The sequence below is a fragment of the Arachis stenosperma genome, chromosome 1 (genome assembly GCF_014773155.1).
Source record: "Arachis stenosperma cultivar V10309 chromosome 1, arast.V10309.gnm1.PFL2, whole genome shotgun sequence".
Taxonomy (NCBI): Eukaryota; Viridiplantae; Streptophyta; class Magnoliopsida; order Fabales; family Fabaceae; genus Arachis; species Arachis stenosperma.
The window spans coordinates 11,987,385-12,094,489 of NC_080377.1; the positions used below are offsets into that span (position 1 = coordinate 11,987,385).

General features: G+C 34.5%; 5 protein-coding genes and 1 pseudogene across 11 annotated transcripts; 4 read left to right on the forward strand and 2 right to left on the reverse strand.

Moving 5' to 3' along the window:
* The first annotated feature begins 37,898 nt into the window (after positions 1-37,898).
* LOC130961002 (putative disease resistance RPP13-like protein 1) lies at positions 37,899-53,809 on the forward strand. Of its 4 annotated transcripts, none has more exons than XM_057886614.1 (3): positions 37,899-38,349; positions 39,329-42,700; positions 50,527-53,809. In XM_057886614.1, the coding sequence occupies exons 1-2, from the start codon at positions 38,014-38,016 to the stop codon at positions 42,695-42,697; spliced, it is 3,705 nt and encodes a 1,234-aa protein (XP_057742597.1). In that variant the 5' UTR covers positions 37,899-38,013; the 3' UTR covers positions 42,698-42,700; positions 50,527-53,809. The 4 variants fall into 4 exon arrangements, with proteins under 4 accessions (XP_057742597.1, XP_057742589.1, XP_057742604.1 ...); XM_057886606.1 differs by lacking the exon at positions 50,527-53,809 and adding an exon at positions 45,529-46,016; XM_057886621.1 differs by lacking the exon at positions 50,527-53,809 and adding an exon at positions 45,540-45,550.
* A 1,845-nt stretch (positions 53,810-55,654) lies between these two features.
* Positions 55,655-57,399, reverse strand: LOC130933303 (uncharacterized). The gene is made up of 6 exons (XM_057862919.1): positions 57,303-57,399; positions 56,972-57,112; positions 56,760-56,891; positions 56,379-56,446; positions 56,205-56,266; positions 55,655-55,884 (listed from the first exon to the last, which is right to left on the reverse strand). The coding sequence occupies exons 2-6, from the start codon at positions 56,993-56,995 to the stop codon at positions 55,751-55,753; spliced, it is 420 nt and encodes a 139-aa protein (XP_057718902.1). The 5' UTR covers positions 56,996-57,112; positions 57,303-57,399; the 3' UTR covers positions 55,655-55,750.
* A 742-nt stretch (positions 57,400-58,141) lies between these two features.
* Positions 58,142-63,903, forward strand: LOC130968143 (putative disease resistance protein At3g14460). Of its 3 annotated transcripts, none has more exons than XM_057893251.1 (3): positions 58,142-58,697; positions 58,840-62,288; positions 63,388-63,903. In XM_057893251.1, the coding sequence occupies exons 1-3, from the start codon at positions 58,374-58,376 to the stop codon at positions 63,404-63,406; spliced, it is 3,792 nt and encodes a 1,263-aa protein (XP_057749234.1). In that variant the 5' UTR covers positions 58,142-58,373; the 3' UTR covers positions 63,407-63,903. The 3 variants fall into 3 exon arrangements, with proteins under 3 accessions (XP_057749234.1, XP_057749241.1, XP_057749248.1); XM_057893258.1 differs by lacking the exon at positions 63,388-63,903 and having other exon boundaries at positions 58,840-61,740; positions 61,847-62,119; XM_057893265.1 differs by lacking the exon at positions 63,388-63,903 and having other exon boundaries at positions 58,840-61,740; positions 61,850-62,119.
* A 2,071-nt stretch (positions 63,904-65,974) lies between these two features.
* LOC130945358 (putative disease resistance RPP13-like protein 1) lies at positions 65,975-70,021 on the forward strand (annotated as a pseudogene).
* A 3,748-nt stretch (positions 70,022-73,769) lies between these two features.
* On the forward strand, positions 73,770-92,327 carry LOC130962813 (putative disease resistance RPP13-like protein 1). The gene is made up of 2 exons (XM_057888982.1): positions 73,770-74,099; positions 88,538-92,327. The coding sequence occupies exons 1-2, from the start codon at positions 73,770-73,772 to the stop codon at positions 91,985-91,987; spliced, it is 3,780 nt and encodes a 1,259-aa protein (XP_057744965.1). The 3' UTR covers positions 91,988-92,327.
* Positions 92,328-92,499: 172 nt separating this feature from the next.
* LOC130973598 (rRNA (cytosine-C(5))-methyltransferase NOP2C) lies at positions 92,500-95,597 on the reverse strand. 2 transcript variants are annotated; one of them, XM_057898220.1, is made up of 9 exons: positions 95,367-95,597; positions 95,136-95,280; positions 94,835-94,925; positions 94,474-94,643; positions 94,087-94,326; positions 93,875-94,006; positions 93,494-93,561; positions 93,322-93,383; positions 92,500-92,826 (listed from the first exon to the last, which is right to left on the reverse strand). In XM_057898220.1, exons 1-9 carry the CDS (start codon positions 95,480-95,482, stop codon positions 92,690-92,692), a joined length of 1,161 nt encoding a protein of 386 aa, XP_057754203.1. In that variant the 5' UTR covers positions 95,483-95,597; the 3' UTR covers positions 92,500-92,689. The 2 variants fall into 2 exon arrangements, with proteins under 2 accessions (XP_057754203.1, XP_057754195.1); XM_057898212.1 differs by having other exon boundaries at positions 94,087-94,316; positions 94,446-94,643.
* Between the last annotated feature and the right edge of the window lie 11,508 nt (positions 95,598-107,105).

Here is a 107,105-nt window from a genome sequence, read left to right on the forward strand (position 1 = left end):
TTATGATTCTGAGTCTGATTCGTGGAAGAATCAGCGAGTTGGGAAACATGTGTAACATGAACTAGATTTAGTATCCCCTTACAACAGTTGCCTATTCATGGATTAGTGAGAATCTAGGCTGGATACTTGGTGAAAAGGAGTTTAGGATGCTTAGTGAGTTTTTATTGCAGTGCATTGTATTTATTTGGCACTTTTACCGTATTGGGAACCCATGGGCCCGGGGTTCTCATTCCGTATATATCTCTTGTTTTTCAGATACAGGTTCAGATGCTCAGAAGTGAGCTGCGGTTCGTCTGAGAGACGGCGAAGATATTTATTTTCTCTACTTTGTGTTTTCCTTAGAATCTCTCCACCTTTGTTTTGAAAAGATTATATTATGTGTTGAACTCTTTTGGAATTTGCCTATAGAGGCTCTAATGTTTCCTTTGGGAGAGATTAGGATGTACTGTTGTCAGTTACTTTCATACTGTACCCTAGCCGGCCTAAACTTCGCGGGTCGCGACTAGTGGCTATTACTTATGTATATATATCTATCTGTTGTCTATCTCTTTATCTCCTTTATGCCCTGTCCGTATATCGCTTTCGGCTTCACAGTTTAACTTTTCGTTGTCGAAACGTGAGTGATACGTCTTCGCGATTTTATTTCTACTATTTTCAGGCTTCTCGATTAATACTCCTTTCGAAATTAACTATATTTATATATTAAAAATCCACCTGAGAGTCGTACCACCGTAATATCATTGACTTATGACTCGAGCATAAGGATTTGAATATTAGGGTGTTACATACTTTACCCAGGAAATCTCGTATCTCTGATCATTTAATCATTCAAGCCAAGTATCATACATGATCATCCATAATATTTCATAATCAATTTATCACTTTTCAGCTTTACTTCACCTCCAAATTATCCCCATTTCCTAACTTCATCTGATTATCAGGTTTAACACTATTACTAATGACTAAAGGAATGTAAATAGAGGTTTAGAAGTTTGAAATATAGTTTAAAATGCTGAAAACCATGTTTGCTGAAATAGGGGTCACGTGTACGCGTGAGCCGTGTACGCGTACGCGCGGGAGTGTGAAGGTGCAGCTCGCGCGCGCATCCCTTATCATGCGTACGCGTAGGTGAAAACTTCATGTCACGCGTGCGAGTGGGTCACGCGTACGTGTGAACATGATTAATAGCTCCTTATGCGTACGCATCGCCAAAATTTCATGCCACGCGTATGCGTGGACGTACGTTCTTTTAAAAGAAGGATCAACTAGAGAGTTGTACAACCAAGGAAATTCACGTGCATATTAACATATTGCACACCAAAATTTTCGACGGGCATAACTCAATCGTTTAAATCGTTTTTTTTCCGTTCTTCGAACGGCATAAACTTCACAAACCCAATTTTCAGTTAAAACAAGTTAGAATCAATTTGGAATTCCAAAAACCAAGTTATAGCCTGCCGAAATTCAGTCCAAAACTAAAGTTTTGCAAATCATGTTAAACCTCCGTTCCATTGCCTTGCCATTCACATATCATCCACTCCTTACCTAAAGCCAATTCTATGACATACAATATCCCCAAAAGTTCAATAATCAACCCTCCACAATTCACATAATCATACTCTAACTCAATTATACATTTTCATCATCCATCACACATTAACAATTCACATTCTCATTCTTCAACAATTACATCATATACTAACTCAATATACCTACAATCATATCATTACCAACATAATAATTTTCCATTCCAATACCAATATAACAACCATCATCATCACATAGCCAACCCTCAACATGAATACCAAGGAAACTAAGCATGGTACATTTCCGTGCATTTCAACTTATCTTATAGTCATCTATCCTAAGTTTTTACAGAACATTATATATTAAATGCAAGAAATCTAAATTATACCTTGGCCGATTTCCACGTAGCGACCAAAACAATTTAATTAAAGCCAAGACAGCCCCTCAAAAGCTCAATACACTCTAAGCTCAGCTTCCTCTAAGTTTCAATATTCACAATTTCAAGCTCCAATTATTTATTCACCCCCTAATACACATTCATAACACACATATACTCAATTTAATACCCAAAACTCAAATTCAGAATATTTAGATAGAATTATTATATCCTCACCTTACCAAAGCTTCACATAAGTAAGAGTGAACGTTGAATGTTTTCCTTAAGCTAATTGGATCCTAAAACATCAAAAATAAAAGAAATTCAACCTCTCTTCTAATTTTCAAAAAATTGGGGAAAATGAGTGGCTAGGAGTGATTAATGACTTACCAATAAAATTGTTCCGGTAGAAATGTAGAACTCGACGCGGCAGTCACGTGGCTGCAAACAATGTGGTGATCGGAGCTCGGACGAAAGAGTTACGGCGAGTTGAACTTACCATAAGGGGTTACGGGATTCCTTCCTTCCTTCCCCAGCATGCTTCAACGCTGCTGAAAATGGGAAGAAGAAGGACGTGGGTTCATTTAAAAAGGCTGGTCCGATTGGGTCTACGACTCGATTTGAGTTCGGTTTAATTGGTTTTGTCTGCTCAGTCTAATCTTAGATCGATTTTTTTGAAATTAGTGTCAAAATTTTCGTTTCGATGAGTTCTATCCTAATTTAATATAATATTCGCATTTCTAATATTCTTTATTAAAAACTAATTTATCGACTAATTATTTACTAATTTAACGGAATTTACATTATAAAGTTTAAATTAATTTTGATATGCTATTAAACAAATTTTAAGCTTCTTAATCAATTAAATTTACTTCATATTATTATTACTAAGTTGAATTACAAAATAATAATTAAACACAATTATTAACTATATTCAAACTGTATTTTTTTATATTTCTTTTTAATTGAATAATAATATTATTAAATTAAATATAAATTATTAAATTAAATAAATATATTATATAATATTTTTTGCAAATTAACTTTTAAATTTAATATTAATTTATATATTATTTAATATATCCTTAAATAATATATATAGCATTTTAAATTTATATTATACAGGGTTAACCACAAAAAATATTCTCGAATTATTTAAATATTGACAAAAATACACTCAAATTTTACTATCAACAAAAATTCTTTCAAATAATTTAAATACAACAAAATACCTAACAATAAATATATATTTTTAAAAAATATCTTAGAGATTGAATTTTGATACAATTTTTTGCAAGCATGATTAAAAAAATGAGATATTATTATTCTTAAAATTCGGTGATTTTTCGTTAAGTATATATTTTTTTAAATTTTTTTGTTAATAACTAATAATACTTTTAAAAAATTACAAAAAAATAGATACTTATCAAAAAAATCACTAAATTTTAAGAATAATAATATTTTACTTTTTTAATTATACTTATAAAAAATTACATTAAAATTGAATTTCTAAAGTATTTTTGAAAAATATATATTTATTGTTAGATATTTTTGTCGTGTTTTAAAATTATTTAAAGATATTTTTGTTGATAATAAAATTCGGATGTATTTTTATCCGCGTTTAAATAATTTAAAAGCGTTTTTGATGATTAACTCATATTATATAATACAATTAATTTAACTCTTTGCACATTGCATCGCCGGATCGCCCATATCTTAATCTAGTTAATAATAATCTCAAATGCCTTCATTTTTCACATCGTGACAAGTTGAAATCCTACGTCGTTGACAGAAGGGTTGCTTTCTCCACTTTACATACAGATGTACAATGTTGAAATAAAGCAAGTTGTCAAAGAAATATTGTTCCCGTTCCACGCATAACTCTTGATATAACGTAGAAGTCAACATGAGAATTGTTAGTGGTACATGCATGTGGTTCTTGTATCTCGTTAACAGTAGTTTCACTTGCATTGGAAACAGCGAGCTACGAATATTCTATACATGCAGCAATCGATACAAATAATGCACATGGGATCACACAAAGACTGACTTGGTGATTGGAAAAATAAACTAAATGATAAAAGTGCGCAAAATCACAAAATAGAGAGCTGTTCATTTACAATTTTACATTATTAGGTGTAAGCTAATTAAGGTAAAATGAGTTACATTATTATCAAACAATTCTTTTACATATATGAATTTTATTAATTAAATTGTTAAATCACATATGTTATTAAAATTAAATTTGCAAAATATACTAAAATTTAGGGCAATTTACGTAAATAAATAAAGTGGGAGAGTTATTTACGTAAATGTGCAAATCTGTATGTTGTTACGATTTTGTGCAAAATGGATTTATATGTAAACCGTGGCAACCCACCACGGTTTCTAAACATACATAAACCGTGGGAGGTCACCACGGATTAGGAGCAAATTTTTGTAGGAGGAAACCGTGGTAGGTCACCACGGTTTATGAAGGAAATTTGGCAAGAATAAACCGTGGGGAGTCACCACGGTTTATGAAGAAACTTGTTTGCACATAAAACCTTGTGGGTCACCACGGTTTATGTGTGGTAAATAATGGCCAGAAAACCTTGTTAATTTTATGTCCAAGAGACACAACTTATTTTTTTTTTTTTATTATTCTTGTTAAATTTTTTATAATTATATTTTTATTATTATATTTTTCATCTCAAATTTTTTTAATGAAAAAATGAGAATAAATTAGATTTTCATAATTTGTTCTAGTTTATCACCAAGCAGAATTACAAGAACACAAAATTTTGTGTCTCTATCCATCAGTGTCTTGTCCTGTCCTATTTTCAGTGTCTTATCCTATTTTGTTGTTGAAAACAAAGGCAGCCTAATAAATACACACTATATAGTACATTTTATAAAGAAAAAAATCATCTATTTCTATTGAATATTTATAATAAAATTTTTTCGTTCTCTTTATGTATTATTGACTAATATATACTATAAAATTTTTACATGTATTATCAATTAGTTTTTCATTATGTTTATTCCTATTTTTCATTTTACACTATATTTAAATATTTATTATACTATAAAAAATATTAATGAACATAATAAAATAATTACTTACTAATATTTTTTAGAGTACTCATTAATATTCTTAAATATAATAAATATTTTTTATTTTAAATTTAACAAATACTAATGTATCAATATACACTTATATGTGAATTTATTAAATCTATATAAAAGATTTAATCAATAAGCATGTTAATGAATATTAATATACCAATATTAACAAGTAATTATTTTATTGTACTCATTAATATGTTATAGTGTAATAAATCTTTATTTTATAAATGAAAAAATAAAGATGTATATAATGAGAGAGGTCACCTTAAGTTTAAACGAACTTTTGAGTAGTTTTTATAAGTTCGCCTAAGATTTTGAAAACTTCATAAAAACTCAAAATAAAAAATAAAAACACAGATTCCAAACATTAATGTTAGTGTAATTTATTTTTAAAAATATTTTTTTATTTTATAATAGAAAAAAATCCAAAAATTTCATGGTGTTTATTATTAGAGTCTAATTTTTTTCTAATTTATTTTACATAACAAATTTTAAATATTTTAAATTTATTAAATTTCATCATCTTAAATTAAATATTAATTTTTTATTTTTTAGTAAATAGACATCAATTTTTTAAGCACTATAAAAATCATTTTCTTAGTATTATCTGATTTTTTTTATTGTACTCTTTCTATTATAAAAATAATGATTTTTATAATAAACAGCTTTGTGTCTCTTGGACATAAAATTAACAAGATTTTCTGGCCATTATTTACCACATATAAACCGTGGTGACCCACAAGGTTTTATGTGCAAACAAGTTTCTTCATAAACCGTGGTGACTTCCCACGGTTTATGCTTGCCAAATTTCCTTCATAAACCGTGGTGACCTACCACGGTTTCCTCTTACAAAAAATTGCTCCTAATCCGTGGTGACCTCCCACGGTTTATGCATGTTTAGAAACCGTGGTGGGTTGCCACGGTTTACATATAAATCCATTTTGCACAAAATCGTAACAACAAACAGATTTGCACATTTACGTAAATAATTCTCCCACTTTATTTATTTACGTAAATTGCCCTAAAATTTATATATCGATAAATGTGTAATTCAATTATCGATATCTACTTGTATTTTAAAACAAAATTACATGTCAAAATAAGATTGTAAGATGGATTATCAAATTGTTTTTAAATTCTATGAATTTTTTATTGAAGCTAGTATCTCAATTCAACATTGAATAGTCAATAGTGTACGTAAGTGGATCTCTCTATGTATTCTCAGTGCAACAAATAACACATTTATATTTTGTGATAGAGAAATGTTAAGAGTTAATATTTTATTTTTATTTTATTAAGAGTTAGAATTTAGTATATGAAGTTTAAAATTTAATACTTAAACATAAAGTATTGGTAGTCAAGTGTTTGTTAACCAATAATATGTACTTATGTAGCATTGCTCTCCCGATCGCATTTATTGCATTCATAGCAGGCACCAATCAAACACACTAAAATTTATGGAAAACTTTTCTGGAATGTGCATTTCTATTTAATGATTAAATATTAAGGTGTTTGCTACGGTACGATGATAAATTTATACGTACCGGTACAATAAAAACGAGAACAAATTAAAACACGACACGTGGATTATATTTTTCACGTCAGTAATTAATTTTTTTTCTTTAAATATATATCATATCAATATTTTTACTAAACTATCCTTATATTTTAATAAAAATAAAAAAATATTTTTTTTAATCAATATTATAAAAAGACTTAAATATCTTTTTTCTTTTTATATTAGACAAAAACTATTCTAATCTTTTTAATTTACTCAAAATTCAATTAACCTTAATTTGAACCAAATTAAAAATTAAAATCACAATACATTTTATTATTCATATACTAAAAAATTACTTGATCTCTCATGAACCCTAATCTAATATGTGATATCCCATTCATAACAAAAAGAAGAACACACCTAAAAAATAATCCTCACCCCTAATCTCCTCCCCGGACAGCAGCAGCAGCTTATCTTCACCTTCTCCCTCCCTTGCAGCCGTGCTCTGTCTCCATCGTTCTTCACGCTTCACACAGTAGCAGCACGCACGAGCAGCCGTCTTGTCGTTCTCCACGCATTAACAGCCCTGTGTCGCCCTCCGTGCAGTGCAGCCATCGTGTCGTCCTTCACGTAGCAGCAACCCCGTATCGCTCTCCGTGCCTTCCTCCATTCCTCCCTACAGTTGCCACTCTCTGTGTAACATGGTAGTTTCCAAAGGTGTGTAACAAATATATTCAGTTCATTTCGTGGCATTCAAATTGAAGTAAATAATTCAGTGTTTTGGTGATTCAATATTAACTTTCTATATTTTTACAATGTACAGAGCACCAATGAAAAACTGTTATTGACTTAGCTTGTAGACTTGTAGTCGTTGACTTGGTGGAATATATTGTAGCTAAGAATTATTGATCTTTAATTTCTATGAACAATTGCAAAGGCTTTAATTTGTTAGTTGTTTTTATTGTGTTATGTTATGTCTATATAAACCAATTGCTTTGGATCCTCAATTGCAATATATCCTTGATTTTGCAGGTTCGGTCCGGTGAACTTATTTTGGAGTACACGCTAGACAAAGCAATGACATTGTTTTTGGCATGCCTCAAGGATTTTGCAGAATTTGCCAAATCCAAAGATCAAGAAAATAATATCCCACCTGAGAAATGTTTCAAACTTTCATACAAGTACCATCGCATATAATACTAATACATATTAATTGTAGTGAGTTTTATCTTTGGACACTGACCAAATGCCTAAAAATTTACCTTCCACTGTTTCACATTCAGATCATCATTACTCTTAATTGTCGGATGAAGAGAAATTTGGTGTTGGTGTCATCAAATTTAAATCCTTTGGAATTATATTTTATGCCTTTTGTTAAGTATGTTGATGAAGAATTATGGAGGGAATAATACCCAAGGGTTCATTTTTGCTGATCTCTGAGAGAGTAATGTGATGTGACTCAAGGCATAACTTATGAAGTGCCTGCTATAGGTTCTTTGTACCCAAAGCGAGGCACTGAACCCAACAAGTCTTAATCTTCAAACCTTGAACATATGCTAGCTAGGTTTTCGACTTACACCACACCCAAATGTGTACATAAAAATATTTAGTTTTTAGAATATCGTGGTCTGACAAGTATTCAACATTTGATATTATATGTGGAAATATCTATTCAATAGCTATAGAAGTATAGAACTTCTCTTCCTATACCAAGTTCAGTGTTAAACATAAACTACTCTTCTTTTGGGTACATCAGCGTAAACTTTTATCTAAAGGAAGATGAATTTCTTTGGAAATTCAGTGTACATAATATTATTTCTTTATTATTATTATTATTGTTGTTGTTGTTGTTAAAGTACAATACATGTTAAGGTTGTCACAAAAAAGGATTCATGTTAATAGATTTTATTTTATTTTTTTCATTAAGTAATTTAGTTGAATATAAGAGTTGTTAGAGTTTAGTTTAGTTGAATGCTATGATGTACTGGTGCTGATATGCAAAATATCCTCTAATATTCTTGTTATTGAATCCAAACATATTCGTGCGTGGTTGGATTACAGTTTACAAATAGGAGTTTGCATAAAATTAATTTTGCAAACTTGATTTTGATCAAAAGTAAGTTTGTCTTTAATGTTTGGCAATTTTTATATCAAAATAGATTATAGTAAAATAAATGTTGTTTGGATTACACTACTCAAAATTACTTTTAGATAAAAAATTATTAAAATAGACATTAATTTAAATAATTTTTGTATATTATCTTGTCATTTTAATTTAAATATTTTGATAGATCTTATTAATTAATTTTATAATAAAATTAATATTTATATACTAAAATAAAAATAACATATAAAAATTGACAAAATATATTTTTAACTAAAACTAACAAAATATAAATTTTAGAGAGTATTAAAAATAATAAAAAAAAATTAAATATTTACTTTAGTAATGATTGAAATAAATCAAAAATATTTTGATGATATTTTTATATAGTATATTTTTAGTACTCTTAGTATTATAAAAATGTATAATAATGTCAAATAAATAATTAATAAAGAACAAAAATAATAAATAATAGAAAAAAAAGTTTATATAAACAGAAATAATAAAAATTTCATAAATAATACAATAACATGCATAAAGGATAAAGTTGGTAAAAGATAAATAAAGATTGAACGTTGATGGCTAAAAGCCCGTTGGTGAAACGAAGAAGCTCAAAATTGTTGCTTCCACGTGATTTTAAATGCAAAATCACTTTTGCGCTCATGAATAAAAAATTTGCCAAACCAAAAATTGAAACTTTCAAAAAAATTTAAACGTGCTTCTTCTCTTCTAACCCTTCAACAATATACAAACATAAAAGTTCATATGGGATAGTATCTTACATTTGACTCAAAAAGTCAAAGGAAATAGCAAAAGAAAGTTGTATCTACAATATTTATCTTCCAGAAGAAATACATTTTCACTTAAAACAACGAATAAAACATGTCATGAAAGAATTGGATTCGCTTGACAAGTTAGCTTTAGAAAATCCCAACATATTTTCAAAGTTCTGGGAATCAACCCTGACCATGAATGATGGATCTTCACCACCTGCTTTCCAAACCTGCCAAGTTCCTCTCCAATTACCCAATCATCACATCAAATAAAGTTTCCTATCATCTAAATATATGCCTCGATTCAATTTTGCATCAATACATTAACCGTCTATAATGCACTGAATAAACTTTTTCTCTGCTTAATTTTAAATTGAACAGATCTTTTATAATCACAAAAATAAATAATTCTTTTAAATTTTAAGCTAATAAGGCATTCCAGTGAGATTTTCGAGTGAATTTTTTTTAACTATTTCGACTAAACTAAACCATTCTATATACTGACATTATATATATCTACGAGCAATTATACTGAGAGGTTAATCTAACGTAAGATAATTTTATCAAAAGCCTTAGAAACCAAGGAAATTGGATTCTTGATTTGACAGTAAGCAAAAACAACCAAATAGAAAATTAGAAATTTTAAAAAATTAGATTTCGTAAAAAAGTGAATCGAAGACGTGAAGACCTAACAAATTTGAATCCCGCTTCTAATAGAAAAGCTCTACTTCTAATCATTTATTCAAAACAGAAAAAGCCTTTCAATGATCCCTGTGCTGGAAAAAAGAACTAGTAGCAAAATTTGCATTTCCATACATAGAAAAAGGCGTGGATTTAACTTACAAATCAAAACACAACTTCACAATTCAACTCACAAATCACAAAGAACTAGTAAAACAAATTTACAATTCAACTCACAAATCAAAAAACAAATTCACAACTCACATTTAAATATCAAAGTGAAGCAAACACAATGCAGAGTGCGTGTAGAACAACCTCAGGATTGTTCACATACATGTCACAACCCACATTCAGCATAACGGAGCATTTGTCAACAATCCAGAGACTCTAGTCTGTTCATAATTTTGAAGCAAAAGACTCAATAATAAGTTTTCATCATGTTACATTGGAGTTCTTAGCTTCAATATATTCCACCAAGTCAACGACTACAAGTCTACAAGCTAAGTCAATAACATTTTTTTATTGGTGCTCTGTACATTACAAAAATATAGAAAGTTAATATTGAATCACCAAAACACTGAATTATTTACTTCAATTTGAATGCCACGAAATGAACTGGGTATATTTGTTACACACCTTTGGAAACTACCATGTTACACAGAGAGTGGCAACTGCAGGGAGGAGTGGAGGAAGGCACGGAGAGCAATACGGGGTTGCTGCTACGTGGAGGACGACACGATGGCTGCACTGTACGGAGAGCGACACAGGGCTGTTGATGCATGGAGAACGACAAGGCGGCTGCTCGTGCGTGTTGCTACTGCGTGAAGAACGATGGAGACAGAGCACGGCTGCAAGGGACGGAGAAGGTGAAGATAAGCTGCTGCTGCTGTCCGGGGAGGAGATTAGAGGTGAGGATTATTTTTTAGGTGTGTTCTTCTTTTTGTTATGAATGGGATATCACATATTAGATTAGGGTTAATGAGAGATCAAGTAATTTTTTAGTATATGAATAATAAAATGTATTGTGATTTTAATTTTTAATTTGGTTCAAATTAAGGTTAATTGAATTTTGAGTAAATTAAAAGGATTAGAATAGTTTTTGTCTAATATAAAAAGAAAAAGGATATTTAAGTCTTTTGATAGTTTAGTAAAAATATTGATATGATATATATTTAAAGAAAAAAAATTAATTACTGACGTGAAAAATATAATCCACGTGTCATGTTTTAATTTGTTCTCGTTTTTATTGTATCGGTACGTATAAATTTATCATCGTACCGTAGCAAACACCTTTTTATTATAAATAAAGATTTTACAAGAATATATACAAAACACATAATATTTTTTTATACATTAAATATCAATAAAAAATTAAAACTGTGATAGTATTTTTGTAACAAATATTATATAAATACTAAAAATTAATCATTATATATTTAAATATAAATATGTATATTATTTAATTTATTTTTAATATATATTTTATATTATAATATATATTTTTTATGAATAATTTATTTAGTAGTTAATTTTTTGTGTAAATATGATATGATTACGTTTACGTTACAACAGATTAATCTAATCGAAACATTATATTAATAGTTCCATTTGATATCATCATAATGTGATTTATACCACTTAATTTTCTAAGAAAGTATTTGCAAGAATTAAATCCAAATATATTCTTTGAGAATTAAAGAAGAAAAAAAATAGAGAATATAAAAGTAGATATGCATTTATTGCTGTTACAATCGTTCTAGTAGTTAATGCCTTTTTTACTTATAGTTATGCATTTTTTCACTAAGGCTTAATTATAACATTTTTTGGGAAAAAGATCCTCTCCAGTTTTTTTAACAATTGATAGAATTCAGTGTGATCTATCACCTTTAATTTTATGAGTGAGACCAGAAATAAATAAAAGAGAGAGCGCAATGAATGGTTAGATTGAACACTGGATACCATCCAATTTTTTTCTCACTGAAGAGGATCCACTCCCCATTTTTTGGGAGATATTTGTATTTTTTAAAATAAGAAATATTAGAATTTTTTTGCATTTAGTAAATAAAAAATGAATGATGTCAAGTAATTAATTTTTTAGTTAATATTAGCTAATTTTTTAAAATTATTTTGTTTATTTTAAATTGTAGATCTTAAATTATAAACTTGTAACCTTAAGTCATAAATTATCCTAAATACTAAAATTATTAGATAACATTAATTAACTAAATGTTGATGCATGAATCTTCATACTCTTTTAATTATAAAAAGTATTATATGTTTGTGTTTTCAAACTTTGAAAAATTAGTAGAGCTTTTGAAAACACCTAAATACTTTTGAAATTAGCATATACTTATCAATAAATTAAAAAATTTAATATAATCTTATATTAATAAACATTTAGATTCCAATAAAAAAATTTCTCTATTTATATATATTATAGTCATTTTATATTTTAAAAATTATTTTATCAAATATAATTATTGTTGTTTATGTATATTGAAAATTATTTAGTTTGGTTTACCAAATATAAATAGTAAAATTTTTAAAAACTTATCTTTCAAAAAAGATGTTTGATAAACTAAAATTAAGTGTTTCATCAAACCAAACTTAATTTACATAAAATTTTTATAGTGCTTATTTCGGTACGATGACTAATTTGTATGTATCGATACCACAAAAATATAGACAATTAAAAAATGACACGTAAATTATATTATTTGTGTCAATATTTAGTTTTCAAGATATATATTATGTAATTTATTAAAATACCCTTGATATTAATTCTGAAATGAATAAAATACTCTATTGGCTAATTTTACAAAAAACATAAATATATTTTTTAATTTTTCATTCTTTTAATTTATTTTGTAAAAAAATTGCCTTATAATTAATTTTTTAATATAAAATATTTTAATTATATTATAAATCATAAATTTAATTTTAAAATAACTAATATATCATTTACCCTTTAATTAATTATATATGACTAAAATATCCCCTTTAAACATTAAATTCAAAAAGACTAGAATATTCTTTTAAATATTTATTTAAAAACACTAAAATAACCTTTTAGATTGATTTTGCTTATTTTTGTTATACATAACTTTGAATTTAGTTTTAAAAATATTAATAAATATTTTTTGTCAATTTAAAAAGATCAACATATCCCTTTTAGAATTAAGATATTTTAATTGTATTGGAATAGAATTAAAATTGTTTAATTTATATTGAAAATTATAAATTTAAATTTAACTTTAAGAAGACTAATAAAATATGTATTTAGTTAATTTTAAAAGCACAAAAATAAATTTTTAATATTATAATTATTAATCCTGGTAGATAATTAAGAGAAGCTCTGTCAATTCTTGCCAATTTTTATTGGGCTGAACCACAGACTCCATTTCAAAAAAAAAAAAAAAAACACATGTCTAATAATTCATGGTAAATCTAATTCACCTTCAATTACCACTAATAAATATAATTAATCCTATCTTTTATCGTTTAAGTCCAGCCTCATCCCCCAACCCCGACGGCTGCCCTTCTCGACCTCCTTCTTCCATTATTCTTGGACACGTTTTCATCGCCGGTGTAACACCCTTACTTTTAACACTTTATGATCGTACTAAAAATTCAGGTGTTACTTACCTCTAATCCTTTAATTTGATACTATATTTATTTAATATTGAGCCTTCGCGAATATGAACTGAATCTTTAATTATGAAAGCAAAAAGTCTTTACTTTAAAATCACATAATCACATATTATATCCACGTAATAATAAATATATAGACTTATTAAAAATTTCTTAATATACGAATCATGCCCCTCTAAAATCTCAAAATGACAAATGACGAGAGGTAAAACAAAAAAAAGTAAAATCTAAGCTAAATCAAATACAGAAAATTAATACATATATATTCATAAAGCTCTGTAGTTCGATCGCGGATTTGTGCCAAAATTTTCTAAACCTGTCATTAAAAAAGAAATTCTGTAGAAAAATGAGAATATCATCCTCGCAGATTTTGAATAAAAAAGGAAATACCATCAAAGCAAAAAAAAAAAACTTATAAATATAATTAATTTTATTATAAGGATATTTGGTTAATAAAGCTTATTAGTCTAGTTTGATATCTTTTGTAGCAATGTGATCATGACTGTATGGTTTTATATTATTTCTATGTGAAACAAGAAACACATTTTATGCAACATTTAGATGAATATTTATAGTTTAAAACATGATTTTGTTTAATTTAATTATTAAAATGCACATCTGCTTGGCACTTTATAACTAGTATAAAGTAGCAATTATAAGCAACAAAAGAATTACTATAAAGATAACGAAATTATAAAGTCAAAGTTGATGGCTCCAAAAGGCCACAATAAATACCATACAAGACAACCATAACAAAAGACAAACATAAGAAAGGGGACATCACAACAAAATGCCTACGAAAAAGGCTTGTCATATTTAAGTTTGATGACTCCCAAAAGGTCATAATAGTACCATATATAATAACCATATAGCCAACTAAATCCAATATATATATATACATCTCCTTAAGTCAATCAACTAAACCCATGCTACTAATCCTAAGTCCTTGTTCAATTGTTCATAGGGGCCTCATTCCTGAAGTGAGAATGAATTTTAAAATCCTTGATGCATTGCCATAACTTGCTGCTGCAATTATCTCTGCTGAAACAATATTATTGGCATTGGTACTCTTTGGTCGAGAGGCCTAAAATTTTGTATTGGTGTTTTGTCGATTTTTAGTAAATTGATGGTGGTTCGATTCTAATGGTTTGGAAGCGAAATCAAATCTTTTTTATGGGTACCAATTTTTTAACAGTGCATTAAAGATCCTCGAATTAGACAAAATTTAAAGAAAAGATCAAAAAGACATGAATAAGAGATTTGAAAATAAAATTGACTGGAATTAAAATGATTTACATTGAATTTAAACAAAGCAGTAAAATACCTTCGATTAAATCAAATGACTTTTGACATGGAAATTAAAGGTTTTGGAACATAAAACTGAACAAGTAAAGTAAATGTTGTTTGAAAGATAAACTTGCATGAAAAGTAAAGTTTGCAGAAAAGATAAATAGAAAATAAAGACATTTGGAAAGAACCCTACAAAAAATTAACTCGAAGCAGACTCAAAAAGTCTTGGGATGTGAGTGTGCGTGAGTAATTTCTGAAGCAAAGTTCCAACCTTTATATCTTCGAGCTTTCTTCTATTTATAGCCATCTCCTATCCAATCGAATCAAAATGTAACCACCACGTGCGTCAAAATATATGTAATCGTTCCCGTTTCTTCTGCTTTATAATGTAATGTCTTAAAAAGCAAACTCCAAAACTGGATGTCTTCGATTTACCTCTTCAACTAACTATAATAGTCAAGTTTCAAGTCAATGTCAAAATACCTTTCTCGATACAGGCTTCCTTTTGAGAGTATACGCCTGCTGATTTTCGAATAACTTTTTTTTAAATTAATTATTTTCGACTAACAAATTGTCCTCTATGATTAATGTGTTACTTTCGAAATCATTTTAAAGATGAAACACTTAATCCTAAAAATGCTATGAACGGGAAGCAATTAACTAAGTAATAAATGACATTTACTTTCCTTCATTTACTTTTATCCGTTTGACACGTTTTTCACGATCTACAATCTCTCTTTTCCACCACTTTACCTTCTTCAGGAAGTTACCTCCCTTTTTGAATTCCCTTATGCAACAACGGCTAAAAACAACTCTTTTTCTTTAAATCAAAATTTTTACCATTTTTCTGTTTCCTGAATTCTTACTTTCTGAAACTCTAATTTATTTTCCTCTTCTCTAAACTTTTTGTTCTACAACTTCAATCTTACTACCAATTTCTCAATTCACTCATCAATGGCTTCCCCTTCAACTCGCGTTACTGCTCAAGACAAGGGTGTAACACCCTACCACACTAAACTTTACGCTTAAACCGTAAAACAGAGGTGGTGTAGTATTACAACCTCTAAAATAAAATGAGTACATATAATAGCAGAAGAATTATAATATGCTAGGAGCCTGGAAGAAAAGAGGAAACAAAAATCGCGAAATAAAAGCGCAACGCTCAAGGTACGAGTTAACTTACGTGCTAAGAAAATCATAATTATTAAACATAAGATAACAGAAGTAGGAATAGAGTGCCAAAGAAACAAAATAACAAGCTCCTAACTCAGCCTGTGAAGTCAAGACTGGCCGGAGAATATTTACACATATATATACATATCCCAAAACCCAAAAATACATATACACAATCCTTCCTCTCCATAAATCTCTAGAAGAATCAAAAGAAAAAGTTATGCGAAGAAAAAACCAAGTACATATATACACATCATAGCATAACAAAATAACCTTGTAACCACTCCGCTTCAAGGGTCCAGACGCCTAACGAGATGCCTCTCGATCTGCATCTGAAAAATAACAATATAGTATGGAATGAGAACCGGAGGTTCTCAGTATGGTAAAGGTGTCACGCACATAATATATAAGGTCCTGGGAATGCCAGAGGCAATCCTAGAACGCCGACACTCAGATTATAGAGCTTAAAGTATTAAACAGAAGTCATAAAATGTGGTTTTCTAAAAATATTTAATCCTAACTTAACTTACCTTAAATCTAAGTCCCATACTGCCATTCCTCCATATCTCCAACTCCTTCATGCATTTTCACAGACAAATAGACAGATAAGGCAAACACAAGAAGGTTACAGTTATTACAGGTAACAAATACACATTTAGCATGGCAAGTACATATAGGCACACCCAATTAAAGCACAAGCAAGTAATTCAGGTAATATGCATATGATGCATGCCTGTCCTATGGCTGATGAGGCTCATCTGTCGGTTATCCAGCCAACCCGACAAGTCTGAATTGTCGTTAGACTGTCCCCCGACGTGCATCCCCAAGAGTCTATGCATAACTTTTTCTCAAATAATCAATATTGCTCAATGGGGATAACATTCCCAAGAATTTATATAGTGCCCGGTCATACTTACATCGTAGGGTCAACAGAGTATCGAGTTTTTAACCTGGTACACGTGGTGGCAAGCCACGGCACTTGATCCAGGGAATCTCGTATCTCAGATTATTCAAATTCATAAGCCATATAAATAATTCAATTATAATTCATCAACATCCACATCATTCTCAATCGCATCTCATTCATCATTATACGTCAATCATATTCAATCCTTATCCTTCATTATCACACCTCCCATTCCGTCCATCAATAGTTCTAATTCAAAAGATAATTCATTCTTTTCTAAATGAATCAAATTTAAAACATGCTCATTTTCTTAATAACTCTAAATCAAACCATATAACCTTTGAATCTAAATATTTTTAAATAATTATATAAACAAAATCTCTAATTTTTATAAAATTCGGCAGCATCTCCTCTAAAACTCGGACTTTGCCACTCTTTTCGAGTCCAAACCTGCTTTCTTTTCAATTCAACATACCCTTCCTCATCATCATAACAGTCACCACAATAAATCTACCTTAAATCAACAATTATACTCATACAATATTCAAATCCAACAACCAAAATTCAACTAAGGATCATAGTTCACTAATCCTAGGCTTCTAACACAAAATACCTTATTATCACAACAACCTCCACAATAATTATACCTCAAATTAATAATTCACCAAATCATTAGTTAATCAACAAGCACCAAACCAACCATGTTCATCAACAATAACATTCAACCATAATTCTCTCCAAATTAAAATAACAACATTCACCATCCAAAATTAATAACTAATTATCCAATAAACTTCAACCAAATATATTCATCGATAAATTACTAAACGTTAAACATACACCTGCATTCCAACTTATCCTATGGTCATCTAGCCTAAGTTTTCACAGAACATTATATATTAAATGCAAGAAACCTAAACCATACCTTGGCCGATTTCCACGTAACGACCAAAGCTATTTATTCAAAACCAAGGCAGCCCCTCAAAACTCAACTAATCCGCTTCCTCCAAGTTCCAGTATTCACAATTTCAAACTCCAATTATTTATTCACAACCTAATACACATTCATAACACATATATATCCAATTTAATACTCAAAGCTCAAATTCAATGAAAATAAAATAGAATTATCGTATCCTCACCTTACCCAAGCTTCACATAAGCAAGAGTGAACGTTTTCCTTAAACTAATTGGATCCTAAAACATCAAAAATCAAAGAAATTCAACCTTCCCATTAAAAAATTCGAAAATTGGGAGAAAAGAGGGCTGAAATTGATTAAACAAGTTACCAGTGAAATTGTTCTAATAAAAATGTAGAACTCGACGTGGTGGACGCGTGGCCACAAACGGTGCGGTAATCGGAGCTCGGACGGAGAAGTTATGGGATTTGGAAAGTAACGTAAGGGTTTTGGTGAAGTTTTCGTTTTTCCCTCCGCTGGAAGCTGAAAGCTTCGTTTTTGTTGGAATGAAGAGGACGAAGGGCTTGGGTTCACTTCAAAGGGCTGGTTCGGTTGGACCGACAGTCCGGTTTGGATCCGGTTCAATCGGTTCGATCTTTTCGATCCAATTCTAGACCGTTTTCTTTGAAATTAGTGTCAAAATTCTCGTTTTGATGAGTTCTACCCTAATTTAATATAATATTCACATTTCTAATTATCCTTATTAAACACTAATTTATTGACTAATTATCTATTAATTTAACCGGGGTTTACAAAGGGCAAAGGCCCTGTGGCTCAACATCAGACTCCTCCAACCTTGCACATACTCAACCAAATCAAAGACGAGATTATTGAAGACCCCCAGTCTCAAATTGATGATACAAGGATTCTCATCCCTTTTAATGTCGACGACGAAACCCACTGTTTCGTTGGTTCTATTCAAACTTTGGAGCGTGCCAACAAACATCTTCAGTTCTTTCCCAATGTATAAGGGGAAGATTTGCTTATTAACAAAGATATTCTGATAACCCCTTTCATCAATCCTCAGAAATCTTTCAGGAACAACTCAAAAGTCACCCTACGAGGAGCTGACTTTCAGACTTGGTACAAACGCCTTTGAATTGGAAAAAAACACTGCTTAGAGCCAAGACCTACTTCGACTTTCTCACTTCACCCCTTCAACTCATCCTTGGATGAATGGGGCAGTAATCAATATTAATACGTATAATATTTTTGTATCATAAAAAAATTATTTTTACTAACATATTTAGGTATTTAGATTTAATATATATTATTTGAATAAAATTTTAAATATAAAATAGATATTTAAAATTATTTTATTATTTTTACGGTGTGTTATAAACATATTTAAATCTTTTATATCATGTGATAGTTATATATTAATAAATAAAGCGTAATAATTAGATAGTGAACAAACATATCCATCTTTAAAAGGGGGCTGGAAAATGTAGTTGACAAATTACTCATGCAAAACAACACAAGTGAAAAATAAGAAGCAAATAAATGTAATATAATATGAATATAATACGGAAGAGTTTTTTTTTTTAACGAGGTATTTTTTTTTTTGGTATTAAGATTGATGAGTTGTACTGATTTGATATTTGACTTTTTAATTACTATAATTTGATCCTTTAAATTTAAAAAAGTACACCAATATATAAGGACAGTTCCAAGTATATTGGTGTGGGGGCAAGCGTTCCCATTACAATTTAGAATTTTTTTGAATAGTATATGATAGATAATATTTATTTGTCCCCATTAAATTATTAAATTTGACCCCACAATAATTTTTTATTCAACTTTTGGTACTTAATTGTCAATTTAAAAATTTTATATTAGATATTCGTTAGAATGATCAATTCTCAAATTTAAACGAAATTAGTATTTTTTTAAAAAATCAACTCAAAAGAATATTATTTATCTTCTTTTCAAATTAGCTTTAATTTTTGCGTAACAACTATATTAATTAAAGAACTTTTTTAACTATGAATATCAAGAAGAATCGGCTTCTAATTGTGTTGGAAAGTGAATTTTTAAATAATTGTTTAGTAATATATATGGAAAGAGAGAAAGTTTGATGGTAGTGTTAAGAGAAAAATTACTTAATTTTTTAAAAATATAAAATCTAAAAGAATAGAATTTTAAATTATATATTATTATTTAAATTACTATTTTAGTGTTTTAATTTGTATATTAGATATTTTGAAGTCTAATCATATTTTACAATAACAAAATATAATCATAACAATAATCATGCTATATGTATATAAAAAATAATTATCTGTATAAAATATATATTAAAATATAAAATACACATTAAAAATAAATTAAACAATACATATATTTATACACAGATATATAGTGGTTAATAAATAATTTAATATTTAATTTTTTATATACACATATTATTTTTATTATAAAAAATAGGGTAAAGTATACTTTTTATCCTTAAAATTTGGCAAAAGTTTCAAAAATACCCAAAAGTTTTATTTTGTTTCAATTTTGTCCCAAAAGTTTTTGATTTGTATCAAATATACCCTTAACGGCTAAATTTTCAAAAAAATTTAAGACCAATCTAACAATAATGCATGAAAATTATGCTTGATTTGCTTATATTGAGGATTGTTCTTATGAAATCGTTGTTGAATTGGTCTTAAATTTTTTGAAAAATTAGCCGTCAAGGGTATATTTGATGCAAATTAAAAACTTTTGGGACAAAATTGAAAGAAAATAAAACTTAGGGATATTTTTTAAACTTTTGTCAAATTTCAGGGATAAAAAATATACTTTACCCTAAAAAATATTATGTTTTATTAATTTTGCCGCACTATCAAAATTTTCTGGATCCGTCACTGCCAATGTAATCTCTTGTGTATCTTCTGTTGCCATAACTCAATACCATTAGTGGCGTAGTTCAATCTTGTCACGCTAGACATATTAAAACGATGTGGTATGCGTTTATTAGCGCTAAAGAAGACACAAAATATCGTCGTTCGAGGGTTTGAACAATACTAAAACGTTATACTCTTCTTTTTTAATATTGTTCAAACTCTGAAATAATATTATTTAGTGCTCTTTTAGTGTCAAAATGTAAAATATCGTTTTAATATGTCTAATATAGTAAGACTTAAGCTATCTTACTAATAACATTAAAGAATAACTATATTAGTACACTTTTTTTTAATTTAAAGGACTAAATTATAACAATCAAAAAATAAAAAATTAAATCAGTACAAATTGCCGATCTTAAAGACAAAAGTGATGCTTTAACTCTTTTTTAAACACTTCTTGAATTATATGAATTGAGATGCAAATCAAAGTAGAGTGTTGATCAACATAATCTTGCTAGCTACATGCATTGAATATTTGAAGGCAATTGTCATCAACCCCAAAATTATTTTCGAAACTTAATTACACACAGATACACATACATATGGAATCAATTTCACTTACATCACCCAATAACTTCTTAACCATAATGAATTTCATTAATTCAATGGTTGAATTCTAACATTTTAATATATAGATCAAACTAAAAATGTTCCAATAAAATTTGAAATTGATTTGATATGTCATCATAATATTTTATTTTTACTTATATTACAGTTTTAAAAATATAAAGAAAATACAACTATTAAACTAGATATTTATTGATATTCGAATTTTCTCTAAATTTTGATAAGCCTAACTATCACAGTATATAACATAATTCAATGGTTGAATTGATAAAATTCGTCACGTATAATAAATTATTCGACAATATAAATCAACAAAACTTACACCACGTAAACGTTTTATATATATAAATCAAAGTTAGTTACAACATTAATAATTTTTTAAAGGATAACATAATATATATTCATATCAATTCGACTATTGAATTATAATACATATAATGGTGATTATTTATACCAATTTTTACGGAAATCATACATCAAGTACTTAGAGAATCCTTTGTTAAGCATATAAATAGTGTAGCAGACGAATTTAGATTAATATAAATTTTCTAAGAATTATCTATAACATATAAATAGTTAACCTAACAATCGATTTAAAAAAATTACTCAATAATGGTAATTTCATTTAGGAGTAAATTTGCTATTATTCTAAACTTTTGTATATATATATACACACACACTAACTATGAGTAAATCGTCACAAAAAAAAAATATATAACTTTATATAAGTGAAAAATAAGTTAAGCAGATATGTGATGACTGATTTAGTATATATGATTTTTTAAGTGCAGCGTAACACTTTTTGCAGAACACATTATTGATGTATCTTATTCAATATCCATATTCTTGTAATTTAGGTGAGGAAGGTCCTTTGCTATCCATTTAAGCGGCCTTATGGAGAGATCAATTCTCAGATGCAGAAATTAATTGAAAGATTAAATGGCTTTGCAGAAAGAGCACACATGCTTCCACTAGAGAAAGGTGTCTCTGGTAGTGATTGGCGCACAACACCTACAAATTCTGCGGTGGATGATTCTGCTATTTGTGGGAGAGATGATGAAAAGCAAAATCTTACAGAGTATTTGCTGTCAGAAGATGCTGTTGCTGATGGTGGCAGTAAAATAGGAGTGCTTACCATTGTTGGCATGGGAGGCCTTGGAAAAACAACTCTTGCTAAACTCCTATACAATGATGCTCAAGTTAAAGCAAAGTTTGATGTGAAAGCATGGGCATCTGTCTCGAAAGATTTTGATGTTGTCAAGTTGGCAAAATCTCTTCTTGAATCTATCACATCTGCAGCAACAAATTTGGATAACTTCGATGCTTTGCCAGCAGAATTGCAAAAGAACTTGTCGGGTAAAAGATTTCTGCTTGTGTTGGATGATATATGGAATGCACGGTATGTTGCTTGGACCAATTTGATGCCCATTTTTAATGTTGGACAAATGGGAAGCAAAATCATTGTTACAACACGATATCAACATGTTGTGGCTATTGTAAAAGCTATGCGGACCTGCCGTCTGGAACCATTGGCCAATGAAGATTGTTGGAGTTTACTTTCCAAACATGCATTTGGAGCACACAAATGCACTGAACTGTCATCCATGATCCAACCTTGAAGAAATTGGTAAAAGAATTGCCAAAAAGTGTGATGGCTTGCCATTAGCTGCGGTGGCTGTGGGGGGTGTTCTTAGCACAAAGTTATCAACCGAGCACTGGACTAAAATCTTAAACAGCAACATTTGGGATCTGACGGAGGAGGATGTGCAACCAGCTCTGCTTTTGAGCTATCATTTCCTTCCAGCTTCTTTGAAACAATGCTTTGCTTATTGTGCAATTTTCCCAAAGAACTCAGAGCTGCGAAAAGAGAAGTTAGTTCAGCTATGGATGGCACAAGGATTTGTTTGTGTGCCCCAAAATGAGAAGAGCATTGAAGAAGTAGGCGGTAAATACTTTGATGAACTAGTAGCAAGGTCGTTGATACGACGTTCTGTGGAAGGGCAACACTTTGAAATGCATGACCTCATGAACGATTTGGCAACAATGGTTTCTTCACCATATTATAAGAGGCATGACAATGAAATGCTTGGAAATCTAAACAAAATTCGTCATTTATCTTATGATAAAAATATGTTTAACCATTTTGGCGAACTTGATTCCTTTCATGGATTGTGTTAGTTGGATAATTAGCTTGTTAATTATAGAGATTAGTTTGTCATAGTCAGGTTAGTAAAATTAGTTATTCTCACTTACATGTATGTATATATACGTGACAGCAAGATTTGTAACAGTTAAGAAAAGTGAATAAAAATTACTGAAGGTACTTTTTGCCCCCAATTTTCTCTCTCTCGAAATATCTCTCTCACCTTTTACAATCCCCTTCTTCTAATCACCAATTGATTCAATCATGGACGCAGAACACAGTAGTTTCAACATGGTGCGGTGAGCGTGGACACAGTCCAGGTGGCAGAGGAAGTTCTAAGCTCTGTGCCTACTGTGGTAAAACTGGACATCTCATCGACACTTGCTACCGCAAGCATGGAATGCCTCCACATCTTAAAAAACAGAACCAAATTAATAATCTCACTGCTGAGGATGATGATTGCAGTGAACCAATTAGCTTGTATGAGAATCAGGGAGAATCTTCACATGCGAGGTTTACTTCAGAGCAAAAAGATGCACTACTAGCCCTTTTGCAGCATCATGGAGCCAAGGTCAATCATAATATGAATCAAATTGCTCCAGCAAATGACACCACTCCTGGTGAGCATCACTATGCTGTCATGTCCATTTGTTCACAGCACAATGACTCCTGGGTTATAGACACTGGAGCCACCATACATGTGACATATAAGTTAGATGCATTTGATTCGTACCATAAAATCAAACCAGTAAAAGTCAGATTACCAAACAACCAAATCATCATTGCATCTATTGCGGGTCGTGTCATTTTCTCAAAATCCTTATACCTTACAAATGTCTTATATATTCCATCTTTTGCATACAATTTAATTTCTGTTTCACAACTCATTGCATCACTTGACTGCCAATTTGTTTTCAACAAATTTGGTTGTGAGATACAGGACCTTCCAACATGGAAGATGATTGGAGCAGCTGATTACTCTAATGGCTTGTATACACTGAACACCAGCACCACCATACATAATACACTTCAATGCAGCTCACATGACACCACGATGCACAACACTGAACTGTGGCACCTCAGATTGGGCCATGTTCCTTTCAATAAATTGCAACTCTTACATGATTTGTTTCCTTCAATTTCTAGTTCAAACTTTAATAAAATTGTGGCTGCAAAGCCGTGTGATTCTTGTCAATTTGCCAAACAAAAGAGACTCTTTTTTTCTACTAGCCATAGCAAATCTAATGCAGTGTTTGACATTATACACATTGATATCTGGGGTCCTTTGAATATTCTTTCTAATGATGGTAACAAGTATTTTCTCACTATAGTAGATGACTACAGCAGATACACTTGGATATTCTTTATGAAATTAAAATCTGAGACAGAAGGACTCATTAAAAACTTTGTAAGCCTCATTGAAAATCAATTTCACAAGACTATAAAGTGCATTCGGTCTGACAATGGCAAGGAGTTCTTAATGCATGGCTTTTATGCAACCAAAGGCATATTGCATCAAAGGTCATGCGTGGCAACTCCACAACAGAATGGAATAGTAGAACGCAAGCACCAGCACATACTGCAGGTAGCTCGATCCATTCTATTCCACTCTGCTGTCCCTAATTGCTATTGGGACTTTGCCGTCGCCCATGCTATCCATTTGATCAATAGATTACCAAGTTCCATCTTAGAAAATAAAACACCTTTTGAAATGATTTTTAACATCAAACCAGATTTCAAACATTTAAAAGTTTTTGGTTGTCTCACTTATATCTCAACACTTGCAGCTGGTAGGATGAAACTCGATAAACGGGTCAGAAAATGTGTTTTTTTAGGATATAAGGAAGGGACCAAAGGTTATATTGTTTTAGATATACAAAGCAAACAATTATTTGTGTCAAAAGACGTCGTATTTTTTGAGTCAAGTCTGCCCTTCACTGAGGCAGCGCTTCCCGCACCTCCTATATCTCACACAATATGTGCTAAGCCCGTTGACCCATTTCTATACACTGAGGCTTATGATGCCACACCACAACATCACGATGACCACAATTCACCCAATATTTCATCACAATTGCCTCTCATTTCGCAAAATTCACGTCATCAGATCACTCACACACCACTGAGGACTCACACAGAGGCTCTCTCACAACCTCCTCCATTAACTCCACTCAGAAGGTCCTCAAGGATCCACAAACCACCACGCCACCTAGCTGATTTTCAGTGCATGCAAACCTCTAAACTTTCTATTGCACAATCATCATCATCCTTGTATCCTCTTTCACATTGCATATCATACCATAAACTCTCATCTACTCACAAGGCACTGTCATTGGCTGTTTTAAATGCATATGAACCTTCATCTTATGAGGAAGCCGTAACTCAAAAATGCTGGAAAGAGGCCATTAATGTAGAATTAAATGCTCTAAAGTCAAATCAAACATGGGAGCTCACCCCTCTTCCTCATGGCAAGTCTACAATTGGTAATAAATGGGTTTTTAAACTGAAATTGAGGCCTGATGGATCTGTTGAACGCCACAAGGCCCGGTTGGTTGCAAAGGGTTACACCCAAACTCCTGGTTTTGATTTTTTTTGACACATACAGTCCCGTTGCGAAGATGGCAACCCTTCGGACTCTCTTGGCAATTTCAGCAGCTAAGAATTGGTATTTGCAACAACTCGATGTCAATACGGCATTTTTACATGGCGATCTGGATGAGGAGGTCTATATGAGACCCCCTAAAGGCCTTCATCTACCAAGACCGGACCTAGTCTGCAAACTCAGAAAGTCTCTCTATGGCTTAAAACAAGCCAGCAGGCAATGGAACGTGAAACTGACTTCAATGTTAGTTAGTTTGGGGTACAAACAATCCATCAATGATTACTCTCTCTTCACTAAACAATCTGCCAAGTCGTTTACTGCTGTTTTGGTTTATGTGGATGATTTAATACTGACAGGGGATGACCAAGATGAAATAAGGAAAACAAAGATGGCTCTAGACAAAGCATTCAGCATCAAGGACATAGGTGATCTCAAATATTTCTTAGGCTTGGAAATAGCTAGAAGCAACAAAGGTATCTCTGTTTGTCAAAGAAAATATGTCACTGATTTGTTGAAGGACTATGACTTGAGTGATGCCAAACCAGTTAGTACTCCCATGGAGTATACATCAAAACTATCTAGATCAGCTGCACCTTCGTATGACGACATTTCAGCATATCGCAGATTAGTTGGGAGATTGGTGTATTTGACCATGACAAGGCCGGACATTTGTTATGCAGTTGGCAAGTTAAGTCAGTGTTTGGACTGTCCCACAACAGCCCACTATCAGGCAGCGATTCGTGTATTGAAATACCTCAAGAATGCCCCAGCTACTGGCCTCATATTTCCTACCTCTTCCGACCTTTGTCTGAAAGGCTTTACTGATGCTGACTGGGCATCTTGTCCAGATACCAGGAGGTCAATTTCTGGGTATTGCTTCTTTTTGGGTGATGTTTTGGTTTCTTGGAAGAGCAAAAAGCAACCTATTGTAGCGAGGTCATCCTCAAAAGTCGAGTATAGAGCCATGGCAGCTGGTGTGTGTGAGGTTCAATGGTTGTCCTATCTTCTGCATGATCTCAATATTCCTATTACTCAGCCTATTCCCTTTTATTGTGATAACCAGTCTGCCCTTTATATTGCTGCGAATCCTGTGTTTCATGAAAGGACTAAGCACATTGAGGTAGATTGTCATGTGGTGCGAGAAAGAGCCGTGTCTGGGTTAGTTAAGTTGCTACCTATCTCAAGCAAAAATCAAACAGCGGATATCTTCACCAAGGCCTTAGCACCTGGTCCTTTTCAGAATTGTTTTAGCAAACTAGGCCTGTTTGATTTGTATGCTCCTCAATTGAGGGGGAATGGTACCAGTGATTTTGTTTCTTGATGATTGACATCTTCCCTTATTGCAAGTTAGTGATATGGAATTCTCCATTTCTCCAACTTGAGGGGGAATGTTAGTTAGTTAGATAGTGTCATAGTTAGATTGCAGTTTTTTTTTTTTACTCCAAGCTGATATTATGACAATATGCATAACTATCAACTTAAGGGGAAATGTTAGTTGGATAATTAGCTTGTTAATTATAGAGATTAGTTTGTCATAGTCAGGTTAGTAAAATTAGTTATTCTCACTTACATGTATGTATATATACGTGACAGCAAGATTTGTAACAGTTAAGAAAAGTGAATAAAAATTACTGAAGGCACTTTTTGCCCCCAATTTTCTCTCTCTCGAAATATCTCTCTCACCTTCTACAATCCCCTTCTTCTTCTAATCACCAATCGATTCAATTATGGACGCAGAACACAGTAGTTTCAACAGATTGAAAGGTCTTCGTACACTCCTAGCATTACCGTTACGATTTGAAGGCCGGTATGTGGGCCATCACCTAGCGAATGGGGTATTGCATGAGTTGTTGGTAGCATTGAAACAGTTGCGGGTGTTATCCCTGTCACACTACAGGAATATCACTGTTTTGCCAAATTCTATTGGCGATTTAAAGCATTTGCGACATCTAGATCTATCTTCCACTGGAATTAAAATGTTACCTCCTGCAATATGCAAGCTCTACAATCTACAGACCTTGTTGTTATCTCATTGTAGTGATCTTACTGAGTTGCCTGAGGAGATGGGAAAATTGGTGAATCTACGCCACCTTGCTATTGATTATTGTATGAATCTTACTGAGTTGCCCAAGGAGATGGGAAAATTGCTGAATCTACGCCGCCTTGATATTGAAGGTACTAAATTGCAAGAGATGCCCGCAGAAATAGCCAATCTAGAAAATCTGCAAAGTCTGACTCGTTTTATTGTCAGCAAACAACAAAACGGACTGAAGCTTGCAGAATTGAGAAAATTTTCCAATTTACAAGGTAAACTCCGCATCTCAAAACTGGAAAATGTTGTTGATCCGTCTGATGCTGGTCAAGCCAATTTGAAGGAGAAAAAGCAAATTGAAGAGTTATTGCTGGAATGGAGTGATTTCATTTTGGAAGACTCCCATCAAGTTGTACTTGAACATCTGCAGCCCTCAACAAATTTGAAGAAATTGACTGTTGAATGCTATGGTGGAACTTGTTTCCCAAATTGGTTGGGTGATTCATCATTTGTCAACATAGTGAGTTTGAGGATTGAAGATTGTGATTATTGTTCTGCATTGCCACCTCTTGGACGACTACAAAGTCTGAAAGAACTATTCATTTCAGGTATGAGATCAGTGAAGAGTATTGGGTCTGAATTTTACGGAAGTAATTCCCCTTCATTCCAACCATTTCCCTCCTTGGAAATGCTATGTTTTGAGTTGATGGAAGAATGGGAGGAATGGAACATGATAGATGGTATATCTAGTGAGTTTCCCCGTCTATCAAACCTATCTCTGAGTAGGTGTTCGAAGCTGAAAGGAAATTTACCCAGCAATCTTCCTTGCTTGGTTACACTTGATGTAACGGATTGTTGTCTACTTGAATCAGAGTTTTCAGGTAAAGTAGATAATAGGAACATCATGAGAGCATTGAATGTATTCAATTTTAACTCTCTTCAACAATTATCTCTCTATGTCATTCCTTCTCTGAGGTCCTTCCCGAGCAATGGTCTGCCCAAAGCGTTAAAGACACTTACCATCGAAGATTGTGAGAGCCTTGAATTCCCAAGTCATGAGTTCCTGCATAGTTGCAAGGCACTTGAGGAACTGGAGATATGGGGTAGCTGTTGCTCGCTGACGTCATTTCCCTTAGGTTCTCTCCCTGTGCTCAAGCGTCTTTGGGTTGGGGGCTGTAAAAAATTGAAATCAATTTCAATTTTGGAAGAAGAAGCAGCAAGCCAGTCTCTCAGGTTTCTTGAAGATCTCAGCGTATATGATTGTCCTGAACTGGAGTCGATTTCCCTACTCGACTCTTCCACTCCTAACCTGAGTTCTTTTTGGGTAATGAGATGCGACAAGATTAATTCATTACCAGAACCAATTAATAATCTCACTGGCCTCCAAACATTATATATTAATGATGTTCCGAAGTTGGAATCCATTGCAGAAGAGGGTTTGCCTATCAATTTAAGGACACTAGCTGTCGGCAATAAAGAAGGGGTTTACACCAATACAGCTATCACCAAATGGGGCTTGGACCGACTCACTTCTCTTTCAAAATTGCACATTAAAGGTGAGTATCTGGTTAAGAAGCTGATGGAAATACAAGTGCCCATGTTGCCCAATTCTCTTGAGCTGCTGGATATAGAAGGTGCACGTGAAATACAACATTTGGATGGGAAGTGGTTTCAGCATCTCACCTCTCTCAAAACTCTCCTGTTGTATGAATGTGACAAGCTCAAGTCATTGCCAAAAGAAGGGCTGCCCTCCTCAATTTCAAGTCTAAGAATGATAGAATGCCCAATGTTAAAAGCAAGTTATGAGAGAAAGAAAGGGAAAGACTGGCCAAAGATTGCTCACATCCCACTCATAACCTTTGATTGGTAACTTTTAACTTAGCCTTGCTCCTTGCGAATCCATGCCTTAATATATTCTTTTCTTTTAGTTCTTGTTCGTTGCATTACATATCAGTTCAATATATATATACCAGTTCATGGAGCAGTAGTCCATCTATTTAGGCAAAGCAATTGTTAATTACAAACACAGTAAATCAGCAGTTTAGCGTATATAAAACGAAATTATACAACAACAAAACAACAAATTATATCAGAGCAGCCTATACAAATTATACAAATTATGCAATTACTCATGCTAATATCACAGCAGCCTATATAGAAACTATACAAATTATGCAATTACTCATGCTAATATCAGAGCAACTTATACAAATTATACAACAACAAAACAACAAAAACACAGATAAAATTTACCTTCTGCATATCTAAAATGAAACAGAGCTTGTTTTGCTTATAATCTCCCAAATCTTGGTGAAGTAATTCCAAGAACCACCTCCAGTTTTCAGTATTTTCAACAGGGACAATTGCATATACAATCACATATATGTGATTGTTTGCATCTTGTCAAATTGCAGACAAGATCTGGCCACCATGCTGGGTCTTCAGAAAAGCTCCATCCAATCCTATGAGCGGTCTGCAGCCAGTCAAAAATTCCTTCTTACAAGCATCCAAGCAGATGTACATCTTTTCAAATATTGGTTCATCATCAAGGTTGGGCTGAGGGATAACTCCAATTGTGACAGTAGAGCCTGGGTTACTCCTAAGCAGTGTCAGCCCATAATCTCTTATCATCCCATACTGGGCAGCAGCATCACCATACACAACAGCCCTAGCATCTCCTAAGGCCCTAGTCAGTGAACACTTGCTTAGTTCCAAGTCACATTTTATCTTAAAATACTGAGCAACCTCACAGTGTCTTAAGTTAGGATATTTTCGTAGCTTCTTCACCAATTTTTCGGCCAGCCACTTCCTATTAGCCAATCTATTTTTGGTTTTCCTTGCACAACTGCGATCATTGAACGTCTTGATTTGCCAATAATTGTTCTTAGTGTTGTTAGCAGCATAGACAAGCCATCCACAGTTCTCATCCTTACACACTGCTCTCATCCTTACATTATCATTCTTTTTAAACCAAATCCTCCGACCCTCCTATATACAATATTCACGCACAGCCTCTTTGAACTTCATCTTTGTAGTAAATGTCATTCCAACAGCAAGCCTAAGCTCCCCAAACCTACCTCAATCTCTGAACACAGGGAAAACCTCATCCGAATCAACCTCCTCCAATTCATCCTCAGAGTTCGGAGGAGTCTTCAGTTCTTCTGAGTGCCATGAGTCTCCATCATCAGATTCCTCATAACGTGCATCTTGGGCATCATCATATGTTCCCATGGACCCGAACCTAGGAATTGGTCCAAAAAAACGTGCATCATCCTCAGAGCCTGAGTCAGCACACACGGGACCATCATCCTCAACCATTACAGCCCTCTTTTGTTTAGAAGTTTTCTTAGCTATCCTGGTCTTCTCCTTCACATTTGTCTTTTTCTTTCCTGCTAATCTCTCCACACCCACATCTTCCTCACTAGACACTAAATCGCCATCACGCCGATATGGTTCATCCTCCTCACAACCATCACTCGCTTTACTATCTGATGAATCCTCTGAGCTAGACAATGTCACATGTTCTGTTTGGGCCTGTTTTCCTTTACCATTACGTCTTACAGTAGTTCCACTAGCAGCTGATCTTGTTAATGGCCTCCTTCCATATGCTTTTGGTGCTGCAGATTTTACATTCCTATTCCCTCTCCTTGGTACAGCTGACTTCTTGGTCTCTTTTGATTTTGACCATGGTTTAGGCATTTTAGTGGGGAGCGACATTTTTTTGGGTGGGTTTTTTGGCTTGTATTACTGGGTTGAGTCACTGTTTTTGGGGGTGGATTGGGGTTTGACATAGGAGTTGCAGTGAGGTGGGGGTGTATTTTTTGCTGGTTTACTAACAGTAATTGAAATAGGTGGGAGCATTGTAGTTGAGTTTGGTTTCTCGGTGGGAATAGTGGTGTCATTTGGTGCAGAGGTTGGAGTAGATGCTGCTGTGGTGGGAATTGGCTCGGCATTATCATTGGTGTTGGGGTTTGGGGTGGGATTCAAATCCTGTATCACCAAGAACTCCTTCCCTTTAGATGAAACTGCCTCTGCTTCCTCAATGTACAGAGATTCTGAAACTCAATGTTCATAGTAAACATGAACAACCCCCTTGTTATGCTGACCAAGGTAGCACAACTCCAACAGCTCCTTGTCATTTGTTAAAGCCCTTAGACCATTTTGCAACGGCCTATTAGGAACCAGCCACCATGTTCGAGTGACCTTGTCATATCCAAAATCCTTGTGGTAGTCTCGGACAAAGAAGACGTCCAGTTTGTCTGTATCAACTCTTGGCAACTCAAAGACATCTCCATCATTGTAAGTCACACCTCCATCAACATTTGTGATGAATGATCCTCCATGGTGAAATTGGATGGTAATCAAATCATCACCCATCTGCAATTTAAAATTTTTTTATCTTATATCAGCCTCCCTAAACTTCAACCACATTACCAACATACTAACTCCATAACTAAAACTGTAACAGTAGTAAATCCTTGGACAAAAAAACAAGTTTCCGTCTTAACAAAAACCCCCTTAGTTAGCCTAACCACTAAGAAACCTCCTCCTGATCAAACCCTAGCTAATACCACAAAACACAAGCATGCATTCTGACACAAAACACTCCAAGAAAACGTTTTTTCCACTTGTGAAGAATAGATTAACAACAAAATTCAAAAAACAGAGCTTCACCACACATTTAAATCTTTTTTTACATACCTTTATCAGAGAAACTCGTCTTCACAACTCTCTCTCTCTGATGCAGATGATGAAGGCGATCCTATGGAGTTTAGGTTCTCCACTGAAATACGCTCCGGTGATTGCAATAGCACTGGCGCCAGTGAAGAGGGTAACGGAGAAGAAGAGAGCTCTGCTTTGTGTTGTGTTTGTGTGTTTGAGTGTGAGAGACGAGACGTTAGTGTAACGTTGAGGGAGGGGTTTTTTTTCCCATAAAACGACGACGTTTTATGTCTTTTTGGTGCCACACCACAAACGACGTCATTTTGGGCTGCTAACGTGTCACCAACGACGCCAGGTCAGCTTTCCGGTTGCGCCAGCTGTACGAAATTCACCGGAAGGACCACTATGAGTACCAGAGATCAAGTTCAGGGACGATCTAGACAAATTTTTAACTTCAGGGATTACTTTGAGCCTCGAGGACAACTTCAGGGACCACTTTGATGCTTACCTCAAAGCAAGTTATGAGAGAAAGAAAGGGAAAGAGTGGCCCAAGATTGCTCACATCCCACTCATACACTCTGATTGGTAACTTTCCACACAGCCCGTCCCTTGCAAATCCATGCCTTAATATATTCTTTTTTATTTTTATTTTTATTTTTTCAATTGTATTCCTGTTACTAGATTTTTATTTTGTTGGGTTTGTATAAATGATTTTATATCAATAAACTAGTTCAAACATTTTAGAGCAAAGTAGTTTGATCTGATTTCAATTTTAAATTTGATGAGGATGAGAAAGGTTCAGTTTGATCTGATTCCTGCTGCACACTTCTTTTGGAACTTGCAAGTGGCCCAACATTCATAATCCAATCATTCCAACCAGTTTGGAATGACATTGTCACTCTACAAAACTCAGCTGAATTGCTAGTTTGGTTTGTCTTCATGGAGAAACTTGTGTAATGCTTTCTTTTCCGTCATAATTATTAAAACCTATTTTGACTTAATTTGTATTCACCATAAGTATAAGAAATTTCATATTCAAATATGTTTTGATCATATCAACAACAAAAGTGTTTAATTCAACTTTTCACTCTATTAATAATTTTAAAAGCACAAACATCCGAATGAATAACAAGATTTTTAAATTCCTTTAATTAAATTGGCTAAATCTTGATAATACTCAAACGTAAACTTTTGTTAATGAATCTTTCTAATACATCTGGTGCATATGTAAAACTATTTGGCAACTCAAAATAAATAAAATTCTCTGGGGACAGCCCAAGAGATCAAATTACTACTTTTGTGAACTTGGCAACAAAAAGTCCTTGTGATTTTTAAGGGGCCAAATCGCCATGTTTTTGGTATCCTTCCAGCATTTACATTTTCCTTGAAGAAATGTTCCACAACATCCTCATTCTGAAGGTACTGAATGAATCGCCAATAAACAAAGAAATGTTAGGCTAATAAACAAAGAAGGTACTTGTGAGACAAAACCACTTAACCATATGAATGAGAAGTTGAAAGCATAATATATACTACTGGAAACACAGTAGAAATTCAACTGAACAGCTTCAATTTAAATTAAAGTCTTCCCAGTTCCCTCCTAGTCCTTCCTACAAATGTTAAAAGAGTTAGCTTGTAAGCTTAAGCTCAATGCTTGATCATTCAAGCTCAGATATTCAAAAATTTACAGGCAATAAACTTTGTGAAAATTCAAAGAGAGACTCAGGTCAGCAATCATAATTAGAAATCAAAGTTAAAAATTCCAGTTAACTTTTTATTATAGAGAAGATGCATTATGGATGAAGGGAACAATGATGAGCCATTTGTCTGCAGAAAATGCATTTTTTTTTGGTGCTAACAAACTAAAAGAAACAAAAAGCGAAACACAGAGCGAATGAAGAAAATTAAGAAGACAGAGAAGAGGCAAAATTATTTCTGATATGTTTATATAATATTTTGTTATGTAATTTTTTTTATCATAAACTTAATTAACTACAATTGACTAAATCGAAATACAGTTTTTAAGGAAATTAGAATCTCTTTTCAATAAAACTTCTAATTGGTTGATACAATAATTTGAATATATTTTCGAGATGTATATTATTTTAAGGAATAAATTAAAATTCTAAAATTTTAATTATCAAGTCTTAAAATATGTATAATTGGAGAGTAAGTTGGCAATAATGCAGAAGCACTGCATTATAAAGAAAGCACTAAACCAAAACCATAGCCTGTTGATAACCATAGTGTAAAAACCGTAGTTATAGTTAATAATTTTTTAATGCAATTGCTGATAGCCATAGCTGAAAATAATCATCAAAAAGGAAGCAATGGAGAAAGAAAGAGAAGCACAGCGTTGACTTTTATTGCAAACCTCTCTCTCTAGGGAGCATTAAGAAGGAGAGACCAGAGGAGATGAGAAAGAGTATGAGTGAAAATGAATTGTGACTTGCATGGAATCAATCTGATTCTGCACTTAACTAACATAACTGGCTCTAATATTGTCTTACTGCCTAATAAGAATTACTGTCACCGCTAAGGTACTATACTTTGATGGACAAATACTTACATTCATTAGGTGAGAAACAATTCAGTTAAAAACAACTTCATGTAAATAATTTAAAAAAAAAAAAAAAAAACATAAAACATAATTCTCTTTATTGTTAGCAAACAGCACAATGGACTGAAGCTTGCAGAAATGAGAAAATTTCCCCATTTACAAGGGAAACTCTGCATCTCAAGATTGGAAAATGTTATTGACCCCTTTGATGCATGTCAAGCCAATTTGAAGGAGAAAGAGCAAATTGAAGTAGAGTTATCATTGGAATGAAGTGATACCAGTTTGGAAGACTCCCAACAAGTCATACTTGAACATCTTACTACTGGAATCACATTTTTCAAGTGAAGTGAATGGCAGAAACATGATGACATCATTGAATTTATTCTTCATTTTAACTATCTTCAACAACTATATATAACTGGAATTCCTTCTTTAACGTCCTTCCCAAGCAATGGTCTTCCCAAAGCGTTAAAGACACTTTATCTCAGACAGTGTGAGAACCTTGAATTCCCAACTCATGAGTTCCTTTAGAGTTGCAATGCACTTGAGGAATTGGTGATCGAGTAGCTGTCATTCCCTGAGATTATTTCCCTTAAGATTTTGAAACAAAGTTGTCAGAGAAATAGAGGCAAAGAGTGGCTTAAAATTTCCCACATCTCAAGAATAATTTATGAAGAAAATTAACTTTCTGGTTTCAACATACCTTCCCCTTGCATATCCATGCCTTCAAGATTTTTGTTCTTTTTATTATGTTCTTGTTACTAGATTCTATATATTACCAACTATTAAGTCCTGTAGAAATTTGATTTTACATATTCATAACTTAGTTGAAAACATTGTAGAGTAAAGTAGTTTGATGTGATTTCAATTTAATGAATAAAAACTATTACTTGTATACAACTTACAGGAGACATATTTTAATTTGATGAGAATTAGATTGGTTTGATCTGATTTCTGCTACACATTTCTGATCTGTGTAACTTGCAACTCTATGAGACTGAGCTGAATTGCTAGTTTGGTTTGTTCTCTACATGTGTGATGTTAAAGGAATCAAATCGCCATGTCTTTGTTATCCTACCACTTTTGCATGCCCAATTTCTGGCAGCTTCTAACTCTCTATAATATGCAATAATTTGTTAAGAATGAACAAAAAAACATATCTCAATGATTTGTATGTCACGTGTAACTATTTTGAAAGACATAAAACCAAGAGAATAGCAACCATCAATCCCAAGAACTGTCCCTTCTGGCTGGTTATATAGTTAAAATAGTTAAAACTACTTAAGATGACACTATATCTTATCATAAACCAAGTTCATATTATTTTAGGAGAACTACTTAAAAGAGAAATTATATTTTGAATACCTAAAACTGGTTATAAATAAGAGTTTGTAGACATCAAATTTAATTCAATAGTTATAAATAAGAGTTTGTGTTAAAGGAGAGGACCACGTGAAAATCCAAGAACAAGATCTTACTTCTTTTTTTACAATTAATAAATCACATTTAAAAGTTTTCCCTAATATAATAATTCTGTTTTTACATTCTTTATTACCTTTTTCAGGATCTTAACATTACACCATAAGAAGTGAGAAAATTAGCACAATTGGAGAAAAAGAAGAGTGTTGATACGGCAAGGTCTCAAAGACATGATCCAATCAAGGTGTGATAAAAATAAGATCTAATCTAATCTGAATTTAAACACTTTTAACTATCTCTGTTAGATTTTTACATCATTCATCAACTATCAATTATAAATCCCAAAACGCTTAATAGAATAGAAACACAACTGAACAGCTTCAATTTAAGTTTAAGTCTTCCCAGTTCCCTTCTAGTCATTCCCTGTTATCTCTATTACATTCTTAATATAATCTGGAAATGTAGAAAGAGTTAGCTTGTAAGCTTAATAGAGCATACAGGGTTTTCAATCATGTAAAATCTGTGATAACTAGAAATTGAAGTTAATAATTCCAGTTAAATTTTCTATAATAGAGAAGATGTATTATGGATGAAGGGAATAATGCAAGATTGCAAGTTATAAAGTTCCCTAACCCCAATTTTCAAACATGCGAATTGGTTGATATACATTAATATGAATATCATCATCAGACATGTAATATATATTAAAAAATTATTTGGAATCACATATAGATTAATGGAACGCACATACATTTTAAGGATTAAATTAATATTGTAAAGTTTTCAAACATTAACTTGATGACTGAGAAATAATGTTAATTACTTGGTCTTAAAATATTTGTATAATTGGAAAGCAAGAGGGCAATAATGCAGAAACAACGTCAAGGAAAATAACAATATTGCATTATAAAAAAAGCAGTGAACCAAACCGTAGTTATTAGTTAATAATTTTTTAGTGGAATAGCCGATAACCATAGTTGAAAAACTATTATCAAAAGGAAGCGATGAAGATGAAAGAGAAGCAGTGTTGCAAACCTCTCTCTCTCTCTCTCTCGTTTGAGTTGAATCGAAGCTAAGGAAAAGAGAAATGGCTGCTGCTGCTGCTGGTGTTTTGGTGGGAAAAGCGTTACTCTCAGCTGTTGTGTCAGATTTGGTTGGGAAGATCTCCACTGTGATATCGGAGTTCTATCGGAGCAAGAAGAACCTTGATGAATCTTTGCTGGCGAAGCTGAATCTGACGCTGCTGAGTCTTCATGCATTTATGGATGATGCGGAGGAGAAGCAGATCAGCAACGCTGCCGTGAAGGCATGGATGGATGAGTTGACGCAAGCTCTCTTTGATGCTGATGACGTCATCGACGACATCGCCACCGAAGCTCTCCGTCGTAAAGTCGAAGCCCGCCATCGAACTCTTCCTGGCAAGGTGCGCAAAATAGATACTTCATTTTTATTATCATATCTTTTTTCATGAAAATATATTTCTCTGGATACAAGAAAAGAAATTCATTCAATAATCAATATAATGATGGACCTGTTTACTCTAACCACTACTAAATTATTATACATTAATTGGATCAATTTTTTTTTAATATTTTATTTTGTATGACTATTTGTTAAACTTTTATGTGCAGAAATATTTGGATGATGTAAATGAGAAAATTGTGCATGCATATAAATCACAAATAAATAAATAAGCGAAGTGACTAATAAGTTTTTTGGCAATATACAGTAAACAAAATCAAATGAATTATAACTTATATGATATAGTTTTTTCATTTTTGAATTTGAGTTTCACTCTTAACTTTGAAAAAAAAATATATAGCAAACAAAATTTGGTTATTAACTTGTAGTCTATTTTCCTTCTTAATTATCTTTATAGCCTACTTTTAAGCAAATCACTTATAATATTTAATTCTTGAGGTTGAATAAATTTAAAAGTTTAGATATAATTATTCGTTAATAATTAATAAATATGAGTTATTCCATTGAATAATTTTGTTATACATCAAAGATTTACGGGAATTAACTCCAAGCTATTTATTGTTTAGTTTTAAAGAAGCAAACGTACAGATTATAAAAATAAATATTCTAAAATTTATTTTTACACCATTTTCTATCTAAAAGACAATTTTATTATTATTATTATTACTACGAAAAATATTAGAAGATCATCAAATTTTATTATTTTTGACTATTTTTTTAGCCATCAATCCAATTCTTTTAATCTGGTAATACAATAATATATTTTAACCCATATTTTTAAACATTAATAATTAATTGATGGTTAAAAATAATAAATTTTGATATTTTTCTATTAATAATAATAATAATAATAATAATAATAATAATACCCTCTCACTTCATATAATATGGTATTCAATGATCATATTTGTGCAACGTAGGTGCGGAAGGTCCTTACCACTCCTTTCAAGCAGCCTTATAGAGAGATCAATTCTGAGATGCAGAAATTGTTTGAGAGATTAGAGCATTTTGCACAAAGAGCACACAACCTTCCATTGGAAAGAGGTGTTTCTGAGAGTGTTTGGCGTGCAACACCTACAAATTCTGCAGTGGATGAAACTTTTATTTGTGGGAGAGATGATGAAAAACAAAATCTTAAAAAGTATTTGTTGTCAGAAGATGTTTCTGTTGGTGGCAATAAAATTGGAGTGCTTGCTATTGTTGGCATGGGAGGGCTTGGGAAAACAACCCTTGCTAAACTCCTATATAACGATGTTGAAGTTAAAGAGAAGTTTGAGGTGAAAGCTTGGGCATCTGTCACAAAAGATTTTGATGTTGTCAAGTTGACAAAATCTCTTATTGAATCTGTCACATCTGCACCAACAAATATTGATAACTTTGATACTTTGCGAGCAGAGTTGCAAAAGAACTTGTCGGGTAAAAGATATCTGCTTGTGTTGGATGATATATGGAATGCAGGGTATGTTGATTGGACCAATCTGATGCACGTTCTTAATGTTGGAGAATCAGGAAGTAAAATCATTGTTACAACACGACATCAAAGTGTTGTGGATATTGTAAAAGCTATGTGCACCTGCTCTCTGAAACCATTGGCCAATGAAGATTGTTGGATTTTGCTTTCCAAACATGCCTTTGGTGTACATCAATGCACTAAAGAGTCCAACCTAGAAGAAATTGGAAGAAAAATTGCGAAAAAGTGTGACGGCTTGCCATTAGCTGCGGTTGCGTTAGGGGGTCTTCTTGGCACAAACTTATCAGTCGAATACTGGAATAAAGTGTTAACGAGCAACATTTGGCATCTGACAGCAAAGGACGTGCAACCTGCTTTGCTATTGAGCTATCATTTCCTTCCAGCTTCTTTGAAACAATGCTTTGCTTATTGTGCAATTTTCCCAAAGAACTCAGAGCTGCACAAAGAGAAGTTAGTTCAGCTATGGATGGCACAGGGATTTGTTTATGTGTCCCAAAATGAGAAAAGCATTGAAGAAGTAGGCGGTGAATACTTTGATGAACTAGTGGCAAGGTCATTGATACTACGTTCTGCGGGTGGGGAACACTTTGAAATGCATGACCTCATCAACGATTTGGCAACCATGGTTTCTTCCCCATATTGTAAGAGGCATGACAATGAAATGCAACTTGGAAATCTAAACGAAATTCGTCATTTATCTTATGATAAAACTATGTTTAACCATTTTGGCGAACTTGATTCCGTTCATGCATTGAAAGGCTTACGTACACTCATAGCATTACCAGTTGATGATCGGGACTGGAAGCATTACCTAGCGAATGGGGTATTGCATGAGTTGTTGGTAGCATTGAAACAGTTGCAGGTGTTATCCCTGTCAGACTACAGGAATATCACTGTTTTGCCGAATTCTATTGGCAACTTAAAGCATTTGCGATACCTAGATCTATCTTCCACTGGAATTGAAAGGTTGCCTCCTGCAATATGCAAGCTCTACAATCTACAAACCTTGTTGTTGTCTCATTGTTGCAATCTTTCTGAGTTGCCTGAGGAGATGGGAAAATTGGTGAATCTACGCTGCCTTGATATTGAAGGTACTAAATTGCAGGAGATGCCTGTAGAAATAGCCAAACTAGAAAATCTGCAAAGTCTGAGTCGTTTTATTGTCAGCAAACAACAAAATGGACTGAAGCTTGCAGAAATGAGAAAATTTCCCCATTTACAAGGTAAAGTCTGCATCTCAAAACTAGAAAATGTGTTTGATCCGTCTGATGCTTGTCAGGCCAATTTGAAGGAGAAAAAGCAAATTGAGGAGTTATCATTGGAATGGAGTGATTCCATTTTGAAAGACTCCCATCAAGTTGTACTTGAACATCTGCAGCCCTCAACAAATTTGAAGGAATTGACTGTTAAATGCTATGGTGGAACTTGTTTCCCAAATTGGTTGGGTGATTCCTCGTTTGGCAACACAGTGAGTTTGAGGATTGAAGATTGTCATCATTGTTCTTCATTGCCACCTCTTGGAAGACTACATAGTCTAAAGGAACTCTTCATTTCGGGTATGAAATCAGTGAAGAGTATTGGGTCTGAATTTTATGGAGGTAATTCCCCTTCATTCCAACCGTTTGCCTCCTTGGAAACCTTGAGATTTGAGTGGATGGCAGAGTGGGAGGAATGGAACATGATAGATGGTATAACTACTGAGTTCCCCCGTCTATCACACCTATCTCTGCGTTTCTGTCCGAAGCTGAAAGGAACTTTACCCAGCAATCTTCCTTGCTTGGTTACACTTGAAGTAATGTATTGCTGTGTACTTGAATCAGAGTTTTCAGGAGAAGTGGATAACAGAAATATAATGAGACCATTGAATCTATTCAATTTTAACTCTCTTACCGGATTAACTCTCATTCAAATTACTTCTTTGACGTCTTTCCCGAGCAATGGTCTGCCCAAAGCATTAAAGAGACTTTCTATCAGATATTGTAAGAACCTTGAATTCCCAAGTCATGAGTTCCTTCATAGTTGCAAGGCACTTGAGGAACTGGAGATATGGGGTAGCTGTTGCTCGCTGACGTCATTTCCCTTGGGTTCTCTCCCTGTGCTCAAGCGTCTTCAGCTTTGGAATTGTGAAAAATTGAAATCAATTTCAATTTTGGAAGAGGCAGCTGCAAGGCAGTCTCTCATATTTCTTGAACATCTCCAAGTATTTGGTTGTCCTGAACTGGAGTTGATTTCCCTACTGGATTTGTGCACTCCTAACCTGAGTTCTTTTGGGGTAATGAGATGCGACAAGATTAATTCATTACCAGAACCAATTAATAATCTCAGTGGCCTCCAAAAATTATATCTTTATGATGTTCCGAATTTGGAATCCATTGCAGAAGAGGGTTTGCCTATCAATTTAAGGATACTACATGTCGGCAATAAAGAAGGGGTTTACAGCAATACAGATATCACCAAGTGGGGCTTGGACCGACTCACTTCTCTTTCAGAATTGTGGATTGAAGGTGAGTATCTGGTTAAGAAGCTGATGGAAATAAAAGTGCCTCTGTTGCCCAATTCTCTCAAGACCCTATGCATAAAAGGTGCACGTGAAATACAACATTTGGATGGGAAGTGGCTTCAGCATCTCACCTCTCTCAAAACTCTCCGGTTGTTTGAATGTGACAAGCTCAAGTCATTGCCAAAAGAAGGGCTGCCTTCCTCAATTTCGCGTCTAGAAATGAGTGAATGCCCAATGTTAAAAGCAAGTTATGAGAGAAAGAAAGGGAAAGAGTGGCCCAAGATTGCTCACATCCCACTCACAAGTCACAATCTTTGATTGGTAAGTTTCAACTTAGCCTTGTTCCTTGCAAATCCATGCCTTAATATATTCTTTCTTATTTTTATTTTTTCAATTGTATTCCTGTTACTAGATTTTTATTTTGTTGAATTTGTATAAGAGTGATTTTATATGTATAAACTAGTTCAAACATTTTAGAGCAAAGTAGTTTGATATGATTTCAATTTTAAACTAGAATGAGACTCGCGCGATGCGCGGGGCAGTAAATTAATGATAGTATATAATAAATATTAAAAATTGTTATGTTTTGTAGAATTAAATTAAATATGTGTAAATTAAAATTAAATTTAAAAGATATTTTATTTAGAATAATTTGTAGTATAATAGATTTGGATGCTGGAGTTCTATAAAGTGACATTTTTATTTGGTGGTTTGATTTTTGCATTTATTTTAGTTGATGGACTTAATCTTCTTATGTAGCGCTCGTATTCCTTTTTCTTTATTGGCTGTTGTTAGAGTTATTGCTTTTTTCTGTCTGTCGTAGGTATTTGTGAAGGCATATTTTTTATAAATTGTTGAATTGTATACACTTTCTATTGTGTTGTTTGTTCCATTTTTGCATACATGTTCTTCTTCCAAATATGTGTCTTGAATTTGTATGGTTTTCTTTTTTCTTAATCTCTTGATGTGCATGCAGTTTTCTAATGACATCTACAATAAAAAGAATAAAAATATGTAGATTTTTTTTTGAATAATTGAAATAGTATAAAGTGAAATTACCTGTTAATATTTTTCTTTGACACACTCTATCAAACAATGTCTCAAGTGATGTAAATTTAAAATAGTGTTGGAAAATGTTCAAGATTGGATCTTCAATTTCTTTCACAACAGTTGTGAGTTAAAAGTTTGTTTTTATTGTACCTTTAATTGGTCTATACAAATCATTAGCATCTTTTATTTTCAAATTTTTTATAATATAGACTTTTTCTTCTTGTAAGTTGTAACAAATGTTTGAATTTGTTCACCATATTTTTTTTTTCACAATTACATGAAGAGGTGTTCCTGTAGTGTTAGTAAATCATAGTTAATAATTAGTTAAAAAAATGATTACATTTATTTTTTTAAGTTATTAGAAAATGAACAATGTATAGCATATTGAAAGAAGTATAATTTTAACGATATTAAAATACAATTATATATAAGGTATTATAAAATAATATACAAAGTACAAAAAGCAAAAATTATTAAAGTATTTTTTTATAAATTCAATTTAAAAATACAATAAATATATTTGTTTTGTACCTTTTCATCTAATATAATCATTTCTAAGTAAAGAGACTCATCTTCATTCGTGGGTGTTAATGTTTTCTAACCACGCGAACTTTGATAAACCAATTATCTGTTTGTTTGGTGATATTGTCCAAAGAATGATGCTCCATTGAGTAAGTTTGAGATGTTGTGTAGTTCGAAAATAATTTTTTTGTGCTAAATTTGATATTATTTGAAGGAATAGTAATAAGAGACTTATATAAGTAGTTCAAATAGTATGAAATTTGAAGATTTGTAATGTAAAATTTATTATGATTTATAATATTATTATGACATTTGTAACATGCATGTTTATTATATTTAATGGGTTATTTATAAAAATTAATAAATTAATTATTGGGTTATAAATTTATTGTATTATTTATAGCCGTAAAAATAATTAATATAGGGATAAGATTCAATGTCTTTGTAGGTTACAAATTTGGTTAGATACTATCAATTTCTAATTATTGTTATTAGTAATTTTGCACCCAATTTGTATATATTTCTATTACTTGTATATTTTTTTTGTATATTTTTTTTGCTGATTTGAAAATAATAGTTGATTTGGCAAAACTTGAGTGGTCGATTCTAAAATTTTGTCAAGTAAGCAATATTGTTGACATGACATTAGTAGCAAGAAAAAGATGTTTTAAAAGTAATGTGGATAAACTTATCCATTTACTTTTATATATTAAGAATAGATAAAATACAATTATATATAAAGTATTATAAAATAATATAAAAAGTATAAAAAGCAAAAATAATTAAAGTATTTTTTTGTAAATTCAATTTAAAAATACAATAAATATGTTTGTTTTGTACCTTTTCATCTAATATAATCATTTCTAAGTAAAAGACTCCTCTTCATTTGTGGGTGTTAATATTTTCTAACCACGCGAACTTTGATAAACCAATTATCTGTTTGTTTGGTGATATTGTCTAAAAAATGATGCTCCATTGAGTAAGTTTGAGATGTTGTGTAGTTTGGAAATAATTTTTTTGTGCTAAATTTGATGTTATTTGAATGAATAGTGATAAAAGACTTATATAAGGAATTCTTTTATTTAAATTAAAAATATATAATATTTACCGATTTAAATAAACGTACAACTATTTACTAAAATACATTTTGCATCACATCTCGGATGCATTGGGGGAAACCACACTAAAAGCGTATCACGGATGCACTGCTACAGTGTTGTGACACGCCACGTGCTAGTCATATCTCGGATGCACCCGAGATATAAACAAAACTATATCTCGGATGTAGTGCATCCGTGATATGACCATAATTAGTTTTTACCCACTGCATCCGAGATATGCATAATTAGAGTGATCAGGGACAGTGCATCCGATATATGGTTTGGGGCGTATGACAATTTTTATTTATAATCATTACAATATTTTTTTTAAAAGACATATATTTACATGGATAAACAAGTCAAATTATACATTTGGATGCATTAAAAAAGAGTCATACATTTGATGGAGGTCTATAAATATAAGTATTAAGCAAAATACATATATGAATAATGGTAACTAACGCCGTCCAGTGGCAGGATCCAAGTAGTGTCTAGTCCCACATCCACGAGGACGGGACACCATGGGAGGACGATATGGACGAGGACGAACACCTGGCTGGTTGGAAGTGAGTGGTGCACGCTGGTATGGTGGCAGAGAAGGAGCTGATATAATCATGGGAGGAGGAGGAGCTGATACAATCATGGGAGGAGGTGTAGGAGGTGATCTCCAGACAGTACCGGACAGTGGAGTCAACGGTGGCAGGGATGGAGTCTGAAAGTGGGGTGACGGAGCAGAACCTGATTGGTGCGGTGGTGGAGGAGTCTGATATATAGTGCCCTGGAGGAGTTGTCCCATGCCACAAACACCTGCCTCAGCCCCTGTTGCGGTGGTGGCGGCCTGGACCTTAATAAGTCCTCAGCCCACTGACAAACCCCATTTTGACGGTTTATCTTGTATTGATTTTAGGGGATTTTATAACCTTTTACCCACATTTATCCATTGAAATAGCATGGTTTTAACTTCTCCTTTAATTGTGCTTAAGAATGGAAACATGCTTTAGGTCTTAAAGTAGCTAAATCTAATTCTCCTTGATTCCATTAGATGCCTTGATATGTTTGTTAAGTGATTTAAGGTTTAGGAGGCAAAGATTGGATCAAGGGAATGAAGAAAGAAGCATGAAAAGTTGGAGAACTCATGAAAAAATGAAAGAACCGGAAAGCTGTCAAGCCGACCTCTTCGCACTTAAACGACCATAACTTGAGCTACAGAGGTCCAAATGATGCGGTTCCAGTTGGGTTAGAAAGCTAACATCCGGGGCTTTGAAACGATATAAGATTTGCCATAGTTGCATCGCGCATAGGGGCGCGCACGCGCACGGTACGCGGACGCGCCGATGGTGGCACATGACCCACTTAATGCAACACGTGGCCAGCGATTTTAGAAGCCTTGTGGGCCCAATCCAACTCATTTCTGATGCTATTTAACCCAAGGAGTGAAGAGGGAAACACATGTTAGTTACCATTAGCTTAGTTTTAGGAGTTAGAGTTAGTTTCTAGAGAGAGAAGCTCTCACTTCTCTCTAGGATTAGGAATTAGGGTTAGATTAGGATCTCATAATTCTAGGTTTAATTCAAGTCTCCTTCTACTTCTACCTTCAAGTGGTGATTGCTACACTTTGGTTCTTCTTTCTATCCCTATCCTCTTGTTGTAATTTCTCTTATTTTGTTTCTAGGTTTTGTAATTGAGATACTCTTGTTCTTTTGTTTTCTTTTAATAATGCAATTTGAGATAATTCATGTGATTGTGATGTTGTTGATTGTTGTTTTGTTAATTCTTTGTAATTGTTGGTTGTTGACTCCTTTTTATTCTTACAAATAAAAAATGCTTTCTTTCATTACCCTCCAAGTGTTTGATGAAATGCTTGAGAGGATGTTAGAGTAGGATTTATGTTCTTGGCTTGAGAAGGTAACTTAGGATTTCTTGAGTCACTAGTGTCCAATTGATTGCTAGTTGATAGCCATTAACTCTAGCCTTCATTAATCCAATTAGTGAAAAGCTAGGACTTATGGACTAGGATTGATATAACTCACTTGACTTTCCTTTGTTAATTGATTTAAGGATGACTAAGTGGGATTAATCCTTGCAACTACCATACTTGTGGCTAGTGATAATGATGAAGACCCTTGACAACCAAATCTTGCCAAGACCATTTTGTTAATAAAGTTTTCTTCCCATTTACTATTCATGTTTCTCATCTAAAACCCCAAAATAACTCACAACCAATAACAAGACACTTTATTGTAAATCCTAGGGATAACGACCCGAGGTTTAAATACTTCGGTTTATAGATTTTAGGGGTTTGTACTTGTGACAAACAAATTTTTGTATGAAAGGATTAGCGATTGGTTTAGAGACTATACTTGCAACGAGAATTCATTTGTGAAATTCTAAACCGTCAAAAATCCATTCGTCAAAATGGCGCCGTTGCCGGGGATTTGCAATGGTGTTATGTTATTGGTTATTGTACATATGTGAATATTGTGAATAGGTTTATCTTTTGTTTATTTCTTAATTTTTGTTAGTTTTATTTTGTCCTCTCAATATGAATTCTCATCCTCACTTTGGCTATGAGTTTGGCTCAAATTATGTTGTAAGAAATGGGAACTACAATGGTAATATGCATCAAGGATTTGGGCGCAACCAAAGATGGGAAGAGCCTCAAGGGATTGATCAACCTTCTTGGCAACAACCTCCAACTCCTTATGGGTATAACTCTTATCCTAATGCATATCAATCTAATGGATGTGGTAACCCTTATTGTGATTGTCAACAACCACTACCACATGCCTATGAACTACCCACTCAACATGATTTTGAACCACCTTGCTCACAAGCCCCATATCACCAAAACCCTCCATATGACCCCAATCCTTATCCACCATACCCACCACCTTATGAGCCATATGAACCATACATGGAACCACCACTATTCCAACACAATTACTCTCAAGAACCACCTCAATGCACACCATTTCCATACCCTTACCAAGAAGAACCACCTTTCTACTATAAACTCTCTCTCCAAAATAATGAACCCTCTTATCCACCCCAAGCCCCAATAGATGACTCTCTCACATTGCTACTTCAAGGACAAGCGGATATGCAAAGGAACACCCTAGAGTTTGTGACTAACTTGACCGAGGTAGTGTCTACCTTAGCCTACAAATTTTTGAACACTCAAGGTGCTTCCGTAGCCACATGTGAAGAATCCATTGAAGATTATAGCATGAAGGAGAGATTGGAAAACCCGGTGGAAAATGAGGGAGGCTATTTTGTATTAGAGCAATTGGAGGAGCCTATGGTTATTGAAGAAAAGGAAGAAGTGATTGAAGATTTAGGAGACGTTGAGAGTCCATGGGAATGTAGCATCATGGAAAACTCTTCCAAGAAGCTTGACATTGATGTTGAGGAGGGTGCGCAACCTCCAAAGCACATCATGGTTGAAGACTTTGAAGAGGTTGATCAAGAGATGGATTCAATTATTGATGAGTTCCTATCCACAATTGAATCCTCTCCCATTGAGCTTGACATAGAGGGTAAGGAAGAAGATACCTCACCTCCCATACCCTTGGCAAGCCACGAAGAAAATATTAAATTGGAAGGAAGCTACCAAGAGGAAGAGGTTGAAGTTGATATAAGTTGTCAAGAGGTGGAAGTTACAAGGGAAGAGCACAAGAGCGTAGACATCGCAATAGCTAAGTGTGGGGAGGTCCCCCTTCCCAAGCCACCATCACCTAACATAACATTCAAGTGGGTAAAATTTCTATCCCTGAGCTTCACTTTCTCACTTGAATATGGGTTGATTGAAAATGATGGTCAACTTAGAGCTCTTTGTGGAGTTAAGAGTAAGAGGGAGTGGTGTAATGGTTGGAAAAATAATGTTAGGCTCATTAAGGTTAAACCCTCAAGGCATAAATACTATGGTTGGAGGAATGCTAAATTGTATGGGTCTAGAAGGAGAATTTGGTGCATAAAGGAGAATTCTATATGCCTACCACCCAAGTTGAATCATGATGATCAACTAGAAGATGGGTGTGAAAATAAGATATGGGATCCCGGATCACAACATGAAGACCAATTTTGGGAGCTCATATCTTGGGTAGAACTTTGCCCAAGTTTGGTGAAGATGGTTGGAAATTCTGTCAACCAATTGAGAAGCAAAGATCCTTGGAGATTCAAGGATGAGTACAAACATAAGCCACCATGACAATAAGCTCCTCAAATATCCAACTTAAGGACAATAAATAAAAGTGCTAAGTGGGAGACACCCCACCATGGTAAAATCCTTTCATTTTCTTTTTTTTTTGTACATATTGGTAGAACTAGTTTAATTTCATGCTTAGATTAGTTGGTAGAGTTTAATTAGTATTTTAACATGTTAAATAAGGTTCTAGGGTGTTTTGGTAGCTGTTTGGAGGATTGAAAGGCTTGGATTGGTGTAAGAACTTAGAAAAATATTTTTTGAAAAACAGAACACCATCCACGCGTGCGCGCACATGACGCGTACGCGCACCTGAGCATTTTTCGACCACCCACGCGGACGCGCACTGTACGCGTACGCGTGGATGCAAAAATTCTACCCCAGCCAAAAACCCGAGAGTTAGGCCTGCACTGTGCGAACATTGGGCCTAAGGCATAAGTCTATGCACGCGTGCGCGCACCTGACGCGTACGCGCACATGATCTTAAATTGGCAATGCGCGCGCACGCACACTGTGCGCGCGCGCGTCGATTGCACAATCTGCACTCTCGGTACTTTTACCCGAGAGTTGTGCCAGACTTGGGCCGACATTATGCCTCCGGCCTAACTTGATGCACGCGTGCGCGCAACTGGCGCGTACGCGTCCTTCAACCAATATGCACATCAACGCGTAAGCACGCATGACGCGCACGCGTCGGTAAAAAAAAAAAAAAGAGTTTTTTTTCTCCTCTTCCATTTTCTCTTGTTCATCACATTCGCATACTTCTACTCTCCCCATTTTTATTTTGTTTTTATAGCATGTTTTCGATTTTTTTTCTAAGTGTCATTTTAATAATGGTGTTAAACTCTCTCACTCAATTGTTGAGAATTTCTTGCATTTGTTTTGGTGCTTCATGACTTGTGTTACATTAATTGGAATATTTGTCAATACACAAGGTTAGTGCTTTAGTCCTTCCTAATTCATTATCCTTTGTTTTTGTACTTCTTCATCATTGAGTTAGGATGAGACCGAATGCTCTCATGCTTACCACTATTCTTGTTTGTGTCAATCCTTATTTGATCTTGATGCTCCATATACTCTCCATGCTTTAACCTTACTCTTGCATCAAGTATTAGTTGATATGCCCTTTGCTTAAATTGCTTTCTTACTCACATGTTGTAGCTACCATGTAGTAGAGAACCATACTCTTATTTGGCATTAGCCCCCGCCTATGTTCTAATTGCTTTGATGTCTTTATTATAGGCTTAATTTTCTTTCCTTTTCTTTCCTTTTAGGTTGGCCACCAAGAAGGAAAGGAATGAAAAAGCTTCTAAATGAGGCAACAAACAAGTTCATCCACACAACCCTTTAAAGAAGCTCATCAATTGTGGCAACCCGTCCACCCTGCTCTTCCTTGCATGCACCGAGGACGGTGCAATCTTCAAGTGTGGGGAGGTCGTCGACCGATCTCCATGGGTAACAATTTTCTTTTTCAACACCAATGTTAGTTAGTTATTGCATTGCATGATAGGTTGCATGTTAGTTAGAATTTGTACATATTTTTACCATTCTTTCTTATTAGGACTACTTGGTTAGGGTGATGATGATTTCCTTTCCAAGAAACTATTTTAGGGCACCTTGAAAGAATTTATTTTGGAACATGGTTTTTGAGCTAAGAACACACAAGCATGTGAGCTTTGAGCCTTATGGTGTGGTTACATCTTATAACCACTTGTTTTTCCTTCTTGTGTGCATTATTCTCTTCCTATGATTGTAATCTTTGATTTGTTTGATTCTTTATGTCCATTATTTTGTGTATTCATGCATTTATATGATTGAGGCCATCATTTCGTTATCTCACTTACCCAAATGGCCTTACCTTTTATCTTCCTTTGTTAGCCAAATTCGAGCCTACGCTTAACCCACTTGTTCTTTAATTTAGCACATTACAAGCCTTAAAGCGAAAAAAAAACAATAAATGTCCTTAATTTGGATCTTTAATTGGCTTAGGCTAGTGTGTGTGAGTATCACTCAAGTGTGGGAACTTTGGGATATTGGTTGGGATAAAAGGGTGTTTGTGTTTTGTATTTTTATATTGGGGGAATTGGTACATACTCATGTATTGATTAAATGTATAGACCTTATGCATTGATGTTCTTGTGTATAATTTGAAAGAAAAAAGAAATAAAAGTGAAAAAGAAAAAGGAAAAGGAAAAAGAAAATGTATATAGAAAAAGAAAGAAAAAGAAAAGCAATAAAGGGGACAAAATGCCCCAAAGTGAAGCTCAATAAGAATCAATGCATAAGTGTTGTGAAATGAAAAGAAAATGCATGAGTATGTGAAAAAGTGAGGAATGGGTAGTTAGGTTAGTACTTAATTGTATAGGTCATTATATAGGTTAGGTGGGAAAGTTTAAGTTAATCAAAGATTCAAATCCTAAGTCCACTAGCCATATATGATCCTACCTTGACCCTAGCCCCATTACAACCTAAAGAAAAGACCTCATGATACTTGTATGCATGCATGAAATATATGTTGATTGTTAGATGAAAAACGAATCTTAGAAAGTATGATTGGGGGAGAATTGAGTGAATCAACCCCAAACACCGAGCGACTAGAGTGCAAACACTTCCGGTGAGGGTTCGATGCTCAATTCCATGATTCCCGGCTTTCATAAGCTTTCTTCTTGCAAGTCTATTTGAACTTCAATTTTTATATTTGAATTGGTAGGATTCATGAATCGTTATATGATCTTAGCCCTACCCGTTTATACATGCACTTGGAGGATTGATTTATTTTTAACCAAGTAGGTAAAACCATTTTGCATTTAGTTGCATATAGTTTAGGTTGCATATAGCTCATTTACATAGAATAGATGTTGATGCCCTTTGCTTTCTCTGGCTTAAGCATGAGGACATGCTTGGTTTAAGTGTGGGGAGGTTGACAAACCCCATTTTGACGGTTTATCTTGTATTGATTTTAGGGGATTTTATAACCTTTTACCCACATTTATCCATTGAAATAGCATGGTTTTATAACTTCTCCTTTAATTGTGCTTAAGAATGGAAACATGCTTTTTAGGTCTTAAAGTAGCTAAATCTAATTCTCCTTGATTCCATTAGATGCCTTGATATGTTTGTTAAGTGATTTAAGGTTTAGGAGGCAAAGATTGGATCAAGGGAATGAAGAAAGAAGCATGAAAAGTTGGAGAACTCATGAAGAAATGAAAGAACCGGAAAGCTGTCAAGCCGACCTCTTCGCACTTAAACGACCATAACTTGAGCTACAGAGGTCCAAATGATGCGGTTCTAGTTGGGTTAGAAAGCTAACATCCGGGGCTTCGAAACGATATAAGATTTGCCATAGTTGCATCGCGCATAGGGGCGCGCACGCGCACGGTACGCGGACGCGCCGATGGTGGCACATGACCCACTTAATGCAACACATGGCCAGCGATTTTAGAAGCCTTGTGGGCCCAATCCAACTCATTTCTGATGCTATTTAACCCAAGGAGTGAAGAGGGAAACACATGTTAGTTACCATTAGCTTAGTTTTAGGAGTTAGAGTTAGTTTCTAGAGAGAGAAGCTCTCACTTCTCTCTAGGATTAGGAATTAGGGTTAGATTAGGATCTCATAATTCTAGGTTTAATTCAAGTCTCCTTCTACTTCTACCTTCAAGTGGTGATTGCTACACTTTGGTTCTTCTTTCTATCCCTATCCTCTTGTTGTAATTTCTCTTATTTTGTTTCTAGGTTTTGTAATTGAGATACTCTTGTTCTTTTGTTTTCTTTTAATAATGCAATTTGAGATAATTCATGTGATTGTGATGTTGTTGATTGTTGTTTTGTTAATTCTTTGTAATTGTTGGTTGTTGACTCCTTTTTATTCTTACAAATAAAAATGCTTTCTTTCATTACCCTCCAAGTGTTTGATGAAATGCTTGAGAGGATGTTAGAGTAGGATTTTATGTTCTTGGCTTGAGAAGGTAACTTAGGATTTCTTGAGTCACTAGTGTCCAATTGATTGCTAGTTGATAGCCATTAACTCTAGCCTTCATTAATCCAATTAGTGAAAAGCTAGGACTTATGGACTAGGATTGATATAACTCACTTGACTTTCCTTTGTTAATTGATTTAAGGATGACTAAGTGGGATTAATCCTTGCAACTACCATACTTGTGGCTAGTGATAATGATGAAGACCCTTGACAACCAAATCTTGCCAAGACCATTTTGTTAATAAAGTTTTCTTCCCATTTACTATTCATGTTTCTCATCTAAAACCCCAAAATAACTCACAACCAATAACAAGACACTTTATTGTAAATCCTAGGGATAACGACCCGAGGTTTAAATACTTCGGTTTATAGATTTTAGGGGTTTGTACTTGTGACAAACAAATTTTTGTATGAAAGGATTAGCGATTGGTTTAGAGACTATACTTGCAACGAGGATTTGTGAAATTCTAAACCGTCGAAAATCCATTCGTCACCCACTCCCATGTCAGGTGCCCATACCACCGCTGGAAGTCTCTGGTACAACCCCCAATAGGCTCTCCGGCAGTGCGTAGTCCAGTGTGGTAGGCAACATCCTCGAGCGTAATGCTAGCCTCACCCCACGGAAGGTGGAACATATGCGTTTCCGGCCTCCACCGCTCGACAAATGCAGAGATCAAGTACTCGTCAAACAAAAAGTCCCTCAACTCCACTGCATGCCCAAATCCAGCCTTCCTTATATAGGGAAGTAGGATGGGTGGCGGCAGGAGACCTAGCGTCACACGGCGTGGCAAAAGTAATCGTGGTTGCTGCAATTTCTAAAACAGATAACTAACGCATATTAGTTACATCTAAATCATTAATTGTCCCTAAACAGTACTACAACCTATAATGTACTAACCTATGCGTTTACGTTAAACGTAACAGAAATATATAAATTTCTAAGTCACTAAAAACTAACATCCTAAACGCATTACAAGATAATTATATAAATCTACAAATCTTAAACCTATTAAACACAGATATTTTTTTATTTTAATTAAAAAAAATATAACATTTACCGATTTAAATTAAAAAAAACCATTAAACACTAACCTCAAAGTCCAACGCTCCAGTTACGTGCCAAGTATCATTCAGCCTATTAATGTCTCCTGTGCGGACATATGCTCGGGGGGCCATAGCTCGTGAAAAATCTCGCTTTCGCACGTGCAGAATCTCAAAAGTTTGAATAAAATAACCCTAATCCACGCTGATCTCGGATGCTGTGGGTTTATTTATGCCCCAGACCATATCTCGGATGCACTGCCCCTGATCACTCTAATTGTGCATATCTCGAATGCAGTGAGTAAAAACTAATTATGGTCATATCACGGATGCACTGCATCCAAGATATAGTTTTGTTCATATCTCAGGTGCATCCGAGATATGACTAGCACGTGGCGTGTCACAACACGATAGCAGTGCATCCGTGATATGCTTTTAGTGTGGTTTTCCCCACTGCATTCGAGATGTGACCCAAAATGTATTTTAGTAAATAGTTGTACGTTTATTTAAATCGGTAAATATTATATATTTTTAATTTAAATAAAAAATCCTTATATAAATAATTCAAATAGTATAAAATTTGAAGATTTGTAACGACATAAAATTTATTATAATTAATAATATTATTATGACATTTGTAACGTGTATGTTTATTCTATTTAATGAGTTATTTATAAAAATTAATAAATTAATTATTGGGTTATAAATTTATTGTATTATTTATAACCGTAAAAATAATTAATATAAAGATAGGATTCAATGTGTTTGTAAGTTACAAATTGGTTAGATGTTATTGATTTCTAATTATTGTCATTAGTAATTTTGCACCGTATATATTTCTATTACTTGTATATCTTTTTGTATAGTTTTTTTATTGATTTGAAAATAGTAGTTGATTTGGAAAAAATTGAATGGTCGAGTTTAAAGTTTTGCCAAGTAAGTGATATTGTTGACATGACATTAGTAGAAAGAAAAAGATGTTTTAAAAGTTATATGGATAAACTTATTCATTAAAAATAGATAGATAGATAGATAGATTTCATGAGGATGAGAAAGATTTCAGTTTGATCTACTTATAAGTGGCCCAACATTCATAATCTAATAATTCCAACGAGACTGAACTGAACTGAATTGTTAGTTTGGTTTGTCTTCATGGAGAGACTTTTCTATTCTTGTATAACGCTTTCTTTTCCCATCATAATAATTAAAAGTTATTTTGACTTAATCTGTATACATCATAAGTATAAGAATTTTCATATTTAAACATGTCTTTATCATATCAATAACAGAAATGTTTAATTCAACTTTTCACTCTATAAATAATTTTAAAAGCACAAACATCCGATTGAATAACAATATTTTTAAATTCCTTTAACTAAATTGGCTAGATCTTGATAATACTCAAACTAATAGTTTTTCGAATGACTCTTTCTAATGCATCTGGTGCATATTTAAAACTTCTTTGGAGACAGCCGAAGAAATCAAATGGCTACTTTTGTGAACTTGCCAACAAAAAGTTCACTAGTTTGAGATGTTAAGGGATCAAATCGCCATGTTTTTGGTATCCCACCACTTTTGCAAGGCCAATTTCTGGTACCATCTATCTCTGCCAACTCTGCATAATAATTTGTCAAACAACAGAAAAAAAAAACGTCAACAATATGTATGTCGTGTGATAACTATTTTGAAAGACAAGAGAGCAAATATATTATATATAGCATAAGTGAAGATTGAAGAACCACCACCAACTCCAAGAACTCTCCTTTGGGGTTGGTTTAATTGGGACGACAATATAGTATAGTATCATAAACCATGTTTATAACACTACACCAAAAAAAAAAAAACAAAAAGCATGGTAAAGCTGCTAAAAATATCATATTAGATTATTAGTAACATATGGTTGACGCTTCACACATAGAGGCATGAGAATCCTACCAGCATTTACATTTTCCTTCAAGAAATGTTCCACCACATCTTCATTCTGAACCAATGTTAAGCTAATAAACAAAGAAGGTATTTGTGAGAATAAATCACATGATAATGTGTGTTCCTGTGCACGTTTTTTTTACTTCATTCGAAATACCAAAGAATTTAAAAATTTAAAGGTACCTGCTAGTGCTGTAAACAAGTGAGCCTCCAACTTTTAGTAGTCTGAAACCATTACGGAGAAGATTCAACTGCGGAAAGGAACGAAAAGGTATGTGAGTTTTAATAGTAATATATGTTAGTCACCACGTGTAAAATCCCATGTTATCTCTATTACATTCTTTATGAAGTCTGGAAATGTTAAAAGAGTTAGCTTGTAAGCTTAAGCTCAATGCTTGATCTTTTAGGGTCAGATATTCAAGTGAAGGAACCTCAGTTCAGCATGATAAGTTTCACCATGATTAACTTAATAGAGCATAGAGGGTTATCAATCATGATATAATCTATCATAACTAGTGAGAAAAGATGCATTATGGATCAAGGGAATAAGGATGAATCATTTGCCTGCAGAACATGTAAGTTATGAGTCCTCTCTGCATCTAGTACTCGACGTTGAAAAGTCCCCCAGCCCCAATTTTCAAACTTGTGAATATGTTTAACTGAACCGTCATGAGTACACTCTGCATCCACAAGGACCTACACCAAATCCAACATATTATCATGGTAGAATAAAGCAAATAACTAAGAAACATTAACTCGAATGAAATACCAGTTACCTTGTCATATCCATGACTTCCCATCTCAACACCAGATACAGTCTTATATAGCTCTCCTTTAGCAAGACCAGTTACTCCCGAATGGCGACCATAATATATGAGCTCAGGAGGCTGAGACTTGTATAAAAAAGATAGATATGGCTGAGACCATAATATATGAAAATCCAAGAACAAGAAGATAGATATCAATAAGGAGTATAAAAAAAGATCAGGTGTTCAAAAAATAAATATGCATCATATATATTAAAGATGATTGGTAATATAATATATGGTTGATGCTTCAGACATAACTTTTCTGCTGCAAAAAAAAATAGAAGCATGAGAATCTTACCAGCAGATAAATTTTTCTTCAAGAAATGTTACACCACATATTCATTCTGAGCCAGAGTCAAGCTATTCAAGAAATAAGGTCTTTGTGAGAATAAATCACACACACACACACACACTATATATATATATATATATATATATATATATATATATATATATGTTATAGTGTGTGTTTTTGTGATTTAGTTTTCACAAGAAGCTTAAAAATGGTAAGGTAGCTGCAAGTGCTGTAAGCAAGTGTCTCTCCACCTCCAGTAGTTAGAAGATGATTCGACCGTAGCAATTTAAAGAATTTGCGACATCTCCATCTATCTTTCACTAGAATTAAAACGCTACCTTGTGCAATATGCAAGCTCTACAATCTACAGTATCTTTGAAGTTTGAACAATAATTTACTGGGAATTGAAATTTCAAATATTAACTTTTTTCTTCTCTTCAAAAGTTTGAATCCTCCTGAGTATTGATGATTAAAATATAAAAAATGTTTGTTTTAATTTTTGGCATGTTACGAATTTAATTTTTTCAGTAAAAAAATAGTAACTCTTTTGGCTCTTTCCCAAGATGTATTTTTTAGAAAAAAAAAAAAACTTTTTTCGCTCTTTACAAGATATATTTTAATAAAATTAAAAATAAAATAAAATAAAACCTTCTTGTCATAAGCGAGTTTCTTTTATTTAAAAAAATAAAAAACAAAAATGAAATTCTCATTTCTCAACCTCAACATCAAGGTATATCTTCATTCGGTCCCATTCTAATTTCTAAAGCATAATTCCACCAAAAAAATCCATATAAAAAACTCTTGGCCACAAATTTAAACTGATTGTCTTTTGTTATCTAGCACTACCGCCGTCCAAAATAGACTTCCACTTCATGATTTGCATGCTCAAAGAGAAATCGATAACCATGATAGTGGAAAAACCATGGTTACTTTTGTCTAATACAGCTCATAATTTAACCATAAAGACTACCATATATAATACAGCTCCTCTACTACGCTGCTTTTGTTGCTAACTTCCATCTTCAATTCGAGTGTGAGCTGAAGCTGAATCGAATCTAAGCTAAGGAAAGAGAAATGGCTGCTGCAATTGTGGGAGAAGCGTTGCTCTCAGCTGTTGTGGAAGCTTTAGTTGGCAAGATCTCCACTGAGATTTCGGAGTTCTATCAGAGCAAGAAACTTGATGAATCGCTGCTTGAGAAGCTTAAATTGACGCTGCTTAGTCTTCATGCTTTTCTGGATGATGCTGAGGAAAAGCAGATCAAGATTGCTTCCGTGAAGGCATGGCTTGATGAACTCACTCAAGTTCTTTTTGACGCCGATGACTTGATCGACGACATCGCCACCGAAGCTCTCCGTCGCAAAGTGGAAGCCCGCTATCATCAAACTGTCAGTTCTAAGGTACGACTTATACGCTACAAGAAAAGAAATTCATTCAATGTAATAAATAAGATTCAAAAATTTATAAAAAAAAATATCAACAAAGTCTTTTATGATAAAATTAATGCATGATATTCAATAATCATATTTTTGTGCGATTTAGGTCCGAAAGGTCTTCTCCTCTCCTTTTAAGTGGCCTTACCGAGAGATTAATTCCAAGATGCAGAAGTTGTTTGAAAGATTAGAGCACTTTGCAGAGAGAGCACACAACCTTCCATTGGAAAAAGGTGTTTCTAGCAATGTTTGGCGTGCAACACCTACAAATTCTGCTGTTGATGATTCTGCTATTTGTGGGAGAGATGACGAAAGAAAGAATCTTCGAGAGTATTTGCTGTCAGAAGATGTTGTTACTGATGGTGGCAGTAAAATAGGAGTGCTTGCCATTGTTGGCATGGGAGGGCTCGGGAAAACGACCCTGGCTAAACTCTTATACAATGATGCTCAAGTTAAAGAAAAGTTTGATGTGAAAGCATGGGCATCTGTCTCCAAAGATTTTGATGTTGTCAAGTTGGCAAAATCTCTTCTTGAATCTGTCACATCTGCAGCAACAACTTTGGATAACTTCGATACCTTGCGAGCAGAATTGCAAAAGAAGTTGTCGGATAAAAGATTTCTGCTTGTGTTGGATGATATATGGAATGCACGGTATGTTGATTGGACCAATTTGATGCACATTTTTAATGTTGGGCAAATGGGAAGCAAAATCATTGTTACAACTCGACATCAAAATGTTGTGGATATTGTAAAAGCTATGTGGACCTGCCATCTGGAACCACTGGCAAATGAAGATTGTTGGACTTTACTTTCCAAACATGCATTTAGAGCACCCAAATGCACTGAACTGTCATCCAACCTTGAAGAAATTGGTAGAAAAATTGCCCAAAAGTGTGGTGGCTTGCCATTAGCTGCGGTTGCTGTGGGGAGTCTTCTTAGCACAAAGTTATCAACCGAGCAGTGGAGCAAAGTGTTAAACAGCAACCTTTGGCATCTGACAGGGGAGGAGGTGCAACCGGCTCTTTTATTGAGCTATCATTTCCTTCCAGCTTCTTTGAAACAATGCTTTGCTTATTGTGCAATTTTCCCAAAGAACTCAGAGCTGCACAAAGAGAAGTTAGTTCAGCTATGGATGGCACAGGGATTTGTTTATGTGTCCCAAAATGAGAAAAGCATCGAAGAAGTAGGCGGTGAATACTTTGATGAACTAGTGGCAAGGTCATTGATACGACGTTCTGCGGATGGGGAACACTTTGAAATGCATGACCTCATCAACGATTTGGCAACCATGGTTTCTTCCCCATATTGTAAGAGGCATGACAATGAAATGCAACTTGGAAATCTAAACAAAATTCGTTATTTATCTTATGATAAAAATATGTTTAACCATTTTGGCGAACTTGATTCCTTTCATGGATTGAAAGGTCTTCGTACACTCCTAGCATTACCGTTTGATGATCCCTACCGGAGGCATTACCTAGCGAATGGGGTATTGCATGAGTTGTTGCTAGCATTGAAACAGTTGCGGGTGTTATCCCTGTCAGACTACAGGAATATCACTGTTTTGCCGAATTCTATTGGTGATTTAAAGCATTTGCGATACCTAGATCTATCTTGCACTCCAATTGAAAGGTTGCCTCCTGCAATATGCAAGCTCTACAATCTACAGACCTTGTTGTTGTCTCATTGTATCCATCTTACTGAGTTGCCTGAGGAGGTGGGAAAATTGGTGAATCTACGCCACCTTGCTATTGATTATTGTCGGGTTCTTACTAAGTTGCCTGAGGAGATGGGAAAATTGGTGAATCTACGGCGCCTTGATATTGATGGTACTGATTTGCAGGAGATACCCGTAGAAATAGCCAGACTAGAAAATCTGCAAAGTCTGAGTGGTTTTATTGTCAGCAAACAACAACATGGAGTGAAGCTTGCAGAAATGAGAAAATTTCCCAATTTACAAGGTAAACTCTGCATCTCAAAACTAGAAAATGTTATTGATCCGTCTGATGCTTGTCAAGCCAAATTGAAGGAGAAAAAGCAAATTGAGGAGTTATCATTGGAATGGAGTCATTCCATTTTGGAAGACTCCCATCAAGTTGTACTTGAACATCTGCAGCCCTCAACAAATTTGAAGAAATTGACTGTTAAATGCTATGGTGGAACTTGTTTCCCAAATTGGTTGGGTGATTCCTCGTTTGGCAACATAGTGCGTTTGATTATTGAAGCTTGTCATCATTGTTCTTCTTTGCCACCTCTTGGACGACTACACAGTCTAAAAGAACTCTTCATTTGGGATATGAGATCAGTGAAGAGTATTGGGTCTGAATTTTATGGAGGTAATTCCCCTTCATTCCAACCGTTTCCCTCGTTGGAGACTTTGACATTTGATTTGATGGCAGAGTGGGAGGAATGGAAGATGATAGATGGTATAACTACTGAGTTCCCCCGTCTATCACACCTATCTCTGAGAAGCTGTCCGAAGCTGAAAGGAAATTTATCCAGCAATCTTCCTTGCTTGGTTACACTTGAAGTAGAGGATTGTTGTGTACTGGAATCATATTTTTCAGGAGAAGTGGATAACAGAAACATAATGAGACCATTGAATCTATTCAATTTTAACTCTCTTCAAGATTTATATCTCCTTCGAATTCCTTCTCTGACGTCCTTCCCGAGCAATGGTCTGCCCAAAGCGTTAAAGAAAGTTTTTATCCTAGGCTGTGAGAGCCTTGAATTCCCAAGTCATGAGTTCCTTCAGAGTTGCAAGGCACTTGAGGATTTGTCCATAATCAGTAGCTGTTGCTCGCTGAAGTCATTTCCCTTAGGTTCTCTCCCAGTGCTCAAGCGTCTCGAGCTTTCGGATTGTAAAAAATTGAAATCAATTTCAATTTTGGAAGAAGAAGCAGCAAGCCAATCTCTCATGTTTCTTGAACATCTCCAAGTATATGAGTGTCCTGAACTGGAGTCGATTTCCCTACCGGATTCGTCCACTCCTAACCTGAGTTCTTTTGAGGTAGTAAAATGTGACAAGATTAATTCATTACCAGAACCTATTAATAATCTCAGCGGCCTCCAAACATTAAATATTTTTGATGTTCCGAATTTGGAATCCATTGCAGAAGAGGGTTTGCCTATCAATTTAAGGACACTAGGTGTCGGCAATGTGAAAGGGGTGTATTCCACTAGAGCTATCACCAAATGGGGCTTGGACCGACTCACTTCTCTTTCATATTTGAGTATTCAAGGTGAATATCTGGTTAAGAAGCTGATGGAAATACAAGTGCCCCTGTTGCCCAATTCTCTTCAGAGCCTAACCATAGAAGGTGCACGTGAAATACAAGATTTGGATGGGAAGTGGATTCAGCATCTCACCTCTCTCAAAACTCTCCGGTTGTATGAATGTGACAAGCTCAAGTCATTGCCAAAAGAAGGGCTGCCTTCCTCAATTTCACGTCTACAACTTGAGGGTTGCCCAATGTTAAAAGCAAGTTGTGAGAGAAAGAAAGGGAAAGAGTGGCCCAAGATTGCTCACATCCCACGCATACAATTCGACTATCTTTGGTAACTTTCAACTTAGTCGCCCCCCTTGCAAATCCATGCCTTGTATTATCAAAATATCAAAAATACATTGGAATAATTTTGTAGCTGGCAAAAAGTAACTGAATATTAATGTTGACAAAAATATCTTCAAATAATTTAAAAATACGATAAAAATATTTAATATTAAATATGTATTTTTTAAAAAATATTTTAGAAATTTAATTTTGATATAATTTTTTGTAAGCATAATTAAAAAAATGAGATATTTTTATTTTTAAAATTTGATAATTTTTTCGCTGAAGTATATTTTTTTTTGTGATTTTTTAAATGTATTATTGGTTGTTGATAAAAAAATCACCAAATATATATAGTGAAAAATCACCAAATTTTAAAGATAAAAATATCACATTTTTCTAATCATGCATGTAAAAAATTGCATCAAAATTCAATCTTTAAAGTATTTTTTATCATACATAATTAATGTTGGGCATTTTTGTCTCGTTTTTAAATTATTTGAGCGTATTTTTATCGATAACAAAATTCTAGTATATTTTTGTCAGAGATAAAATTGTTAGGGTACATTTTTGGTGATTTACCGTATTCTTTTTTATTTTTATTTTTTCAATTGTATTCCTGTTACTAGATTTTTATTTTGTTGAGTTTCTATAAATGTGATTTTATATGCATAAACTAGTTCAAACATTTTAGAGCAAAGTAGTTTGATCTGATTTCAATTTTAAATTTCATGAGGATAAGAAAGGTTTCAGTTTGATCTGATTCCTGCTGCACACTTCTATTGCAACTTGCAAGTGGCCCAACATTCATAATCCAATTATTCCAACGAGACTGAGCTGAATTGTTAGTTTGGTTTGTCTTTATGGAGAGACTTTTCTATACTTGTGTAACACTTTCTTTCCCCATCATAATAATTAAAAGCTATTTTGACTTAATCTGTATACACCATAAGTATAAGAATTTTCACATTCAACATGTCTTTATCATATCAACAACAGAAGTGTTTAATTCAACTTTTCTGTGAGAATAAAAAGCATGATAGTGTGTGTTTCTGTGCATATAGTTTTTACTTCATTCGAAATACCAAAGAATTTAAAAATTTTAGGTACCTGCAAGTGCTGTAAACAAGTGAGCCTCCAACTTTTAGTAGTCTGAAACCGTTACTGAGAAGATTCAACTGTGGAAACAAAAAGAGTAGCCTAAGATTGCGCACATCTCAAACATAACTTATGTAGAAAATTAACTTTCAGCATAGCTGGCACCTTGTATATCTATTACTTAGTTTATGTTCCTGTTACTAGATCATACATATTACCAGCTAGTAAAGTCTTGTATAAATTTGATTTTGTATTCATATCTCAGTTGAAAACATTTTAGAATTAAGTCGTATATGTATTATTGGATAACCAGAGACAAATTTCAATTTGATGAGGATGAGATTGGTTTCATGTTCAACTCTAACTTGAAGTTTCTGTTATATCATTCTCTTATAATTTCCAAGTGGCGCAAAATTCGGAATCTGTTATATCATTTTGGATAGTAAAAGAAGTGCCACTCTGAGCTGAATTGCTAGTTTAATGACAATAAAATTTCTTTACATTCTTAATATTTAGAAGAACAAAAAAGTACACTTTTCAAATATTGCATTAAGGTGTTAAACACAATTTTTCATATATGTCAACAAAAATGTTATAGGTACCATTTTTTTTCTCTTTGTTGTATACTTTTTAGTATCAAGGACTTGTTTATAGAGAAATTATATTTTGAATACCTAAAAGTGGTGTGTTTATAGACATCAAACTTAATTCAATAGTTATAAATAAGAGTTTGTGTTAAAGGAGAGGACCACATGAAAATCCAAGAACAAGAAAATAGATATCAATAAGGAGTATAAAAAAGATTAGGTGTTCAAAAACTAAATATGCATGGCAAAGCTGCTAATTATATATATTAAAGATTATTGGTAATATAATATATGCTTGATGCTTCAGACATAACTTTTCTGCTGCAAAAATAAATAGAAGCATGAGAATCCTACCAGCAGCTAAATTTTCCTTCAAGAAACGTTCCATCACTTCTTCATTCTGATGTTATAGTGTGTGTTTTGTGATTTAATTTTCACAAAAAGCTTAAAAATTATAAGGTACCTGCAAGTGCCGTAGACAATTGTCTCTCCACCTTTCAGTAGTTTAAAACCATTAGTTAGAAGATTCGACTGTAGCAAGCGGGGAAAAAGGGTATGTGAGATTTAAAGGATAAAAGAAGGGCACATATATGAACTTAACCATACACCAAAAAAATGGAAAACAGCAATAGAAAAATTCATGAATCTCAGTTTCAGAAATCACATCATTCTCTTTCAGGTTCAAATAAGGCCAAAACTCTTAAACCAAGTAATGAGAAGTTGAAAGCATGATATACTACTAGAGTGCAATTGTGCAAATAATGCAATGTCATATTAGAAGGTACAAACTATAATAATCCACATAATTGTGTTATGATGTTTTAAAGAACTGATTTATTTTCCCCTGTAGTCGAGGCCTTACAATGCTTTTCACTATAACACACCAGAAACACAACTGAACAACTAGTAGTTAAATTAAATTTTTTAGTGACGATGCATAAAAATTTCTCGTTATCTCCTACATTCTTTATTAAGTTTGGACATGTAAAAAGTGTTAGCTTGTAATCTCAATGTTTGATCACTTAGGCTCGCATATTCAAGCATTTTCGGCCAATAAACTATGTGAAAATTCAGAAGGGAGCCTGAGTTCAGGAGTGACAACTTCCACCGCGATAAGACCATAGAAGGTCTTCTGTACGCATAACAAAAAATTGTTTGATATAAACACCATTAATAGTCATGTGTTGTGAAATAAATCAAGGCATAATCTGTTGTCAATGTTAGCTAGTTATCATGAATTCAAACTTTAGAATATGTTTAGCTGAAGCATCATGAGTGAACTCTGCATCCAAAAGGACCTTCATCAAATTCAACAGATTTTAATATTTGTTGCATTAGAAAGAATGAACAAGTGAAAATAAGAGTGGTCGCATCACATTTGGTTGAAAATAAGTCACCATGTGAAATGGGACAAACAATCTCTATCTATTATTTCAGAGGGTGGCACAGATTATTATTCTTCTTGAGCCTTGTTTCTTGGCTCGGTTGATTGTTTTTGTTGGTTGAACTGTATCAGGTATGTATAATGATTGAATATGCATTCCCTTACAAATTATTAAAAAGTAAGTAACAATATTAAAAAAATCTGAAAAAGTTCTCTTAATTGTAGCAGTTGACACAGAGAGAATTAATACCAAATGAATAAAAAAAGACGGCCACAAGAAGAAAAAGAATTCACTTTATAAGATTTGAAAATTTTTATTTAATTAAAAAATATTAGTAATAATATCTTTTTCAGATTTCTTTAATATTGTTATTTACTTTTTAGATATTAAAAGTTATTAATATTTAAATTAGACTGAACTTTTATTTATACTAGACTAAATAATAAATAATTTTTTTAAAAAAATTAAATTATACATAATAACTTATTACTATTAAAAAAGTTGGGGGCACGGAATCAGCAAGATAGTTTATTCATAACCATAGTCGGTAAACCGTAGTTAGTTTTTTAATCATTTTTAATGGAATAGCTGATTACCATAGTGAACAATAAACAATAGGAAGACCAAAGTCCAAAGAGAAAGCACAGTATTCAGTGTTTGCTTTTGTTGCAAACATCTATCTTCGAGTGTGAGTTGAATCTAAGGAAAGAGAAATGGCTGCTGCAATTGTGGGAGAAGCGTTGATCTCAGCCGCCGTGGAAGCAATGGTCGGGAAGATCACCACTGAGATATCAGAGTTTTATCGGAGCAAGAAACTTGATGAATCGTTGCTGGAGAAGCTGAATGTGACGCTGCTAAGCCTTCATGCAGTTCTGAATGATGCTGAGGAGAAGCAGATCAGCAACGCTGCTGTCAAGGCATGGATGGATGAGTTGACTCAAGCTCTCTTTGATGCCGAGGACTTGATCGACGACATCGCCACCGAAGCTCTCCGCCGCAAAGTGGAAGCCAAGTATCTTCACCGTCAAACTGTCCCTGCTAAGGTACTATAAAACAATCGTGCATGGTGGTTAAGTTTAGTATGCAAATAACATTTTTAACTATCCAATTATCTCAGAATTCTTATTTATCATCGTCTTTTCCCCCTGCTTAATTAGCTATGAATTTATATGGTGAGGTATGACTTCTCTGCCAATTTTCAACCAAGTAGCTTCAAGTATGAGTAGAAAAAGCTAAGGATGAGTTTCCGTTGCGTAAAATTGTTGATCAAACTGGGATTTTAGCATGAAATTGTTGTATTTGCGCATCTACGAATTCATACTTATATTTATGCAACTTAAATCAGGTGCGGAAGGTAATTTTCTCTCCTTTCAAGCGGCCTTACCAAGAGATCAATTCTGAGATGCAGAAATTGTTTGAAAGATTAGATCATTTTGCACAAAGAGCACACAATCTTCCATTGGAAAAAGGTGTTTCCCGTAGTGTTTGGCGTGCAACACCTACAAATTCTGCTGTGGATGACTCTGCTATTTGTGGGAGGGATGATGAAAAACAGAACCTTAGAGAGTATTTGCTGTCAGAAGATGCTGTTGCTGATGGTGGCAGTAAAATAGAAGTTCTTGCCATTGTTGGCATGGGAGGGCTCGGGAAAACGACCCTCGCTAAACTCCTATACAATGATCCTCAAGTTAAAGAAAAGTTTGATGTGAAAGCATGGTCATCTGTTTCCAAAGATTTTGATGTTGTCAAGCTGGCAAAATCTCTTCTTGAATCTGTCACGTCTGCAGCAACAAATTTGGATAACTTGGATACCTTGCGAGCAGAATTGCAAAAGAACTTGTCGGGTAAAAGATTTCTGCTTGTGTTGGATGATATATGGAATGCAGGGTATGTTGATTGGACCAATTTGATGCACATTTTAAATGTTGGGCAAATGGGAAGCAAAATCATTGTTACAACACGACATCAAGATGTTGTGGATATTGTAAAAGCTATGCGGACCTGCCATCTGGAACCACTGGCCGATGAAGATTGTTGGACTTTGCTTTCCAAACATGCACTTCCAGCACATAGATGCACTGAACTGTCATCCAACCTTGAAGAAATTGGTAGAAAAATTGCCGAAAAGTGTGGTGGCTTGCCATTAGCTGCAGTTGCATTGGGGGGTCTTCTTGGCACAAAGTTATCAACCGAGCAGTGGACTAAAGTCTTAAACAGCAACATTTGGTATCTTACAGTGAAAGACGTGCAACCGGCTCTTTTATTGAGCTATCATTTTCTTCCAGCTTCTTTGAAACAATGCTTTGCTTATTGTGCAATTTTCCCAAAGAATTCGAAGCTGCAAAAAGAGAAGTTAGTTCAGCTATGGATGGCACAGGGATTTGTTTGTGTCTCCCAAAATGAGAAAAGCATTGAAGAAGTAGGCGGTGAATACTTTGATGAACTAGTGGCAAGGTCATTGATACGACGTTCTGTGAATGGAGAACACTTTGAAATGCATGACCTCATCAACGACTTGGCAACCATGGTTTCTTCCCCATATTGTAAGAGGCATGACAATGAAATGCAACTTGGAAATCTAAATGAAATTCGTCATTTATCTTATGAGAAAACTATGTTTAACCATTTTGGCGAACTTGATTCCCTCCATGGATTGAAAGGCTTACGTACACTTGCAGCATTGCCGTTAGAATTTGAATCCTGGTTGATGGGCCATTACCTAGCGAATGGGGTATTGCATGAGCTGTTGGTAGCATTGAAACAGTTGCGGGTGTTATCCCTGTCACACTACAGGAATATCACTGCTTTACCGAATTCTATTGGCGATTTAAAGCATTTGCGATACCTAGATCTATCTTCCACTGGAATTGAAAGGTTGCCTTCTGCAATATGCAAGCTCTACAATCTACAAACCTTGTTGTTGTCTTCTTGTTGGAAGCTCACTGAGTTACCTGAGGAGATGGGAAAATTGGTGAATCTACGCAGCCTTGATATTGAAGGTACTAAATTGCGGGAGATGCCCGTAGAAATAGCCAAACTAGAAAATCTGCAAACTCTGAATGATTTTATTGTCAGCAAACAACAAAACGGGCTGAAGCTTGCAGAAATGAGAAATTTCCCCATTTACAAGGTCAACTCTGCATCTCAAAACTAGAAAATGTTATTGATCCGTCTGATGCTTGTCAAGCCAATTTGAAGGAGAAAAGCCAAATTGAAGAGTTAACATTGAAATGGAGTCATTCCATTTTGGAAGACTTCCATCAAGTTGTACTTGAACATCTGCAGCCCTCAACTAATTTGAAGAAATTGACCATTAAAAGCTACGGTGGAACCAGTTTCCCAAATTGGTTGGGTGATTCCTCATTTGGCAACATAGTGTGTTTGAGGATTCAAGATTGTCATCATTGTTCTTCATTGCCACCTCTTGGACGACTACATAGTCTAAAGGAACTCTTCATTTCGGGTATGAGATCAGTGAAGAGTATTGGGTCTGAATTTTACGGAAGTAATTCCCCTTCATTCCAACCGTTTCGCTCGTTGGAGACTTTGAGATTTGAGTGGATGGAAGAGTGGGAGGAATGGAACATGATAGATGGTATAACTAGTGAGTTTCCCTGTCTATCAAAGCTATCTTTGAGAAGATGTCCGAAGCTGAAAGGAAATTTACCCAGCAATCTTCCTTGCTTGGTTACACTTGAAGTAAAGGATTGTTGTGTACTGGAATCAGAGTTTTCAGGAGAAGTGGATAACAGAAACATAATGAGAGCATTGAAGATTAATTCATTACCAGAACCAATTAATAATCTCAGCGGCCTCCAAACATTATATATTTTTGATGTTCCGAATTTGGAATCCATTGCAGAAGAGGGTTTGCCTATCAATTTAAGGACACTTGGTGTCGGCAATGAAGAAGGGGTTTACAGCAATACAGATATCACCAAGTGGGGCTTGGACCGACTCACTTCTCTTTCATATTTGAGTATTCAAGGTGAATATCTGGTTAAGAAGCTGATGGAAATACAAGTGCCCCTGTTGCCCAATTCTCATCAGAGCCTAGCCATAGAAGAAGCACGTGAAATACAACATTTGGATGGCAAGTGGCTTCAGCATCTCACGTCTCTCAAAACTCTCCAGTTGTATGAATGTGACAAGCTCAAGTCACTGCCAACAGAAGGGCTGCCTTCCTCAATTTCACGTCTACAAACGTGGAGATGCCCAATGTTAAAAGCAAGTTGTGAGAGAAAGAAAGGGAAAGAGTGGCCCAAGATTGCTCACATCCCACTCATAACCCTTTAATTGGTAACTTTCAAGTTTCGACTTAGCCTTGCTCCTTGGAAATCCATGCCTTAATATATTCTTTTATATTTTTATTTTTTCAGTTGTATTCCTGTTACTAGATTTTTATTTTGTTGAGTTTGTATAAATGTGATTTTATATGCATAAACTAGTTCAAACATTTTAGAGCAAAGTAGTTTGATCTAATTTCAATTTTAAATTTGATGAGGATGAGAAAGGTTTCAGTTTGATCTGATTCTCTGTTGCAACTTGCAAGTGGCCCAACATTCATAATTCAATGATTCCAACGAGTTTGGAATGACATTGCCACTCCACAAAACTTCAGCTGAATTGCTACTTTGGTTTGTCTTCATGGAGAAACTCTTCTATACTTGTGTAACGCTTCCTTTTCCGTTATAATTATTAAAACCTATTTTGACTTAATCTGTATACAACATAAGTATAAGAATTTTCATATTCAAATATGTTTTTATCATATCAATTTCACTCTATCCGATTGAATAAAATATTTTTAAATTTCTTTACTTAAATTGACTAAATCTTGATAATACTCAAACGAAAACTTTTTTGAATGAATCTTTCTAATGCATCCGGTGCATATCTAAAACTATTTGGCAACTGAAAATAAATAAAATTCTTTGGGGAAAGCCGAAGAGATTAAATGACTACTTTTGTGAACTTGGCAACAAAAAATCCACTAGTTTGAGATTTTTAAGGGGTCAAATCGCCATGATTTTGGTATCCTTCCAGCATTTATATTTTCCTTAAAGAAATGTTCCACAACATCCTTATTCTGAACCAATGTTAGGCTAACAAACAAAGAAGGTACGTGTGAGAATGAATCGCATGATAGTGTGTGTTGGTGTGCATGTGTTTCAATTCATTTGAAACAACAAAGAACTTGAAAATTAGAAGGCCAAACCACTTAGACTTAACCATATGAATTAGAAGTTGAAAGCATAATATATATACTACTGGAAACACAGTAGAAATTCAACTGAACAGCTTCGATTTAAATTAAAGTCTTCTCAGTTCCCTTCTACTCATTCCTTGTTATCTCTATTACATTCTTTATATAATCTGAAAATGTAAAAAGAGTTAGCTTGTAAGTTTAAGCTCAATGCTTGATCATTAAAACTCAGATATTCAAAAATTTACAGGCAATAAACTTTGTGAAAATTCAAAGAGAGCCTCAGGTCAGCAATCATAACTAGAAATCAAAGTTAAAAATTCCAGTTAACTTTTTATGGATGAGGAGAACAATGATGAACCATTTGTCTGCAGAAGATGCACTTTCCTTTTGTGCTAACAAACTAAAAGAAACAAAAAGCAAAACACGGAGCAAATGAAGAAAATTAAGAAGACAGAGAAGAGGCAAAATTATTTCTGATGTTCATATAATATTTTATTTAATTTGTTTTATCATAAACTTAATTAACTACAATTGACTAAATCGAAATACAGTTTTTAAGAAAATTAGAATCTCTCAATAAAACTTCAATATTCTAAAATTTTAATTCTCAAGTCTTAAGATATGTATAATTGGAGAGCAAGTTAGCAGTAATGCAGAAGCATTGCATTATAAAAAAAGCACTAAACCAAAACCATTGCCCGTTGATAACCATAGTGTAAAAACCGTAGTTATAGTTAATAATTTTTTAATGCAATTGCTGATAGCCATAGCTGAAATAATCATCAAAAGGAAGCAATGAAGAAAGAAAGAGAAGCACAGCGTTGAGTTTTATTGCAAACTTCTCTCTCTAGAGAGAATTAAGATGGAGAGGAGATGAGAAAGAGTATGAGTGAAAATGAATTGTGACTTGCATGGAATTAATCTGATTCTGCACTTAACTAACATAACTGGCTCTAATATTGTCTTACTACCTAATAAGAATTACTGTCACCGCTAAGGTACCATACTTTGATGGACAAATACTTACATACATTAGGTGAGAAACAATTCAGTTAAAAACAACTTCATGTAAATAATTAAAAAAATATATATAAAACATAATTCTCTTTATTGTTAGCAAACAGCACAATGGACTGAAGCTTGCAGAAATGAGAAAATTTCCCTATTTACAAGGGAAACTCTGCATCTCAACATTGGAAAAATGTTATTGATCCCTTTGATGCATGTCAAGCCAATTTGAAGGAGAAAGAGCGAATTGAAGAGTTATCATTGGAATGGAGAAGACTCCCAACAAGTCATACTTGAACATCTTACTACTGGAATCACATTTTTCAAGTGAAGTGAATGGCAGATCATTGAATTTATTCTTCATTTTAACTATCTTCAACAACTATATATAACTGGAATTCCTTCTTTAACGTCCTTCCCAAGCAATGGTCTTCCCAAAGCGTTAAAGACACTTTATCTCAGACAGTGTGAGAACCTTGAATTCCCAACTCATGAGTTCCTTCAGAGTTGCAATGCACTTGAGGAATTGGGAATATCGAGTAACTGTCTTTCCCTGACATCATTTCCCTTAAGATTTTGAAACAAAGTTGTCAGAGAAATAGAGGCAAAGAGTGGCTTAAGATTTCCCACATCTCAAGAATAATTTATGAAGAAAATTAACTTTCTGGTTTCAACATACCCTTCCCCTTGCATATCCATGCCTTCAAGATTTTTGTTCTTTTTATTATGTTCTAGTTACTAGATTCTATATATTACCAACTATTAAGTCCTGGAGAAATTTGATTTTATATATTCATAACTTAGTTGAAAACATTGTAGAGTAAAGTAGTATGATGTGATTTCAATTTAATGAATAAAAACTATTACTTGTATACAAATTACAGGAGACATATTTTAATTTGACGACAATTAGATTGGTTTGATGTTCAACTCTAACATTCCTCATATCCCATTCATATTCTCTGATTGGTCTATGAGGCCTATGTCTGAGAGGATGTCAGAAACTCAAAGGAAATTTACCCAGCAATCTTTTTTTATTAGACTTGTGGTAATTGATTGTTCACTACTGGGATCACAAATTTCAGGTGAAGTGGATAGCAGAAACACCATGAGATCACAAATTTCCTTCTCTAACTTCCTTCCCCAACAATGGTCTTCCCAAAATGCTAGATACACTTCATCAGTATAAAAATTTTCACATTCAACTAAAATCCCAAAATTATTCACTACATTAGTAATTTTAAAAACACAACCATATGATTGGGTTGACAATACTGTATCGGATCATAAACCAATTTTATAGCTGTAGACCAAAATCAAGGCATAATCTGTTGTCAATGTTGTATAGCAGAGAAGACACAATTATGGATGAAGGGAAAAATGATGAGTCATTTGCATGCAGAGTGAAAATAAGCACCATGTGAAGTGGGACAAACATTCTCGCATATCTTATTTCAGAGGGCGGCACAGATTGTTATTCTTGAGCCTTGTTTTTTGTGGCAAATTCATATGGTTGATGCTTCCATTGAGACATAATTTTTGTGCAGCAAAAATACATTTTAGCAGTTATAAGGTCTTTTGTGACTAAATGAAGATTTTCTTTTTCTCAACGAATTCACAGGTTGCCCACTTTAACAAAGAATGTTATGCTCCGAACTTTTCTTCTTACTCTTATTCTACGCCAGTAATCTTACAAAATGCTTTGCAAAGAAATGATCTCCGAACTTTTTTCTTTCTTCTTCTTATTATATACGCCAAGTCGCCAACAATTTAACAAGTTAATTTCAGCTGTCATGAAAAAGGAAAAAGACAACAACCACATTAGGAAAAGAACAGTTCAATACTGGCAAAAAAATCGTATACACTAAAAATTAGTCCCTAAATATTTATATGAATGCATGTTAAAATATAAAATATATATTTTGAACGTGAAGTTGAGTGCACCTGAATTTTCACCTTAATTTAAGGTATATGAAGATAAAAGAAAGAATATAAGAACTTCTTCAAAAAAAATGTTACTTCAAGAATAAAACCAGTGGCAAAGTTAGTTATTGGTTGGGGATTCCATGCTTACTTTTAACGGAATAAAGCTTCTAATCTAACGATAAAATAAATCACATTCTCTTTGCTTCGTTCCCACACTGCATTATTTGTTCCAAATACTGTGAGTTGAATCGGAATTCGAAGCTAAGGAGAAAAACATGGCTGCTGCTACTGTGGGAGAAGCGTTGCTCTCGGCTGCTGTGGAAGCAATGATTGGGAAGATCACAACTGAGATTTCGGAGTTCTATCGGAGCAAGAATCTGGATGAGTCACTGCTGGAGGAGCTGGAATCCACGATGCGAATTCTTCAAGCTTTTCTGAGTGATGCTGAGGAAAAGCAGATCAAGAACGCTGCTGTGAAGGCATGGCTTGATGACCTCACTCAAGCTCTCTTTGATGCTGACGACTTGCTCGACGACGTTGCCACCGAGGCTCTCCGTCGCAAAGTGGAAGCCCGCTATGTTCCCCGCCGTTCCCTTGCCGTGAAGGTGCGCAAATAACTCATTTTTACCGTATATCTTACGCCAGAAGTTTACATGCAAGTAATTTTATTATTAAAATCTAATCCCCACTTAATTAAAAAAAATAAGTAACCTTACATCATTACATATAATCTCACACCATTAAAAATATTAATAATATTTAATTAATATCTACAAATTATAAAATTTACTGTTTCTAGCACTCTTCTATTCTACTTGCTTAATCGAAGCCAATTCATTTGATAATGATTTTGTATACCATAAATTAATTATATTATATTATGTACACACAAAAAATTAATTATTAAATTAATTATTTATATAAAAAATATATATATATTAAAATATAAATTAAAATAAATTAAATAATATTTGTATCTATATATAAATATTATAATAAATTTATTGATTGATTTTTTTTATGTTACATGTAGTATTTTATTATAAGATTAAAGATTTTGAAAAAATATATATATAACACATAATATTTTTAAATTTATGATTTCTTATACAGTAAATATGAATAAAAAAATTAAAACTATGATAACATTTTAGTAAAAAATTATTTTATATATACCAAAAATCAGTTATTTATATATATATATATATATATATATATATATATATATATATATATATATTTAACTCATTTTTAATATATATATTTTATATTTTAATATATTTTTTTTATGAATAACTTATTTAGTAGTTAATTTTTTGTATAGACATAATATAATCATATTATAGCAGATTACTCTAATTAAAATATTGTATTAGTAGTTCCATTTGATATCATTATAATGTGATTTATACCACTTAATTTGCTAAGAAAAAATATGCAAGAATTAGATCTAAGTATATATAATTTAAAAATAAATTAAATAATAATTATATTTATATATAAATATATAATAATTAATTTATTCACTAATTTTTTAAGCTGCATGTAGTATTTTTACTGTAAAATAAGAATTTTGCAATAATATATATAAAACACAATATTTTTAAACTTATGATTTTTTTATACATTAAATATCAATGAAAAATTAAAATTGTGATAGCATTTTAGTCAAAAATATTATATGTATCTTAAAAATCAACTATTATATATTTATATTTATATATAAATATATTTTTAATTTATTTTTAATATATATTTTATATTTTAATATATATTTTTATAAATAATTTATTTAATAATTAATTTTTTGTGTAGACATAATATAATCACGTTATAGCATATCACTCTAATCGAAATATTGTATTAGGAGTTCCATTTGATATTATCATAATGTGATTTATACCACTTAATTTGCTAAGAAAAGATTTGCAAGGATTAAATCCAAATATATTCTTTGAAAATTAAAAGGAAAAAAACATAGAGATTATAAAAGTAAATATGAATTTATTGCTGTTACACTCGTTTTAATTGTTAAATAATATAATATTAATTCTGATGGTTTTTAGTGGCTAAGAGAAGGGGGTTGAATCTTAGCCCCTTTTTCACTTGATAATACTTGCTGGTCTTTAAAACAACTTCTGGAGATTTTTTGGTTTTTGTCTCGTACCCAGCCGCGAGACTTTTCTTTTTATCTCGTGACCCGACACGAGATATTTTTCAGTTTTATCTCCTGTGCAGCAGAAACAGAAATGGAGTAGAAGAGAGAGAAAATTACACCCAGATATATCCTGGTTCAGCTGCTAAGTGCAGTGCAGTCTACATCCAGTCTCCATCACAAAGATGATGGAATTTCACTATAATCATTTTTTATTACAAACACCAATTCTCCCTAAGAACTACCCTTCCTATTTGGGACAAGTCCAGAATCTAAACCCAATCCTGAACTTGACTTGGTTACTGCCAAGCTTTCACTGCTAAGTGCTAACCCAACTTGCAAGGGGATTCCCACAGAATCATGAAACACAAGACAGATGTACAAAGGACCACTAAGGACATCTATGGCTTTTTCTTTTAATTTGCACTCTCTGTCTTTTTCCGCTCTATGGCTTTTTCATACAAACCTCACTGTTTTGCCTTTTTCCATGAGACTCAAGACAGACAAAATTAAATAGAAAAATTACAAAATGAAGAACATTAAAGGAAAAGAAATTCTGTTAGCTTTAGGTAGCTCTGAGAATCCTATGCTTTGCACTCTCACTCCTTTCCTCAAACCCTAACTGTTCACCCTTACTTATAGGGAGAAGCCTCCACGGTTGAAACCAAACAAACCAAGCTAATCTTCTTCTTCTTCATGCAAATCAGTTTGGCCAGAGAGAGAGGAGAGGTAACCGAATGCAATAACCAACATGCAATTACCTCTGGTTCTTCCTTGGTCACCAATAATCATCAATCCAAGCCCTCCGTCTTGCCTTGCACTCCAAGATGAACTCCTAGCCCTTGATGCATGCTTGATGATGATAGCTTCATCTGCTCCAATCTCTGCCTCTTCCATCATGTAGCCACTGTAGCTACCTCCTGTGGTGGTTGAGCAGAATCAGAGTCAAGCCATCCCTCCAATGATCTTCTTCCTCTGACCGATATCTTCTTCAACCATTTTTGGTGTGGAGAAGCCAAGATCTCTTCACCAAATCTTACCATAAGTGATGAGAATCTTAGCCACATCATACTTTTTTTTTCTTGACATCATTGTGATGGTCTTGTTGCTTGCATCTTCATCTCTTTGGTGGCTAGCTTTATCTTCCATGCTTTCGCTGTTGATATGACCGAAAGAGAAGAAAGAGTAGAGAGAGAAGAAAGAAAATATTCAATGGATTTGAGCAATAATTAGTGTAGCAAAGAGAGAGAACAAAAGTGAACTCAAGTTTCACACTTCCCTTTGCTGAGTAGCGTGTAGAGTCATTAAAGCAATCAAATCAATTTCTCTCTCATTTATGTTTCCAATGCTAGCAAATTAAATTTTGAAATCCATCCCAAAATAAGAAATGGGATCCGTTGGAAGCATGAAGCAATTTTGCTTTCTTTCTCAATTGGTTTCGGACCAAGCAAGCAAAATAATTTGGGCTTGTATCAATAATAATTAAAACTGGCCCAACAAAGTAATTCAGCCATCTTTTATAATGTTGCATAAGGCTGATATTTAAGTTTAATTTGGGCTTGCTTAAATCAATCTGACCCAATAAAAAAAATTGTTTCAGCCACAACATTTAACCAAATTTATAACCAAGGTTGATTTACTTCCAACATCTTGGGCTTGCTATTTTTTTCGACCCAATAAAAATTTGCACAAACAAAATTATCAATCATTACATATGAATTAAGATCAAATTGACAATTTTGTATTTTAAAAATTAATAATGTTTGTTCATCATCAAAATAAATTTAGAGTTTTCCAAACTCATCAATCTCCCCCTTTATGACAAACATTATTAAAATTGAAATAGAAAGAAACTAGAGATTAAAGTATTGAGTACTCCCTCTGAAGATCAGTATTTCTTCCCTTTTCAAATGTTTCATGGCTCCCCCTTAACATATGCTATTTTACCAAGGGAAGTTTTATACCTGTAACTTTAAAATCAAGCTTGAGGAAACTATGTTATTCAACATATTAATTATTAAATTGTTGAATGTTTGATTTATGAGCAGAATTGGATTGATAAACAAAACTCATTTGTTATCATAAATTGATTTTCTGCTCAATCACATATAAAACAATTGAGTAAAAAAAATTGATGTTTCCTGAAGCTGTTGTTCAAGCTATTTTGAAAAAAAAAATTTCAATTAACAAATCAGAGCAAATTAATCATAGCAAGAAAAATATTTCAAATCAAGCATGATCATTTCAAACCATAGCAACTATCAAACTTTTATTTTTATATCACAACTTAAAGGAACTGCCAAAAAATATTCCTTAATCCAAAATAGCAAACATCAAATAAATCAAATGCATCACAAACACAGCAAACATTTTACCAAGGTAAATAAATCACAAACATCAAGCATCAGCAATCATGTTTACTAAAATAGAACAGATGCATTATCAAACATATCACCACAACAAAATATTGAAACAAGGGTGATCATGAATCCACAAAAGTATTTCATTCCCTGTTTTGTTAATTTCAATTTTCCAGCCATTTCTCCCCCTTTTGGCATCAAGGGGCACCTGCAAAAGATGACATAGAAAACAAAAATATCCAAAATATACCCAAAATGTCAAGAGTGTATCACAGTGTCATAGGTCTAAAGTACCAAAATAAACTACTACAGTATCAGATTGAACCGAAACAAGCCAAATATCAACGAAAAGAAAAGAAACAGTGATTAATCATCAGATAAGTGAAACTCAGATTCATCTGCCTCTTCTTCACTAGCATCGCCCAACTCCTCTTCAAAATTCTGCAACATCAGACTCACCCTATCCTTGCACCTCATCCAAGCCCTCACATTTTCAAAGGCTTGCTTGCAGGCTGCCTTATAGGATTGTACCATTAGCTCCGACATGTTGGTGAATTCGGTGAGGATTTCTTTGATGGATTCGGTTGTCTTAGAGAACTCAGGCCGACTCTTAAACTCACTATCTGAGGCTACTTTCTTCCCCTTGGTTCCCTTCATAGCTCCTCCTCCTTTGATCATAGATACCTTATTTTCTACAGCTTCATTTGTGAGATCAATTTTAAAATATTCAAAAATACTTGTTAAAAACATGCCATAAGGCAAATTTGCCTTTTTGGTACTCTTAACTGATTTCCACATGTGTCTTATCATAAGGTAACCAAATGAGATAGGAGTAGAAGTAACAAGAGCAAAAAGTATGAGACAGTCAGAAACAGTTAATCTGTTATGTGAACCACTTTGAGGGGTTAGGATATGAGTGATGATCCTGTGGAGCAGAGAGTTTGTAGGCCCGAGGGCTTTGTGGGTCGAAATTGTGCCGTCCAAGCCAGATAAGTTTTCACAAATGTGTTGCAGGGCAATCTTGTAGGTGACTCCAACCTGGGAGTCCCACTTCTCAGTCATATAAGCTCTTGGCCCTGCATCCGTATAACCTAGGGCAGTTCCAATTGTCTCAGTGTTCAAAGTCATGTAAACCTTCTTGACATAGGAGTGGATGGTGCCATCGATCAGCCGCATGTTGGCATAGAACTCACGTACCAAACCGGGGTAGACCGGTTTCTGAATATGGAGCAGTGGTGTCCATTGTAGAAGTTCGAACAGAGGAGAAACATTGATCCCTTTGTTTGTGAGTGAGTCAAGATTGACGAGATAGGTGGCACAAAGGTGGCGTTTTTCCAATACCTCCTTGTGGAATTCATAGGAGGCACAAGAATTGAACCTGGCCGGATCAAAATGTGAATGTGATTTGTTGAACTTGTTTTTGAAATCCAATGACTCCAAGTTCGCTGGCTCCCTGGTGTTATGCAACACGAACCCTTTTGTCTTCTGGGTACTGCGTCTGGGTGTGGTCTTTTTTTTTGTGGTGATTGCGGCGGTGATGGAAGAGGTGAGGTGTGGGATTCTTCTTCTTCAACCACGGGAACCTTTTCCTTCTTTTTCCTTGAAGATGTCTTTGTTGCGATTATTTCCTCCTCATGGTGTCTGTGTGTTTGGATGGTGGTGAGGGAGAAGATGAAGAGGTAGAATGAATATGTATGTAGGTGTGAGTTTGAGGTGTGGAAGGTTTTTGGGAGAAAAGGAGTCTTTCACTTTTTCTTGGGGCGGTTTTCTTTTTCATGATAAAGAAAATGGAGAAGTGGAAGAGGGAGAGTTGTAGAGAGCCGAATTGAGTGGAGTGAAGAGGGAGGTTAGGGACGCATTAAATGTGGAGTGGAGAGAGAATTGGAGGGAGTTTAATAACCATTAATGAGCGGTTATTAACCAAGGAAGTTTCCTTTTATTTGAAATAAAACTAAAAAGTGGTTTCCTAGAATCAAGGGATTAGAGGAGAGAAAAGATTTGATTTGACAACATCTTCTTCCAACAAGATTTGATGAGACAACAAAAAAGAGATTGTGATTTACACAAAAAGAAACGAACAAAACGGTCAGAGTAGGGTCAAAGAAGTTTGGTGGGGCCCATAAGAATTAATTTCTGCGCAGTCTCTCCCTTGATCATAGCCCTTTCAACACACCCTGATTTTTATCTCCTGCTTTCCTACGAGACAAAACTGAGTAGAATCAAACATTTCACAAGTTATCAATAGAACTTAAATCAATCATTCCCAAATTTTTTCTCAAAGTGCAGAATCTGTCTTCACAGAGGGGTTTTGTAAAAATGTCAGCAAGTTGGTCTTCAGATTTTACAAATTGAATATCAATAGTACCCTTTTGCACATGTTCTCTAATGAAATGATATTTAATTTTAATGTGCTTGGTTCTTGAGTGCAGAACAGGATTTTTAGAAATGTTTATAGCACTCATATTATCACAAAATAAGGGTATACTATTGATCTTTAATTTGTGATCTTCCAACTGCGTTTTTAACCAAATTAATTGTGAACAACATGTAGATGCAGAAATATATTCAGCTTCAGCTGTGGATAGAGCCACTGTGGCTTGCTTTTTGCTTGACCACATATTGAGTGAGCTTCCAAGGAAGCAACACATGCCGGATGTGCTCCTTCTATCCACCCTATCTCCCACATAATCTGCATCACAAAATCCTACTGTACAAAAGTCATCAGATTTAGAATACCACAAGCCATAATTACTAGTTCCCTTAATGTATATAATGATGCGCTTAACGACTGAAAGATGGGATTCTTTTGGGCGAGATTGAAACCTTAAGCATACACCCACACTTTGAACAATATCCGGTCTAGAGGAGGTAAGGTGCATAAGTGAACCTATCATTCCTCTATACCTTGTTTCATCCACATCTTTGCCATCATCATCCTTTTCAAGTTTTGTGTTTGGATGCATTGGTGTTCCCATTGGTTTGGAACTTTCTAGGCCAAATTTTTTGATAAGTTCTTTTGCATACTTTCCTTGATGAATAAAGGTACCATTAGGAGTTTGTTTAATTTGGAGGCCAAGAAAGAACGTTAGCTCTCCCATTAAACTCATCTCAAACTCACTAGTCAGTAGTTTTCCAAACTCTTCACACAAGGACTCATTGGCCGATCCAAACATAATGTCATCCACATAAACTTGAACTAGGAGGATATCATCATTAGATGCTTTAATAAATAAAGTAGTGTCGGTAATACTCCTTTGAAATTAATTTTCTAACAAGAAGGCATTAAGCCTTTCATACCAAGCTCTTGGAGCTTGTCTAAGACCATAAAGAGCCTTAGAGAGTTTAAAAACATGGTTTGGAAATTCTTTATCTTCAAAATCGGGGGGTTGTGCCACAAACACTTCTCTATCAATAAAGCCATTAAGAAAAGCACATTTTACATCCATTTGAAACATTTTAAAACCTTTATGGGCAGCATAGGCAAGAAGCAACCTAATTGCTTCCATTCTTGCTACCGGAGCAAAAGACTCATCAAAATCTATACCCTCTTCTTGATCGTAACCTTGGGCCACTAATCTAGCCTTGTTACGAACAAATTTTCCATCCTCACCTAATTTATTTTTGAACACCCACTTAGTACCCGTAACTTTCTTACCATCCGGATGAGGTACTAGTGTCCAAACCTCATTCTTGTCGAATTGAGCAAGCTCTTCTTGCATGATTTTGACCCATGATAGATCTTCAAGAGCTTGTTTTACATTGTTGGGCTCTATTTGTGACAAGAGGGCAAAGTTGCTTGGTTCGGATTGCCTTTTGGTTGAGAATCTTGTTGTTACACCTTGAGAGGGATCTCCAATGATGAAGTCATGAGGATAACCCCTCATAGACTTCCATTCTCTAGGCTTCCGGAGTGGTGTTGAACTTTGATGAGCTTCTGTGGGTCTTACTGTTTCAGTTTCTCTTGGTGGCTCAGGAGACAAAACTGGACTGGCAGATTCTTCATTTTGAGTAGACTTGGGATTTTCTTCACTGGTTTCCTTATTGACAATATCTTCAAAATCTGTATCATCTTCAATTACAACACTGAGAATTGAATTAGAATCACAAAAAGAGACATGTATGGATTCCTCTATGGTCCTATGTTCCTTGAGATAAATCCTATAGGCCTTGCTAGTGGTGGAGTATCCAACAAACATCCCTTTATGGGATTTTGGATCAAATTTACCAAGATTTTCTTTATTATTAAGTACAAAGCATTTGCATCCAAAAACATTAAAATACTTAAGATTTGGAGGGGTTCCTTTCCATAGCTCAAGGTGTTTTCTTCAACCCTTTTCTAATAATTGTCCTATTCAAAATGTAACAAGCTGTATTTACAGCTTCAGCCCATAAAAATTTAGGAATCTCATTCTCACAAAGTATGGCCCTAGTCATCTCTTGAAGGCTTCTATTTCTTCTCTCAACCACCCCATTTTGTTGAGGGGTTCTAGGGCATGAAAAGTTATGAGCAATTCCAAAGTCATCACAGAATTTTTCAAAGTCTTGGTTTTCAAATTCTCTTTCGTGATCACTTCTCAAATGGGCAATTTTTAAATCTTTTTCCTTCTGAATTTTCTTGCAAAGGGTTGAGAAAGCATGAAAAGTATAATTTTTATGAGCAAGAAAAAGTACCCAACCAAATCTAGAGTAATCATCTACCACCACTAGACCATAGTATTTACCTCCTAAACTTTGAGTTCTTGTTGGACAAAAAAGATCAATGTGTAACATCTCTAATGGTCTTTTGGTTGAAATTCCATCTTTTGGTTTAAAAGAGGATTTTACTTTTTTGCCCAATTGGCAAGCATCACAAGTAAGATCCTTATCAAATTTGATATTTGGAATTCCTCTAACCAAATTTTTTTTGACTAGCTTAGAAATTTGGTACATGCTAGCATGACCCAACTTTCTATGCCATAGCCATTTTTCAGATTCAAGAGAAGTAAAACATGTTACATTTTGTTCTTTCAAGTCCTCAAGAGTCAATCCATACACATTATTGCACCTTTTAGCCTCAAATAAAATATCCCCAGTTTTTTCACAAACAACCAAACACACAAACTTTCTAAAAATAACTTCAAATCCTAGATCACACAATTGACTTACACTAAGTAAATTATGCTTCAAACCATTTACAAGAAGAACATCATTTATACAAGATGAAAAACTTTTATCAACTTTCCCAACGGCTGCTATCTTTCCTTTAGCATCATCACTGAAAGTGACAAATTCTCCATCATATTCATCAAGCTTTATGAAGAAGGTTATTTTTTCGGTCAAATGCCTAGAACATATGCTGTCCATGTACCACATGTTCTCCTTCCGTTTGGATGCTAGGCATACCTACAAAACAAGCTCAAGTGACCTTAGGTATCCAAATTTTCTTGGATCCTTTCACGTTAAACCATCTCTTATGTCCTAAGCCATTATAATAAAAAATAACTTTGTAAAGTTTATCACCAATCATCCTCTCACCAAAAAAGCATTGAACGAGAAAGTGTCCATTTCGGTTACATAGTCTACAAAACCTTGGAGTTGCTGTTTTGTTAAAATTTGTTGGGTTTTGAAATCTTGTATCATTCGAAGATGAGGCAATATTTTCAAAATAAGGTTTTTCAACAGATTTATAGAACCCCAAGTCAGCTTTATCATAAAGAGGTTTTTGACTAGCCAAGATTTGATTTAGATTTTTAGAACTTTGAGTGAACTTGGCTAAGTCATCTTTAAGCCTTTTGACCTCTTTAAGCAACTCTTCATTTTCTTTAAAACAGTTTACATATGCAACAACTGAATGGTCACTTTCACAGCTCCTAAGTTGGGCTTTTAACTGCTTTTTTTCTTCAACAAGTTCACAAGCAGTTTCGGCCTCCCTTAGTTTTTCTTTAAGAAAACCATTTTCTGCTTTAAGAATGGTGATTTGTTGTTCAAGTTCTTGATTATCCAACAAAAAGCATCTTATTTTTTCAGAAAGATGATCTATCATAAGATGAAGTGATTCAGTGTCAGGGTTGAGAATGATTACCTGTTCAACGTGGTCAGCCATAAGACATGGTTGAGACTTGGTTTCGGATTCTTCATCATCTTCAGAATCGTTTTCTAAGTCTTCCCAAGAGGCCATAAGACCTTTCTTCTTTCCCTTCTTTGGCTTCTCTTCTTTCTTCAACTTAGGACAGTCTAACTTGAAATGCCCAGTTTCTTTGCAGTTGTAGCATGTCACCTTGCTGAAATCTTTCCTTTGTTTCCTAGAGCTGCTTCCCTTGCTTCTCTCCTTGAACTTCACCATTTTCTTGAATTTTTTGGCAAACAATACAAACTCATTTTCAAAGAAATTATCACTGGATTCATCATCCAGGGGGTTAGTAACAGATTTAAAAGCAATTCCTTTCTTTTTTGAATCCTTTTTCAAATAAGTGTTTTCAAAAGCAAGTAGGTTTCCTCTCAAGTCATCATATGCCATGGAATCTAGACCACTACTCTCAGATATGATTAAAGCTTTTGTTTCCCACTCTTTAGTAAGACATCTAAGAACTCTCCTCACAAGCACAGAATCAGGATACGTAATTCCCATAGCATCCAAGCCAACAATGATGAGAATCTTTCAAACATTTCATCTATTGATTCTCCTTCCTTCATTGAAAATATTTTGTATTCTCTATTCAACATGTCTATCCTTGTCTTCTTTACCATGGTGGTTCCTTCATGAGTGATTTGAAGCTTGTCCCAGATTTCCTATGCCGTTGTGCATCGTGATACCCGTCGGTACTCCTCGAAGCTGATAGCACAGTTAAGCAAGTTGATAGCCTTGGCATTGAGCTCCACCTTCTTTCTGTCCTCTTCGGTCTAGCTGGCTTCTGGCTTGAGTGATATTACTCCTTCAGCACTCGTAGTGGTTGGAAACTGAGGACCCTCAAGGATGATCTTCCATAGACTGTAATCTACTGGTTGCACAAAATCTTCATTTTCTCCTTCCAATAGGTGTAGTTTTTCCCATTGAAAAGAGGAGGTCTGTTGCTTGACTGTCCTTCTGTCAGATTGTAGGCCACTAGAGTTAAGCCACTATTTTCTGTCATCTGGATCTTTTCTCCAAGCTGCAAAGCTTGATCTCTTTGAGACCAAGCTCTGATACCAATTGATGGTTTTTAGTGGCTAAGAGAAAGAGGGGTTGAATCTTAGCCCCTTTTTCACTTGATAACACTTGCTGGTCTTTAAAACAACTTCTAGAGACTTTTTGTTTTTTGTCTCGTACCCAACCACGAGACTTTTCTTTTTATCTCGTGACCCGGCACGAGATATTTTTCAGTTTTATCTCTTGTGCAGCAGAAACAGAAATGGAGTAGAAGAGAAAGAAAATTACACCCAGATATATCCTGGTTCAGCTGCTAAGTGCAGTGCAGCCTACATCCAGTCTCCATCACAAAGATGATGGAATTTCACTATAATCATTCTTAATTACAAACACAAATACTCCCTAGGAACTACCCTTCCTATTCGGAACAAGTCCAGAATCTAAACCCAATCCTGAACTTGACTTGGTTATTGCCAAGTTTTCACTGCTAAGTGCTAACCCAACTTACAAGGGGATTCCCACAGAATCATGAAACACAAGACAGATGTACAAAGGACCTCTAAGGACATCTATGGCTTTTTCTTTTAATTTTGCACTCTCTGCCTTTTTTCACTCTATGGCTTTTTCATACAAACCTCACTGTTTTGCCTTTTTCCATGAGACTCAAGACAGACAAAATTAAACAGAAAAATTACAAAATGAAGAACATTGAAGGAGAAAAAATTCTGTTAGCTTTAGGTAGCTCTGAGAATCCTGTGCTTTACACTCTCACTCCTTTCCTCAAACCCTGGCTGTTCACCCTTACTTATAGGGAGAAGCCTCCACGGTTGAAACTAAACAAACCAAGCTAATCTTCTTCTTCTTCATACAAACCGATTCGGCCAGAGAGAGGGAAGAGGTAACCGAATGCAATAACCAATATGCAATTGCCTCTGGTTCTTTCTTGGTCACCAATAATCATCAATATGAGCCCTCCATCTTGCCTTGCACTCCAAGATGAACTCCTAGCCCTTGATGCATGCTTGATGATGATAGCTTCATCTGCTCCAATCTCTGCCTCTTCCATCACGTAGCCATTGTAGCTACCTCCTGTGGTGGTTGAGCAGAATCAGAGTCAAGCCATCCCTCCAAGGATCTTCTTCCTCTGACCGATATCTTCTTCAACCATTTTTGGTATGAAAAAGCCAAGATCTCTTCACCAAATCTTATCATAAGTGATGAGAATCTTAGCCACATCATACTTTTTGTTTTTTTTTCTTGCCATCATTGTGATGGTCTTGTTGCTTGCATCTTCATCTTTTTGGTGGCTAGCTTTAGTTTCCATGCTTTCTCTGTTGATACGACCGAAAGAGAAGAAAGAGTAGAGGGAGAAGAAAGAAAATATTCAATGGATTTGAGCAATAATTAGTGTAACAAAGAGAGAGAACAAAAGTGAACTCAAGTTTTCCACTTCCCTTTGCTGAGTAGCGTGTAGAGTCATTAAAGCAATCAAATTAATTTCTCTCTCTCATTTATGTTTCCAATGCTAGCAAATTAAATTTTGAAATTCATCCCAAAATAAAAAATGGGATCCGTTGGAAGCATAAAGCAATTTTGCTTTCTTTCTCAATTGGTTTTGGACCAAGCAAGCAAAATAATTTGGGTTTGTATAAATAATAATTGAAACTGGCCCAACAAAGCAATTCAGCCATCTTTTATAATGTTGCATAAGGCTGATTGTTAAGTTTAATTTGGGCTTGATTAAATCAATCTGACCCAATGAAAAAATTGTTTCAGCCACAACATTTAACCAAATTTATAACCAAGGCTGATTTAGTTCCAACATCTTGGGCTTGCTATTTTTTTTGGCCCAATAAAAATCTGCACAAACAAAATTATCAATCATTACATATGAATTAAGATCAAGTTGACAATTTTGTATTTTAATTAAATTAATAATGTTTGTTCATCATCAAAATAAATTTAGAGTTTTCCAAACTCATCAAATTCTAAAGAGTAAAGTATCGTTTTTGTCCCCAATGTTTGGGGTAAGTCCTATTTGTGTCCCTAACGTTTAAATCGTCCTATTTGTATCCTTAATGTTTATAAAAGTGATTCAATGTTATCCTACTATTAATTATACTAAGAAATCAGATTATATTTTTCAATTATTCTCACTTGGATGTATTCATTCTCAATTAGGTCTCACTTAGATGTGATCGATTTTAATATTATACCCACTATTTATGTTTAGATTCAATTATATCCCTAGAAAAGTAAATTATGTAAATGTTGCAGGAATTAGTTTCAACATTTGATGAGCTATTTTTCGGAATAGATCATCGATTCTATCTCAGACATTTGTATTCTAACTTTAAGAAGATATTTTTAAAACTCAAACTAAAGCGCTCATGATGTGTAATTGACGGTAGGATAACATTGAATCACTTTTACAATCGTTAGGGATACAAATAGGACGATTTAAACGTTAGGAACACAAATAAGATTTACCCCAAACATTGGGGACAAAAACAATACTTTATTCAATTCTAAAAGAGTGTTTGAATCTTTTTATAATTAATACTAAGAATTTTTTTATCTTTTTAAAATAAAAAGAGGTTATTTTAGTATTTTTACAATCAAATTTTAATTTTTAATACAATTAAAGAATATTAATCTTAAAAGAGAAATTTTAGTCTTTTTAAATTAACAAAAAAAATATATTAGTCTTTTCAAAATCAAAATAAAATTTATTTATAATAAAAGTAAACAAAATTAATTCTAAAAAGTAATTTTAGTTTTTAAGTTAATCCTTAAAAAGGTATTTCAATCTTTTTAAACTTAATGTTTAAAGGAGGTATTTTAGTCTTATAATTAACTAAAAGGTATATTAGTTATTTTAAAATTAAATTTATAATTTACAATCTAATTAGATAATATTATCTTAAAAGAAAAATTAATTGAGGGTATTTTTGTATTTTTATAAAATGAATTAAATTTTTTGTCAAAATTAGTTTTCTTTTTATGAAATTGGTCAAAAAGACATGTTATTCATTTCAAAATTAATAATAAGGGCTTTTTAGTATATTACATAAAATTTATTTTAAAAAATAAATAAAAAAATAAATACTGACATAAATAATATGATCCAAGTGTCATTTTTTGTTCATTCATATTTTTATTGTACCAATACATATAAATTAGTCATCATACCAAGGTATCAGTTTTTATAATCTTAATAGATAAACTATCATGTTATGTGTTTTTAAAAAATAGTCACTCGTATATAACATATGTTAAAATTAAAAAAAAACTTATTGAAAATAAATTAAAAAAATACATAATGAATGATTTAGTATCTATATTTTTTTGTGTGTACCGTAACATTTTTGCAAAACACATTATTGTTGTATCTTATTCAATATCCATGTTCTTGTAATTTAGGTGAGGAAGGTCCTTTGCTATCCATTCAAGCGGCCTTATGGAGAGATCAATTCTCAGATGCAGAAATTGACTGAAAGATTAAATGGCTTTGAAAAAAGAGCACACATGCTTCCACTAGAGAAAGGCGTCTCTGGTAGTGATTGGCTTACAACACCTACAAATTCTGCGGTGGATGATTCTGCTATTTGTGGGAGAGATGATGAAAGAAAGAATCTGAAAGAGTATTTGCTGTCAGAAGATGCTGTTGCTGATGGTGGCGGTAAAATAGGAGTGCTTGCCATTGTTGGCATGGGAGGCCTCGGAAAAACAACTCTTGCTAAACTCCTATACAATGATCCTCAAGTTAAAGGAAAGTTTGATGTGAAAGCATGGGCATCTGTCTCGAAAGATTTTGATGTTGTCAAGTTGGCAAAATCTCTTCTTGAATCTATCACATCTGCAGCAACAAATTTGGATAACTTCGATGCCTTGCGAGCAGAATTGCAAAAGAACTTGTCGGGTAAAAGATTTCTGCTTGTCTTGGATGATATATGGAATGCAGCGTATGTTGCTTGGACCAATTTGATGCCCATTTTTAATGTTGGCCAAATGGGAAGCAAAATCATTGTTACAACACGACATGAAAGAGTTGTGAGTGTTGTTAATGCTACACGGACCTGCCGTCTGGAACCACTGGCCAATGAAGATTGTTGGAGTTTACTTTCCAAACATGCATTTGGAGCACACAAATGCACTGAACTGTCATCCAACCTTGAAGAAATTGGTAGAAAAATTGCCAAAAAGTGTGATGGCTTGCCATTAGCTGCGGTGGCTGTGGGGGGTGTTCTTGGCACAAAGTTATCAACCGAGCACTGGACTGAAGTTTTAAACAGCAACATTTGGGATCTGACGGAGGAGGATGTGCAACCAGCTCTGCTTTTGAGCTATCATTTCCTTCCAGCTTCTTTGAAACAATGCTTTGCTTATTGTGCAATTTTCCCAAAGAACTCAGAGCTGCGAAAAGAGGCGTTAGTTCAGCTATGGATGGCACAAGGCTTTGTTCGTGTGCTCCAAAATGAGAAGAGCATTGAAGAAGTAGGCGGTAAATACTTTGATGAACTAGTAGCAAGGTCTTTGATACGACGTTCTGTGGAAGGGCAACACTTTGAAATGCATGACCTCATCAACGATTTGGCAACCATGGTTTCTTCCCCATATTGTAAGAGGCATGACAATGAAATGCAACTTGGAAATCTAAACAAAATTCGTCATTTATCTTATGATAAAACTATGTTTAACCATTTTGACGAACTTGATTCCCTTCATGGATTGAAAGGCTTACGTACACTCACAGCATTACCATTTCATGCTCGGTACATGGGCCATTACCTAGCGAACGGGGTACTGCATGAGTTGTTGGTAGCATTGAAACAGTTGCGGGTGTTATCCCTGTCAAAGTACAGGAATATCACTGTTTTGCCGAATTCTATTGGCGATTTAAAGCATTTGCGACATCTAGATCTATCTTCCACTGGAATAAAAATGTTACCTCCTGCAATATGCAAGCTCTACAATCTACAGACCTTGTTGTTATCTCATTGTAGGGACCTAACTGAGTTGCCTGAGGAGATGGAAAAATTGGTGAATCTACGCCACCTTGCTATTGATAATTGTATGAATCTTAAAGAGTTGCCCAAGGGGATGGGAAAATTGGTGAATCTACGCCGCCTTGATATTGATGGTACTAATTTGCAGGAGATGCCCGCAGAAATAGCCAAACTAGAAAATCTGCAAAGTCTGAGTTGTTTTATTGTCAGCAAACAACAAAACGGACTTAAGCTTGCAGAATTGAGAAAATTTGCCCATTTACAAGGTAAACTCTGCATCTCAAAACTAGAAAACGTTATTGATCCGTCGGATTCTTGTCAAGCCAATTTGAAGGAGAAAAAGCAAATTGAAGAGTTATCATTGGAATGGAGTATTTCCATTTTGGAAGACGACTCCCATCAAGTTGTACTTGAGCATCTGCAGCCCTCAACTAATTTGAAGAAACTGACTGTTAAGTGCTATGGCGGAACTAGTTTCCCAAATTGGTTGGGTGATTCCTCGTTTGGCAACATAGTGAGTTTGAGTATTGAAGATTGTCATCATTGTTCTTCATTGCCACCTCTTGGACGACTACATAGTCTAAAAGAACTATTCATTTGGGGTATGAGATCAGTGAAGAGTATTGGGTCTGAATTTTACGGAAGTAATTCCCCTTCATTCCAACCATTTCCCTCCTTGGAGACTTTGAGATTTGAGTGGATGGCAGAGTGGGAGGAATGGAACATGATAGATGGTATAAATGCTGAGTTTCCCTGTCTATCAAAGCTATCTCTGAGAAGGTGTCCGAAGCTGAAAGGAAATTTACCCAGCAATCTTCCTTGCTTGGTTAGACTTGATGTACAGGATTGTTGTGTACTGGAATCAGAGTTTTCAGGAGAAGTGGATAACAGAAACATAATGAGACCATTGAATCTATTCAATTTTAACTCTCTTGGAGAATTATATCTCTATAAAATTCCTTCTCTGACGGCCTTCCCGAGCAATGGTCTGCCCAAAGCGTTAAAGACACTTGATATCCAATCTTGTGAGAACCTTGAATTCCCAAGTCATGAGTTCCTGCATAGTTGCAAGGCACTTGAGGAACTGGAGATATGGGGTAGCTGTTGCTCGCTGACGTCATTTCCCTTAGGTTCTCTCCCTGTGCTCAAGCGTCTTAATCTTTTGGATTGTAAAAAATTAAAATCAATTTCAATTTCGGAAGAAGCAGCAGCAAGCCAGTCTCTCATGTTTCTTGAACATCTCGAAGTATTTTGGTGTCCTGAACTGGAGTCGATTTCCCTACTAGATTCGTCAACTCCTAACCTGAGTTATTTTGCAGTAGTGGGATGCGACAAGATTAATTCATTACCAGAACCAATTAAGAAACTCACTGGCCTCCAAACATTATGGATTCGTGATGTTCCGAATTTGGAATCCATTGCAGAAGAGGGTTTGCCTATCAATTTAAGGACACTTGGTGTCGGCAATGAAGAAGGGGTTTACAGCAATACAGCTATCACCAATTGGGGCTTGGACCGACTCACTTCTCTTTCAGAATTGAGTATTAAAGGTGATTATCTGGTTAAGAAGCTGATGGAAATACAAGTGCCTCAGTTGCCCAATTCTCTTGAGTTGCTGAGAATAGTAGGTGCACGTGAAATACAACATTTGGATGGGAAGTGGCTTCAGCATCTCACCTCTCTCAAAACTCTCGAGTTGTATGAATGTGACAAGCTCAAGTCACTGCCAAAAGAAGGGCTGCCCTCCTCAATTTCATGTCTAACAATGATAGAATGCCCAATGTTAAAAGCAAGTTGTGAGAGAAAAAAAGGAAAAGAGTGGCCCAAGATTGCTCACATCCCACTCATACGCTCTGATTGGTAACTTTCTACATAGCCTGCCCCTTGCAAATCCATGCCTCAACATATTCTTTTTATTTTTATTCTTTCAATTGTATTCCTGTTACTAGATTTTCATTTTGTTACGTTTGCATAAATGTGATTTAACATGCATAAACTAGTTGATACATTTTAGAGCAAAGTAGTTTGATCGAATCTCAATTTTAAATTTGATGAGGATGACAAAGGTTTTCACTTTGATTTGATTCCTGCTGTACACTTCTGTTGCAACTTGCAAGTGGCCAACGAGTTTGGAATGACATTGCCACTCTGCGAGATTGAACTGAATTGCTAGTTTGGTTTGTCTTCATGGAGAGACTCTTCTATACTTGTGTAACGTTTTCTTTTTCCAAGCATAATAATTGAAAGCTATTTTGACTTAATCTGTAGACACCATAAGTATAAGAATTTTCAAATTCAAATATGTTTGTATCATATCAACAAGTGTTTAATTCTTTTCACACACAAAAAAGTGTTTAATTCAACTTTTCACTCTATTAATAATTTTAAAAGCACAAACATCCGATTGAATAACAATATTTTTAAATTCCTTTAACTAAATCGACTAGATCTTGATAATACTCAAACGAAAACTTTTGTGAATGAATTTTTCTAATGCATCTGGTACATATCTAAAACTATTTGGCAACTGAAAATAAATAAAATACTTTGGGGACAGCCGAAGAGATTAAATGGCTACTTTTGTGAACTTGGCAACAAAAAGTCCACTAGTTTGAGATGTTAAGGGGTCAAATCGCCATGTTTTTGGTATCCCACCACTTTTGCAAGGCCAATTTCTGGCACCACCATCTATCTCTGCCAACTCTGCATAATAATGTCAAACATCAGAAAAGAAAAAACCTCAACAATATGTATGTCGTATGATAACTATTTTGAAAGATATGAAAACAAATAAATATATTATGGATTTGGATCCTCTAAATTTTGAATTTCATTTTAGAGTGTAAAGTGTAATCTCTCACCATTTATTTCATAAGTAGGACCAAGAGAATATATGAGAGAAAAACCATTCAAGGGTGAGAGATCACACTTTACCCTCTAAAGTGAAAATTTAAAATTTAGACGATCCAAATTCATATATTATACATAGCATGAGTGAACAACCACCACCAGCTCCAAGCACTGCCCTTTGGGGTTGGTTTAATTGGGACGACAATATAACATAGTATCATAAACCATGTTTATAAGTTATAACACTAGACCAAAAAAACAAAAAGCATGGTAAAGCTGCTAAAAATATCATATTAGATTATTAGTAATATATGGTTGACGCTTCACACAGAGGCATGAGAATCCTACCAGCATTTACATTTTCCTTCAAGAAATGTTCCACCACATCTTCATTCTGAGCCAATGTTAAGCTAATAAACAAAAGGTATTTGTGAGAATAAATCACATGATAGTGTGTGTTTCTGTGCACGTATTTTTTACTTCATTCGAAATACCAAAGAATTTAAAAATTTAAAGGTACCTGCAAGTGCTGTAAACAAGTGAGCCTCCAACTTTTAGTAGTCTGAAACCATTATGGAGAAGATTCAACTGCGGAAAGGAACGAAAAGTATGTTAGTTTTAAAAGTAATATATGTTAGTCACCATGTGTAAAATCCCATGTTATCTCTATTACATTCTTTATGAAGCCTGGAAATATTAAAAGAGTTAGCTTGTAAGCTTAAGCTCGGTGCTTGATCATTTAGGATCAGATATTCAAGTGAAGGAGCCTCAGTTCAGCAATGATAAGTTCCACCGTGATTAACTTAATAGAGCATAGAGGGTTATCAATCATGATATAATCTGTCATAACTAGTGAGAAAAGATGCATTATGGATCAAGGGAATAAGGATGAATCATTTGCCTGCAGAACATGCAAGTTATCAGTCCTCTCTGCATCTAGTACTCGACGTTGAAAAGTCCCCCAGCCCCAATTTTCAAACTTCTGAATATGTTTAACTGAACCGTCATGAGTACACTCTGCATCCACAAGGACCTACACCAAATCCAACATACTATCATGGTAGAATAAAGCAAATAACTAAGAAACATTAACTCGAATGAAGTACCAGTTACCTTGTCATATCCATGACTTCCCATCTCAACATCAGATACAGTCTTATATAGCTCTCCTTTAGCAAGACCAATTACTCCCGAATGCCGACCATAATATATGAGCTCAGGAGGCTGAGACTTCGACAGTGCCTGTGGAATACCACTTCTATTTGCTTTTCTCCTCTCTTTCCATGGTCTTCTTGAGGTCCACTCCTTGAACACATCATCTTTCTCTTCCAATCCAGATTCAACTGTTTGATACTAGACAGAATGAAAACATTTCAGGAACGTATGATAATGAGCAAGAATATGATACTAAATTTGTAGCATAGTAGTATTCCAATATTGACTATCTCTATTCCAACTTAAATTTCAATTACATGATTTGCAATCAGAACGAGATCCCACAGGAATAACTGAAAATGTTGTTCCATCAGAAACAAAAAGCCGACATCGATCACCCAATGCATATTTCTGCAGCATTGTTCTACATGCAGCCAAACGATGCCTTGCAACATCTACACCGGTCACAGAGCCCGAGTCCCCAAGCAGGTCAAGTATCATACAAAGTTTAGCCCCTAAAAAAATCAAATTTGAAGGAGTAACATCATAATCATATCTGGCAAATTACTAAATCACATTTAAAAGTTCCCCCGCATATAATATTTCCTTTTACAATCTTTTTATAGTACTTTTTCTAAGATTTTAACATTATATAAATTAATGAAAGTGAAGACTTAGCACAGTTTAAGAGGAAGAAATTTTTTACCAGGAGCAGCACATAGATCAAGGACATGATCCCCAGGTGATACATTCAAAGCCATAACAGCAGCTCCCGAAGATGCATCAATTCCATATATCTAGAAAAACAAATAATAAAAAATACCAATTCATTCCCTAAAGATAAAAAATAACATTATAGAAAAAAGCTCCCAAAATGGCTCAAGCTACAAATAAGGTAATAAACTATACAAAAAGTTAATAACAAAAATTGCAAAAATGGGGTTTTCCATTTTGAATATAAAGACAAAGAGTTTAAACTATATTAAATAAAATCGCTCTTCACTTACTTTCCCTTCTTGATATGCCCTAGAACCAGCAATTTGAACATGAGGTGGAAGAGAGTAAAACCCTTGCAACCATTGCACTTTCTCAAGTTTGCACTTCACCTCTTTTTCAACCTCTTCAACACAAGCATCAAATCCGGGTTTCAACCTTTCCAACCCAAAAGTTACAATTGTTTTTAATAAAAAGTAGCAAAATTGAAAAACAATGTGAAAAAAAGGGAAAATTGGGATTACCGAATGAATCGGGGGGTGGAATCGATTGCAGTGTAAATCGAAGGGTCGAGGTCATTGGCTTCGAGGAATTGAAGGAAAGCTTCTGGCAATGGCAGCGTTGGAGCGTCTTCTTCCATGGAAGCTCGACGAGAGCGAACGCTTGTTAGGTTTTGTCGTCTATGGAGTAAACGACATGTAAAAGTGGCGGGTAAATATTAGTTAGTAGTTCGTATAATAAAATCAAAAGTTAAAATTATTAGTAAAAAAATATTTTAAGTGTAAGAGACAATTTTGAAACCGTTATATGTGAAATAATTTATAATTCTATTATAATTTAGAATGAAATAATATTTTATATTTTTTTCAAAACGATTTTAGTGAGATTAGTAAAATTTATTTACATATTAAGTTCTATAAGAGGATTGATGAGTTTGGAAAACTCTAAATTAATTTTTATGATGACTAAATATTATTAGTATAATTATTTACAAAATTATTAATTTGATCTTAATTCATACTTGTTTAATTAATAATTTTGTTATGCAGATTTCTATTGGGCCGAATAAATTAATCAGCCCAACATAAATTCATATATTCAGCTTTGAGTGTAAAAATGATAAATTAAGTGGTTGAAGTAATTTGTGGTTGATTGGGTCGAAAAGAAAAGAAAAAATCCTAAGCCCAAACGGAATTTTATTTCAGCCTTGTGCAAGCTTGTTATAAGATTATTGGTTGAAGTGTTTAATATAGGCCAGTTTTTATTATCACTAATACAAGCCCAAGTAATTTTGCTTGCTTGGACCGAAACCAACTTTTGAGGGAAAGCAAATATTTTGCCTCTAACGGATCTCAATTTTTACCATGTGGTGGAATTCAAATTTCATTAAAGTGAAGTTAATACATGCATGGGAACTATGAGAGAGAAATTGTCATTGATTTGATGGATGGGTTCAATGCTACACGCTACTTACGGAAGTAAAAGCAATCCCATTTCAATTAATTTGTTCAATTACATCTAATTGCTTTTCTTCTAGCTCTATTCTCTCTCTCATCTTTCTTCTACCTTCGGTCATATCATTACAGAAAAAGCATGGAGCCTATGGCTAGACACCGAAGAGATGAAGATGCACGCTACAAGACCATAACAATGATGGCAAGAAAAAAGAAAGAAAACTAAAAGTATGCTGAGGCTAAGATTCTCATTCACTTGTGGTAAGATTTTGTGAAGAGATCTTGGCTTCTCCATACCAAAAATGGTTGAAGAAGATTTCGGTCAGAGAAGAAGATCCTTGGAGGGATGGCTTGTCTCTGATTCTACTCAACCACCACAGAAGGTAGCTATATTGGCTACGTGATGGAAGAGGCAGAGATTAGAGCAGAAGAAGCTATCATCATCATGAAGCATCAAGGGCCAGAAGTTCATCTTGGAGAGCAAGGCAAGGATGAAGGGCTCGGATTGATGAAGAACCAAGGAAGGACTAGAGGTAATTGCATGTTGGGTTTTGCATGGGTTATCTCTTCTCTCTCTCTGGCCGAACCGGTTCTGTTTGAAGAAGAAGAAGATTGGCTTGGTTGGTTTGGTTTTCAACCTTGGAGGCTTCTTCCTATAAGTAAGGGAGAACAGTCAAGGTTTGATTCAAGGAAAAGAGTGAGCACAGAGTTCCTATAACTCTCTAAGCTGACAGAATTTCTTCTCCTTCAATGTTCTTCATTTTGTATTTTTCTGTTTAATTTTGTCATGTCTTGAGTCTCATGGAAAAAGGCAAACAGTGAGGTTTGTAATGAAAAAGCCATAGAGCGGAAAAAGGCAGAGAGTGCAAAATTAAAAGAAAAAGCCATAGATGTCCTTAGAGGTCCTTTGTACATCTGTGTTATGTTTTATGATTCTGTGGGAATCCCCTTGCAAGTTGGGTTAGCACTTAGCAGTTGAAAGCTTGGTAGTAACCAAGTCAAGTTCAGTTTGGGTTTAGATTCTGGACTTGTCACATATAGGAAGGATAGTTCCTAGGAAGAATTGGTGTATGTAATAATGAAGATTATAGTGAAATTCCATCATAGTTGTGATGGATACTGGATGTAGGCTGCACTGCACTTAGCAGCCGAACCAGGATATATCTGGGTGTAATTTCCTCTCTCTTCTACTCCATTCTTGTTTCTGCTGCACAGGAGATAAAACCAAAAACATCTCGTGCTGATTGAGAGACAAAAAGAAAAGTCTCGTGGCTGAGGACGAGACAAAAGAAAAGTTCTCGTAGCTAGTTACGAGATAAAAAGATAAAAAGTTTCCAGAAGTGATTTCAAAGGCCAGCAAGTATTACTGAAGTAAAAAGGGGGCTAAGATTCAACCCCCTTCTCTTAGCCACTGATAACCATCAATTGGTATCAGAGCTTGGTCTCAAAGAGATCAAGCTTTGCATCTTGGAGAAAAGATCCAGATGGCAAAAAACAGTGGCTCAAATCTGGTGTCCTACAACCTGACTGAAGGACAATCAAGCAATAGACCTCCTATTTTCAATGGGAAAAACTATACCTATTGGAAGGAGAGAATGAAGATCTTTGTACAAGTAGTGGATTACAGACTTTGGAAGATTATCCTGGAAGGTCCTCAATATCCAACCATCACAAGTGCTGAAGGAGTTGTCACTCTTAAACCAGAAGCAAGCTGGACCGAAGAAGATAGAAAGAAGGTGGAGCTCAACGCCAAGGCTATCAACTTGCTCAACTGTGCTATCAGCTTCGAGGAGTACCGACGAGTATCACGATACACAACAGCAAAGGAAATCTGGGACAAACTCCTAGTTACTCATGAAGGAACCACCATTGTAAAAAAGACCAGGATAGATATGTTAAACAGAGAGTATGAAATGTTTGCAATGAAGGAATGAGAATCCATTGATGAACTGTTTGAACGCTTCAACACCATCATTGTCGGCTTGGATGCTATGGGAATCAAGTATCCTGAATCTGTGCTAGTGAGAAGAGTATTAAGATGTCTCACAAAAGAGTGGAAAACAAAAGCATTAATAATTTCTGAGAGTAGTGGTCTTGATTCCATGACATATGATGACTTGAGATGAAATCTTCTTGCTTTTGAAAATACTTATTTGAAAAAAGATTCAAAAAGGAAAGGAATTGCTTTCACATCTGTGACTAACCCCCTGGATGATGAATCCAGTGATTCTGAAAATGAATTTATGTTGTTTGCCAAAAAATTCAGGAAAATGGTGAAGCTCAAGGAGAGAGGCAAAGGAGGCAGTTCAAGAAAACAGAGGAAAGATCTCAGTAAGGTGACATGCTACAACTGTAAGGAAACAGGCCATTTCAAGTCCGACTGCCCTAAGTTAAAGAAGGAAGAAAAACCGAAGAAAAGAAAGAAAAAGGGACTGATGGCATCATGAGAAGATCTGGAAAATGATTCAGAAGACAATGAAGAAACTGAAACCATGTCTCAACCATGTCTTATGGCTGACCACGTTGAACAGGTAATCATTCCTAACCCTAACACTGAATCTCTTCATCTTATGATAGATCATCTTTCTGAAAAAATAAGATGCTTTTTGCTGGATAATCAAGAACTTGAACAACAAATCATCATTCTTAAAGCAGAAAATGGATTTCTCAAAGAAAAGCTAAGGGAGGCCGAAACTACTTGTGATCTTGTTTAAGAAAATAAGCAGTTAAAACCCTAACTTAGGAGCTGTGAAAGTGACCATTCAGTTGTTGCATATGTAGATTGTTTTAAAAGAAATGAAGAGTTGCTTAAAGAGGTTAATAAGCTTAAAGAAGACTTAGCCAAGTTCACTCAAAGTTCTGAAAATCTGAATCAAATCTTGGCTAGTCAAAAACCTCTTTATGATAAAGCTGGCTTGGGGTTCTATAAATCTGTTGAAAAACCTTGTTTTGAAAATATTGCCTCATCTTCAAATGATACAAGATTTCAAAACCCAACAAGCTTTAACAAAACAGCAACTCCAAGATTTTGTAGATTATGTAACCGAAATAGACACTCTCCCATTCAATGTTTTTTTTTTTTTGGTGAAAGGATGATAGGTGATAAGGTTTATAAAGTTGTTTTTTATTATAATGGCTTAGGACATAAGAGATGGTTTAACGTAAAAGGATCCAAGAAAATTTGGATACCTAAGGTCACTTGAGCTTGTTTTGTAGGTATGTCTAGCATCCAGACGGAAGGAGAATATGTGGTATATGGACAGTGGATGTTCTAGGCATATGACCGGAAAGACAACCTTCTTCATAAAGCTTGATGAATATGATGGAGGATTTGTCACTTTTGGTGATGATGCTAAAGGAAAGATAGTGGCTGTTGGGAAAGTTGGTAAAAGCTTTTCATCTTATATAAATTATATTCTTCTTGTAAATGGTTTGAAACATAATTTACTTAGTGTTAGCCAATTGTGTGATCTGGGTTTTGAAGTTATTTTTAAAAAGTTTATGTGTTTGGTTGTTTGTGAAAAATCTGAGGATATTTTATTTGAGGCTAAAAGGTGCAATAATGTGTATGAATTGACTCTTGAGGACTTTGTAACATGTTTTACTTCCATTGAATCTGAAAAATGGCTATGGCATAGAAAATTGGGTCATGCTAGCATGTACCAAATTTCTAAGCTAGTTAAGAAAAAATTGGTTAGAGGAATTCCAAATATCAAATTTGATAAAGATCTTACTTGTGATGCTTGTCAATTGGGCAAACAAGTAAAATCTTCTTTTAAACCAAAAGATGGAATCTCAACCAAAAGGCCATTATAGATGTTACACATTGATCTTTTTGGTCCAACAAGAACTCAAAGTTTAGGAGGTGAACACTATGGTCTTGTTGTGGTAGATGATTACTCTAGATTTGGTTGGGTACTTTTTCTTGCTCATAAAAATGATGCATTTCATGCTTTCTTAGCCCCTTGCAAGAAAATTCAAAATGAAAAAAATTTAAAAATTGCTCATTTGAGAAGTGATCATGGAAGAGAATTTGAAAACCAAGACTTTGAAAAATTCTGTGATGACTTTGGAATTAATAATAACTTTTCATGCCCTAAAATCCCTCAACAAAATGGGGTGGTTGAGAGAAGGAATAGAAGCCTTCAAGAGATGACTAGGGCCATGCTTTGTGAAAATGAGATTCCTAAATTTTTATGGGCTGAAGCTGTAAATACAACCTGTTACATTTTGAATAGGACAATTATTAGAAAAGGGTTGAAGAAAACTCCATATGAGCTATGGAAAGGAACCCCTCCAAATCTTAAGTATTTTCATATTTTTGGATGCAAATATTTTGTACTAAATAATAAAGAAAATCTTGGCAAATTTGATCCAAAATCCTATGAAGGGATGTTTGTTAGATACTCCATCACTAGCAAGGCCTATAGGATTTATCTCAAAGAACATAGGACCATAGAGGAATCCATACATGTTACTTTTTGCAATTCTAATTTAATTCCCAATTCTGTGATAGATAATGATTCAGATTGTGAAGAAGTTGGAACAAGTAAAGAAAATCCCAAATCTACTCAAAATGAAGAATCTGCTAGTCTAGTTTTGTCTCGTCAGAGTGGAGGAGACATTTTCATTTTGTCTCCTGAGCTAGCACGAGAATCTGAAACAGTGAGACCAGCAGAAGCTCATCAAAGCACAACACCACTCCGGAAGCCCAGGGAATGGAAGTCTATGAGGGATTATCCTCATGACTTTATCTTTGGCGATCCCTCTCAAGGTGTAACAACAAGATCCTCAACCAAAAGGCAATCCGAACCAAGCAATTTTGCCCTCTTGTCACAAATGGAGCCCAATAATGTAAAACAAGCTCTTGAAGATCCTTCATGGGTCAAAGCAATGCAAGAAGAGCTTGCTCAATTCGACAAGAATGAGGTTTGGACACTAGTACCTCATCCGGATGGTAAGAAAGTGACGGGTACTAAGTGGGTCTTTAAAATAAACTTGGTGAGGATGGACAAGTTGTTCGTAACAAGGCTAGATTAGTGGCCCAAGGTTACGATCAAGAAGAGGGTATCGATTTTGATGAGTCTTTTGCTCCGGTAGCTAGAATGGAAGCAATTAGGTTGCTTCTTGCCTATGCTGCCCATAAGGGTTTCAAAATATTTCAAATGGATGTTAAATGTGCTTTTCTTAATGGCTTTATTGATAGAGAAGTGTATGTGGCTCAACCCCCCGATTTTGAACATAAAGATTTTTCAAATCATGTTTTTAAACTCTCAAAGGCCCTTTATGGCCTTAGGCAAGCTCCAAGAGCTTGGTATGAAAGGTTTAGTGCCTTCCTATTGGAAAATCACTTTCAAAGGGGAACCACCGACACAACTTTATTCATTAAAGCATCTAATGATGATATTCTCCTAGTTCAAGTTTATGTGGATGACATTGTGTTTGGATCGGCCAATGAGTCCTTGTGTGAAGAGTTTGGAAAACTCATGAATAGTGAGTTTGAGATGAGTTTAATGGGAGAGCTAACTTTCTTTCTTGGCCTCCGAATTAAACAAACTCCTAGTGGTACCTTTATTCACCAAGGAAAGTATGCAAAAGAACTTATCAAAAAGTTTGGTCTAGAAAGTTCCAAACCAATGGGTACACCAATGTATCCTAACACAAAACTTGAAAAGGATGAAGATGGCAAAATTGTGGATAAAACAAGGTATAGAGGAATGATAGGTTCACTCATGTACCTTACCTCCTCTAGACCGGACATTGTTCAAAGTGTGGGTGTATGCTCAAGGTTTCAATCTCACCCAAAAGAATCCCATCTATTAGCCGTCAAGCGCATGATAAACCCCATTTGTAGGGTTTATCTTGTATTGATTTTAGGGGATTTTATCACCTTTTATCCACATTTATTCAATGAAATAGCATGGTTTTAGTTATTCTCCTTTAATTGTGCTTGAATGTGAAAACATGCTTTTTAGGACTTAAAATAGCTAAATCTAATTCTCCTTGATTCCATTAGATGTCTTGATATGTTTGCTAAGTGATTTCAGATTTAGAAGGCAAGGATTAGACCAAGGGAATGAAGAAGAAGCATGAAAAGTTGGAGAACTCTTGAAGAAATGAAAGAACCGGAAAGCTGTCAAGTCGACCTCTTCGCACTTAAACGACCATAACTTGAGCTACAGAGGTCCAAATGATGCGGTTCCAGTTGGGTTAGAAAGCTAACATCTGGGGCTTCAAAACGATATAAGATTCGCCATAGTTGCTATACGTATGGTGGCGCGCACGCGCATAGTACGCGCATGCGCCGTTGCTGCCACCTGGTTCACTTAAAGCAAAACGTGGCCAACGAATTCTAAAGCCTTGTGGGCCCAATCCAACTCATTTCTGATGCTATTTAACCCAAGGAGTGAAGAGGGAAACACATGTTAGTTACCATTAGTCATGGTTTAGTTTTAGAAGTAGTTAGAACTAGTTTCTAGAGAGAGCAGCTCTCACTTCTCTCTAGAATTATGATTAGGATTAGGTTTAGTTCTTAGATCTAGATTTAGATTCATCTTCTTCTACTTCTATCTTCTCAATTCCTTGTAGTTACATTCATTCTTCTCCTATTCTTTTGGTGTAATCTCTTTTATGTTGTTCTTATATTTTGTTGTAGATCTAGTATTGTTCCTTCTACTTTCTTTCAATTCAATTCAAGGTAATTCATAATAATTGTGTTTCTTTTGATTGTTGTTGTTAATTTCTTTCAATAATTGTTGTTATATTCTCTTCTTGTTGTCAATTTGTTTTGCTTTTCTTTTGTGCCTTCCAAGTGTTTGATGAAATGTTTGGTTGGATTTTAGTGTAGGTTTTGTTCCTCTTGGCCTAGGTAGAGTAATTAGTGACTCTTGAGTTATCTAATTCTTTTGTTGGTTGATAATTAGAAGTTGCTAATTGATTTGAATGCCTCTAAAGCTAGTCTTTCCTTTAGGAGTTGATTAGGACTTGAGGAATCAAATTGATTCATCCACTTGACTTTCCTCCATGGTTAGAGGTTAACTAAGTGGGAGCAATACACAATTCTCATCATAATTGAGAAGGATAACTAGGATAGGACTTCTAGTTCTCATATCTTGCCAAGAGCTTTGTTAGTTGTTAGTTTATTTCCTTTGCCGTTTATAATTCTTGTCTATAATCTCAAAAACCCCAAAATAACTCACAACCAATAACAAGACACTTTATTGTAAATCCTAGGGAGAACGACCCGAGGTTTAAATACTTCGGTTTATAGATTTTAGGGGTTTGTACTTGTGACAAACAAATTTTTGTATGAGAGGATTATTGTTGGTTTAGAGACTATACTTCGACGAGATTTCATTTGTAAAATTCTAAACCGTCAAAAATCCAATCATCAAAATGGCGCCGTTGTCGGGGATTTGCAATGGTGTTATGTTATTGGTTATTGTACATATGTGAATATTGTAAATAGCTTGTCTTTTGCTTGTTTACTAGATTTTGTTAGTTTTAATTTGTTTTTCCACTATGAATTCTCATTTTGGCTATGAGTTTGGTTCTAATTATGTTGTAGGAAATGTGCACGTCAATAATGACACTCATTATGGATGGAACCAATAAAGATGGGAGGAGCCTCAAGGAATTGATCACTCCTATTGGCAACAACCTCCAGATACTTATAGGTATAATTTCCATCCTAATGCATGCCAATTTAACGGCTATGATGAATCTTTTTGTGACACTCAACAACCACCATCATATGCCTATGAATCTCATCCTCAACATGAACCTCAATCATTCTCACAAGCCTTTCATTACCAAACACCGCCCTATGACCCATATCCATCATATAACGAATCACCCATACCATACTCTTATGACCATTATGAGCAAGAACCCTTAGAACAACCACAACCCTATCAAGATTACTCCCAGGAACCACCTCAATACACACAATCTCCACAACCTTACCAAGAAGAACCACCTTCCTCTTATGAACCCTCTCTCCAAAATGATGAGCCTTCCTACCCACCCCAAGTCCCAATAGACGATTCTCTCACTTTGTTACTTCAAGGACAAGAGGCCATGAAGCGGGATACACTTGAGTTTGTGACCAACTTGACCAAGGTAGTGTCTACCTTAGCCTACCAATGCTTGAACACTCAAGGTGCTTCCGTAGCCCCATGTGAAAAGTCAAAAGAAGAACAAAGCATGAAGGAAAAAGTAAAAAATCCGGTAGAGAAGGAGGAGTCGAATTTTGTGTTGGAACAATTGGAGGAGCCTATGATCATTGAAGAAAAGGAAGAAGTGGTTGAAGATTTAGGAGATGTTGAAAGTCCATGGGAATGTAGCATCATGGAGCACTCTTCCAAGAAGCTTGAAATTGATGTTGAGGAGCGTGCGCAACCTCCAAGGCATATCATCATTGGAGACTTGGAAGAGGCTTATCAAAAGATGGATTCAATCATGGATGAATTTCTCTCTACAATAGAATCCTCTCCCATTGGACATGGAGTTGAAATTATAGAAGAGTGTGCACAACCTCCCATACCCTTGGTGAGCATCGAGAAAGAGAGCTACCAAGAGGAAAAAGTTGGCATGGTGTATATTGAAATTGAAGAATATGAAGAGGTTGATCAAGAGATGAATTTACTCATCAATGAATTCCTCTCAAAAATTGAATCACCTCCCATTGGGCAAGATGAAGTTCTTGAAGACAACACCAGGCCAAGTAAAAGGAAAGAGGTGGACATACACAAAGAAGAGTACAAGGAAGTAGACCTTGCATTGTCTAAGTGTGGGGAGGTCTCCCTTCCCAAGTCACCATCCAACACAACATTCAAGTGGGTAAAATTCTTATCCCTAAGCTTTACTTTCTCACTTGAATATGGTTTAATTGAAAATGATGGTCAACTTAGAGCTCTTTGTGGAGTTAAGAGTAGGAAAGAATTGTGTAGTGGTTAGAAACATCATTCTAAGCTCATGACGGTTGTAAGCTCAAAATTCAAGAGCAATGGTTGGTGTGGAACCAAATGGCATGGGTCTAGGAAGTTGTTTGGAAGCTTCTTTGAGAATTCCAAGGCCATACCACCCGGATGGAATAATGACGATCAATTTAAGGACGGGTGTCAAAACAAAGTGTGGGATCCCGGATTGCACATTGAAAATCAAATTTGGAAGCTCATGGTTTGTGGAGAACTCCATCAAAGCTTGAAGATATTGAAATTGAAGAATGGAGCTTATTGGAGATTCAAGCATTGGTGGAAGTTCCAAGATGAGCACAAGCACAAGCCACCTTGAGAGGAGCTCCCCATATAAGTCCAACTTATGGACAATAAACAAAAGTGCTAGGTGGGAGACACCCCACCATGGTAACATCTTTTCATTTTCTTTCTTTGTAAATATTGGTAGAATTAGTTTAATTTCATGTTTTTACTGGTTTGTTAAGTTTAGTTAGAAGTATAATATGATGAATAAGGTTTTAGGGTGTTTTGGTAGTAGCTTAGAGGTTTGGAATGCTTGGATTGGTGCAAAAACATAGCAAAAATTTTTGAAAAACAGAACACCATCCACGCGTTCGCGCACATGACGCGTACGCGCACCTGAGCATTTTTCGACCACCCACGCGGACGCGCACTGTACGCGTACGCGTGGATGCAAAAATTCGACCCCAGCCAAAAACCCGAGAGTCAAGCCTGCACTGTGCGAACATTGGGCCTAGGGCACAAGTCTATGCACGCGTGCGCGCACCTGGCGCGTACGCGCACATGATCTTAAATTCGCAATGCACGCGCACACACACTTTGCGCGCGCGCGTCGATTGCACGATCCACACTCCTGGTACTTTTACCAGAGAGTTGTGCCACTTTTGGGCCAACACTAAGCCTCTCGCCTAACTCGACGCACGCGTGCGCGCACTTGGCGCGTACGCGTCCTTCGACCAATATACCCATCGACGCATAAACGTGCATAAACGTGCATGACGCGCACGCGTCGGTAAAAAAAAAGAGTTTTTTTTCTCATCTTCCATTTTCTTTTGTTCACTGCATTCGCATACTTCTCCTCTTTCTATTTTCATTTTGTTTCTATAGCATGTTTTCAGTTTTTTTTCTAAAGTGTCATTTCAATAATGGTGTTGGATTCTTACACTCAATTGTTGAGAAATTCTTGCATTATTTTAGTGCTTCTTGACTTGTTTGATATTGTTGGGTGATGAAACTTTTAAATCAATGCTTCATCTTGAATGACTCTTGTGTCTTTGTGCATTGATATGACCTCATATTGTCTTTCATGACCCACTTCTTCTCATTTGCACTTGATGCTCAATACACTCTTCAGGCTTTAACTTTACTCTTGCATCAAGCTTAATGATATGCCCTAGCTTACATTGTTTTCTCACTCACATGCCTAGCTAACATGTAGTAGGGAATCATACTCTTATTTGGCATTAGCCCCCGCCTATGTTCTAATTGCCTTGATATCTTTGTTATAGGCTTAATTTTCTTTCTTTCTTTCCTTTTGGGTTGGCCACCAATACGGAGGAGAAAGGAAAAGCTTTTAAATGGGGCAACAAACAAGTCATCCGCACAACCTTTTGAAGGAGCTCATCAATTATAGCAACCCATCCACCTTGCTCTTCTTTGCATGCACCGAGGACGGTGCAATCTTCAAGTGTGGGGAGGTCGTCCGACCGATCTCCATGGGTAACAATTTCCTTTTCAACACCAAATTTTTATTTTCTTTGTTAGATTAGCTATTGCATTGCATGATAGGTTGCATTTTAGTTAGAATTTATACATATTTTTACTACTTCCT

Coding starts and splice junctions, on each gene's coding strand:
- LOC130933303 (XM_057862919.1), bottom strand. CDS start 56,995: ATGGGAAGTCATGGATATGACAAG. Junction 56,892..56,971: donor GAAGTCATGGATATGACAAG/GTAACTGGTATT, acceptor GATTTGGTGTAG/GTCCTTGTGGATGCAGAGTG. Junction 56,267..56,378: donor CTTGTTTACAGCACTAGCAG/GTACCTTTAAAT, acceptor TTTGTTTATTAG/CTTAACATTGGTTCAGAATG.
- LOC130968143 (XM_057893251.1), top strand. CDS start 58,374: ATGGCTGCTGCAATTGTGGGAGAAGCGTTGCTCTCAGCTGTTGTGGAA. Junction 58,698..58,839: donor ATCAAACTGTCAGTTCTAAG/GTACGACTTATA, acceptor TGTGCGATTTAG/GTCCGAAAGGTCTTCTCCTC.
- LOC130962813 (XM_057888982.1), top strand. CDS start 73,770: ATGGCTGCTGCTACTGTGGGAGAAGCGTTGCTCTCGGCTGCTGTGGAA. Junction 74,100..88,537: donor GCCGTTCCCTTGCCGTGAAG/GTGCGCAAATAA, acceptor CTTGTAATTTAG/GTGAGGAAGGTCCTTTGCTA.
- LOC130973598 (XM_057898212.1), bottom strand. CDS start 95,482: ATGGAAGAAGACGCTCCAACGCTGCCATTGCCAGAAGCTTTCCTTCAA. Junction 94,644..94,834: donor TGATCTATGTGCTGCTCCTG/GTAAAAAATTTC, acceptor TGATTTTTTTAG/GGGCTAAACTTTGTATGATA. Junction 92,827..93,321: donor GAAGGAAAATGTAAATGCTG/GTAGGATTCTCA, acceptor ATTATTATGCAG/AGTTGGCAGAGATAGATGGT.
- LOC130961002 (XM_057886614.1), top strand. CDS start 38,014: ATGGCTGCTGCTGCTGCTGGTGTTTTGGTGGGAAAAGCGTTACTCTCA. Junction 38,350..39,328: donor ATCGAACTCTTCCTGGCAAG/GTGCGCAAAATA, acceptor TGTGCAACGTAG/GTGCGGAAGGTCCTTACCAC.